This window comes from Idiotropiscis lumnitzeri, chromosome 7 (assembly GCF_059441095.1).
Source record: "Idiotropiscis lumnitzeri isolate Australia: NSW breed Sydney's pygmy pipehorse chromosome 7, RoL_Ilum_1.0, whole genome shotgun sequence".
NCBI lineage: Eukaryota > Metazoa > Chordata > Actinopteri > Syngnathiformes > Syngnathidae > Idiotropiscis > Idiotropiscis lumnitzeri.
Window position 1 is genome coordinate 12,127,203 of NC_142397.1, and position 110,165 is coordinate 12,237,367.

At 39.2% G+C, this 110,165-nt stretch overlaps 2 protein-coding genes across 2 annotated transcripts; both read right to left on the minus strand.

Moving 5' to 3' along the window:
- Positions 1-8,254: 8,254 nt before the first annotated feature.
- Positions 8,255-63,770, minus strand: si (sucrase-isomaltase). Its single transcript, XM_088300265.1, has 47 exons — positions 63,647-63,770; positions 63,120-63,205; positions 62,575-62,695; positions 59,808-59,917; positions 59,556-59,707; positions 58,372-58,543; positions 57,928-58,027; positions 57,676-57,788; positions 57,316-57,441; positions 54,761-54,892; positions 54,279-54,398; positions 51,451-51,564; positions 50,012-50,096; positions 49,218-49,335; positions 48,290-48,461; positions 46,155-46,271; positions 44,389-44,543; positions 43,902-43,986; positions 40,536-40,592; positions 38,299-38,423; positions 36,763-36,851; positions 36,263-36,312; positions 35,757-35,948; positions 33,758-33,907; positions 33,470-33,676; positions 33,033-33,187; positions 31,604-31,772; positions 30,622-30,718; positions 29,367-29,479; positions 28,913-29,038; positions 27,663-27,791; positions 27,360-27,473; positions 27,193-27,255; positions 26,992-27,108; positions 26,791-26,881; positions 26,561-26,699; positions 26,219-26,352; positions 26,032-26,066; positions 24,780-24,896; positions 22,390-22,538; positions 22,210-22,294; positions 22,075-22,131; positions 20,731-20,855; positions 20,248-20,336; positions 17,139-17,188; positions 11,674-11,841; positions 8,255-8,354 (listed from the first exon to the last, which is right to left on the minus strand). The coding sequence occupies exons 1-47, from the start codon at positions 63,768-63,770 to the stop codon at positions 8,277-8,279; spliced, it is 5,472 nt and encodes a 1,823-aa protein (XP_088156391.1). The 3' UTR covers positions 8,255-8,276.
- An 18,931-nt stretch (positions 63,771-82,701) lies between these two features.
- Positions 82,702-89,664, minus strand: slitrk3a (SLIT and NTRK-like family, member 3a). Its single transcript, XM_088301062.1, has 3 exons — positions 88,822-89,664; positions 88,304-88,390; positions 82,702-86,736 (listed from the first exon to the last, which is right to left on the minus strand). Exon 3 carries the CDS (start codon positions 86,676-86,678, stop codon positions 83,967-83,969), a length of 2,712 nt encoding a protein of 903 aa, XP_088157188.1. The 5' UTR covers positions 86,679-86,736; positions 88,304-88,390; positions 88,822-89,664; the 3' UTR covers positions 82,702-83,966.
- Between the last annotated feature and the right edge of the window lie 20,501 nt (positions 89,665-110,165).

Genomic DNA, 110,165 nt, shown 5'->3' on the forward strand with positions numbered 1-110,165 from the left:
TTTATTTATTATTGAATGAGGAACGTACATTATCCCCCAGGTGGAAATCCACTTGAGCATAACCCACTCCCACCCCCCTTCTGTCCATTAATGGCTACCGATAGAATATTTTTTAGCAGACCAACGACTGGAACGTATTAGATGGTTGCTGATTTTCGAAAGATCACTTGTACCATCTACCAGTCCATGGTGGAAAAAAAAACGTCCGTAACCACTGGCCTAAGTGGGTGCACCTACCTAAACAAATACTATTACTTTTTTGTCAACATTTTCTGCTCTTATTCTATGGCCATTATTATAAAAGATTGGCTTGAGTCTTACCCGAACACATTTAAATGCAACCTCCTACTGTGCTGAGTAATCCCTCAGTAAAGCCACATTTCCCACAATGCATGTACTATGGCGCCCATCTCAAGGTTAAAACAGGGCCGGATGCTCTCAGTTTAACCCAGCGTAATGAATAAAAAATAATAATTGCACTCAGTAAACAAGGAGCATCTTGTCATTTTGGACAGACACATTCAACCCCCTAAAAAAAATAAATAAAGATCTTTCCTTCTTCCGCTCACATGAACAGCCATGCATGAAATCGACCAAATCTGCAAGTCATCCATTAGATTAGAAAAGGTGACTTGTCACAATGTCGCATCTAATTACTCAAAAAAGACTTAGAGTGTCTGGGTGACAATTTAAAAAAAAAACAAAAAAACATCTATCTACCTATCCATCTATCTATCAATCAATCTATCTATCTTTCGATTAGAAAATCTATACAACAATGATGCCACTCAATCAAAAAAATGACACAAAGCCGCGTGCGTTTCCCTTGTACAGTATTAATGCATATCCTCGTGGGATAAGTTCAGTTTGTTGTAAAGCTACTACACACAGAGCTGTTCTGTGATGTTACAATTGCATTTAGAAAGGATGTGCTTGTCGCAAGCCCTTTACTTACAGACATTGCTTTCATCAGTGGCTGAGACAGAGGGAGTATATGTGATGAGGATGTTATTAGATGCTCTGTTGGAGGAAATGGTAGTGCAGGACAGAAGGTCCCAGAGGGGTTGAATCCTGATCATTGCACTGAGGGTAAAGCTGTGTTCTAACAGAAAGAGTTGAAGTGTGATCAGCAGTAGGCTAGCTGGGCTCTTCGTTATGCTATTGACAGTGAAATAAAGGTGATGTTCATGTTGCACAAATGAACGTATCCACTGACTGATCATGCTATCGTATATCAATGTTGAAGAAGCATATAAGGATGAATAACAGCAGTAGGAAACTGACGGCGATACAACAGGATACATCCCAAAGAAAACAATGTGCAAAGACAACAAGGCAAATGTGCATTTTATAACAGATTTAGGCCTATAGCGTGTGTAGCTGATTTGATCCAGTCTGATAGATCTGCATCTTAAAGGCTAATACAGTGCTTGGTTTGAGAGGCATGGATAACCCATAACCTCGTCCCCAAAGGAGAAACCTGATGGGGAAGAAAGTTTCAAGTTTCCTTTTTTTTTTCATTATTTGCACAGAATGGCATGTTATAGAATGATATGGTTTCTATTTTTTATATTATATATTCATTTTTATTCCATGGCGCCAATGCCAGTATAGCGGATTGGTGACCACCAAGCAGGTTGGGCTGGCACAACATTGAGAGTGTCTTGGAGATGCACCTGGTTGAGTGACAATTTGGTGTCAGAAAGTTGATCTAAGCCTTACGGCTGCTCAGACCACGTCTAAGTAACAGTACCACTTTTTCGTCTGTCTGATCTGTGCGCAACTAGCGCGACACAATTGAAAGGAATCAAAGGAACTTCTTTGATTGGCCCTGAGTTAAATTGACCACTCCCAAATAGACACAGCCCTCCTTTGCGCAGATCCGCCGGCCTGCGCTCGTTTGTAAAATTACCAACATGGAGGCTAACCCTCCTCCGTACAGAGATACAGCACATGCCAAGCAGGAGTTATGATGCAAACGAAAATATTGTCAGGGTTGGGGGTAGCAATAAGAACAATAAACTGACAATGACAGAAAGAAACCAGGGAAATAACTACAGTACAAGCAAAGCGATGAGACAAGGAGGTACACCTGAACAAAACAAGACTATCTGAGGGAGCCGATTGGGAGGAAAAGGCGACAGGGATGACGAGTAACAAAATTCGAACCAGCAAGATGAAACATGAAAAAAAGCACACATGGACAAAATAATCAAATCAAATCAAAGTCAACAAAAACACAGTTCATGACATCATGACACTATTGTATGTCTCTACGGAAGAATAAGCACAAGTTTTGTACATGTCCTGGGGTTGTCAACATTAGTCGAGCTGTTAAATGTCTGAGTAAGCGTACATATTGAAAACAAAAGATATATTGATCAAAAATATTGCCACAGACGTCATCTGCAAATCCTCTGAGAGGTGTCGACGCCTATCAGCCACATGCAAGTTAGTGGACTGTAACTCTTTCTATGTCCCACTTGTGATAAAAGGACTGGTAGACACCAACAACATCCCCTCCCCAAATGTTTTATCACATTCCTCTTCCATCCAAATGATTCCTTTTTCACACTGTCCCTTCGCTGCGTGATGAGGCCATCCCTTCCATGGTGATGAGGAAGACAGGGGGGTGATTAAAGTGGAGTTTCAACCGCTGGGAAAACTGACCTCAATCAGAGCCATTCTACCAAGAGGACACCCGCCTTCTTTTTTCGTCCCTCTAACCATTCCTCCAACTCACTCCATCCCTAACTATCATCCCCATTCTTTTATTCTTCCTGACCCACTCCGTCACCATGTCAGTGCTCTCCATCGCTCATCTCCCCTGTCTCGGTTTCCGCTCTCATTTCTCATCTTTTCATATCCACTCTTGGTGATCACTCTCAATTCATCATCATTGTCTCTATTGTTGTGTGATGCTAATCTGCTCTTCTCGGAAGCTTTCCAGTTTGCTATCAGCTGTGTTACAAAGCTTGCACTTGGAAGAAGAAGAAAAGAAAATCAACTAACAAGGAAATGGCACTAACAAAGTTTGCCTCTGATTCCTAAATTTTTGGCACTTTGAGACAACAGCGCGAGGATACAAGTTTATCAAGCGTCTGAAGTTTTATTTTAGAGGCTGTTTTTTTAAATGCATATATGTTGAAATGCTAAGCTCTTCTAACAAACTGGTGTACCCCAAAGGACTACTGCTTTGGTATCCATCCAACCAATTATTTTTTACAGCGCGTATATTGTGTCACATGGAGCTGGAGCATTCTGTATCTGACTTCTGGCAAAAGGTAGACTACACCCTGCACTGGTCGCCTAAGACAGTAAGTGGAAGAACTTTAGTTGTGTAATCTTGTTTCAAAAAAGTTAGGATCGTGGCCGTAGAAGAACATGAAATCATACAGCTGACCTTTAGGTGTTCTGCGCTAAATATTCTCAGTTTCAGGCCACACATTCATCCGCTGCTATGTTGACGTTTTTTTCAACACGGACAACAGTCCTACCATGTCCTTATTGATACAATATAAATGCCACACGGGACGAGCTGTTTCGACATACCAGTGTAAAATGATCACAATTCCATATTTCATTTAAACAAACACTATTGTGCATCAGCACTTTCAGCTTTTGCTCTGTTTGTCCAACTGCAAATGTAGCATGTAATTTCCAGAAACATTCACGAGCCGTCAAGCGTGCGTATGAGTGGCTGATGTGTCTTTTCAAAGCCTGATTGTTATCGCCACTGAAGTTACAAGTGGATGATATGACCTCTACTTTTCCTTCTGAACTATATTTTATAATAAATAAATAAACACAAATTTGAGAGTGTGAAATCCCTGTCCCTTCTGAGTATCCTGAAGAGGGATTATTCCTTTATTTACTGTTATCTATTGCACTACCCTATTTTGTCAGACAGAAAGTAATAGTCACAAGTCTTCTCATAATGGACATATGAGGTGCGATAAAGTCGACCTTCCTTACAGTATGCATAGTATTTTGGTTCATAATTAATCAGATATGCATAATATAATTATTATAACTATGCGTGCTGTTATGGTCCCGTGAGAGCTCTCAATTTCCTGGTGATAACAAGTGCAATTCAGGCTTATTATATTTATGCTCATTAGATTATATGAAGTATTGAATTATTCGGGCACCAGAGGCATTTTAGTAGCTCTGCTGAGCCGGAAGTGATGCAATCACACTGGCCCCATTTCCAATGATATTTAAATCCTTTTCTGCGTGGATGGTCTGGCCAAATGGAAAGCACGTTCTTCTCTGTGAATGATGTCTTATTTTTTTAAATTTGTAAAGCATGTTTGTGTGAGTGTATAAATAGGTGGGAGATGCTGTTGAGCCATTTGATGAGATTTGAGAAGATTTGTATGTGTGAGGCTATCTTGCAGTATTTCATCAACAGTCTGCACAGTCTGCTGGTTGCCAATATTTTTCCGATTTTTCTCAAGCGACCAAGTGATTTTTTTTTTTCTCGTCCAAATTCAATGCAATTTTATCAAGCTCAAAATACAGACACAATTCAAACATGGACGCGTGCTGGGGGGGTTTGAGGGGGGCGCATGGGAGTCTCCAATTGAACATCACGCACGGTGTCTTCTGAAAAAGAAAATATTGCCGTTTTCGTGCCAATGCCATCCGGTGAGTCTAATTTCATTTTCCACAATGTTCAAGCACGGAATACTCGGATGCGTGCTCTGTACCACCCTGATTTTGATTCAAAATGAGGAATGAGGTGAGGATTGGCTGGGAAAAACTTAATTTCATCCCACAACAAACGCAAATGTCCCGTTACCCATTTTTTTCCTGAGCAAAGTTGAGCAAAATACCAAAAGAATGAAAACTTTGCACTAGACTTTTGCCCGGAACAAAAATAGAGCCTTACACAACCCAGCATCAAGAAATAATTTCAACATTTCAATGGCTGACTTCATAAGGACAACAATATTTGGAATAACTTGAACATTTCAAATGACACTGTAAAGTTTTTCCATGGTTTAAACCAATTTTATATTCATAAATAGATGTTTTTCAGTGACAATGTCTAATTTGGTGATGAACATTGCTCATGGTTAGCTCATCATTGCGCCGCTCATTTTCATCACTCCTTTTCTTCAGAAATTCTGCCTTGAGCTGTTAAGAATTACATTGTTGCCTGTAAGGGATTGTAATTTAAAAAACACAATTCACAAAATTAATCACAATGTAATTACTAGACCACACACACACACGCACACACATTTTTACACATTGAAGGCGCAAATGTTGCCTTTGTGGCGTTTGCTGTGTCAGAAACAAACCTTAACCTTTTTTAATGATAGAAGTGCTAATTATCATAACACACTTTCCCTAGCCGTCACTGATGGTGTAGTGGTACACTCACCCGAGTTGTGTGCGGGCAGCGTGGGTTCAGTTCGCCCTCAGTGACGGTGTCTATGTCTACCCTGTGACTGGCTGGCGACCAGTTCAGGGGGTAGTGCACCTTTCGCCCGTAGTCAGCTGGGATAGGCTCCAGCACCCTCCCGCGACCCTGTATGGGATAAGCGGTGTGGATAATGACATGACATGACTTTCCCTAGCCAACTACATAGATAATTCGGGGGTGTGGAGGAGTGAATTGAATAACGGGAGGCTAAGTGAGTGAAGGTAAAAAAAAGATAATAATAAAATAACATTTCCCTTCTTAGATCAATAGCAGGTTATCTCAGAGCAGGATGCAAATAAGATGATTATGCAGAAAGACACAAAGGCTTGCTTGAGACACCTTCTGAGGCACTCACATATTTAAAGGGGAAATATGGAAAATTGACATTTTAATTGCCTGTATTGACATCCTTTGTTGGATGTCTAACATCCCTAATCATCCATTTATTATGAAATTGAACAAACAAGTATATAATGCAAGAGCCGTCTAATTACAAATAGGTGTCTTTACGCGCGCCAGTCCGATTTTTGCCCCACTGAAATGTAACCTGGCTAACACTTAACATTCAAAATAGTTGCACCCCACAACTCATTGTCGACTATTTTCAAGCCACTGCTGTCTGAAATGATGTCAATGCTGAAAGGTAAGCAGAGCTGCATTGACTTTTGTTTGATGCTGACATTGGCATTATCAAACAGCTTGAGCTTCTAATAAGCGGCAAGTACGTACTCAATTGCTTGGCAAAGTTGTCAATGCAATATGGGACGAGCTGTACCAATACCTGGCATTGTATCCACTGCATGTGCATTAGAAACAGGTCCGGGCATAATTTCAGCGGCTTAGTGAGAACGAAGTGCCACGAAGCCAACAGAAAATACAATACATCCTCTTTGTGAAGGCGTCTCATTTTGCACTCACTTTTGAAACTCTTGCGTCATCACTAATCGGAACAAAATCCATACTCGATACAGGCCCACCAGTATGTGGGGTGGGACAAGCTCTGGCTTACTTGCACGAGAAAGGACGGGCTTTTGTTTTCTAACATGGTAAACGTAAATCAACCAATTTCCTGACACATTAATCGCTCTGATAATGCAGTTCAATGCTCAATCTACTGAACGCTCAGAATCTTTCAGTATCATTCACTGTCCACTCCTCTGCTTGTCACATTCTCTCAACATCCATGTTGCGATGAGATCCTTAGGAGCTTGACTTTGGTCCTTTTGTCTGGCTGCAAATTTGCCATGCTGCTCAGGGCATTCAAGCCCATGGCCATTCTGTGTCTGATTTGCTTGCTGTTAGCCCTGTCTTCCTCCATTCCACACTGTCCACACCCTCCAGTGGTCTTCCTCAAAAACTGATTTACTTTTCAATGTCATTGTCATTCGCGGAGAGAGCTATGCAGTGGTGGTGTAGCTACAATACCATAAAAATGCTGTCACTGACACATTTTATTTTGTTTATTTATTTTTTTTAGCTACACGGTTTATCAGTGCATCACAACACTACAGTTAAAAGTAAAGTTGCCAGTCCATTCCCTCTCTGAAGGGCTGACCAGAGTGCAAATGATGGACCCACAGCTAAATCGATAGTCTACATTTACTGTGGATAATGGATGGCTATGTCCTGAAAGTGAAATGTAATCGGATAGGATGAAAATTACATAGGAAGCTTTTGGCAGGTAAAAGCTTTATTTAACACTCCTCCATGCACATACCATCCATCTGTGGAAGAGCGCACGCGCCACACCGAGACAGCACCCTCAAATTCAAAGTTTCTCGTTGCTATTGTGTTTAAGACAGTTTCGCTAAAGGGGATCAGAGACTGCATCCTAAATCAAAGCTTTTCCAATTATCAAATGCAGACCTCTTGAGATATCGTTTCCACTGAGCATTACTTCCTGTTATAATTTTATCACGAACATCTGCTTACTTGCACGGCACAGATGACTTCAAGCACTTTTTTGTAGAAAAGGAAAAATAATTTCAAACAATTACTTATATGTGCGGATAATGCATTTTTAAATTAATTGTGAATTAAATTAACTCATATCACTCTCCCCTACTCAGTCATACATATTGGAATATTGATTCAAACAAATAACTCAGCAAATAATTAGTCTATGATATGGCTAATCAGAGCACAGAAATGAGGGCAAAATGAATCCATTGGAAAGTGGTCAATGTTATACATAGCATACGCTGTTGGGTTGAAAGAAAAGCCACTTGCTTGGCCATTGAAGTGTTAGCTTATTTGCCATAAAAAGTCTTGAGTTAAATTATTATGATTATTATAATTATTATTAAAGAAGAAAAGCAGTAAGAACATCATTATTCAAGTACATATTTTAACTATATACGTCATAAGGCGGATTGCTTCATTACACATTGCGGGGTTGGAACGTGTAGCATGTACAATTGTAAAATAAGTATGTGCATTGAGTTAACCTAATAAAGAAAAAAGCTACATGGCGGAGTTGATACCACACCGTGTGTCTTGCTCAGCTTTCCTCTTACACAATTGGTCTTGCTCTGTTTCATTTTAGATTTGGAGAAGAAACAAATGACGGATTGATAATTGCGGCCACTAGTTATACAATAGCATAAAGAAGCCAACATTAAAAACATTTTGATTTCAGAAATTCTGTATTTGTTCAAAAACAACAGTAAATTGTCAAAATGGATTTCAGCTCTATCATGCTTACTTGTTCAAATGATGCCGTTGTCAAGATGTACATCAATCACTTACGAGGTGAAAAATCAATTCAGAAAAATGTATAATCATATAAATTGACATATATACAGTATGTTAAATATTCACCAACTGATCAGAAAAATCATACTCAGGCACTGGCTCTCCATGTCATAATAAATCCTTGATCCACGCGGATTGAAATTGCTGTTGCATCTACAATCAGCTCCTGTAGATAAAAGACAAAATAAAAATAAAAGGTTTGCAATGACAATGAATGTGCACTTTTAGGGCGTGTACAATATAGGTTGAATAACATATCACATTGTTATCACACACTCTTATGTCACTGTCATACATCAGTATGTGCAGTTGTGCACTTAACTCATTCACTACCAGCCAAGTAAAAAAAAAAATTCTTTGACGTCTTTAGCCGTCAATGGCAGTAAATGAGTTAATGGCAAGTTTGACATTAATATATGTATATATCTCAGCAATACACCCCATTGATAGTGTGTGCCTAAAATAACAACTCAGACATTGTCTACAACATTGTGTTTTTAAGAATTTGTCCCGCTGTTCACTTGATTTGTCACAACAATGCCAAGAATGGAGCTGATCACTGTTGCTTTAATGTTGTTGTGATACAGCCAACATTGAAAAATCTCTATAATGTTTTCAACTAATGCATGACATGAAAGGAGTCATTTTAAAGTATAATTGATGTGTGCAGCTTAATAGTGACGCAATTCACCAACAAACTAAGAACATCATTTCAGGTTAAAAATGAAGGCATGGCATTGAGAACAAAATGTTTTTACCAAGGTTTTTTTTTTTTGCTCTTGATAACAAACATGAATAATAAGACTGACGTTATATTTCACCAGACTGGGAAAGTGTATTATTCATTATTATTATTATTTTACAATTGCTTAGTTGTTATGCTGTTATGTAGTTTTAAATGTTTCTGTTCGTTGCCTAAAATATTGCATCTTAATTAATTTATTCACTGCCAGCCCAGGTAACATTAATTGACTTTTTGGCTTCTATACCCGTCAATGGCAGTGAATGAGTTTCATATCGTGATACGATGAGTGGTCCCAGTATTTTTGCAGTAAATGTGAGGGCACATGCGCATTCTGTCAGTTCGACAACTCACTTCTCCATATTATGTCGAATGCCAGACAATCAAGTCTCATTGGAACATTTCAATTTTGCATTACTAAGCTCATGAAAACAGTGATGCACAACTGAGTATTTTTGTAGCATGTTGTCTTTGGAACTTCACTTATCCAGCCCCTTGTTGAGCAAAGTACTAAAGTGCCAACTCCACAACAAAAATGTATCTATAAATAAGTATATTTTATTTCCTTGTCGCGTCATCTTTTACATTATCTATCTCAGTAAATTCACTCAACCTGCTTGGTAGGAATTCTGATCGTTACGTTTTTGACATAAAGCATAATTATCTTTGTTCTTTGACTTTGCAGCAATTTCAAGCCCTGTTTTTGGAAAACAAGTGTGTTGGAACTAAACAGTGACCTCGACATGACACTGGCTGAAACTAACGATAGGAGTCAGGAAAAAACACTGAGGAAAACTGCAGTTCATTAATCACAGGGACTATTTGAATACAAATGCTCCCCCCGCCTGATATAACATGCACAAGTTGAATTGTAAGAGAGGATTAAAGATTCGTGTTATTTTTGTATGCCTTTTTACTCTCCGCAGCAAAACTGTTTATACGGCAAGCAACAAGCTACTCCCTTTCAACCCTTTCATGTCTTTAATCCCTTTGAACCCAGAATCATGCAAAACTCCCCTCTCTCTGAAAGGTACAGGTCCCTGGTGAATGTCTCTCCCAGGTGGGTCACTACACAATCAGTAAGTCACAACTAAGCCAAAAACAGACAAAAGCTGATTGACGTAGACAAAAACATCAATTAACATTCTTATTTGAGTGGCAAGGGAACCAAAAGTTTCTTTTGTATGATTTTCAAGAACTATATGTGTGCCTTTAATTATTCACTTTTTTTCCCTCAGTGATGCGGCTCGGTTGCATTTCACATCTATCCATCCATTATCTGTACTGCTTCTCCTCACTAGAGCCTCATCCCAGCTGTCTTCGGGCAACAGGCGGGAGACACCCTGAACTGGTTGCCAGCCAATCGCAGGGCACACATAGATGATGAACAATCCGCGCTCAGATTCATACCTAGTTGCAATTTAGAGTGTCCAATCAACCTGCCATGCATGTTTTTGTGATGTGGGAGGAAACCGGAGTACCCGGAGGAAACCCACGCAGACACGGGGAGAACATGTAAACTCCACACAGGAAAGCTGGAGCCGCAATCGAACCCACAACATCTGCACTTGCATTACACAGTTAATTTCAAAATGAATGAATGGTTAATTTCACCAGATGTCCTTAACTGAGTTTGCAGGAGCAGTAGGCTATGGTTTAGTTAATTTAGAGGTATATTCAACACAATCAAAAGAATCAAATACGGACGAACGATAATGAAATTTGCATTGTGTGTTAGCATTAAAAAACAATGAACGTGTTATATTGAAATATATGTGTGTAATTGTATTGTGTGTGAGTATGCGTGTGTGTGTGTGTGTTTAGTTTTATAGTCAATTTCAACTGGCATGTTAATAAATGGCTTAAAGCAAGCAAAGTTTTACTTTTTTTAGGAACTGTTAGCTATCTGCCAAGCTGCACTCAGCACACTCAGTGAGCGCAATGCACTGCCATAAAAGCAATGGAAAAAAACAAACAAAAAACAACAACAAAGATCAGTAGGGGATGTGCTAATAATGACTGTACGCACAGGGCATGAAAATAAATGACTTTTACTTTAAGTCTGGTGCCTGTTGAATAGTTCATGCAGCAACCAATGGAGTTTTGTGTAAAAAAAAAAAAAAAGTAATATGCTGTTTCTGAATAAAGGGAGAGAAATTAAGATATTTTTTTTTATCCGATTCACTTTTTAAAAAATATATTTATCTTCGACCGCTTAATCGCTTGTTAAAATAATTGTTCGTTACAACCCTAATTGGAATGATAATTTCCTAGAAAACGCTCTTCTTTTTGTAGAAGTATAGTTCATGGCTTAGTCTGAATATCTGAATTCCGCACACGGTGCATTGACATCATGAGTCACTGGCGTATCCCATGAGGCAGATACTGTATGATAAAGCCCGATCCACTCTGTCTCACGACAATATATGTGAAATGACATCTGAAACCTAAGTCCGCTTGATACCTCATTTCAACATATTTTCCCCAAATGAGATAAAAGAAAAAAAATAAAATGTTTGACATGATGACCTTCATATTCTATAAACCTTTCATACTGAACCATTGTGTTGTTGTAGATTAATAAAATTTGTGTTAACCTCAAACAATCATTTAATTTGGATATTAGGATAAATACATATAATTATTCTCTGAATTGGATTGGATTGATAACGCGTGTGTGTGTGCATGGGTGTGCGTGTGTGTGTGTTTATGTAACTAAAAGGTATATTAGAAAAGTACTCACCTGAGTTTCAGCATTATACTGAGGTGTCAGAGGATGTACAGTTTCAGCCACGTCCGTCAGAGTCACCTCTGTGATGGGAGTGCTGATCCCCCAGACCTTCACGATGCCGAGGATCAAATGGTCAGCTTCAAATGAGCCGTTATGGATGGTTTTACTCGACAGAGTATTCTACCAATGAAAAAAGAAAAGATTGGGACACATTGTTTAGACTTTAGGAGGTAAATGAGGATGTGGTACAGCAATCTTTGATCTTTGTTTTTTTCCACAGCAAACACATCCAACCAAGACTTAGTGGCCCTTGTTTTACTGGAAAAGAAAACTGAATTCTAAAAAATGTTGAAAGCATACAATTGTCCAAAATGAGGAAATGAAGAATAAAGATCAAGATCGAAGAGCAACATGTTGATAAGTTGATTATGCGATGTATACCAACAAATACTTTTTTTTTTTAATTTGCTAATAGACAATTGGTAGTTCGTAAAAAGTAAGGAAAAAATCTCATGGAATATCTAACCCCAATATTCTGAATTTGTGCACCAGAAAAAGGTTCATCTTTTAAAAAGAACAGTTAAAGAGACACCATCTAAAATATTGCCATGCTATTGCCATTGACCTTGAGGAAACTATCTGCTCCTGTGCATTAATTATACAACATCAAATGGAATGGTTGACTGGTCACCAGTGACCGAAGGAAGGCAGGAGCAGGCAGAGGCAGAATAGAGAAGAGGACAGTTAACTGTCATTTCTTGCTATAGACAGGCACTATTCAGGTGCAGAGGGAGAAAATGTGGCGCTTTAAGCAGTAAATTGGAATTGTGTCCTGAAATCATCCCACATTGGCAAACAACAAAGATTCAGATAAAACAGAATACAATGACTTGCAAATCATTTTCAAACTATGGTCAATTGAATACACTACAAAGACAAGATTAACTTGATTTTTTATTGCAAATATTCACCTATGTTGAATTTGATGCCTGGGTCGCGTTCCAAAAAAACTGGGACATGGGCAACAGAAGACTATAAAAGTTGAGGAATTCTCAACATTCCACAGGTTAACACGTTACCTGGAAACAGGTCAGCGCCATGATTGACTATAAGCGGCATGCCGTAAAGGTTCAGTTGTTCACAGGCGAGGATGAGGTTCACCACACTGTGAACAACTGGATGAGAAAATCGTCCCAACAGTCAAAAACAACATTTCAAAGGCTATTGCCACATTGGCTATGGAACATGTCAAGAGAGGAAGAGAAGAGCCTGATCGACCCAAATATCGATAATATCTATATCAATATCAGATCAACAGTAGCAAACTAAGAAGCTATGTCACCAGACTTGCCCCTTTTGTCTCAGCACTAAGTAGGCACCATTTGCACACAGACCTCCAACCCCAATAGTACTTGACTAGCCTGCCAGCAGTCCAGATCTGTCGGCTACTGAAAATATATGGCGCGTAATGGAACATGAGATATGGCAGCAGAGACCCCGAACTGAGCAATTTGAGTTGTAGATCAAGCAAGAATTGAAAATAATTCCACCCATAAAGCTTCATTTATCATAATGTTCTCACTTCCCAAATGCTTTTTGAGTGTTCTTCAAAGGAAATGTGATGTAATGCAGTGGTAAACATCTACCTGTTATGAAATGTGCTTCAGACATTCAAACTCAAACTGAATGATGAAGTGACAGCAAGCATTTCTCCTTCCTCAATGCACATGGGTGTAAAATAATTGCATTTGTTAATTACAAAAAAAGACATCAAAAGAAAGATCTGGGTAAAGGTGTGGCCTTGAAGACACACTTGTTTTTGTCTTATAAACACCAACACCCCCTTAAAATGCAAATGATATGTATTACGGAAAATAGACTTTTTCATGTTTCTATAGTTATGTCTCTGCAGTGCCTGGCCATGAGAAACAAACAGCAAAGTTAGTCTCGATCTGCTTACATCTGAAAATGTCTCAGTGAGCAAGACATTCAGCTTTTCGGCCCCATTGTTTTCTAAGAGATGGGCAGTTGGGCAAATTTATGTTGCAACAGCCGCAATTCAATGTTTCCCCACCTATAACTTAGCAGCTGGGATGGACTAAGTTTCATACCGAAACAACCACTTTGAAGCAGCCGCTGAAGCACTATCCAGTAAAAGCTAAAAGGTAAGCAAAGCAGCAAATTTAGCACAATTCAGTGTTAGCTAACATTAGTTTCTTAGAATAATGTCATACTGAAGTCCGGATAGGTTGTATATGCGAGGGTCAGGATCTTTGTGTGTGGCAATGTCACGCCTCACACTGCTAAATTAACTGAAGTGAGATTTAATGTCTTGGTTATGAAACACTGCCGCTACAAGTGACAATACAACATAATCTCGACGGGCACTCACGTAAAGTGTTTGAGTGGGGGCTTATGATGATCCAGTGGTGCTTCACACAAGGTAAGCGGAGATGCATTGACTTTTCTGAGGTTCAGATATTAGCGTTAGACAAATGGCACTTACTTGATTTTTATGTAAATGTGTTTGCTGGGCCGAGGATGTGTGTTTTGGGCAATGGGTCCATGCGCAACAAAAATGCCTTCATTGGCTTGTTTGTTTTTCAAACTCTCAGCTCGGCTTCTGTAAGTAGATGCAAGTGGCTTTACACAGTATATACTGACGCTTTCAATGGTCACCTAAAAAAATAGCGTGCACATGCTCAGCTTCATATCCAGAGGTTGGAAGATAGATTTATAAGTGTTGCCAGTATTGCTGCAGAGGTTGAAGGTGTGGGGGTCCATACGCCACACATTGACTCAAATTTATCTCCATGGCTGTTGTCTCAGAAGGAAGCCTCATCTGAAGATTACTCACAAGAAATCCCTAAAACAGTTTCTGAAAGCTAATCACATGGCTTACAAAACCATGTCATGTGGTCTAATGAGACCATGATAAAGTTACGGTACTTGATCCACACAGTGCCAAGTATGTGTGGCGTAAACCGGGTGGTGAGTTCGCAAACCGATAAGTATAGTGGAATGGGAGCTCATGGTCTGATGCTGTATGAATGCTGCAAGCACTGGAGACTTACAGTTCACTGAGTATACCATGATTGCCAACATGTGTTGTTGACTGAGGGTCATCCTCAAACAAGGGTGAAGGAGCAAAAGGTCTCCACCAACTCATTGATGACATAATGGAGGAGTTGAAGAAACAACGCATGAAACTTTGGTGAACGCTGTGCCTAAGGCAGTGTTGGAAAACAATAGTATGGCTTTTTGCAACACAATATTTTTTATGCAAATGTTAGACATGATTCTGATTTACTTTTAAGATTTTCAGTGCACATGCGCACCTGCGCACCACTTACAATATGTTTGTATCAATCAGAATCCTTTGGTTAGTGTTACAAAACATTTTTAGAACAATTTGGAACTATATATTGTGGAAAAAAAAGCACACTACATTTTTTTAGATATAATGCAAAGTTCTGTAATTGGAAAAATTCACAGTCCAAAACTTGTAAACACAAGGGCCCAAGCACAGATGCACATATGTGGAAATATACACACACACCAACGCACACACAGTCTATGTTCAGCGTCATCCAAAATGGCATGTGATGTGCTAATCTGCAAGGCAGCTTTGGCCTCGTTGCCCAACTTTCCTCATCTCCTCACATCTGCTTGTTCATGCGCACACACACACAAACACGCGCTCACGCACCCCGACACGCGCACGCACGCACACACAACCACGCGGATTCTTTCTTTCGCTTCCTCCTCCCCTTGGCTGACAGACAGTGTGCCTGCTTTATCACTGTGTGAAATTGCTTTGGAATGGGCCTGATGGTAGGCAGAGGACAGCCACAGATGTTTGGCTCTGGTCGCTGTATGAGTGTGTATACAGTGCATGCGGGTGTGTATGCTTGTGTACGTCAATCTGTGAATGTGAATGAGTTTGAGATTAAATGTATGCTCATTAATGTGTGCTCGTCCGTGTGTGATGATGGTGTGTGGTGGATGAAAAGAGAATGGGGCTGGGTTAGTTGCATAAATCCAAGTGATCAGTGGGGTTGTGACACCTCAACTTTAAAAGGGGCGTGTTGAACACTCCTGTCGTCATCTAGAGTATGCACTTCCATTCATAATATACTCGAAATGTGATGTGCAATTTTAGTTTGAACAATACTTATACTGGCGTTAATGTTTTTATTTTGTTAAATGTAATAAAGTAAAAAGACTCCATCATAATAATCATAAAAGTGAACGTAAAGAAATTATCTGGTTTTATAAAATGCTACTGGACATTAGGACAAGTGGAGTCACAAAAACAACAGTAGTGTTGTAGCTTTTAATTTGTGTGACCTTGTGGCCAGTTAGGCTTCATGAGGGCGTCTGGATATGAGTTGTGGATTACTGTAGCTCTTTGTGGTGTTCTCATTTTGTACTTGTGTATACCTGTTTCTGATCAATAGATGGATGAAAGTGCATTATTATTTTGTTTTTTAACTTCACCCGAGCGACGGTGTACCTGAAGCATGCCCAAAACATTTGTATTTTATTTCTTTTTTTAACATCTTCTAAAGAAAATGTCACGCTGACGACTAGTAAGCACCAAAGCACCAAAAATTGTTAATTGGGCCACTTGTGAGTCAAAGTACTTCATGTTTTTGCACAGGGAGATTGTGGGCACCAAAATACAAATGTATTTTCTGGGAAGGAATTGCTTTGTTTTTTTGAGAAGGTCACACTTGAAATGACTAATTCTCAAATAATGTCCTCAACAACAGACGGATATATATCTATTTTTTTTTTGTGTGACACCAGTCCTGCAACATTTCTGACAGTCCTCAAGTTTGTAAATGCACTGCACCACCATTTATTGAGCACGTGCATCACAACTCCGTTAAAAGTACAACCACTTACTGTATATTTCCTGGTAAATGTTACCAACATTTATATAATGCAATGAAGTAAATACAGACTTATGTTTTGTTTACCTATAAACCCTCAACTTAGCTACAAAGAGACATTACATCCTCATCATGCGAGTTTACCTCAGGCCATGTTGCTATCCTACACTTATTAAAGCCTTATTGGTGTCTCAACATTTACAGACATTGGCATTTGGTGTAATTTCAAGTTAGCTATCCCACACAAAGTCCTTCAGTGGAAAGCAATGCAAACAAATTATGTAACATTGATGATGATCATAACTCAATGCTCATCTTAAATGGTCAGCACAAAGAAGTCACCCTTCTCGGAAGTGCTGCTTCTCAGTAATGTTTTTAAGAAGCAAAGTTTTTTTATCCCTAAAATAAGATACATAAATACCATTTCTATAGTGAGGACTAATTTCTTTGAAGGTGACTTGCAACCTTTCACATTTACCATTCTCCCACTGCTGAATCAATGAATATTGCTGCATTTATAGGAATAGTGACAATAAAGGAAAATAAGAGACGTGGCATTTAGTCAGCCTCTGAACTCACCGATTCTACAGCATATGAGGTCAGTAGAAATTGTCGTTTATCAACCGTGTCTGAGGGGGGAAAAATAATTACGAATTACTGAAATTTCAACCACCACAAACAAGAAATTGATGTAAATACAATCTAAATAATACTGTTTATACACTTAGAAAGAATTCAGAAAAAAAATTGTTATGCCTTTTACTATGTATTCATATCCATCTGGGACATACTGTGAATGACAACTAGGTCTTGTACTGTATGTAAATGTTGTGAATGTGATTATTGCAATTTGTTTGTAATTTTTGTTGTTTTTAATTGTGTTGCATGTGTTTTTGTAATAACGTAATGCACTGTAAAAATAACAGTTGAAGTGGACTCCATGAAGAATCAAAATAACGTCTGCCAAAGATCATGGAGATCCTAATAAATTGAACGAAATCAAATGCATACATACATAAATACATGCATATTAACACACTTGCATTAATACATATGTAAATACATACAGAGGATTGAATAATTTTTGAAAAACATCCAATCTGTTTGGTCTGTTCGAACAACTATTTCATTTTATTCCTCTAAGCCGAGATAGCGGCACGCATGGTTACGGCAACGCGTCATGATTTACACTCAAATTCTTAGCAGGACATGATGTGCGTCATATTCTTACAGAGACAGCAGCCAATCATATTGCAGTGGCCACCTATACTCTTCCCGTTGTAGTCATAGTGACGCTAGCGTCACTATTTATATGAACTATGCTAAATTTAACGATGAACGTCTGCAGTTAAATGACATCATCATTTCATTTCAAACCCAATGCAATGGCGTTTAGAGCCAACAAGAGGAGAACGGCATGCATCCCTGCACCATGAATGAAGTGTTCCAACTACTTTATCCATGAGCTCGGCTCATTCATGTATGATTATCAACAGGATTATACTAATGATGCACACAATTATTACTCCTCGATATGAATAATTGGGTAATATAACACTTATTTAATAACTTCAGCTTTTATTTAACAGAGTAATGAGTTGATCAGTTTGGTTCAATCTGTAGAGCAATGGTACACGTTTCATAGGGAAAGAAACTCAAGGTAAAACACCCTCAAAAACATATAAAATGACAAAACATAGATGCACTGGTTGAATGTGCTCTTTGCCATGGAAATGAAGAGGTTTATTTGCGGTAGACTATTTCCTCTGATTTGAGTATCTGTACATGAAAGTATACTGACATGGCAGAAGGATGTGACGAATGTTGAGGACTTTAGAAATCCCTCTATATGCCGGTGGCATAGCAAGAAAAGTAAAAATAAATCATTTATATGTTAATACAATAACAATAATAGTGAACATGTAAGTAAGTGAGTAAGCAAGTAAGGTGGCAGTGCCGGTCTCCAGACTGCCCCTAAATGGTGGCATTTTGCTCATGAAATTTGTACATATTTGATCTTCTCGCACCTGTGCAACTCGTAAATTAGTGGATTTTTTTTAATTACTATTCTTGAATATTTTTAGTCGCTCGCAAAATCCTGACCACTTCACTTCAGCCCATTTATCATTAATGTAGTGAAAATGAGTGCCGGAAATATTTGCTACGTGCTTCGACTTAGAATGTCCGCCCCTCATGTTTTACTTGCGCCCCTACAATTTCAGGTTAGGGGCAACTGTACTCCTCGTAAAATAAAGTTAGTCTGGAGTTTCCCTTCTTTTAATGAAAAATGTATATTATTTTGTTCACGTGTAAATTCTCATTATCATGGAAAGGATTTTCCTAGAAGTCTAATTTCCATCAATTTACAACTGGATGTGTTACATTTCAGTATGCAAAGTGAGAAGTTGTCATTGTTTTTTCTTCTAATCTCAGAACACATCCAAATAAGAAACAAAGAATGAAACAATTAAAAACGGCAATAATTGGATGCGCACATTATTTGTTGACATGTATTTTTTTTCACTTGATCCGCCTGAAACATTTACCATCAAACAATCACACTTCGAATTGCACTCTGCAATACATGGTAAAAACACTTGTTTCCTAGAAGTATAAATGGCTATGTTGATTGGGTCAAATGACTCATGAATTATAGTTTATTCAAAGAGCAGTTTGCAAATAATGGAGTCATGCACTGCTTTAGTTGATGAAAAAGGAGGAATTAATTAGTTCCATGAACTTGTAGACATGTAATGGGTTAGGGGCAGAACAGCTGACCATGATAAACAATTGTGAGTCCATTTGAATGTCAGTTAAATGCTTTGCCATTATTGAAACTCTCACAAAACAGAGGTAATATGTCATTTCAGAGAGTGGCAGAGCAGACAAAACAAGACAAATTAGCCCGGACATTGAATGAAGAAAGAGGGACGAAAGGGAGACACAGGAAATTAATTAATTAATTTCTAACACTCCCCTTCTTTGAAAAAACATATTTTCCCACAGTTTTTGCAAATACTTTGGGAGAGTGTTTCTAGTGCCTCACTGTTTAAACCACCTATAAACTGACGATTAGGGGAAAGGGGATGTCAACCAGCAAAATCATGGCATTTTGATGAATCACTGCCAGCCTAGGTGAAATGAATGTACTCTTTGACTTCAATACTCGACAATGGCAGTGAATGAGTTAATATTGCGTTTGTGGAACACGACTTTTAGGCCTTTCTCAAGGGGCGGCACAGGGCTCTGCTGACAACCAATCACGGCTCACTTGATTTTTTAAACTCGAAGATGATCATGGTCATGGTCAAGTGGCAAAATGGCCGCCCCCTGAGATGTACAAAAAAAAAACGGGTGTATTTTACTGTTTAACTGAATTTCTATCAGCGCAATATGAATCAGAATGCCGTGTTTCGACTAAAACGTATTCTTGTCTAGAAATGTTTTGGGTTGACTTCCCCTTTAACTGATGAAACTTAAAAGATTTGTAGTACTTTGTTGTACTGTATGCATGTGATGTTTGCCTCTTTTTATAATGACCAATATTTTATTTTATTTCTTTCAAAATGTCTACAGCCTTCAGCATTTGTCATAACATGTGTAAAAGGTAACACGGTTTTAGTACATCTAAATGTTAAATCTAAACATTTTCAAACAGCAAGGTTCTCACAGGTGACCTTTTACTCACCTATTCCGTCGCCGTCGTCCCAGAAGAACAATCCTTGAGCGGTCCCATTGTCACTCAGAGCAACAATCAGTCCCAAAGGATTCTTCCGGCTGAAAGAGAAGTGCTGGTAAGGGTTGAAGCAGTGAAGGATACCTGCTATATTTATATCATTGCTGGCAGGGACCCACCTGATCTCAACTGCGCTCAATCACTCAACACCCTTTATGCAACTTATTCTCAAGCGTGCTATAGCACAAGTCACTCATCACAACCTGGGATGCGGTTGTATTTTTTATTTTTTTTTTTACAGACAAGATGTTTTCTATCTTTTTGACGGCATTCCACAAGGCTTTCTGATTAATTGGTTGCGCAATTCATAGTGTAATTTTGCTATTAAACTTTTCAATGGTGATTAACCAAAAACGTCTTGGCGGTGTGCCTCAATGAGGCATTACTGCGACAATTAAAGTGACACCTCATTTGTGAGCTCTTATTTGCATTTACCTGTAGTGTGTTGTGTTCTCTGGTTTTTGCCAAGGTAATATGTGGCCACCTCTGACGTGAAGATTGATATGGTCTATCGGTGTGTGCATCCAGATCTTCTGGCCCCGCACTTTGACATCTTTGGCCTAGTTAAAAGGGGGGAGAGTTGCAACTTTACATAGCAGCTTCACGCTCATAATCATAGTTGGCATGACAGGTAGGAGCAAAATGGCAGTCCAACGGAGGAGGCATCCTGTCAAAGTTGTATTGAAAAGCTGCTGTCTGACAGGATTTACTTACTCATCAGTCCATTATTTTGTACTATAGTCAATTGAGCATTACACTTCATCATTTAAATTGGTTATTTGTTTATTTATTATTTTAGTTTAATAGCATTGTTTCAGGGAGACATTGGCTTAAATTTTACTGTGTCACTAACTGATGCCTCTTTTGTCCTGATGCAAAAAATGACAATTAGAGCTATGGAATAAACTCGGCAAGAAAATACATTCAGTCACAGGCATGTTAAATTTTAAGTTACCGTATTTCCCGGAAAACAAGTAGCTCCGGCCCAAAAATGCATAATGAGGAAAAAAAACCTACAGCCCATTGGAGTATAAGTCACATTTTTTGCTGATAATTTACTATACAAAATACTAGATCATAAAAGACATTTAATCTTGGAAGGTAAGGTAGAACATTAATAAAAGAATAGAAAATCCTCAAGGCTCTCTCTGCTTGCCCAACGTAATCAAGAAAAAAAAAATAGCATATTCTTGATCTCATATTATATCCTTGTGTTTTATTTTTAGGTGAGAGTTTTTATCCAATCAGAATTCAGCTAGCTCGTGTTGCCATGCAAATTTCACAATGCCAGCAGCACGCTCTATTCGTCTAAGGCCTTCAGATACAATCGTGGGGACATCTGTTCTGTCAAAGTCAAGGGGCTTTGAGAGTTGATAGACAGTTGTGATAGAGTATAAGTCGCAGGACCAGCCATCCTATGAAAAAAAGTGTGCTTTATAATCGGGAAATTACGGTAAGTATTTTAAATAAAAATACTGAGCCTCCACTTGAGTCAAACCGCTTCTATATGAAAAAGTTGTAAATCCACCGGTACTGCTCACAACAATAAAAACCCATGAGGTGTTGGATGTAACCATACAACTGGCCATTCTCTAAAATGATTAATATCATTAGTAGCATATACAGACTATTGCAAAGAAATAGATGCTTAAACCAATAGTGCTTTACTACAAATTTTCATCTTGATTTCGGATTAGATATTACTTTAAGTGTAGTTTTTTTCCAATTTACGAACATATGGTTACAATGTGACTGCATGGTGTTGCTAACTGTACTCACCGTATGGAAGTCATACCAGCGTGCATCAGGAACATAGGATTCTACATATGTAGCTCCCTGCCAATCACAAAGTCAGATGAGTATTAATGAAAATGAAATAAAAAGTGGATAATACCAGTGTTAGTGTGTGAGTACTGGGTCAAGGGCAGGTGTGATAAGAAGAGCAGGTCCCCAGAGAAACTGTTTGTAAATGTCCCAAGTAGTTCGATCATTCACAAACCTGTGACACAAGGGCAAGATTAATGCAGAACGGGCATTTGTTTATTCAATTGGACGTCCCAGTGAAAAGTCACCCCAAACAAACGGTGCACTTACTCATGCAGAAGTGGTCTGACAACTGTGTTTCCTTTGGTATGAGCTTCATACATGAGCGTATACAGGTATGGCAAAAGGGTGTAACGAATGTTCAGGACTTTCCGAGATGCCTCTGCGAAGGTGGAGTTAAAGGAAACAGGATCTTGTCTCTGAAAACAACAAATGCTCATAAAATGATTATACGCCAACCAATATATGAATGCTACATTTCACTTTTTTTCATCCCTTTTTGCTATGACATGAGGAAAGTGAACTATTATCATGATAATTAAGGTAAACCTCGAGTTAAAAGATAACATTAAAAGCAATAAAACTGCTACAGAAAATTTTAAAGACCATTTTCAGAGGGTATGAATTTATTATTTTTTTTAACGTTCAGAAAATTTAAGTGCTGACTTGGCGTGGAGAGGATGCAGCCCACGTAAGGATTGCTACATACCAGTGTCCATAATTTACATATATTGAACTGTCATTATTATGAAGATGGCACCATCTGCATATACCGGGGGCAAATACCAGGACAATTGGCCTTAGTGTTTAACCAGGGTTTGAGTATGAACAAAAAATATATATATATATATTTTTTTAATAGCAAGTGTTGCATTTTTGCAAAATAAAACACTTTTTTTATGTGCCAATCCTTTAACGACACAATTTCAAAAGTGACAGCTATATTTAATATTTCCTATGCCAAAGGTGCAATGCCGGTCGATAATATAATCAGCCCATCCTCATAGCATTAAACCCACAGGATGAAAGTAATAATCATTTGACAGCTGCGTCTGTAACCTTTAACCCCCGACAACCAGCAATTTCAGATGAACAATCTGTGATCTAGTGTGAATCAAACAAAAAAAAAAAAACGCCTGATTATCAAACTTATTATCTGATGGGAGCAGTTTACCAGAGACTGATTTGCTGCAACTTTTTTTTTTTTTAATCTTAGTAATTAAACACTTTTTCAAACTGAAATGAAAATTTAGATGAAATATTTGCACGACTTTCTCAACACAGTAGTCCAGTGGTAACTTACTACAGACAAAACGTCACAAAACGTCACAAAACTGGATGTGAAACAGTTCTATTGACTTCTGACCCAAGATGATTTTCTTTTCCGTTTTCAGCTAAGTTCTTATCTAGAGCAACGACTTTGTAACTCCCATCCTTTAGGGCAACTCATCTCATATCCTTACGCTAATCAGTGTGAACAAATGTGTTTAAATCATTTCTCAATGTAAAAATCAAATAAAGGCAACACATGACAAGAAAGTTTGGTCTCCCATCATCTTAATCAACAAAAATACATTTCAATCTCGCTACCTTAAAGGTATATATTTCAAACTGTGTCTATTTACCCTCCGGGTTGTGCCTGAAAGATGAAAAATCTTCCTAAACCCTCCAGAACGTTGCCACAATGTTGCTTTTCTTGCCGCATAGCTGGCTTGGTGTTTTCCTCTAAGTAGATCCAAGCTACAAAACTCAGATCTGCGTAATCATCCTCTAGCTATCATCCCATTTGCAAGCCATTACGAAACTGTTGGAATAATGGGTTTCGTGTGTGCGTTGATGGTGCTGGGGGAGGTGATGTGCAATGGTGCTCGGGTCACCTTGAGAATTCAATTAAGCTCCTCACCCCCAATACATACACACATTCTCACCCCCACACACACACACACACGCACCCCCCCCACACGCACCCCCACACACACACACAAACTGTCCCGTCAAGTACTTCAGACTCTATTGGAGAGAAATTTTGTCTCGTGGGACCGATCCCTGGACGGGCCTTATTGGATTTCTTAGATGTGTTCTAAAGCTGTTAAAGGTCACTGCAAGAATGAATGCCACCAACACAACAACACTAAACCAGTGAATCTCTTGGTGGGGGTGCGCGTGTGGGGGTGTGTGCGTGTGTGTGTATGTTGGCAGAGCTTTGTGTCTTTTGCAAATATTAGGCTCTTCCCCAGAGAACAAGAAAATGCTCTGTCAGGTTTTCATCCTTTCACTGAGCACCTGTACTTGAAGTGATTAAGGTATTCAAATACAGTGAAACAGCAATTCACGTTTTGCAGCTGTATGACCTTCAATTTTTTTCAGATTTTGAAACACTTTTTACCACTCATAATGCCCAAAGCTTTTAATTTAAGATCAGAGTTTTGGTTTGAATTCAAATGTTCATTTTAAAATAATAATAATAGCAAAAACAAACTCACCTCGCTCTCGGTGTAGTATTTCAAAAATACCAAGTATATTTCCATAACAGAAAATACAAGCTGTAGTTTGAAAATAATGATACTGAAAATAATGATATTTCTCCCAACAGGGAATCCTTGCACTTGTAGTCCGTCATAGCAAGAAAGCTTTAATCATTCTCCTGAGACTTTACTCACCGGGTTGCCCTTGCCGTTATGGTTACGTGAGTATGGATAGAAGGCACCCAATTGCATCCAGCGAAGGCACATCTCATACTGAGCTGTATTGAAGAACCCACATATGTCTGCTCCAGTCTGAGAGAGATGTCCAATGAAAGAAAAGAAGAGACAATAGTGAAAATAATTGTATGAAAAAAAATAATGAAAAACATATTCAAGATGAGGAATACCTGAACCATTTGAGAAATATATGAGATGCAAAGTTTAATCAGCAGCATTGTTATTAGTATTTTTTAACAGTATTAACTGAGTTTTTGGATAATTTTGGATCCAAATTAAAAATCTAAATTGTGGTCCTTTATTTGGCTTGTCATGACTTGACACGGTGTCAGAGTATAACGCTACGGTCAGACGGAACGCATGCTGAGCGTTTCTGGCCGCATATTTCATTTTATGGGCAATGCCGTTCACATGGTCAGACGCAGTTGCTGGGCGACGCGTTTGAAACTAAGATTTCACCCGATTCCCCATTATCGACTGAAGTTAAATGAACTCAGTGATTCGCAAAACTGCCCTGTAAAAGAAAAATAAAGATTTCCAGCCTTGTGATGCAAAGGTAGCTTGAGTTTAATTGAAGATGGATAAGTACTGTAGCATGTAGGTATGAATATGAGTGACTAACGACGATGCCACCCTTGACCTGGTGTCCACTGGGAGATTTTTAAATGACAATGCACAAAGGTCGCTGGACGCCTGGGATGAACAGACGTTTTCCATCTTGGGGGTTGGGGACGGAGTTTTGGATGACATGTAAAGTACTCGTCGGACAGTTAACGCATGACGTGCAAAGCTCGCTCCATCGATGATGATGTAATGCAACCCCACGCACAAAATGTGCACCCCCACAGTCAATCGGGCACAACTCACAGTGCAGCTCACCCGCATAGTCTAATAAGCAGAAGTACCAACCGGATCCCTTGCCCCCAACCCTCCAACAAACCAGCTGACATGTTTTCCTTAATACACGTCTATAGCAACCTCCTTGTGGTAATGTCTGTTTGGTTGAAGAATTTTTCTTATGTTGACTGACAACATTAAGATCCCTGCCCCCTGTTGTAATAGCATGCTGTACATGATGTACTTTGATCAAAGTGTCCAACAAAATGAAATAACATCTCTGTGGCCATGTAATCTACTTATAGCATACAAGGTCACATCAATAAGATTATGTTTCATCAAAAAAAAAAAAGGATCAGATGAAGATACTTACATAAGGGATGCCAAACAGACTGAACTCCATCATGCCTGTGAGACAGGAAAATCTTATATGACTTTTACAGTAAAGGTCCCTTATTTCACAAAGGTTTGGGTGTGCGACTTCATGTTTTTTGGACCAAATTTTGTCATCATGGTTTATTAACTAATTATTGCAAGTGTTTGTACATATTGTACAGTACCTATGATGGATTTAAATAATTGGTCCCAGCTGGAATTGTTGTCACCCAGCCAATGTCCAGCCCATTTTCCACTGGAGGGGAAAGTGGACCTGGTCACCACTATTCCTCGTCGTCCAGTCACATCCAGCAGGGCACTGAATGATCACGACAGAAAGATATTGTCAACACACCTACAATTGAAAAGCAACACTTGGTAAAAAACACATTTTCGTTATTCGTATCCTCTCTCACAATCTTAATCTTTCAACTCATATTCTTAAGTTTTATAAATATCTAACTCTTCTCTACAACTTGTATATTGTTTCTTCACATCATGGACATTCATGCACGGCTATATCTCACTCATATGTTGGCTTCGTGTGGGACCAGCCATAGATGCTGTGGACATCGTAGTGCCTAACTGCCGTCCCGTCACTGAGAATCTGCTCGCTGTTCATGCACAGAGTCTTATGATTTAAGCCAAGATGTTTAGATTCCAAAGCTTTTTGGACAAAGACACAAAAGACGTTAAAGTTATTATGACTTGACAACAAAATGTTAGGGTGTGATGCGTAATATTGTGCATGTCCTACGTGGCATATATGGAGGGTTCTCAAGCAGCGGGTCACCCAGGCACTTGCCCCCAACTGTACCGTGCACAAAACTGGCAGGTTCATTCATGTCCTACAGATAAAGCGGAAGAAACATTTGAGCGTAAAAGTCCAAAAGAAAATTGGACACGATTAGGCAGCATAAAAACAAGGTCAATTTATGTTATCTTCCAGGTCACTCACGATCCAGAGGCCATCAAATTTCATCATAGTCTGATAGAAATCCTTGATTTCTTGATGCCACCATTTTGCCGTTGCATTACGGAAGAAGTCAGGGAAGGCAGTGTAAGCCCTGTAGAGCTGAGAAGACGTGATCAAATTGTATTTGACTTGAACGTTCCACTTTAAATATCCAGTGTGTTTATAATTCTCCTTTAATTATACCTCCACTTGTGTGTCCCAGTCCAGAGTCTCATTTACTATGACATTTGGGTAATCTGGCCAAACCTGCAAGCCAAAAATGGCAATGACATCATTACGTACATATTGTACTGTATGTAGACAACACATTTTTGCATTTCATTTTTGTATGACTATTCAGGTCACCTTACCTTCCCCCACACAATATCATCACTAAGTTCTTTGGGCCATTTAATGAAGACATCCGCAGCTTTACCCCTCTCATAGGCAGGATAATTAGTCTCATTGCCAGAAATGGCTGGGTCCTGGAAATAAAAAAAAAGACATAGGCATATTCAAACAATGCCATAATGGCAACGTTGTAGGGATTTATTTATTTATTTTAATAAAAAAGTACAAATTACAAAGGGCAACAGTAAAGTTATAGAAAAGTAAGTAAAGAAGTATAGGTTCTATTTGGTTGTGTTTCCCAGAATTTCATTCATGTTGATTACCAGAATGAAGATGAACCTCATGCCATCTTTTCTCATGTCATCAACCAGGGATGGTAGTCCAGAAAAGGCTGGGTCCAGGACAAAGTCAAGCTGCCGATTCATGTAATCAATGTCTGCATACTGCACGTCCTGCAGATTCCAGAAAGCAAACAAACAAATTTCCTTCTATCATCGTAATCATTTTGCAAAGATTTAAATTTATTTTCAAAAGCTCCAACATATAGTCCAAGATTAGCTCTTTAATCTGTAGACCATCATTGTCAGTTTCAATGGTGTCTTGTGCATTCATGAAAAACAATAGAATCTAACCCTGTTGCCTTTTCTGTTTCAGCCATATTTAAAAAAAAACAAATAGAAGAAGACGTAGAGGCTATAGAATAATGAAATAATGATAACAATGTTATTACTCTGACAGGGAGCCAAAGGTCACTTTTGATTTGATTAAATTGAACATGCTAACTGGAATCTATGAAGTCACTAGCTAATACTGAATCTTGTGTTTGATCGATGAGTCTTATCTAATTTAGTGACATGTCGTTAATGTTTTACGAGCTAGAAGAGAATTTTAAAATGGAGAGGCACTGTGCATTTTACTCTCAATGTAATGTAAAAATCTTAAATGATAAGAAATAGCAAATATATTGTACAATCTCTCTGAGATGCTGGGGCACTGATGAACTGCATTAAAGAATAATAACATTGAATGCACAGAATCTGAGCATGTTGCATAATATAACTAAATTCATTTTATTTGGGAAACAAAAAAAAAATAGGTGCATTTTTTTAAAATGAAATAAAAGAAATGAAAGAATTCTGCTCAGTGCGGAATGAAATCCTATTTCCTAACGCAACAATCATATAGATACCATGTTTCTCACAATGACACCCCCTTGATCAGTGCGCATCCTCACGAAAAGGTGGCTGCAATTCAAGTCACTTTGGTTGATAATACCATCAGTCACGGTAGACATTCTGACCACAATTTACTCTGCCTTCAGATATGGGATATACCAGTACAGCTTAAAGAAAAAGTTCTGCTACAGTTTTTTACCTCTCTCTCTCTCTATATATATATATATATATATATATATATATATATATATATATATATAGCGATTTCATTATTACATTGAGGAAGTGTCTGCTGCAGGCGATAGGAAGAAACATACAAACATATACCATTTGTTTCCCCTGAAACATTTTACATATGTTTCCAATGAGTATTTGTGTATGGGTCTCAGGGGACTTACATATGGAATACCTGCTGCCCTCATTTGTGTATATAGATCTGCTATCTCCTTGTCATTAGCATATCCATAGCGACAGAGCTGAAATCCGAGGGACCAATACGCAGGTAGGACAGGTCTTCCAATCAGCTATTAAAGACAAAAAAACAAACAAACAAGGAAGTCAAAACACTTCAGCAGAGAAAAAAGTTGTTATGGAAAAAGTGCATGTGGGGGCGTGTATGTGTGGGTGAGAGAGAGAGAGAGAGAGAGAGAGAGTATTTAGACTGTCCAAATGAGAGAGTGCAACGAAGCGAAAAACTCCCAGCTGCTGCAGTCCATCAACGGAGGCCCAGGGCCAGACACAACACACACACACACACACCAACAGGCTCACCAACACAATTTAAAATGTTACTGTCAAATACACACACGCACGCACACATCACAAACAAATCATGGAACGAAGAAGACTTACAGCAGTGTATTGCTGCACCACATTCTCAGGTGTTGGCCCCAGGACCATGTAGAAATCCAGGATGCCGCCCACAGTTCGGTAGGTTAAAGCTGGCGTCGGCTGAAAAGTCACATCTGCAGGCAAAGCAAGTGAGATTTTATGGTTTATTTTACCATATTCAATTATTTTGCTCTGTGTGGTAATCATGGTTTTGTTCATCGAGGTATGATGAGAGCAAGAAAAGCAGAAGGAACAGACAAGAAAAACAAGTATATCAATTGTGTACATTTACATTTTATGCAAAATTTATGAGCATGTGTACTCATTAAACTGTGCGTGTTTTTTACTAAAATACAAGACAGTTGCGTACGGCAATTAATTATTTTACATTTATATAGAAACAGGGAATCCCTTCAAGCCCTATTCTGTTAATTAGTTAATTAGTGTTAGAGTGTATGTGAATTATATGTCCATCCATTTTCTATCCCACATGCCCTCCGATGAGTAATAGGTGAGCTGGCGCCTATTCCGTCTGACATTGTATGAGAGGTGGTGTGCACCCTGGACTGTTTCCCAGCCAATCACAGGGCACAAATAGACACACAATCACGTTCACACCTTCAAGGCAATTTGGAGTGTTAAATTAACCTTACATGGACGTTAAAGTAATGTGAGTGGACACCTGAATTACTGACGAATGAATACCCATGTGAGCACGGGGAGAACACACACGTCACACAGGTCTTAGTCAGGATTTCAATCGCCAAGTGGTTGTTTTGTTTAAAATTGATTCGTGATAAATTTGCATTGTAAGTGTAGAACTGAACAAAAAAACAATAATTACTGGTAATTAGTATTTGAGTTTAGCTAAGATTAGCAATGCTAATTGATCTTATGCTACCACAAGCGCAATTTTAGAATTATCTATAAATCCGTAGTTGACTTTTGCTTGAGAACAAACAGACGTAAGTAAATACTCAATAAATTTAGATGTATGTAACATCATGTATGTTTTAGCTGCAGTTTCTTGATCTGTTGCTGTTGGCTATACATAGATTCCAATGTGGAGATAAAAAACACTCAATAAGTTGCATCGGGCTTTTAGAAGGCTTCCTGTCATGCACGATAAAATATTCCATTAATATCAATACCTACAGTAAATGCCCACTGCATCCATGTCAAAGCTTATGCTGACATAATGTGTTTCATCATGCGCATTTGTGCGTGGGTGCGTGTGTGTGTGTGCGTGGATGTGCAATTTCTGATTTTCTCTCACCCATTGCATTACTGTTTAGCAGCAGCACACCATGAGCGTCAGTAGTGGTCTCGAGGCCCATATAGAATGGGTGGACTCCGTAGCAGTTCATCTTGTACTGTAACAGAGAGAACAGAGTCAAGTTTGGGACTGTCATTTTTGGTTGCTATGTCTTGGTATGCTTGCACAAGAGAATTTTTGTTCATTTTTTAGTTATGGTAAAAATCAGTGCTAAATGTAAAGTGTGGAACTTTGAGAGTTGCATACCCAACTGAACATTACCATGAGAATATGAAACAAGATGGACTGTGCAATGCGGTGCATAGTGATGTGCTAGACACAGGAAATCTGCCACTTTGAGATGTCAACATCTATGACAAAAGCTCACGGGCATGTCAGACTTCATCAGCCTCCTACTCTGCTGGTACCTAAGGAGCTGTTAAAAGTATGTTTTAGTGTGTGAGTGTGTCGGTGGGCATCTTTTTGCGGGGGTGTGTATGTGTCCTAAAGAAGAAGGAGAAAGGGTTATTGTCATGGATTTATGTCTACAATCACTGTAAGGTACTTGTGTTGACACAACCGCAGCCATGGTATCACATGATGTTATTAGGTTGAAAATGATGCAGGATATATATATATATATATATATATATATATATATTGTATTAAGCTATACCAAACCCACCCCTTTATGAACCAATTTGTTGCTGTGTATGACCATCCTATTGTTTGCTTTCTTTGAAAATGTAAAGATAAATTCTTCTTTATCAAACTGTAGAAAAGAAGAAGCTACCCCAAATACAAATTATGATCATGTTTGTACTAACTATGTGGAAGAACTTGAAATTCCGTTTCTGAAGAGTAACGGAATATATTTCATTGTATTTTAGATCGAGAACAGATGCTTGGAATTAATTATCTGAAAGTGAGCACAAAAGAAAAAAAAAAAACAACACTTATTTTCAGTGGGTGTATGTTTTGTTGTGTTCAGTAAGATACTTACACCAGGAGGTTGGTCTTTGGTGAACATACCCCAGGTGTGATAATTCAGGTCATGTTTGTATGTTAAATGTTCTGTCTCGCCAAAGCCGTAGACATACTCGGATGACAGAAGTGTTGATACTTGAATAAACATGTCTGAGAAGGTAAAACCTGGCACTGATGAATCCCAACTGAGAAAAAGTGACAAGAGACTTGGAATCAATTAGAGACATTTCTGGAAAGGGAGTTATTCACATCACATGTTTCACACCACACAGTTAACCCCCAAAGAAGTAAAGGCACATTTTCAGATAATAATTAGCAACATTTCAACAGATACAAAATAATATGCCTTGCTCAGAGAGGTGCCCAAATATGCACATAAGGTGCTATCTTTTTTTAGCACTGTAAATATTACTTTCATGTTGTTTTTAGGTGCAAAGTACAACCCCTCCAGGCTTTTATTGATTTGCTTCTTTTTACACGTCCTCATATGTGGTCATTGATGCTGACATCAGTGCAGGGAGTCAGGCTCATTAACGGTGCGAATGTGAATGTAAAAAATGTACTGTCTCTGTGCACCCTGTCATCGACTGACTACCAGTCCAGGCGGGGAGTAACCTGCCTTTCGGCCAGTCAGCCCGGATCGTCTCAAAATTACAACAACCCTGAACTAAGTAGCGGTACAGAAAATAGATGGCTCCTGTACGCAGATTAGAATGTGAATTTCGAACAATGGTGCCATAAGTGTGCGTGTGTGTGTGTGTGCGTGGGGGGGTGTGTGTGTGTGTGTGTGTGTGTATGTTGCTGCATTTCCAATCATTTTCAAATATTGCGAGAAGTAATTTATTGGATTAAAAGATATACAGGATGTTAGTTATTCCTTGTATTTTTTTGTCCTGATAGAAAGCAATTTATATAATGTTTTAATCAAAGGTAGTTAAAGCTTGATAAAAAAGTAAATGTTTTTATTTATCACTCCCATATTGGGTCATATATCTAGCTAAGAGAGCATGTAATTGATTGACTATGAATTTAATGAGTACCTTCCTTAAATGGGTTGATTGAGTGTTTGGTAAACCTGCACCAATACCATATATTAATTATTATTGTTGTAATTTTAACTGGTGTAGAACGGCAGTACAAGCATCATACTCTGATTTGCCAAGTACATAAGAAGGCTGAAATATTAGAAAGGTGTGCGGTTCATTACCATACAATTGGTAAACTTTAACCATTGATAGTTCCAATCAAAATTGTCCACAAGCATTTTTGTAAAAGCATAGATTTTAGATAAACATCTCTCGGATTTAATAACATTGTGTATATGCACCTTATTTTGTTGCTGGTAATTGTGTGCAGCAATGTTTCCAAATGACTCACAAAGTTCAATTGTAACATTAACGTCTTATATGTGTCAAAAAGTGCTTTCCTATAACACGTTCACTCACATCGTGGTCCCTGTACTTTTCCGTATGACCTGGATGCCAAAAGGATCACTTTTATAAAGGACCTTGTAAAGCCGTTTGTCCTCATTAGTCTCTGGAACAGGTGGGACAGACAGCGGAACTGGAACCTCATAACGATCTGTGGCTGGGTCCCAGATCTGGACAGAAGGGCATATTGGTATGTGTGTGGTGAACACACATGAAGGTGGTGCTTGTGGAAACAAAATTCAGTATAGGGCAATATGCTATTAACTGACAAAATACTGGGACAAGAGGGCCTGTTCTAGTTCAACTCTTGATTACTCTGTAGTTTTTTGAGGGAATTAAAAGGTGTCTCATGCAACTATATATAGTATACCTGATGATTTCATTAGTCCGCGTTAATTTGCACCAATGGTAAAATACTGTACATAATGGGCAACATGGACAAATAAACCAACCTTGAACTGCAGCATGTTACTGCTGTGGTAGGTGATCTGAACATGGAGGTTGTCAATGTCTGGTGACCCAGCGCGGCCGCTGCTCAGGTACCTTTTGTTCCGAATGAGTTGGAACCAAAGGCCAGACGTGGTTCCCTCGTTTAATCTGACATGGTATCCATGGTCTCTTGGATAGAAGCACCAGGGAACTCGTTCAATGTTGCTTTGCTGATAAGGATGTTGAACGAAGAAAGAAGATTTTAGGCTAAGAATGGAAAACTGAGTTCAAATACGGCATTCTCTCCTAACCTTCCAGATGCAGCCACGGGCCTTGCATTTTGCCTCATCTGCATGCTCCTCAGGGTGGCAGTCAAAACGCTGGTACTCCTCTTGCACCACCTCCCAATGCACAAGATACGTCTCTCCCAGAGTTAAAGACAGGCGTCGTAAGAACAGAACCTGCATTTGAGTGGGACATGCAAGTGGCAATTTGGGGTGAAAAGTTATCATTTGCCCTGCGATTGAATGGCAGAAACCAATCTACTGTGTACTGTGTCTTTCAATCCCAGTCAGATGAAATGTAGGTTCCAGTATTCCAACAACCCTGACCAGAATACGTGCCGTAATTTGTGGACTACTTTTTATCCACGCTTTGAACCCCCGGTTTTAAATTTGCACCCACTACAATTTAGGGATTTTTGCAAATAAGCCTCATGTCACCAATACATTTACAGGTAGTCTTGTCACATCTTACCAATGAAATTGCCGAACATGTACCAGTGGACCAATGAAACTGTCTGAGGTCATGCTAACAATAACTCTTTGTATAAGTCATGATGGTTTACTTATCCTTGGATTCCGATTAAAATGAACCAAATGACCAAACGGAATGAAAATGCAGTTTACATGTGACGTGATCTTTCGCGATCTGCTTAATCAGAACCGCCATTTTACAGCCGTGTGAGACGTGATTTAAATGGGGGCAGTTATGATCCGACCCTACAGTATGAATTCTGCCTACCAACAAGTAGCCTGATGGATTGAATTTCCGGTTTGAAGAGTACCCAAGGGATTTGTGCACTATATTTCTTTTGTTTTAAATACAGTAAAACACCACTGACAACAAATATAGAATGGAATGAGGCCAATTCCCCTGTACGCCAAAGCTTTGTGCAGACAGGCTTCCTTGAGACTGACTAACGGATGTGCTTGATGTTGTTTGTGCTACCAATTAAGACACATCTGTTAATTTCCAAAGCCGCTTCAACAGTCTCTGCGGGGAACGATGAGTCACAGCAAATCTTGTGGGAGCGCTACTGTCACGGTACCACCCTAAAGTTTCTTGATCTTTTTGGTCGACATTAGGGATGTTCATCAAAATGTGTACTTTTTTTTTTTTAAGTAATTTTCCCATTATTAAACTGAGTAAAAATAATTGATGGGGTACAACCAAGCTCAGATAAAGTTCAGCTGGGAAATACGGTGAAGGCAAAATTTAAAGCAAGAAACTGGAGCAAAACACACATGAGATGCGTACAGTTATACGAAAAGCAAAATAGATATATATCTTGTATACTCAAACCAGCAGTGATTGACATTATCACAATAAAGGTCTATTTAAATAATATTGAATGCAGGGACATACTGAGACCAGAACTCAGCCCGGGAATATTTGTTGAGCCTGAAAAATTGGAGGTTAGAGCACTTTTGTCCTTCACCTCCAGACAACGATGGCGTAAACTTTGATAAATGTATCCTTCGGTGTTTGACCAGAAAAAACCTTGAGAATGAAAGAGCAATTTTCTGTATGGGGAAACTATCTACAAAATTGGTTAACTGGATGTTTTTTCATTTTATAGACTCGTGTCTTATGGGCTTTTAACTCATAACCCTGTTTGCACATGAAAGGGTTGTTGCTTTTAGTAATTTTTTTCCTGTCTCTTTTTATATAAACATCCACCCACTGTAAATTGTTACCATTTCTCATACTTAGTGGCTAACCTTGAAATGGTACAGCTGATATTGGAAGTCATCCACCCTGCATCTGTCCTGCATCAGTGCAGGACGTATTCAACCATTGAATTAATAAAAAAAAAAATTTATTTAAAAGAACTCATAAATAAAAGCTGTGTTAAATTATTTTTGCAAAGATTATAATGCTCCTTTGCTATACTACAATACAATAGTGTTTGCCATTTTTCTAATTGTGCGACATTTATCTGAATCTTATGGCTGGTTGGAATAAAGCAGCAGCTCTATGAACATTAATAACGGGACGTAATGTGTCATGAATATAAATAAACAGTACCTGCGCGGCTGCGTCATACTCTATGCTGGAACTTGGAACAATGGTAGTCGAGTTTCCATGTGCTCCAGAATCCAAATGTGTCACAGAGGCAGATTTTGGAGGATGTGGAACGCCTAAGATTGTGATGTTCTCAAAATGTAGGTTGTTGGGATCCCTGTAGCCAGCATGCGTCACCTGCATGGTTAGTTGACCCTGTGAAGCAGAAAGGGCACAGTATGCTTGATGGAAATCCATATACTGCCATTTTTTGGGATAAAATGCCAACTGTAATCAGTAACGCGGGCAATTATTTTGTTTTTATGCCTGGAAACTTGACACCCATCATATCCTTGTTGGGTGTAAAGCATGTGTACATATTTGATTAAACAAAGCTTGAACAGAGTATGTATCATCATCCATGAGGCATTTTCTGAACTAGAAAGGTATACTGGTTTTGAACTTGAGCCCAGATCAGATGGAAAGTAAGGGCTGGATTTACATAAAACAGGTGTGTTCTGGAGACTTACATAGACAACAGTGAATTTGTAGTGGATGTAGTTGCCTTTTTTAAGAGTGTCTGCGGAAAAAAAGAAAACAGATGTTGGAATTTGTCACAGTGATTTGATATAGCCGGTATACTGTCACACTGAGTGACTGACCTTCATTTGTTCATCTGCGTGAGCAGAATGTTTAAACAGTTCTGGTACAAGCATTTTCATTTTGTAAGTCGCACATCCCTAATGGAAAAGCTGTATACGTCCATGTATCAATCAAAGTAAAACAGCAACGTGTAGCTGAAATAGTCATTGACCTTTATGTGAGTACACATTACCATAATCCCTAAAATACATATTGTCCGATTTGGATTTCCTCAGCCAACTCATTGGGTTAATTTTGATACAGTATGAATAAAGTGTACAGAAGTGCTTAAAGGTGACAGAAAATGCCTGTCAAATTGTAAAGCAACATTCAGTGGATTGCTATACTCATATTCAGACCGACATGAACCCCATTTGAGAAACAATACCTCGAGAATCGCCATCATCCCAGAACAACTCTCCTGCAGCCTGGGCTTGGTCATCGAGAGCAATGATCAAACCCATTGGATTGCGTCGACTGCAGATCAAAATAGAACAGAAACAACTCTCAGATTCATTATTGAATATGCAATACAGTCGTGGGATGTTACATTGCTTCTTTGCATTACATTACATGCATACATCTTTACCTTTACATCTGTTGTAGCTAAAATTAGAAGACATTTTGGATATTACCCCTTTTTGTTGTTAACATTTCAATGCAATATATGTACGATGAATAATTAAGATTTGCGGAGAACTAGGAGGTCGTGCCAAGCCTTCAAATGATTAAAATTTGATGAAAATGCATGTCCACATTCATATATACAGCATCTTGTATGGATTTACACATTTTTTCAATTTTAGGCATCAACGATAGAGTCGTTTCATGTATCTTATGCAATTGTCACCAAGGGAACAGGGTGATTAGTGCAAGCCAGATTCTTTTCTCCCCAGCAGTGGACTCCTGTTCCTCCTTGGGGGACCTCCAGACATTCCCAAGATAGATGATCAAAACATGCTGCCTGGTTTATAAGATGTTCAGGGTTGCCACAGGTACTCTTATAGTTGGACATCATAGTGCTTACAATGCTGGCAAAAACTGAGAATTACATTTTTTCCCAAAATCAAAGACTGACAATGTTTTGGCAAACTTCACGGACGTTCCAGGACTATTAAAAGGGTAAAGATCAGCTAGAACCTCTGGAGCAATACCCCAAGTATTGTAGATCCTAGTCATGTAATGCACTTTGGAGTCGGACAGTCCTCCCTCAAGTGTCTCCAGTTGGTGAAAAATACTGCTGCTCGCCTTCAAACCGGAGCTCGGAAGAGGGAGCACAAAAGCCCGATTCTGGACTCTTCGTCACTGGCTCCCAGTGCATTTTAGAGTTTAGAGTTGAGGGATACTTGTGTTTGTTTTCAAATCTTTAACTGGCCTCGCTTTAGCCTACCTCTCTGAGCTCCTCCATCTCCACGGGCCTGCCAGGTGCCTCTGGTCTGCAGACCAGGCGACACTGGAGGTGCCGCCCATTTCCTCAAGAATGACCTTCCGTTAAATGTTAGAAGGACCCCTGGTATATGTGTTAATATCATTAATATGTATTTTAAATTACTGAAATATTGCTTTGTTACTGATGTAGCTTTTTCTGAAATGCGTTAAATAAATAAAGATGCATTGTATTGTTTTGTAGTCAGTGTTGCCAACCAACACATCAAAAATGTTCAATGCCTGAGCAGTCTCGAATTAATCCTTGGTCCTTGCCGGAGAGTTTCTAATGCTCAACATCAAGTCTATGGATGAGGCTTCCCCCAGCTCCAGCTATTCTACCCTCTGATGAATTCTTATGTCAAGATCAGCAGCTTTCTCTTCGTGTAAACAACTAAACCCAAATTGTTCTCATAGGGTACGGATGCATGCAACGCCACGCACAGACCAATCATAGTTTTTTTTTTCTTTAGTTTAAAGAGTTTTTGTGAGTCTGTACCTGTATGTGGTGGTGACAGCTGGATTCTGCGTGGGGAGAATTGCACCACCTCTGATGTGTAAACCAAGCTTGTCACCCGGTAGATGTAGCTTAATGTTTTGTCTGCGCTCTGCCAATGGTTTCATCTGCTCAGGAAATCAAGAGAATACATTATAAGGATTATTTTAATGCAGATCTGAGGTTCCATACTACCAATACACTAGGTAATTTTGCTTTGTATACAAACTGGGCATTCTTCTATTAAAAAGTCTTTTGTAGAGTCCTGTACAGTTCCTCTCATTGTCTGATTGCTGCCAAGGCCTGGATGGTGCACACTTAATTTCTGATCTCCTGAGGCCTGAACTTTTATAGCAGGCCAAAACAATTTAAACGGATCTTTTCTCAATCTCATCTCATTCACCATCCTATTCTAGGTCCTGTTATCCTCTCATGTGATGCTCTAATTTTCGTTTCTCTGTGTTCCCATCAAGGTGTGTGCCATTTTATGCAGTACGCTGTGTGTGGGCTGAAGTTGGCGTGTCGACACTGAAAACTGAGAACTCATTTCAATGTTCTGAATTCAAACGTATACTGCATGCTTCTCGGTATCACTGATATATAGATAGTATTGCATGTGATTAAAATGTGGTAAACTGACATATAATATTGAATTATTCTCAAGAAAAAATTGGGAAATTATGTCAGTTTTGCCAGTGAGCATGATAATTTTTTTTCCCTCAAACCCGTCTCTCACTGCTTGCCCGTCACCCTTCAGCATGTGGCAGTAGTGGCCTTGTGGTTAAGCTCATTGCCTGTCCCTATGGGGCCACTCTCATGCGATGTGGTGTCCTTGAGCAAGACACCTTAAAGCCAAACTGCCCCCACTGAGGCTCATGGAGCCTCCTCCGCCCCAGTGTGTGTTTGCTGTGTCCACTACGCTGATGGGTAATAGTCATATTTTCTGCAGTATTTTCTAAATAATAATAAATATGTAATGCTTTTTGTATTGGTTGTTATAATGATACGGGGTCTTTATCCCCCATATATTTTTTCTTGCTTTTTCTTCAGTGTGGTTGTATTTCAGACTTTTTAAAAAATATTTTGCTTTACCTTCAATGTAGTTATATGTCTTATTTTTCGACTCATATTGCACTTTCTCTTTCCCTTTCATAATGTCATTTGCTCTGTTAGTTCTGTACTTCAGTAGTCCGCCTCATCCTGATACCTAGATAACCATTCGGGACCAACCAGGTGATAGGACCCAGCAATGAGAAACAAAATCTAATCATCCATCTGATCAGCGACTGCTTTACGATGCCACTGTGATGACCAAAATAAGATCCCGGAGGGACTCAACACTTCTTTTATCTCTCTGTAAGGGAGATGGTCTCGAGGTTCTCGTCTGCACCCCTGCATCCACTCTATCTTTGTCTCCAGTCTCGCGCCGTCTTATCTCTCTTGTCTCAGAGTCCCAGACAAAAAAACTTCAAGCATAGACGTCCACGTGAAACTGTGTTCTTTGTGTGTGCTAATGCTAATGCCTCTAATACTGATAAAACCCCTCTGCAATCCGTCTCTTGAGCACTACATTTACTATTTGATTGCACCTGCAGAATTGAAGCATTCTTGCACTACAAATTAATCCAGCAGTTATGCAGCAGCAAATAATCCAGTTTAGCCTATTCATGATCCCTTTCCCCTGTTGAGGAAGCTTATATTTACTTTTTGTTAAGGATGTATCAAGGAGATTCTAATTTGGCTCCATTGACATTTGTGAATTACTCGGTTTTGAATTGGATTACAACATAATAGATGATCATGTCTTCACAGATGTTTAAACCATGAGGAGTTTTTGCCCGCATTATTCAGCAAATCAGTTTTTTTGGCATAATGTGCAATGAAACAATGGCCATTTGAGGAACGTTTATATGAGACTAGCTGTTAAAAAAAAAAAAAAAATCACTGGTCAGCACCAAGCAGGACTTGAAGCTGCTGGTGTTTGAAGACTCTCAATGGAGTATCCTCCGAAGGCCTGCAGTCATGCATAAAGCAGTATTTTGGCCACCCCTAAACAATCTACCAAGGGAAAACATTTGCAGTGTGCTCATAGATATATGCACAATTAAATTATAAAATAATCCCAAAGCACATTCTACATTCTCCCTCTACTCCATAGATGCTTACATTTGAACAAAGGAAAGGTGAGGTAGTGAAATACAATAAAAATTGTATTTCAAAATGAGTATACAAAGTCTTACCGTCTCATAGTCATACCACAAAGCATCCGGAATATATGCATCCAACATAACCACACCCTGCAAAGAAAAAAAGTGACAATATTTGTCATGCATAACCAAAATTCAAATTCAACCTTGATCAGTTTTTTTTTCCTTCCCATCACAACAAAGAGTAATTCCTTAATCTTAAACTTCCTGCCCATCTGATGATAATAATCTGATGATAGAAGATAAAGTACACCACAAGAGAGACATGATTACCACAGATAAGTCATTTTAAAAAGTATATTGCGTGTGATGCGTGACTCATACACAGCTCCTTGTGACATTTCACTCTCCAGCACTATGATGCAATTCATGTTGAGAAAGACCACATCAAGTGACACCTTTTGACAATTTTTGATGGCTCAAGATGGCGGACAGACAAGAGCAATCAATAGGAGAGCACCAGCCCTTTGATAGCGTTGTCAGATCATGGTTCTTTTTGACAGCGAGGAAGGCAGCACAGAGAGAGCATTGAATGAAGGAGCCACCCTAACCCTCCTTCTCAAAAAAACACCAAATTATTAATAACAATATGTCAGTGGTGTCGAGCCACCCTGCCCATCAAACGCATATCATGTGTCATATTTTAAGCAGCAAGCTTTTTTTTCCCTCTAAAGGCCAGACAATAAAAGCTTTGTAATATTCAATTATTATTAATCAAATTATAATAAAGCAACATGTACGGTAGATTGTATTGAACTGCAATATGCAAGTTTGAATTTCAAACAATTGCAATAAGTGAAGGAGCAATGCTTTTAAAAATAACATTTAATCCACGTCACATGGAAAAGATCGGATAAATAAGTATTGCTGCCAGCATTTCTGCAAACTGCGATGCAGAGAGACATGGCATAAGGACCGTCTCCACGCTTACAGTACCAAAGCAAGCACTTTAAACCACAAGGTAGACCACAGTTTGATATGCATGTGATACACCTATGAGAAGATAGGGGTGAGATGGTTAGCAAGCAGGACAGAAAGTGAGTGAGCGTGAGGTGAAAGAGAAACTGGATGAAATGGAAAAAGGATAACGCGAAAGATTCGACAAGAGTAGATTAGGTGAATCTAGATGAGAATTTGCATTTGATCTAAGAAAGAAATAACAAGCAAAATGGAAAAATGGGCGAAAAGGTGGTGTGGAGGGTGACCAGAGGGGATGATGGGAAGCAGGTCAATAGATCTACCCTGTTTTCCACAAAGATCAAGGTTAGTGCAGCTACTGATCTGAAAGGTGGAGTTCGAGCATCATTAGAGCAATGAGTAGGCAGATGGGCAGCATGATAAACGAAGAAAGACAGTGAATTAAAGTTAATGTAGGAGAGAAAATGAGGGGTTAACTAAAAGTAGTGGGAGTTATTTCTTTGATGACTTCATCGTCAGCACCATATATACCGACAGTTTATCATCAACTTTTGCATTTGCAGTCTCCCTAATCTAAAAAAAAACAGTTTAGTAGCTGAGAATTTTTAAGCCATAGTTGTCCCAAATTAACAGTTTCTGTAAATACACCAGAATGTAGATGCTCCTTTCGAATAATAACTGTAATAATGTCAACGTCCGTGCATTTTTAAAATGTTGCTGTAGAATGCTAAAACGTGAAGAGCTCACTGGAACGGAAATGGCGTGTAAAAAAAAAATAAAAATAACAACTAGTTTGAAAACTGTTATTCTGTATGTTTAACCTATTTACTGCCATAGAAGACGAAAAAGATCCATTTTTATTTACTTGGCTGGTAGTGAATGAGATAAATATGTGAAAATAATAATGAAAAAAAATCACACTGCAAATGTCATTTTGCTGAAAACGTTATTTCGTAGATTTTTTTTTCCTTTTTGAAGTTGGTATTAACTTATCTTAAATAATACTTCACTGTCATTTATTTTTAACTTGTTTAAGAGTTGTTCACTTTTAAGGAATGCATATTCCCCTATTGGAGAATGGCTAAGTAAAATTAGGCAAGATCAGGAGAGTTATGAATTTATTGCTGTGATGTTTTTTTTTTAATTCAACTAATGAAAGTGCTTAAATGTTAAGTGTCTCAAGTTCCTAAATAAAAAAATGATCACAAAGCAATTTTATGGAAGAAACGAAATGCTAAGCGGATGAAGAATGTGATGTGGTCCATCTTCTCACATCAGCAAAAATCTACCGAGCCCGGGATTTTTTTTTTCTTTTTTGTGGTCAAAATATAGTTGAGACATGGACACTACATTTTTGGCTATGAAATATTGAAGTGAAGTGATCACATTTAAGTGAATCATGATAGTCTATCCTTAACATTTTTTACCTTAAACTGAGTTGGCACTATGAGCTATCCAGAGTCTTGAGCCCTGACGCAGTCAGGCCAGTAAATTGAGGTTGCAGAGAAAACATGGACTGGGATTCTAGCAATAAGAACGCTTTCAATATGATTTCGTGGAACAGATTCGATAATGATGCACGGCATGGAGCGTCGTTAAGAAAAGGGGAAACAAATTGATGAATTAGGTTCATATTTATTCAAAATCATTTTCTGGCCTCTTTACATAGAGCATTTGGTACTTTTTGTATAAATAAATAACTAAAATATTTATATTATATTTGTATAAATTAAACGAAATCATTCACAGAGGTCTTGAAAACATTTTAGGGTGGGACTTTAGGCCTAATGACGCCACTAGTTGTTGATTAAATGATTTGACTGCCTTTGTTGGTGCTGGTCAGTGCATTTTTTTTCTGTGACCTTACAAACTACTTTTTATTCACAATGGTTTTAGTACAATCTTTCATGCTTTCTCCATAAATCCCTTGAGAGCTGCACCTCCAACTTTTTCGAGATCACACCAATTGGAGTAACTTGATACCCCTCATGAATCCAATTTACTTTCCACCAATCGATAATTAACAAGGGGCCATTCTAAATTGCTCATTAAAGAGGCCACTTTGACACAACCGCAATTCACTGTATCTGTCCACATACAAATGCATGTACAGTGCAGCACAGCACAGGAAACTCAGCACTTGCATATTACTACGCGCACTCGCACACACACTTCCATCTACACTTCTAATCTGCTTGTAATGAGGTCAGTGCTCTCATTAGAGCTGAGAGAAAAGAGGGAGAGTATGAAAGAGGGATGAGAGGAGGGGAGAGCAACAAAGCAAATCCCATGTCATGTTTTCCCAGTGGAGGTCAATGTGTGTGTGGGGGTATGTGTGTGTCAGATGAGCTGGTCATACGATCTGTATTGGACATATGGCATTACAAATGTCCCATTTGAAGTGTTCGGGTCTCAAGGGGTCGGTGAATGGTCCTAGGTTATGTTTGGTTGCGCAATTGCTTGTTGTACGTGTTGACTTACCGGGTCTAGTACAGGTGTGATGAGCAGGTGTTTCCCCCAGAGAAACTGACGATCCACACCCCAGGTGGCACTGTCAGAGTAAAACCTTAGAAGCAACAGGGAGCAATTAAATATCAGTTATGCACATCTGAAAAAAAAGCACATTATATTAAACATAGAAATACTATAATAGAACATTCAGAATTTTTATTTAGATGTTTGCAAGTCACTTGAGTTTAAAAAAAAAAAAAGTTGGGCTAAAAATGGAATGCATTCTTGACAAGAATTAGAGAAGAATTAAAGAGTTAGATCGCATAACCCTGGATTAAAAACTGAAGGGAAAAGAAATAAAAAGAAACTGAAAAATGAAGAGGCTATAATTCAGGAAATATATAGAGACAGCATTTGTTTGAATTGATGTTAATACACATATTTGGCTGAATAAAAAAATGCATTTCCTGGAAGTCACACTTTTGTTGTGGGATTCACAATATTCAAACTGACTTACTCATGCATGAGGGGACGCACTACAGTCTCCCCTGTGGTGCTGGCTTTGAAGAAGAGTGTGTAGAGGTACGGCAGCAGTGTGTAACGAATCCTCAGGTAGTGTTTGGAGCTCTCCACCAGAGCTGAGCCTGGCCCATATGCCGCTGGATCCTGAGGCTGCAGACAACATCAATTACTGAGACTGGATTTGATGAGCAAGAACCTCACTTCCCCTCTGATTTGTTTGAGGGGAAGCTCATGCATGTACCTACAAGTCAGTATTGTCAAGTTGCACGACATTTCTCTCATTTGCATTTGCATTTTCTGAACGTTTGGTGAAAAAAAAATACCTTAATTAGTTGATTTAACAATCTGAAAATATAATAGCTTGATTTTTTTTTTTTTTTTTAGGTCATGAGACTCACGCACACACACACACACACACCCCCACACACGCATGAAGTCACAACATTTCATCTGGTTGAGAACTACTCCCGGGTACTATTGAAGACTTGTCAATGTTTAAATGCATGTGTTAAAATAGAACCAATTCAAGTGAGATAAAACTGAGGCATTCATTGTTAAGTTCAAAGAGGCCAATTAGCTGCTGTCCATTGTATTTTCTATCTGCTAATAACCTAATGCCTTTGCCACCTCCGCCAGTGAATGTGTGTGGGGGTGCGTTGGTGTGCGTGTGTTTGTTGGTTTGCATCGCCATGGAATTAGAGCCACAATCAGGTGAAAGCAAAGGTCACATGTCAGCTGTTTTGTTTTGGCTAAATATTACTTTGGATTTATGATCACATACACACCCACACATGCACACACTACATTCCATTTATAAGTGCTCTATCTTTGTAGCACTGATGAGCATGGAAATGTCACGTCTGGTGCCAGAGCCTTCATTTTCATGCTGTTCACCACTAATGGTCTGAGTTTTCTCGCCAGTCATTTGTGCTTATCTGCAATAATCAGTGTTGGATGTCAATATAAACACTCCTCTTGGCTCATTAAGGTGCATTTACGGTGACTGTTAAGTCTCGTCTCATTTGCGACATTCAAGTCAAAGAAAGTCAAGTCGCAATCGCTAACTTCTTTGTCAAAAATGAATTTCATAAATTCTGGTCCACATGGCAATGGTGTGGCATGGGTGAGGCCAATCTGCACCAATGGTCATAAAGTATAGCTGCCGTATGTTACCACGTTTTATCAGGCGAGGGTACAAAAGCAGTGTAATAAAGGGCAACAACCCTGTGCCAACCCCTTTTAATCAACTTAAATGGAGACAGAGTAAGTACAGAAGGCCACACTTCCAAAACAAAATCATAATATATATGTATTCTTCTTTTCCATCATAAATACATTTTCCAGAATCAATCTACCTTGTCCAAATATTTGCAATGACGTAGATAAGTTTTATCGCAGGTAACATCTTTTGAAATGCACTTCCACTGGTTGCAGTCCTTTGTGATTACTTTTAATCCATGTTACATAATGTTACTTCATTCCATATGATATAATAATATTCAATATAAACTGACCAAGATTTTATGATGACAACACTTTCAATTTAATTCAATTATCTCTTCTGGTAAAAATCTGAATGAAATGAATGATTGCTTTTAGGCATAAATTCCATTGTCACGGAATAACCACCCCCTTCTAGTATGTGTCATTTGTACTTAATTCTCTTCTACACTAATGCATTTAAGCGTATGTGATAAAAACATATCAAATGGATGGTTTAATATAACAAGGAAAGTGCAACATGACTTAAGAGCACTCTACCTTGTAGCCCTGAGCATTGTGGTTGCGGCTGAAGGGATAGAAAGCTCCCACTTGCATCCAGCGACGGCATAATTCTTCACTTGAGTCATCAAAAAATCCACAGATGTCAGCTCCAATCTGAAACGTATGAAAGCATTTAAAGTCAGATGTTGTGAATATTTATTGTTTTTGTTGTCTTCCTGGGATAAAATGGCATATCTACTATTTCAGTTAGATTTGGACAGAGGCCGCCACAATTAATTTGAAATAAAACAGTCGACCACCTATTGGCATTTACCATTAAGGCACTTCATTGGTGAATAATTATTTGCAAAAAATAGCCATATTGTTTAATACTTCAGAGAATTAAGGTAGACCAGTAATTATTAATAATTTTTATTTCAATATGCTGTTTAACAAAACTGTTATGGTTATCAAACATTTTAGTTCTGCACGATCATGAAAAAAATATTAATCACGATTATTTTTGTCATAATTTAAATCACAATTATTCAAACCATTATTTTTTTTTTGGTACAAAACAAAAAAAATGGCTTAACGGAAACAATATTCAAACAGATAAAATTTATTTTATCTTAAAATATTAATAAAAAGGTGCAAATGAAAAAAATCCAAGTATATATATATATATATATATAAAAAAACTGTACATTGGACTAGACTTGCTAAACACTTCGAAATTACCATAGAAGTGTTGCAACATTTAAATAAACAATTTCAATAGAATGCTCAAATTTTTAACTCAAGTATACACACTATAGTATTAAAAATGTCATATGTTTTATATAAATATATACTGTATATAATTATCATTTACGATTATGGCAATTTTGTAATCATTGATTGCAATTATTGTAATCGTAAGAGAATTCCGATGTATTGCGCAGCCCTACATTATAAGTTATAAAAATTAAAGTATACATATTATAAATATTACATTATATATTATACCATCAATAAAATAAACCTGCTTGACATCCTTATTGGGTGTTCCGTTGCAAAACATTCGTGGCAGTGTAAATGCTTTCAGTCAAAACTGCACTGTTTTGGATCTCGCTGTGTCGGTTCAGTTATTTTCCAGACAGTAGATGCGGACTGTGATCTTTATTTACATTGGTTACACAATGCCAGTCTAAGAAAAAGACTTTCAAAGGCCACTCCTTCTAGACTGCTCAAGTTCTATTGTTGACTATTGGCTACATTTTACAACAAACTCAGTTGGAGGGAATCGATCCAAATCCCATTTCACTCTCTTATTTTCCTCTTTGTCTATGTGAGCAGCGTGTATTGTGTGAGTGCATACAGAAGAACCTTGAATTGAATGAATATTTAAGACTACACAATACTGTGTTCACTGCATGTGTGTGTCACTGATCTGTGGTGTATTCTGCAAGCCAACAGTGTGTGTGTCAGACGTTTTAAAGCTGTAGGAAATTAAGTGTTCTTCCTCCCTTTCTAATGGATGTCATTTCAGGTAGACTTGCCTTTTCTATGCCTCACTATTCGGCTCAATTAGCAGCTAAAAGTCTTCTGAATGCCAGAATTGCATGTTGCCTCTGAGATAAGTTGGCTTTCTGTCCATTATGATCCTTTTGATACTCTAAACTCATTTGCACTTGGATGCCAGCAAACTTCTACAATTACAGATACATGCACAAAATAATGTCAGCTATTGCCAACTTCTTAGTCAGGAAAGTAGCTGTTGGTTGTCCATCATCTTGTAATTTGCATAATTTTCCCTTGCCATTTGTGATGAATTTACTGTCTATATGAGATGTCAAGTGTACTTTGTTGGGGGTTGGGTCGCACCATGTAACTCAAACACTCACGATTGTTCAGAAAAAGAACGGTGATAAGCATAATTGGTTAATTAAAGATTGAATGTGTGAGACAGGAAATCGAGGTTGATATGAGAATCACCATATTGTCTGAGGTATTGTTTAAAATGTCGAGGGAATACTAATGAAGATGAGTGAGAATTGTGAGAGGGACAGCAATACCACAGTAACAGTCTAACAACTTTGTAGCTCCTTCCTGGTCAACCGGTGTATTCCAGTCATTGTACCTGAGGTTAACGCACCCTTAAAATAAAATCATAACAGCAGTTTGATCTTGAGTCAAGGTTCAGAACTCACGTATGGAATTCCAAATAAACCAAACTCTAGCATGCCAGGGATGGCCCATTTTATGTCGTTCCAGTTAGCAGCATTGTCCCCCAGCCAATGACCCGAATATTTCCCCACACCTGGAAAGGAGGAGCGGGTCAACATCAGAGTACGGTTCCCACCAAACACACGCTGCAGAGCTCTGAGGAAGAGAGAGAAAAAAAACAACATAGTGGTCAAAGATAATGAATAATGACATACGAGCCTTAGGACACGTGGTTTGGTTGCATACACACGGCCGGGGATTGTGTTTATTTATATCAACATAATGCTTTTTCTTGAAGTAAATCGAAGCGGAATTGATTTCCTCTAAGATTCAGACCCCCAATGATGTTTACGCTACAATAGCTTCATTCAATAGTAACGTAATAATCATAAAAAAAACATATTTTAAAGTGGAACTCAACTCAAAATTGTTCTCGCACTCGTCTTAACACGGTATTCTATTCGAATAATAATTATGCAGATTTATCCACCAGTTTAGATGTCTGGACTCATCCAGTGTGAGGATAATGGTAGAAGGTTGATGACGATGGCGCTGCTAGGCGAGCAAATGGGAGGATGACCTAAGAGAAGGTTTGGATAGTTGTAGTGACGGAAGACATGAGCGCTTCTGATGTTTGAGGTGATGGTACGGAGCATAGACTCAGATTGAAAGAGATGACCCCCAACCCCCTAACGGACAAGGAAAAGAAGACAACACAGGACGGGGCTCTTTCCTCTAATTAATTCTAGGCTATAATCAGTACCATGCCAAAATGACATACATTTGGATGCAACTATTTTTGTAATTGCACTATGTATTTCGCTGCTAATTCCTCATTGCTCTGAAGGGATGCCAGCCAGTTGGCTTCCAAAGCACAAGTTGGCAAAACACTAACATTGATTCTGCACTCACTTTTCAGTAGCCAGCACCATGGAGTAGCCATAGAGACTGTGAACATCATAGTGGTTCCCCCAGGCCTGTTTGGCATCCATACACAGTGTCTTACTATACATGACTTCATCCAGAATCTCTGTTGGAGAGAGAAATGATAGCAATGATGGACAGGAATGGATTAAGATAGTGAGCCGGTTTACGTGATCAAACTAATCTGACAACAGCGCGTGATGGACAAAATGGTTTAATTGACAATTTACGGTATTGTTCGCCGTACATGATTTCAGTTCATTATTGTCATGATTGTCATGACATAAAACTCAAATTTCCTGTTATAATCTATCAATTTCCTTATCTTGTTGAACATGGAATGACTTTGGAATAGTAGGAATGAGTTAGCCATGAAAGTGATACAGTTCACTTAAGTCACTTGATTCACAACGGTGTCTACTTCAACAATTGAAGGAAGAGCCAGTCAGCCAGAATAGGAACAATGAAGTGCACCACCAGATGTTTTTTTGCCTTTGGCAACTCAGGATGTTTGAAAACCACTTCCACTTTACCCATGCAAATGTAAAGTATGAAATCAATCAAATTAACGAAGAAACGTCGGAAGAAAAAAGTCAGTGTTTCTGATTTTGCATAATCACATAACGTTCGTTACCATAAGAAGCATAGCACATTACATTGTTTACATAATCACTAGAATAATGTGCAACTCCAGAAATTGGACAATGATATCATAAAGAGTGAAAATGACTTCGGATATAGGCCCTTGAAATGATATGGGTGGATGAGAGAATGTCTCTTACTTGGAGTGTAGGGAGGATAGTTTAAGTTGTTATCAGCACAGCCCTTAGTTGATCCTTTTTTAAAGTTAGCCACTTCATTCATGTCCTGCAACAAGATGAGTCATACTCATGAATCAAGACACCTTTAACCATTGAAATTATTGTACGGCATTCTACTAAGATGAGAAGAGTTTGCTGCTCATGTGTGGCTAAATAGAGCGAGCTAATTAAAGAAAGAGTTGCACAATAATGCAAACTACAAATCCAGCCAGGAATCTTAAAAAAAAATAACACGAACCACTACCTTGGTTCAAACAGAGAAATTATGATCAAATGGCCAGGAGGTTACCTCAATACAGATAACAGATTTGGTATGCTGAGCAACCTACCGTGTAGTATATCGTCTATTTCCATAAGAATATTATGCTAAATTCCAGGGATACTCAAGAGGCGATAGCAGGTATCGGTGTCAGGTAAATAACATCCTCGGGAACTCACAACCTCTTTCAGCCATATACATCAGTAACTAATCGGCATGCACGGCTCTCAGAATGTTCTTCTCACTAAACTGTTTCCGTGTCAACCCTCTCTGTGCATTAAATTCAACTAGTAAGACAAACACACATACATGAGAAGGTTACTATAACTTCATTAATTAAATGCATTGGGCCATGGAATGCATTCTGGGAACCATGTGCCTTTACGGCATTTACCATCAAATATACAGCAACGTAAAAGCTCGTATAGGAAAACAATGGCGGCTCGGATAATGGATGGATGGATTTTGAATTTCTAGCATTGACAAAAAAGTAAGCTTCTTGAAAATTGTTTGAGAAATGAACAAGTTATGAATGCACATGACACACACACACACACACACCCACACACACATTTGCTTGTATCTTGACCTCTGCTAAAGTCATGAGACAGGGCTTGATCGAACTCAGGATGAGAACCACTGATATGGACAATCTACTGTAGATAAGATCCTTAATTAACTAACACATTAATATTAATCATTCATGCTCACATTAACACTAATGGCTTATTTAGTCTCTTTAATTAACCTAGCATGGTGTTATTTTGAAAACAACAAACAAAACGCATGGTGACAAGATGCCAAATTTCACACAGAAAGCCCTAGCCTGAGAACCCAGAATCTCTTGACTGTGAGGCAGATGTTTTTAAAACATTACTATATAGTTGAACAATTTGTCTTTGATCAAATTAACTTTAAAGCTATCAAATAATTTTAATGGCATCATTTATGTGTATTGTCATACAGAATATTTAACCAACTCAAATCTTTGCTTATGTTTGACACTAACATATGGCAAATGCTTGCTAAGGAAAACCACCTCATTTGTAAAGTTCTTTTGAGTTTTATGAGTCTTGTTACTTGGTTAACAAAATAAAATTAAATTAACTTTGATAATAGAGTATTTTCAAATCAGACTCACTATCCAGAGGGCATCGTGTTTGATCTCCCGGGAGAATCTCTCATACTCATCAACCCACCAGTCGATGCAGTTTTGGCTGGTGTAGTCTGGAAATACAGTCTCTCCTGGCCATACCTGGAAAGGACAGAGAGCGTTTGGGGTAAACACCAATGGTAGTATTATATGTGCACAACCAAAAAGGGCAAATCAACATAAGAAATGTCAAAATGTGTTAAAAAATGCTATGGTCGAATCTGAGGAAGAACAATGCTGAGAGGGAAAATCAATAAAGTATTAGAGCCGTCTAGATGTGACCATGTGATCTGAGTCATCCTGTATTTCATGTACCAAGGAAGATGATTGACCCGCTAAGAATAAAAGCAATTGTATTTCTTGGTGTGACAGAAATGTCCTTGTGGACAGAGTGAATCTCAAAGTTGGTCCACTTTACTCTGACTTCCTTTGCCAATAAAGTATGTAGTTAGAAGCCTTGACATAAATCACACCATTGCATATGCTCACTGAACACACACACGCACACATTTTACTTTTTATTTTCAGGCAGATGTTTCTGGCAGGTGGTCAGAACTCCAAGGTTGTTTGGTGCTAGCTACTTTTTAAAGCATGTGCTTCCTCTCCTAAACTGTATTTTTTTTTTCTTTACCAAATCTCTTAGCTTTTGTAGCTGCATATCGCCCATCTGCCTGCTCTTATACTCCTTGTCTGAAGTTCAATGTAAGTATTTCAAAGTATAATGCCAAGAATTATGAGGCGTATTTTACTTTTGAAAAAAAAAAAAAGCCTGATAAAATTGTACTTTTAATGAGTGGATGGCAAATCTTCCACAAAAACTAGTGCAATAGAAGTCTAGATGCATGCTGTATAATAAATAAAAATGGATACAAAAGTGGAACATATCAACATCCTCAGCTGTTATCATCATGATGCAGTATCACAATTCTACTCTCAGAACATTACGTTAAAATCAAAATGTTCCTGTGATAGTACACACTATTCGCATATTTTTTACATTTTTCATGAAAGCGACTTAAGTCTATAAATATTTTTTTCTATTAATCTATTAATTTAGTGTGGCCGTTTCCTTGAAACAATGCTTTTACTCTCTTTGTGGTAGCTTAGGGGCATTTTTTTTTCCTTTGTGTAAAATCAAAACTCAGACTCCCAGACCGACCCCTAGCTCCACCCCTGGTAAGCATGGTAATCGAAACACTTGCATCGGCACACCCAACTGTTAGGGGCGGAGCGGTAGTTGGGGTGAGCAGGGGTTCATTTGCATGAAGTATTTTTTCCATCTACCCCCTTGCAGAAACAGTTAAGATAAAAATAAATGTGTATATCTTAATTCTTTGTAGAATTCACCCATAAATCACTCAGCGATACATTTTTTTCTTAAATAAACTGATTTCATAATTAGGACACATTCAAATGGAAATAAACAAAAATTCTCAAATATTCACACCTATAAGCATTGAACAGACAATGAACTGACAGCAGCATGTCCTTTATAGGACTAGAGGCACAATTGCACATAATGTTGTCTTGCTTCCGCTCCCTCGCCCGCTCTCTCTCTCTCCACGCTTAATCTGTGATGCAGTGATGCAGAACATTTTAAGATTAAATACTAATGTGGAATCAATGCATATGTTTGACCTGTTATAAGCAGCATGAAAAGGCGATTAGCAGTGGGACTGGACCTAATCGTGTGCATAATCAAAACAAGGCCGTAAAAGCATAAAAGCAACAGAGGTTTATCCCTCGCACATCCACCCCTTCACAGTGGGTATGAGCCTTTTAAAACCAAGCTGTGCGGGGGAATGGGTAGAAAATGGCACACCAGGGGCTTGAACTTCCATTAGGGTGTGTTGTGGTTTGGTGGAAATTAGGACAAACGTGTCACCCAGACATCAGAGTACACACAAATACACTTGCTTAGAAGATGACATACAATTTAATGCAGAGCACATCTAGCTATCTATCGTCTCTTCCACTTGGCATATACAGTGCGTGAATGTGGAACTTTAATGGGGCAACAGAGGAAAGGGTTGTGGCGTCCATCTTTTTTTTTTTTTTTGGTGAATTAATATAACATTTTTAGAGTACTTGCATGTTTGGCCATTCGGCTACCAGAATTATTCAAATTCAAATACAAATGTGCCTATAGCAAGCATTTTCCCTTTTAATGAGTGAAATATGTTCTCTCCTCCCCTACAATACAAACAGCAAGAGACCCGTGGTTTTAATTTGATTGTCTTTTTCCACGTGCCAAACACATGTTACAGTTTTTGTTGACGCTGTCCCAATTGTGATTTAATGACATAATTTTATGTTGCACTCTGGCTGCTATCTACGTCTTCCTCGTCAGGGTACATTGCAAGCTGCTGATTGCAAAACTTGCAGCTTTCCCTAAAGTGGTTAAACAAACTCTTAAAGAAGGAGTCACATTTTCTTTTCATTCTGCGATCAGTTCAAGCTTGGCAGAAGCCAACAAATTCACTTCTTTTATGACTTCCTACTAAACTCTCAATTGGACTCTGAGCTAAAATCAACCGGGATTCCTTATTATTTATGATGCAGAATGCAATGGTAAAAGGAAGATTAAGCATAATTACAATTTTGTAATTATCATGTACAGTTTGATATTAATCTCTACTCCAGTTTAATCTTGTTTAATGTGTGTTTGCATACAGAGCATAGATTACACATTTATTTCATTTGAACAAATGACTTACTAAGCGATTATTAAGCAGTTTCTATTAAATAGAGATAAGAACATAATTATTGGCCCGCGGCCAGTATTGTTTAATGTCTATGTATTTTCTTCATCTCACCTCTCCCAATAATGGAGTATTGCCATCTCTTTCGGTGACCCAGGCTTTCCGTTCGCTCCCACGGATATAGGACTCATACGGCACACCCCCAACTCTTTTGCTGGTGGCAATAGCAGGATCCTGGCGCACATAGACATACAGTGTATCCATGAGGGGGAAGCAGGCCATTAAAATGCATAAATCAACTCGCAATGAAGGAAAAAGAAGGTGTGACTCTTGCTATATAAAACTGCAACACCTGGTTATCAAGTCATGATCCTGCAACAGTAAAAATAATTAAATGTGATAATAATTGACTTTTTTTTTTTTCAAAGTAATTTGGCCATCGTTGCTCAAATGAATTGGCTCAACAAAAAGCAACAGAACATTTGTTGTGTTCGGAAATAATAATATGTTATGCTAATATGAAATTAATGGCGGTTTACTTCATTTTATGAGATGAAATAAACAGTGTGCTTCACTAATACTGAGGTGTTTCCTACCAGGATGAGGATGTATTTCTGTCCCTTCTCGTGAAGGTAGTCGGCAAACTGAGGCAGCTCATTGAACTTGACTTTATCATAAGTGAAGTCTTTCTTGTCCTCCATGTAGTCAATGTCCGTATACTGGATTTCCTGCGTGAAGTTGTTCCAGACAAAATGACATGTACTTCTTTACAAACAGTCTTTCTGTGAGATAAATAGCAGAATGTTTGAAAATGTTATGATAATCGAGTATTAAAGTAAAAATAAAAAAAAACACACACAAATTAAAAAAATAATTATATCGCTGTACAAAGAAAAGCATTTAGTGTGTGATTATATTTTGAAATAAAAACAATAAATTTTAATATTTTGTTATTTGAGGACAAAGAATGGGAAATGTGAGAGAATGTGAACAGGACAAGAGCTTGAAATCAAAATACATGCTTTTCATGATTATTAGTTCTTGTTCAATGCGCACACACACCAACACAATATAGAGTATCCGCATCTACCAGCATACTTTCCAGACTATAAAATGTGACTTTTTTCCCCATGCTTTGGACCCTACGGTTTTAAAATGTGATGCATTTTATTCATGAATACATTCGTATGAACTTCACTAGTAGTCAAGTCACATCTGACCAATCTACCAAAGACGTGACAGTGCACCAATGAAACTGTCTGAGTCTGCCCTCATAGTGAATATTCATATCAGCCATTTGCCAAATTTAGTGGGAGGCTTGGATGATGAACTCTTACCAAAACTGACCATAGTCAAACAGCAATGCTTAAGAGCAACTATTGCAGAGGTTTGCCAATGGATCCCGACAGATGGAGCAATGTAAAATAAATGCATTACCAATGGCTTTCAAAAAGTTTAGACTGCTGTGTTTCTCAAATTTGCCTCATATGACGAGAAAAACTGAGTAGGTGAGTAAAGAAGGAGGGGCTGGTCTATTCCAACACAAAAGAAGTTGAATTTGGTGGGTTTAGTGCACAGAAGGAAGACTGGATGAATTTTCTAGGAGGCTACTGTATGACATTGTTTAGAAAAAAAATGTTTAGTCATTAAAAGTCCTTTTTTTTTAATACCTCTGTGTGTCCTGTTTCGTAGTTTAGCAAAAAGCGAAGCGCTTTGTCGTCTACACATTTCTACACACGTACACATTGCACTTGATGAAAATAAATGAGGGCAACAAAGAACATTTGCTCATCTTGACTCTTCTTTCAATTGCAGTCAACTTTAATCCAAGAGTTCATCTTAAAATTGCTCCCCTTCACAGAAGAGGAAGCATCTGCATCCTGTCATCTTTGGATATACAGTAAATGAAAGATTGAGGATAATCAGTGATGTATTTTATTATATTTAGTAATCAGATAAGGCGGTGCGGCTTTGATTGGTGGCAATACTGTGAGACACCGATGTTGTGATACAGTTTTATGAGGAGATGAAGTATAAAGGTGAAGATTAGGAGTTTACCTTAGCAATTTATTTAAAATAGAGGTGTGGAGCATCAGTTCTTGTGTCATTTCCAGGAAAACATCTTACAAAACTGGTATTTCTCAAGCATCACAGAAGGGGAGTGAGGCCAGAGTAGGTTTCACATTTTGATCAGGATGAATGAGATAATGAAAGGAACTTGCTCGATTGATATTTGATCAGCATTAACATTCACTTACACTTGAAAAATAGTTCTCTCACATTTGAACCTGAATAGAGCCCAGCGGACGCTTCATTATTTGACAGAAAGCTGAATAACCCTGTCTCGGCTAAAGGCCACTGCTATCGCTCAGACACTTCCCATCTCCGTATCACACCTCCCCTATGGAGCCATACACTGCTTTATAAACGGTTAAAGAATAACAAGCTGCAAAGGTGAGGTATTGATATTATTCAATGGAAGCTTTTCACCTCTGCAACTAATGAAACCACCGGAAGCACCCGTTCTTACACGTGATGCTTGTGTTTGCATTATTTCACAAAAAAGCAGGCTGTGCGTTTTATTGATATGAGACTGTTTTAGTCCTCTTCTTTTTAAAGAGAGTCAGTAGCGAAAGCACGAAAAGCAAAATCAGTGATGCTGATGCAAAAACATGGCAGCCATCTACCCTACCTATTAAGCCTACTGATTTTTTTTTTTTTTAATTGCGCTGTTTAGAAAATTCTTAAGTAAATGATACAGGGTTCTATCTTACATTTTAAATTAGTAGCATGAGTATTTATTTTTTTCTTTCATACAATTTCACTATATGCACCATTCGATCTGAGCTGGAGCCGATCATAGCTGACTTTATGACTCGTTGAACAATTTACTGGGTTCACACTGGACTGCTCGCTAGACAATTGCAGGGCAAATTTATTAGGGGATAATCAACCATTCACATTCACACCTATGGAAAATGTAGGGTCCTCACTTGGGAATGTGACAATAAAAAGTCACAAAGCCCAAAGAAAAGTCATTCGCTCACTGAGACAACATGCAAATCTTGAAAAGATTCTAACCCCAAACCTATGAATTATACAGTGAAGTGTGGGTCTGAAAATAATAAAATAGAAGCAGACAAAATCTTACATATGGGAGGTCCACTGCACGATTCCTTTCCACTGTTTTCTTGACCTCACTCAAGCTACCATAGTCCCACCTCGAAAGCTGGAATCCCAGTGACCAGTACGGTGGAATGACAGGCCTGCCAATAAGCTGAAAGCAAAGTTGATAATGTAAAGTTAGAGTAGGAAACATGTCTGTACCCATGTAAACAACTGTCCGTGTAGGTGAACCCATTCCATCCCAAGTGTGCAAGTTAACAAAGGAATGAAGTTATTTCATTTCATAAAATTATGATCAAGTGCGAAAACTATTGACTGTATTAGAACAAAATGCACAATACTGTATATTGCTTGAAATGTTTTTCATATTTTAGTGATGCATCACCTCAAGAAACTCCTGCACCACTTGTTCTGGCGTATCTCCAAAAAGAATATAGAAGTCAAGGATTCCTCCAATTGTTCTGTATGTCACTGCAGGTGCAGGTTGCAAAGTCACTTCTGAAAATAGACACAGTCAGAAAAGGCTTTAGTGCTTCTTATCTTAAACATAACCTTAAATAGCCAAATTAGATTTTGATGTATGCATCATGTTGGGTTCAGAAATGGCAAGATATGTTTCATATATTCTGTTTTTCACCCATTGCGTTGCTGTTCATGAGGAAGACGCCAAATGACTTTCCACTCTCGTCTTCCAGACAGAGGAAGAAGGGATAGTGTCCATAGAGGTTGTGTGATCCCTATAGAAAGAGTTGGTAGCTGGTTGGAGAATACTTTGACAACGTCCTCAACGCGACCCAAGAGTAGAAGAAGAAGGATGTACGGATGGACACTACTCAGTTAGATTACGAGTATTAATAACATTTGTTGACAATAAAACACTTAAAAATAAATAGTGCTTCTGGTTGGCTACATCCAGATGAAGTGGATAACTTCTGTGTACCGAAGCTTTATTTAACGAGGAATGCCTTTTAGCTTAACTTACTACATTTTCCAAGTATACACCATATGCATGTTTCCATATACTTAACAGCAAATCGACAAATAGTGCTATGGTAAAATAACACAATGAGAGATTTCTCACCCCATTAGGAAAAGCATCTCTTGTGAAGATGGGCCAGGTCTTCCAATATGTGTCATGGCGAAACTGTCTGTGTACGTGCTCGCCGAGGCCGTAAATATTATGGGATGGAAGTTTAGCAGACAGCTGTAGGAACTGGTCTGCAAACACCAATGGTCCCATTGTCGTGTCAAACCTGTGTGGAATTTGTGACAAACAAATAAAAAATTGCAGGCAAATGTACGAAAGCATGTCAACTCCAATTCAATTTCTACTAAGCAATTTAGCTTAAACTAATATCAATACATTGAAAAATGTAAACATTTGGAAGCTACTATGAACACTAATTATGCAGATATTAGGGGTATATTATTTCTATTCAACACAAATTATCATGAAATCTGTGGATATCTAGACTGGCTCTGGACTATGAGAAAGGTAAAGAGTGAGAGTTGGTGTCAAGAACTCATGCATGACACATGCACTTCGAAATCATACACATCATTAGTAGTCTAAGTACGGGAAATTTTATTTGAGGTGTGGAGGGTACGAGGAACAGAAGAGTTTACATCAGGTCAATCATTGATACCCTTGCAATTCAAATTTAGGGGGAATGAGATGAGCTGCTTTGATTGGCTGCAAATCAAGTTGTGTGTTCACGCCCACAATAACGCAAACTGCCCTTTTTTTAATGCAAAATTACCAACATGCAGTCTGACAGCCTTGTACCAGACTTATTCCGGTCACAAAAATGCAGCCCTTAATTTTATTGATTCTATTTTTTATGAGGTCGTTGGGGTGTCCCCATGAGTGTGTAGCAAACGACTCTGATTTGTTGTTTTCCTTAGACTTGGTGGTTTTATATCAAATTAGAGGAGGAAGACAGGGCCATAGGTAGCTGATTATTTCACAGATTGCATTTATCAAGGACTACTGTCAATAGATTTTTGAAAGTATTATGAATGTTTTAAGAAAAAAGCTTTTTAACATACTTTGTGTTTCCTTTCTAGGTTCTAAACTATGTAGCCTACAAAGGAGTGAAAACATGATTTCAGTCAACGTATTTATAAGTATGAACTCCAATTGTTTGTTTTTAACTCGGGCAGTGTGACTGTCTGTCCACAAGAAAACAACGGTGCACTGTTACATACACCGAATAAACAAAAAAAATATAAAGAGAAAATAGTTAACCAGCAGTGACAACTCACAGGACTTTTTTGTTCTCCTTCCTGCGCACAACCAGCCCAAATGGTTCGTGTGTGATCTCCAGTGTGTTGCTAATGGGACTGGTGGGGTGATGGCTGAGGCTGTTAACGTGTTCATGGGGCACCTCAAACCTCTGCATACGGGCGTCCGATATCTAAGTACACCAACAGGAGAGTAAATCTGAAGTTTACGCAGAATAATTAATTACCTGACAGTTTTTTTAAATGTGTCTGCGTGAAAGTGTATCCCGGTACCTTAAAACGAAGTCGATTACTTGATTGCATTTCAGCATGAAATGACAGTTCTCGTATATTTGCTCCAAACAAGGAAGGGGAGGTCATTCTCTTCAGATGTGCCTTCATTACTGCCGTAAAAACACAATAAAAGCAAGGTCCAGTTCATGATACAGACTAGAGAATATATAACAAGGTAGATTTAGAAAAAGAAAACATGAATAAAAACCTTTAAACCTTTAAAAGAACCGTACTGTACCTCAATCACTGTCATGTGACTTTTATTATGACATTTGATGGTCATTGACTGTCAAAGATTGTATAGCAATATTTTATTAAATCTTCAATGTTCAATTCACAGAGGTCTGATTTTTTTATTTTTACACTGTGTTTTTTTCAGTCAAGAGAATATTTACAGAGGTGGGCATTCCATCAGACTAACGATTGATGGATGACGGAACACTTAAAAAAAATAATGGTCTAAGCACTGACAGATGTGGATTTTCGTCATAATCGTCACTAACTGTCCCTGATGGTTCGTTCTGCTGACGTATTTGAGCTGGTGTTGTTAGGGATGTTGGGACAGACTGACGGACCTCTGATGGACTTACTGACAGACTGATTGATAAACTGACCAACTGACGATTACAATTTCAGACCAGCAAAATTTTGTGAAACGCCCACCACTGAATATTAATCGGCTTCTAATGCAAAGACTCTCTTTTAGTAATGTATGCTCATGTTTTTGCTCTTGCGTGTTTTCTTTTGCATAGTATTTTAGGGGGAGCATGGTGAATGTATGGGTTCTCTGCTGTTTCTCCAGCCCAAATTATGCAGGGTGGACCCTGCCTCTTTCCCAAAGCCTACTGGGACAGGTTTCAGCTAATTTGTGGCCCCTATGAGGCCAACGACGGTAAAAGAATGGATGGAATTGGATGGAATCAGTTAATCAAGAGTAGCCCCGTGCATCAGGAATGCATGATCCAGCAGAATACACATTTTGCTTACATAAGGGCCAGTGGAAGCTACGTAACATTTTCCAGGTAAACTGTGGTAGAAATTCCAATATACAGGTCTCTTGGTTTATACATTTACCAATTTGATCCAAATATCCCGAAAGGCCTGTAGAGGCCGATAAAGTTGTTACATGACTGCATTAATAACATTGAGCATTACCATGGTATGTTTTATGTCACACTTGACATCTCATATATATAAATTGTCAGCACAAATGTATTCTGCCTTGATCCCTGGCCAAGACTTTTTACATTGGATTTCTGCTGACAATGACTCCATTACTTATTAATACTGTATGCAAGATATGATCAAATTACATCTTGGTCAGTGGTGTTTAAAGTGAGGTGCACTGCATGAGTTCAAGCGAGGCAGGGCCGCTTACAAAAAGCAAAAGAACCTGACACATCCCACGCCATCAGTGTCCACCAATAGGTTAGGGCTTGGCTTGATACATTACAGACATAGCGCGGGTCGTCCCTTTCAACTATGGAAGCACGGAATAAGTTGGACTCAATGATCATTGCATCTATTGGACGAGGTCAAAGTTTTGTCAAAGGTGAAAGATGGATCGTCTTCTCATAGGCCCGTTCTCTGGGGGAAAGCCCAACCACTCTCAAAGAGGACTAGTAGTACAAGCAACGTGTCATGGCGAGGCCACCTCAAACCAGACGGAAGCTAAGGCTCCTTCCCTGGCAGAGAGGTGACAGTCTACATCCCTGGAGCCAGCTTCTATAATAATAAAAGCTGAGGACCGGACCATCAAGGACAAAGCCTTCAGCCACCACTCAACTCTCATTGCACCCGAGCCTCTTGGCCCCTCCCATATGTGATGAGCCCAATTTGATTCTTCAGTCTATACCCGGCTGACCCCATGGGTACATGTTTAGCCACCGGGCGCTCATCATCGAGCCTCACCTCCAGGGCTTGCGTTAGTAGGATGCCTGGTGAATCATGACAGATTAAGGAGAGCGCACAAAAGTGTCGAATGTCAAAAATTGTTGGGTTGATTGTGATTGCGAACAGATTTATTTGGGCAGCAAAAACCACAACAACGATGATACTGTTGGGAGGTCCCATTCATTTTTGTTCTCAGTGATTATCATTTCTGAGGCCTGGACCACTGTCCCAAATTGCATAAGTAATTTTTTGTTTAATTCATCCTTTTAGATGACTGCAACATATTGAGGGAAGCTATCATTTCTTTTATAATGTTGCTCTGTCAAATAGCTCATATCAAATACAATATTTTATCAGCTTTTCTTTAGCCCTTAGGCTTCAATTCTACTTGACATTGTTTAGCAATTCTAACAATGTATCTGAAAAGCTGTTTGTGCAGGTTGAGAAACCAGTAACTAAGCTCGTTTAAAGCAAAAATGAATCCATGCAGGAAATAGAAAAATCTGCATTTTTCAAATTCACCCAGGCTCTCTGAGAGGCTGCACATCATGTTTCACTGACAGACATGCCTCAGGCAAAGTGAGTGATAGAGAAAAAAAAACAAGATGAGGGAAAGACAGACAGATAGCAGTGATACACCCTCAGTTGGCCTCCAAACTAAGCTGAATAAAAAAGGAAATAAGGTCCTCAGTCAATGAGCAAAATATGAAAGTTGTAAACAGCAGGGACAAGCTTAAAAGTGTTTCCCACTCCGAGTTTCAAAAAATTGTTATCACTCAATCAATCAAATAAACAACAGTGTCTGTGATTGGGAAAAAAACGGTTCACCTTTCACAATGATTTCTGCGTCAGGACACAAACATTACAATTTTACCATAAGGATCGGGCTGCTCCACTGAGTCAACAATGTATCCATGGTTGGTGGAAAAGAAGCACCAAGGTACATTTCGCTCATCGAGAGGGCTCCAGCAACATCCACGCTGCTGGCATCCGTTCTGTAAAAGTAATATGAAGTTTGGTGTTTTTTTTTATAATCAGCAATTATGAAGACAGTAACATTTTGGCCTTGATATTATTGCAACGACATTTATTTGGATCCGAATAAAGAATTGGTGCATATTGAAATAAATTTAATACAGATGGCCTTTTACAAGATGAATAGACTGAACTTTTGTGTGAAACCAAACAATAAATCTATACATTATGTCTGATTACTACAGCACCACTGGAGTAATGCCATGATTTTACTATCGCGAGTCTTATTGCATGTGTTTGAATAATCATTACATCCATGTAATTATCTTGATCAGCTACAACACCAGTTGTAATATCAAAGAGAACCATGAAGGCGGTAAAGTATATTGTGGAGTCCAAAGTCTCTGAATCCATAAACCTTCACATATTGATTGTCACACATACCTTGGAGGCGCCAGCATCAGGGAAACAGTCCACTCTTTCCGCATGAGGAATATTTGGACACTGAGGAACAAACACCTCTGTTGTCTCTGCCAAAAGATATGTTTTTTTTTTCCTCATCACAAACATACAGTATGAATATCAGTTTTAAACACTAAACATAATGAATGTATTTTGTGTCAATTACACATACAGAATTAACCAAGTTTACAAACTGGTCTGTCAAAGGTTCATCTGTGTTTATTCCAAATTATCCTCTGTATTTAATTTACATTTATTAACAAAATAATTATTCAATAAACAAACATGTTTTAATCATTAGTCAATCATACATTTGTAAATCTAACGCAGAGAATCCTCTTTCAGTAATTTTATCAACTGTAAGATTCAGAGATCACAACACACAGAGCACTTATTCAATGAAATAAGATCTTATTATATTATTTTTCAGGTGCACCTAATATTGTGGCCCACGTCAGTAAACACTTGGTGGTTGCGTTTCCACGCACACGTAGAGTCATTTCACTTACCATCCTTAATGGTCCCAGGTTCTCCGGTAGCAAAAAAAACTATGAGAGCAATGGCTATTGCCAACATCAATGCGAACAAGACCATTAAGGTCACCTCCAAATTCGAGAACCGCCTTTTCCCCATCTAAAACACAAAACCAAAAGCGTACATACTGAGTGATTACAAAGGTCAACAACTTTCGAACCAATTAATAACACCAGGATTCTAAAGGCAAGGTCTGAAAGGTCAGATATAATTTAATGTTTAATGAGGCCCAATGGCAGGACACACACCAAGAAGAAAAAAAAAATCCATACACTCACACAACTGACATACACATTTGATACGCGGACATTTTCCCTCGGAACAATCAGCAACCTTTAACAAAGCCGTTTAAGAAATATTTCTAAAGTTCAGAGATGAGGAAGATATTGAAGTACTTTTTGACAGAAATATTGAGGCAAAGCACGTAATCATTCAACTGTTCGATTAGATCCTAAAATCCCCCTTAATATCTGATCGTCAGATTAATGACAGTTTAGAAAAAGCTCTTTGGGATGAACTATAAGAGAGATTCAGATCCCTCTCACCCTAATATTAAAAAAAGCAAGCTCTGATCTTGACAATATTCCTTGCCTGCCTGCGGGCACCAGGTTGCCCCGAGGGCCCACATGAGCAGCCCGCAGTCCAGTAAACACAAGTAGGATTTCTAGAAATCAAAGTATTGCATACAATATTTATTTGTTCCCAAATTATTGTGAGATATCTTTCACTTAATGCATGCCATTTATTATTAATAATTAATTAATTAATTAAAATTAAGTGTGTATCAAACTGGTACTCCTTTGCATTAGCCAGTTCCCTAAGGGGGTTCTCAATTTCAAATAGGTTGGAGACCCCTGCTCGAGACCAGCCACTGTATTTCGACCTATCATGCTTGAACACGCCATCATTTTCCATTTAACCCGTACAGGGGAATTGCAGGGGTCGGTCACCACCAATTGTAAATAAATTGTGAAAAGAGAATTGAGTGGGAATCGATCCCACCCTTGCTAGCTGCAGTAAAGCCAGCTATGTGAACCACTATACCACCAATGGACTGCTACTAAAATTAAATTCCTCCATTTTCTGTTCTTGTAATGATCAGACATCCAGGAACTTTTGTCTCGATATTGTCGCAAAATCTACAGCCAGGTTTGAGCAAGTCATTTCAAAGACATTCATCATGTCACTCACGCCATTAAGCTTCCCTCCATTGTTGTGTTGAAGACAGAAACAAGGTGAATGTCAAGCTGTCTGTGAGGGTTTGTGTCTATTTGGGTGAATTAGACACTTATTGCCATGCGGTTTAATGTGCTGTGAAGATCAAGTGAGGGCAAAGAATGAGACAAATGTGCCCATGGCCCTGTGTGATTCTGTGTCATATGCACATGACGCAACAATGAAAAGCGCCTGCAAGCGTTCAATGTAAGGAAGACACGAGAAAATATTTCAACACAAAAGTGCTTCATAGTATAAACTATTGGCTCTCAACTGTTGTCACACAGTGACCCAAATGTTCCTGTCGTAGCTTACTCGCAACGCACTTAAGGAACGTGAAGAACAATTAAGACGCAACTATGAATTATAGCATTTTCATTGCAAAATAAAAAAAAGACACAGTAGAGTTTATACTCACTGCGCACAATGGGCAAGGAGCCCGCCACTGCCAACTACTGTAGTGGATGTGCAATTACACTTTATTGTAGTATAGCAGAAAAATAGCATGTTTGCCAGGTTCACATGCGCCCAGATGCACTGAATTAAGAAACCAGCCCAGAAATGTATCGGCCATTCGGGAAACTCCCGAAATTCCCAATGGCCACCTTGCCACTGGATCAGAGTGAAGCAGTGCGTGCTTGGAGCATTTTCCAAACGCACCCACGATTAAGTAACGGTGTGTGGCAAGTCTGAGCTCTACTCTTCTCTATTTTGGGTTTTGTAAAATAAATTTCCCCCATAAAATGCAACTCCAGAGCGACTTATGTATGGTTATTCTTTCTTCATGCTCTTTTTTTTACTGGTACGACATATTACCCTGCACAATACATGGTCCAAAAAATACAGTAATTGCACAAACTTTAGCCATAGCCTAAAAAATGTTTTTCCTTTATCTCTTGTCTTGTATTCATTCAATCCAATATTTTCAGTTTTCACCCTACATCATAATAAAGGACTTGTTCTGGTACTGTTGGAGGGTGAATTAACTATTAACCTGGATTTATAATACGTGCATGTATCTACAAAGTATCAGGTACACAAAATTGCATGATCATGTACTAGTAGCCATGCTAAAAGATCAGACTGTGAGAGCACACTGGATTGGTAAGTAATCACCCATGTACACATGCTAAGAAGAACACTTTTTCTGTTGTCCATAATAGGCAGCATAATGAAATGTGCATTTATGTTCCTGCAACAGGTTGTGAAGTAGTTTTATTATTCATTTTGCGGTTGCACCTAAGATTAATCCCACAACCGCTGAGTTCTTTATTGTGAATCATTTAGCAGCTGCACCAGTGCTCCAGTCTGACTATAAGGAACATAATTCACTTGCTGTACAAACTAATAAAGTATATTATCTAAAAATGATTGATTCATTGTTTTTAAAGAGGTAAAAAGACTGTAGCTGTTGTCTTACCTTGGCTCTCTCTCTCTCTCTCTCTCTCTCTCTCTCTCTCTCTCTGTCCTGGGCAAAGTTCTCCTCCAAGTGCCCGAGCCAAAGCAAGATAGCACCTAATAAACCTCATGAGCTATTAAACAACCCCTGCACCCCCTCTCCACACATACACACACAGGCACAAACACCCCCACACACAAAACCAAGAGCACAAACGTTGCGTAGGAGTGGTGGTGTGTGAATTTTGACATGGAAAAAAATTGTTTGGTGTTTGGTTCGATGTTTAGTGTAAAAGCAATAAACACCTCAAATAAAAATACTTGGCATTTGTATCCCTGTGCGTTCACAGAACTATGACAAAAGTATGTCTATAACATAGCTTTTGCACAGAAAAATCAAAATATGTTTTTTTTTCACATTCATTCAATCAGTGTGTAGTTGGCTATGTGCTTACTCATGGGGTGGCTTGGTTAATTGTTTTAAACGTAAATATTTTTAACAAAGGTTTGGATGGTTAAATAAGACGTTGTTTGCTTTTGTAAGTGAACGACATTTTTTTCCATTTTGGTGAATGGTTTTCTTATTTCTGTGAAGAGTTAGCAAAAAAGCCCAAAAAAAAAAGAATTTGCATAAACTATCGGGAAAAAAACTGAAATCTAGTACTATTTGAGTATGACGTGCATGATGCGTGACGTTCTCACCAGAATAATGCACCTGGATGGGATGAAAGACCCAATGAATGATATAGGTACAGTTATTATATATAAAATATTATACATAATATTAAGTATATAAAAAAAGTAAAATCTTGTCAAATAACTGCACACAATTCTCCCACACACACAACAGTAGCAGAACGATTATCCTGTTTATGCAGTTGGGGGAATAAAAAAAAGTTACATTCTCAACGCTGATTGGCTGTCGCCAACGAGTGACGGACTGGGCCCGCGTGGTCTGCCAGAAATTCTGACGGTAATTTAGTAATGGACTGACAATGCACACATCCTTATTTAATCTCCGTGTCTGTTTAATCCCTTCTGATCTCAGGAATTACTTAAATTATATTCGTATAATTGTTATTTTAAAGATTTTTACAGTGCCACATGTTTGGAAATGGGTTGCACTCGAACATTGTGGAAATATTTCATTTGCTCTTTGATCTTTTGTATCAACAGTACCTGATGGACATGATTATATATTTAATCCATGTGCTACAATCACTCGACTGATCGTCACCACACACTTCAGAAGGCTGTAGTGTTTCTAATATTATTTACTGAACCACACACGGGTAGAATATTAAAAGTGTCTCTCACTCTGATGCAGTCTAAATTTAAACTCTGACATGCGTTATGCAAAGATGTAACACTTATCAAGTATCATCCTGACCTTGAGTTGAGCTTTGCCCATCTGTGAAGTGTTTCTGTGCCAACTGTTTTATGCATTAAGGTGTGATTTTTGTTGAAATAAGATGGTGCACAGGGATTTGTTGGCTTGTTTAATGAACTCCCAGTTCCCATAGAGCTCTAGTGTTGTTCATCTATACACAGCCTTTGTTTCCTGGCTTCTATCTTTGTGCAGGAAAAAATGATTACTGCTTGTATTACAACGTCAGTCTTCATCCAGCATGCCAGCTCCAAATATGCAAAACACTCATCTCCCCTTTTTGGATTGTACGTTTAGTCAGTTGATATCTCTTGTGGTCTTTGGTTTTCCAAGACTATATCTGATGAAACACAGTCTGCCTTGGATCGTGTAATCATGATTTCAAGTTGTGTTGGTATTTACAACACCAGTCTAAAGTTAGACTTACTTGAGGCTCTTTGCCAAACGATTAACAATTTTCAGTTATTTCAAACAGTAGTCGCTTGTGTTGAGAAAAAAAAAAGTTGGAAGTGCACCAACCACTAGCAGGGGCGGAGCTATGTTGTGTCTAGGCCACGCCCACCCATTTCCATAATTTGTTTACTTTTAATGTACAATTGATCTGAATGCAAACTGGAAAAGAGTCTGTCTTTAGCAAACGTATACTCTTACAGTCAATGTCATTCGTTAACATCATAGCAAGCAAACAGCTGGATTAGAAGTCATTGTTAATCATCATCATGGTCGTCATGGCTTCTAGAGATAAAATGCACACATATACCAGTCTTTTCCAACTAATTGATAACACAAGGAGGAAAAACAAACAAGTTAAAAAAATGTCTAGAATTGTGAAGAATTCAAGAATTTTTTTTTGAGGGGGGGTCTACTTGAATTTAGGGTGAATTGAATTAATTAATTTAATGAATGAGCCATCAAATGCAGTATGCAGATTGATGTTGGCCACGGTTGGCAGTTGATAGGTAGTTAGCTCGTGCATCAGTGCATGAGGGAAGCTATGATGTAGTAGACAAAATTAAAGCAACATAAAATTAAATGGCATTATATAGTAAATTACGATCAGCAAAACATTGTTTTATTTAAACGTATTCCTCCTTGTATTATGGGTGACTTTGGAAATATTCTGATTATGTGTGACTTCATGAAACCCTTACGGTAGATGGTTTGATAAACAATGACTTCCCTGTTACAAATTTAAGCATGCAAATGTACGCTTATGTCTGACTGCATTAGGTTGGCTCTCTACCATGAAAAGTACAATAACCTAATTATTATTACAGTTATTATTCTCCGCCACAGACAACTCAACAATGTGAATAATAGGTGAGCTTTACAGCTTAAAGAACAATTTGAACTATTTATTAAATCCAACCGGGTGTTGTCAGACTTCCTGAGCACAGAGACGGAGGTGTGACCCATCGCTGCTGTTTCTACTTGATTATAGTTTTTGTATTTCCCTTTTTTTGTATTAAATACTCAAGGACAAATGAATTGTATCAGAATTTCAATTGGATGCAATATCACCAAGAAACATTACAAGAACTTCTTCTGTGGATACTTTTTCCTCCTCTGGTGGCCTCATGTAGGATTTCCTAACACGATCGATGCTAATTTGGTGGTGACGACCGCCCATGTCATTATAGAAATATATATGAATAGAATCAATTAACTTTTCAATTTCAGACCTTACATTCATCTGCAATTGCATCAACTTGGGTTAAACAAAGCAGCAGGAAAAAGACAGCACACAAATGATTGAGATACTCTGCCAATGGCGTCTCAATATATTTTTACAATGCTTCTGTGTGTACAACAAGAACATTAGTGCCTCTTCAATAGCGCCATTTTCCTAATCCTTCACTGATCATTCTGCTCACTCATCAACGCTTCTCTCTTTACAAATCCAATTCCACTCTTCCAGTGCCAATTGCAGGTGCTCTCCCTCTGGATTGCAGCACAGCGCCGATTTCAATAGAACAAACTGAAATTGGCTATTCAGTCCCCTGTATCGATCCTGTCTTGTTAAAAGTAGACACTCAACATTGAGAGCTGCCAACAAGTAAGCCATAGTTGAGGTATGACTCTGTGCTCAAGTGCGTGCGTCTGTGTTGACTTTGTCAAAAAAGTCATTTAAAAGGTTCCTTATAGAAACACTAACCACTTCTCCAGCCATCATCTGAACCGCTTATTTATGTATCAAATATAAACTCCTGTTTTGAGTGCATACTTCTTGACTGAATCTCATGAGCTCACAGCAGAAGATTTTCGAGGGAATAGGCATAAATGTAGAAGGGTGTGGGTCGAGATAGGTTAATGTAGCTTTTATTGTCAGTTCTGCAACAACTGAAAAACATACAGCGTTCGCCAGCGCTCCTGAGGGGGTCGTGTCATGGTCACCCACTTAGACCTGGTTTTTGCTAGTGTAAAATCTACACGGGCACCTAGAGGACCCTCAGTCTGAAAACATATATACTGATGCAATCCTATCTGGAGTGTGTGCATGTATGTGCATGTGTGTTGGTGGAGGGGGTGTGGGGTTATAGTCCGTAGATTCTTTGAGCAGAGGGCAAACAGGGTGGATAAATCAGAGCAAGCAATGAATTTAGCTTGCTTGCAGCCCGGTGGATGAAGATGGCCTTCAGTGTAGCTAGCACATGCTAACCCACAGATCTTTCAGCATCCTTCCTGTGCTAACTTGTATTCACTTTCCACTAGGGCTGCCAAGATTAGTCAACTAATCAAGACGACGATCCAAATCGTTGACAATTAATTTAAGTAGTTGACGAGTTTTTTATTAATGTATTTTTTGGGCGCATTGCTTTTCTCTTGCTTGTCTCGTTCTTTTCCACGCTGGCTATATGCCCGGCGCACATGCGGAAGGGCGAAGATCCCGGTTACCCGCGATCTACACAGAAGCATTGTGGGTAGTGAGACGGTGTGTTATGGTGACCTGTTGTTATCAACAGAGTCTGAAAGCTACGGAATATTTCACACACACAAATAGTTATGATACAAACCTCCATTTCATGGCAGCACGACGGGGATTCTCGATCATGTTGTGGCTGATGCCCGATTTCATTTCTAAGACGTTCAGTCGTGTCTGAAAGCTAGCTGTAGTTAGCACACACACACACGCACCCCCCCCCCCACACACACACACGCACTGATATACACTAACACAATGTCCTTTTAGCTATGATAACATATTGTAGCGTCTAGTCTGGATTAAGGAGTCATTAGTCAGCGAACTCAAGTCTCTTAACAACCAAAACAGTGTGTATGCCGTGTTTCGAGCATTGAAGCTGAAAGATTTCTCGCGAACGGAGTGATGCATTCAAGAAGTGGGAAATTCCACTACTCAAAGTAACAAAACATGACACATTTTCCACAAGACCTCATTGGCATCACAGAACAGTAAAACACATAATTAAGTTTGTTGCAATATTAATAATAATGTTTTAGCACTAACAAAAAAATATCTTCCCCCTAATATTTAAATATTTTTCCCAGTTGCAATGATTGTGTAGACCAATTGACAAGTATAAATTACCCTTATTAGTGAAGAAATAACAAAACGTTTTGCATAAAGGTTAAATGAAAACTAATCGTTATTACTGTTGATTAGTCAAATTCCAAAATAATTATTTGTGTAGGACTGCAAGTATGGGTCGGGAGAATAGCTCACATGTTCTCAACTTGTCATTCCCATGCTAATGTATTGAGAAGATGAGAGATGAATGCTGCCAGGATGAGTCGCACCATAGCATGAAGAATGACACGTTGTTCTTCCCCAAGTTGCATAAAGTGGCAACTGGATCAATTGCGTTGATGGTGGTTGAATATGTTGAATATTGAAATGTTATATATGTACATAATTACTGTAATATGCACTCATTAATTCTATGCACAGACTTATAAGAGTAAGGATATGAATATAAAACTGTGCAATGACCTTGTAAATTGTGACCTGGCGTTCATTTGACTTATCGTACATCAGAAGCATCAACAGGTAAATTTCAGAGATAAATAATTGGACACTTGGCTAAACTGTATCAATGTTCACAACATTTTCCTGAAACATAAACTTGACAAATCTCACGCTCTGCTTTTGGATCAATTTAGTATTCTCCATTCTATTCAGCATTAAAGACCCTATGGTAAGTTTATACCTCTTAGTCTCATCATACTGTGTGAGCGGATGCTGTGCGGGTAGCAACAAGGAATCTCCTCGTTGCCATGGTAATGCAGAGCTGGTGAACTTTTGTCAGGTGCCAAGAGCTCACTTGCAGTAGAATAGTGTTGGTAGTGTGTGCATGTGCATGCCCGCGTGTCTATGTGTGCATGCTATCTCACTGAGTTTTTGAAGGCTAAAAAGGAAACAGTGAGCATGCTTATCTTTGTGAAAGACTGCAAATCCCCTTTCGCTCTGTCACTCTCACTCAAGCAGCCTCTCTCTCTCTCTCTCTCTCTCTCTCTCTTATCTGCATTCCGTTTATCGTACAGATGCACTGATGTAGTATGCTTCCCCTTTTCATGAAAAAGGACTTAAAGGCACTTCTCATCTTCATCACCTTTCTCTGCCCCTTAACCTTCATCCCATTTTACCTCACAAGAACAAAAGAAAACAAATAACTGCATTTTACTTTCACCCCTCTCTTTTCTCAACCTACACCATGTCACACTTGTGAGTATGCATTGTATTGATATTTTAACGAGCTATTATACTCTGCTCACTCTCTTCAGGAGTCTACTCTCATTTGCATTATTCTTCCACCGCCACTCTTTCATCTATGATGATCCTCTTCCTTAATATGAGTATAATTAGATATTAAAGCAAAAAAACTGTTAAACACTGCAACATTAGAGGAAATTGGGCTTTTTAGATGTATCAGATGAACTTGTGCGTGTGTGTCTGTGTGTGTGTGTGCGAGTGTTTTTGTGTATGTGTGTCTGTGTTATAAGGGCTTGTTGTTAGATGGTGGCTGGGCCTGCCAACACAGAGGCCTTCTCTTAGACTTCAGTTAATCAATATGCAGCTCCTCCCTGCATCACTGTCTTTGTGTTATAAATACATGTACACGCACACACGCACATGCGCGCACTCACACAGATTCCGGCCAAGGCAAATGGTTACACACACTTCATCGAAATTCTGGTTCAAACGTCACCACTGCCTTTGTTGTATCAATAAAATGTACAAAAAGCGATGCATAACCACACAACTTAGACAGGCTCAACAATCTGTGTCTGTACCTCACAAACAAACATGAAGAAGCAGAAGATACTTCATAAATGATGTTTATATAAAGCGATACAACTTCCTCACAATCATTTAATAGGACATATGTTACAACGTTATATTAGAAGTGGCCTATTTTTAAATAACATCAGTGCCACTGTGCCTGTGAGCTCCATGGGCACATCCCTGCTGTAATGAGCTTCCCAAAAATGGCAAAGAGTGCTGCTACACAAGCTACAAAATTGACTGACATGCTGCGCTGAAATTCTTCTATTAAAAAAAAATAAAAATACACAACTTTAGTGGCGAGGGTTGAGGCACCATTATTTTTTTCTTTTCTTTTTTTTTTCATTAAAGATGCTATAGAAAATTGTTCTTTGTTTGAATAGCATCAGTGCCGAAACAAATGGTGGAATAAATACTAACAATAAATACGCAAATAATTACCAAGCATTTTAAGTGTTGCTGCAGCTTGAAGCATACGTTCCAAACATTACAGAACAATAAAACAACTTTTCTTACATATAACATTTGGGGCATTTGAAATTTGAGGTGACATTGGATAGTCAAAACCTTGTGAAGTTGAGAGATGTTTATAACTTTGCAGATCAAAACAAAAGACAAAAAAAAAAAAACCTTGAGCTACTTTTACTTTTCTGCTCCTGCGTTGACTCACTGCGGATCACTGCATCATGAATATGCCATCACAAGCTATCAGGTAACTACTGTGTGTAGGCCTACAGTTCAATTTGCACATTATGTGCATCTTATGCATGCAATTGTCTGTCAAAGGGTTAATTGTTCAAAGTGGAGTGCTTTAGGATTACATTAAAAGGTATATTCCTTAAAGGTAAGACAGCATAATGCGATTAGCGACTGTAACTTGCCTTCAAATGAGTGAGTATGGTTTCAAATGGGTCGTATTTCATGGTGTAAATGGGTGGTTTATAAAGGTATTACAAACCTCAATTTCAATTATGGGGAGTTATGTGAAATGCAAATAAAAAGCTATATCCAATCAAAGTTTGCTCCATTCTCAAATTCATGCTTTTTTCAGGGGGCATATTTTCCTCAATTTGTTTTAGATCATCAAACAAATTACTACTTGTAAATAGCTAATATAGTAAAGATATAAAAGTAAATAGTCACAAAATGATCTATCCATCCATCCATCCATTTTCTGCCGCTTATCCGGGGTCGGGTCGCGTAGGCAGCAGCTTCAGCAGGGACGCCCTGACATTCCACTCCCCAGCCACTCTTCTAGCTCTTCCGGAGGGTTTTCATTTAGTAATGATGAAAAAAAAAATCTGAGCTTTCGCCTTATTGTCGACGACACTTTATTGTTTGGGCCACCCATGGAGATAATTTTGGACTACTCTTCTTTTTTTAATTACATTAGTTTAGCAATACTGGAATGTTTTCAAGCTTGGACCGTCCATTGAGCCAAGGTATTTTAAGGCCATGCCACAGTATTTGACAAATTTTCGATATCCTGACCTTGACTGGGCCACTCCAAACCCTTTTTTTAAGCCACCCTGAAATCAATCTGCTAGTGCGTTTTGAATTGTTGTCCTACTGCAGAATCAAAGTGTTCTTCAGTTTGAGTTCAAGAACTGATTGCCGAACATTCTCCTTCAGGCCTTTCTGGTCAAGATCTAAAGTCAAGGCTCCATCAATCACAGCAAATAGTCCAGGTCCTGAAGCAGTAAAGACGGCCCAGACCATCACACCATCACCACCATGCTTGTTTAAATTTCCTTCTTTTTCTTACTTTTAAACTTTGTTGGGAATTTCACATTTATAAAAATAATGAGTTATTTACTCATTATTTGCGCAAAAAGTTTAGTAACTGAATTACTTCAAAGTACTATTGAACAGTTAAAAAGCAAATAATTGACTTGGGAAATTAAAAAATAATAATAAATAAAAACAATTTATGACGGAGGCAAATATTTCACTGTTGCCTCCTTAAGGGGCACGATAAATATAAACAAACACACCTCGGCATGCAAGAAAAAATAGCGGAGCACGGTGGGGTAAGGAAAAGGTGGTGAAACGAGAGCTTCAGAAGACTAGAGTAGGCCTCCACGTCCATGAGCAGGCCATGTCTTTCACTCTCTCTGTCTCTTACATCACTTGGCCCGTCAACCTTGCTGACCTGAACAATCCATCAAGCGCTGCTGCTGCTGCTCCAAGGGATGCAGAAGATAAGGTTGTAAGGTGAAGGAGAGAAAGAAGAAACTGATTGAAAGACTCCAGTCAAACAGAGATGAAACCCACCACGTGTTATTTTACAACAATGGACCTTGAAAAGTTGGTGAAATTGGATCTCATTAAACAAACATTTTGTTTCATACCATTCATTGCATTTGTACGTATAGGCTGGAATTAATAAATTTTAAACATTAGCTTTGCTGCTATGTTAATTTGACAATGGCAGCAGTCTCCACAATCCTGTGGCATCACCTGTTATCATCCTGAGGAATAAAATGAGGTGTGTAAGGTGAGACATTCATCTGTGTAAGTGGCCAATGCACCCAACAATTCCGTATCGCTGAGAAGGGAGAACGCTGTTCGAGGACATATAGTGTGCCCAATTAGGATAAAATGACGAGGGCTAAATCGACGAAGGTCCTTAATTGTAACCAAGCATACTTTTTATTGAATTTAATTTTTGCATCTCAAGCTCCCTCCAACCCTAGTAGGTTCTCTGATGCTCTGATGTGTTTGCCAATTAAATTAAGTCGCAATCTTTCTGCGTGAAGGCTGTGCAACGTGTTTTATTAATGTGAAAATGATTTGGTGTAATGACCAGTGAAAATTTTGATAAATCACTCCTGCATTGCCTCGAGAGCCTCGAACTTATCACCCTTGCATGCTTTTTAATGGGGAGGCAAAGGCATTTGAGCTTTAGATCAGGTTCTTCTCATCTCCCTATCCAGCGCTTTCTGTCACGGAACAGCCAAAGTGGAGTTCAAATTACACACGAAGAAGACCTGACATTTCCTCAGGTGAAGCAGTGGAGCATGCTCCTACTGTACATCTAATTTTGAAATAGCACCCCATACAGCGCTTGACTTCTTCTTTTCCATTACTTCAGTTGACTATGTTGTGTCTCCTAGCACCGCTCCATCTCATCTTATCGCACCTTACCTTCTCATTGCCTTGCAGGATGGAGGGGTCGAAAAGGAGAGAAGATCAGCGGGAACGAGGAGATAGTGGACAGAAGAGTGACAGCAGCTCAAAGCTGAAGGGGCTGTGTGCTTTTGTGTGTGTGTGTGTGCGTGTGTGTGTGTTTGTGTGCTCTCTTTTTCATTTTTCCCATCTCAATTCAACTGTCTCCCCCCTCATGCTTTCTCTCTCAAACACACGCACACACTGTGTTCCTCTCTGTCTAGTTGTGTTTCCCTAAGGGTTCTCCTCTCCACTCATACATATTTGAGATCTGGTGCTGCCCTCTGTGCCTGACAACAGAATATATTCAACCACGTGAATAGACATATTGACAAATACCTTGCACGCAAATCAAGTTGAATACCCAGGACATACAGCATAGAGTGCGGAAACACCATTGCTCACAAGGCACCATTGACTTAAGGCAAACATAAACATAATCGGGGTGCGTGATGTGTGTTGGTAGGCATTTTTAACAAACATTAACAAGGTGTTCTGTGTGCCTGTGTTTATAATTATGTCCTAATATTATTGGAAATTGAGGTATTGCAGAAAATGGCTTCATATACTGAATGGTAGATGTCATACAAACGGTTATTAAAGTGTGTCCTAAAAGTGCTGGACTCATATGTAAATGACTCCTACCTTGAGAAAATACGCCAAATGCCAAAAAATCCTTTATCACCACCGTAACTATGGACCAAAAATCATATTAAATAAAGTGAATCTATCATAGCGCTGGCCTGATGCACTCAACCTAGCTGTGTTAAAACACACTTTTTGCATGGGTGCTTTTCCCATTAATACCATTTAAAAGTCATCTTTGAATCCCTCTAGCTACTTCTGACTAACAACACCATCATCTACATAGAGAGGCATGTGAGTTGGGGGATGCATGTAATGGTGGGTGGTTGTGTGCTGATCTTCTAAAAGCAGTCAGGCCTTAATTAAACCAATGCTTGTATTGTTGAGCTAATGCTAACGATGCAAGTGATCCACGCTCATTAGGCAAAAATCTCCACAAATCTCTCACTCTCTGCTGCAGTCGCAGGACCAGCGCAATATATCCACATCATTACACACACACACAAACACGCGCACGAAAGCACGCACACACACTTGAGCCACCATATCCCAGGCATGCACACACATGTTGCCGAAGCACATTATGCATCATTACACACACTAACCATGCGGAAATGTTGGCCAACCTAAGGTTAGTGAGTCTGTCTTGGTCAGCTGAAAGCTGTGTGGTTGCACACAAAAAAACACACACGCATGCATATATATGTATATATATATATATATATATATATATATATATATATATATATTTTTTTTTTTTGTTTGTTTTTGTTTAAATACATGAAAATGAACTCCATGCGTTTTACTCCAGTGCTGAATATGTTTGCACGAATGATAGCACGTGTATTATTATGTACAATATATCCTATATGCATTATCCATGAGCACAGGGTACAATGTGCTATTTGAACCCAATTGACCTTATAAACTTGTTGTTTGCGTCAAGCTGACCTTAGAAGGGATTCTGACATGCATAATTTATTCCTCGTGTAAGTAGCCTATGCTTTGCTTCAGTATATTGTATTCTGTTAAGTGTATTTGAAACATCGGTGTGTTTCCAACTTGTTTGTATTGATCACTCAGCATCCTTTTAACCTCCAATTTCTTTGCTCACCAGTTTTCATTCATCACCTCTGCTCCCCTTCATTACATGCATCCATTATTTTCTAGCGTTTATTACCCTGCGCAGGGTCAAGGGGAATCTGGGTCTGGAGCTCTCCAGCTGACAATAGGTGAGAGGCAGGGTTCGCCATGAACCAATTGCCAGCCAGTTGCATAGCTGATATAGTGAAACAATCTGTATTCACACCTATGGCAAATGTGATGTTCCAGCGGAGCACACATACCTAATTTTGCTCTATGAAAGGATGTCAGTGAAAACAGTATGAGGAAGAACAGGTTCTCAATTGGTTTTAGTTTCGTTTAAAGAAGTTACTTTTAAGATGGTAACATTCTGCATTAAATGGCAACATTTTAAACTTGCTTTCCTTATGTAAGAGTCATTTATTTTCTAAAACACGCTAAACACTGACAACACTTTTTTTTATCATTATTATTATTATTATTATTTTTAGAAAAGCTCAATGCACACGCACACACACAATGTTATCTATTTATCAAGTTTAAACTAGTCTGGCAATGTTCCTGGAGGTTTTTACAGTTGTGCAATAAATACAAATAGAATAAAAATCATTATTTAAGGGTTCAATAATCTCCCTCCATGTGAATGATGGAAAGAAATAAAATGGATAGAAAATATGTAAGACGGCATTTGTTGTCAAGTGTCACCTCATTTGCAAAAGCTGCATGAAGAAAATATGCTAATTAAAAATGTGCTGCGGTAAGAAATTCAAAACAGGCCATTCTGTAGTGTAAAGTAGGCCTCCTACTGCGGAACAAAGACTTATATGGGCTATTCACAACTCTTGCGAGGAATATTATGCTGCGTATTTAAGTCACATAAATGATCCTCTCCTGATTTTCTGATATCAGTTATAACGTTTCACTTTGCATCCTTACATCAACAAGAGTGAAGAAAGCTACTTTCTGTACAAATGTAACTTTTTTTTTTTTTTAACCGTCCCAAAACTTGCTGCATTTTCAATAAGCAAAAGGCCAAAATCTCCATGGAGTCAAATCGTTCGACAAACAAAACCACTTCACAGCACGACAGCATTTTCTCGCTCTCTTTGCTCCAACTTAGAAGGTCATTATGGTTCTTTTACTTCAGCTGAAGATGTTTTCCGATTGCATATGGGCCGGCTGAGCATTCCTTTCGGCCAGGGGTGGGCAACTCCTTGAGGCCTTTTTAAGATGTCTTTCACCCCCACCACACCTGAATGAAGTGAACAGGATAGTTCTGCCTGTGAATTTATTTAGTACTGCGATTGTGAAAATGTTTCAAAGAAACTTTGTTGAGCTCATAGAATAATCAGTCAAACTTCTAATAAACCCAATGAGACACATTCATAGAGGTAACACACTCACTCACACTCACACACACACACAGATGCACGCATACTCAAAAAGAGGATTTGGCATATTTGTATGCACCACCTGCACTAAATTGCAAATTCAGCATTACGGTCAGACAGATTGGCTTCTTCAGCAAACTGGAGATAATTCCCTGTTTCCCCAACGGCATATCACATATCTCACCAACAAACACGCATGCAATGCTATGCAATGCAATGTAAATATTTTTTTTTAAGTGGTCACAGCTTTTTCTCGCTGCCTGCTTGACATTCCCCTCAGCTTTGGACTCTTGCTTTACTTAATTGGATGATAACCGCTTTTTTCATTGACAAAAGAGCAGAAAATCATCACTTTCTCCAAGGGGTACATCCGTTGCAATCCTTTCATGAATGACTCAACGTTCTCTCACTCTTCTCTAAACTGCTTGTGTGTTTACCCTCTCATCAATCAGTGCCTCAATCTGAGGACATTTGCAATGCTTCCCTTCAATATTTCAATCTCTGCCGGCATTTTGAAAAAGACATACTGTGTATGCCCGTTGTATCTTGCATACATCAACTAATTCTCTACATTTTCGACATAACCACATTGAACTTTGCATCACTTTCTTCTTATATGACCTGACTGGCCATAGCTTTATGCCCACAAGCACAATTGAATCATGCATAGAAAAAATACACAACATTTGAACAATTAAGAAAATTCGAATATATCTGTGGCACATGTCAAAACATCAACAACGGACAGACCGACAGAAGAATATGAATGCAGAATATCCCCGGTATGCCTCTGGTGGGATACAATCATCACCAACCAATATGCATCAGATAATGCTGATAAAGGACAAACATAACTTTGTCACACACTCACACAAGTATCAACATCGAAAAGGTCACTTTGCATATTGTATGACACCAATGGATGCAAAAACCTCGAGAACATTCTCTCATAATCTCTCATTTAATATCACGCGAAACACTACCGCAGCTATTTTTTATTACTGTGAGTCATTTTATGCTATTTGCATGCTCTTCTGCATTTTATGATATTCTGTTGTAAAAACAGATGAGTTGATCACAAAGACAAAATGACCACACCACAGCATATCAAGCCTGGAATTCAATATAACAAGGTAGAATTATTATGCAGGAAGGCTATTTTTGTGGCAGCATACGTCTGTATTTAGTTCAAAGTGAATCAAAATGTATCAAATCAGGATATACAGCAGCGACCCCCAAACAATCTGTCTGCACAGGGAACAAAAAAAAACAGTTGATTGCCACAGGAGAAGAACACACACACGCACACACACACACAAAAATATCATTACAAAATTCACATTATTGCAGACAACAAGAACAAAGCAGACAACGGAAGCTACAGTTTTAGGATAAAAAGACAAAACCGCAAGTAAGGAAGATGTACACGCATGCACACACAAACAAGCACATTCACCCCCCCCCACCCCCACTCACACACACACAAGTAAAAATCAACTTAAGCGTAAGTGACAACTGTTACAATTACTGACTGCAAAAAAGTAAAAATCACTTCAATGCACATTTGAGGATGACAAAGAAATGTAAAAACTAAAATTCCCAAACCCTAATCCCTATAAATTGATTATAGTAGCATCTCCTTTTCATTTTTGACACCCTATGTACTTTGTCCTTCCCTTTTCCGCCACTCGGCATGTTGGAAACCCTAAGTTTAACTAGGTTGATAGAAACACGCAATCAAATCAATAGATGAGAAGCGAGTATCACACACTCACCCACATGCCGATACACTTTCTTCATTTACCATTCTGAAGTCTTGTCGACACACAGACCCCATGAGAAATATCCAAAGGCATGGTTAGCTTCCTTGCAAAATTCAAACAACTCTGACAGCACAGGGGATAATTCTAACAATTTATTTTTACATTTCACACAGCAAAAACTATCAGGCAGTCTTAAATGAATCCCACTGGTTGCCATTATCTATGATACCAGCAAAGTATGAAATCCCTTGGAGATATTAATGCAGGATAACAAGAGGATTTATTGGGATAAAACCACCACAGTGGGCCAAAACAGTAGAGAGTGTGTTGGGATCATGTGATGGAGGATGGAAGGTTGCCAAGGTGTATAGAAACTAGCAACTTGCTCACCTTCAGTGAAATCATATTTATTTATTTATTTATTCATGGGAGGCTGACGGTGAAGGTTGGGGTTAACTGATGCATGATGGTTTTAATCAAAGTGAGTGCAGAGTGAAATTGCTGACTGATAGTCATGGAAAGGCGAGGCCGCATGCGGTTGGGTGCGTCCCTGTAAAAGATCATAAGCAGCATAAATCAGTTGCTTTACTGTTAAAATTGTAATGTGAGATGGAACTGTTTTATACTAGCTTCATATTGTAGTCGAGCAAATGTCCTTCAAGCCTAATGGAGAAACATTACTTGGGGTTCCATTTTATGGAACGATGAAGTTGCAAAACAATCTTGTTTTGGTGTGGAGCAAAGTCACATTAGTGTGTTTATGTGCAAGTAAAATGCAAGTTATATTCCTCCTGCAAAAGAACACATTTCTGTGAAGAAGAAAAATGTTAGTCTCTTATCTTTCCCAAAGTTTAGAGTGCACCCTGTGAAATTATTTTAGCTAGTGTGCACGTGTGTTTCTTTGATTTTTCCTTGTTAGACATTTCCATTACAGTTTCAACAATCCGACACCTAATATACAAAGCAGCCCCTTCAGTTACCTCACATTTTGAAGCAGCTCCACCTTGTTTATTCTGCCATTTTTAATGCTGCAGGACCATACTAAATAGAAAATAAACAGAAGAAATAGAAAACATTAAAAATGCTACCCACAGGCCAGTAGCAAGAATTCGCTCCCTGGGTTAAGTGTTTATTATAAATTGAAATAACAAGAAGATAAACAAAATTTGTACATTATTCTATTACTGAATGAAATTGACTCAAAGAAGCGTGACACGTTTGTGTCGCCCTCCAGTGGACTCAAACAAAACTACTACTTCGGGGGCATTAGCGCAGTTAGGTAGTGATGGGAAACTGAAGCTTCACGATGCTTCATGAGCCAGTTGTTTTATCTTTTGACTTCTCTAGATGGCGCTGTTGGTTTAAAGAATGGGTTTAATAAAAGGCAAGTCAGTGTGCTTTTAGCCCTATGTTGAAAAGAGAAGCCATCTTGAGGGCTAAATAAACAGCAAGTGTCTCATGAAGCATCTTGAAGCTTCATTTTCCCATCACTACAGTTAGGCGCATATAGTAGCTTCTTATCACTCATCTCACTAGTTCAGTAGCTGCTTACACCATATACACCTATTTGAAAAATTAAGATTGGTAAATGACACACGTATTTATATTCATATAGTTTGACTAATACATAATGGCACTTCACTGTGTTGTGTTCCCATCATGGTACATAGTTGTGTGTAGTGCTGAAATAAACGTCTGATCAATAATAAAATATGAAATAAATTATTTCCTTATCTAGTTCTGCATTTAGTAGAATTTTGTGCAAAATGTAACACAATATTAGGTATAAAACACAAGCTTTCTTGAGAATGTGTTTTTAATATAATGCTTGTGCAGGTGCATTGACACCTTGTGTTGATCAAAATGTAAACTGATGCTTACTTTTTTGCACAAGTATCTACTAAATTCTCCTGAATCAAAATCTAGTTCAAGGATTCTACTTCCACCAGTGATGTCACAACTTTGACATGGCTCTTGAACAATCACACAGTCTTCAGTATTACCCAACACACTTTTACGTGACATCAAGCCTCCTGACATCTGTTTGAAGAGTTTCTTTTTATTAAGAAGGCTATACCAGACGCATAATCACTGTACATTGATTTAACATTACCTTTACAATTAAAGTCTTCACTGAAATTACAGAATAAATATATGCACATTTTTCTTCAAATCTTTGTGTGAGAGAGAAAACATTAAAAGTGCATCCTACAAAGCTGTTAGTGGGTGATGATGAGGCGAGGGCGGGGGCAGGATCCAGAGGCAATTGCGTGGAGAGTGGGGGTATAACAAAGTGCATGGAAATATCCAGAAAACCTTGAGCGCCATCTGATAATAATATTCACAAATGTACCATCCGTGCGTCATTGGCGCATCCTTTAGGAGAAGCACCCTGATATAGACAGAAGTCCTAATTAATAGTAACAACCATAGCCATAAGATATAAAAATTAAATAGAACACTGAACTGTAAATGCGTTGCAGTATCTTTGTTCACAATGTGATGAATTGCAACCCCCCACCCCTCATTTTCCTGCACTGCAGCGAGTGCATGCAGCAAACTGCAGTTCATATTCATATTTGTTTTATCCTTCTTTCAATGATTTCCCATAGCCTTAATGTGCACGGCCTCCGGGTCTTTGTACAGCCTAGTGAGGGGTAGAAGAGGCAGAGAATAACCTTCCAATTCTGGGAGACGTCCTGCTCCCGTGCGTCATGGGAATTCCATAAACAAAGGATTTCATTGGATTTCAGGATTGTGGTGTATTTTTTTTTATTCCCCAGTGCCTCTCTTACTCCTCTAATGCGCTCTTCTCAGCTAGTAGATATATTTATATTATAAAAATAACAGATGCTGACATTGCTGGCTACTCTGAAAAAAAAGGCACTTGATTGAAATATCTGAGAACAGCCTCTCCTCCATAGTGATTTGGGCGGCACTGTCATATATTTTATTTCATATCATGCTGCCTTGTCCGGATTGACTTAATATTGGTTTTAGGTGGTTGTATCTTTAGGATAACAAAGAGACCATGTCATGCCTTTCTCCTCTGGGCTACAAATGTTAAAACCGATACGATTTTTCCAGCACTTCGAGGTAATCCGGCTTGGTTTGAAGTTTGGCCCTTAACTCCAGGTAATCGCTTTGGGACGGTTCGGGGTAGCATCCCTTCCCCGCCGTGAAAAGCAAAGTCTCCTTCAGCCGAGCATCCTGTTGCAAATCTGGGTACTGCATGCCAGGTGGGTGAGCATGTGCCACGTGCATGTCCTTTAATTTGGGGGCAGTACCGTAAAGGCAGTCCACAAAACCGACGGTCGGTGTGGGCCTTTGACTGTCAATGACTGTAGGGCAGAGCCCACCGTTCTCATGAAGCCCTGCAAAGTCGGCTGTGGTGTGGTTGACAGCGACGATGGTGTTGAGTTGAGAGTTGGAGACAGCCAGGCTCCACTCTCTTTCTTTCTCTAACAAGGTTCTATAGTTGCTGCTGCTACTGCTGCTGCTGCCATTGTCTTTCTTGGCTGAAAAGTGCCCTCTGTCTTCATCTGATGTCGCTGCTATCTCACCCTCCCGGGGCTTATAGATGGGGTTGTTACACATCTGAGTCACAGGGTGGGGGATGTAATCATAAACATGGCCATGGGAATGTGTGTGACTGGGATGAGTGTGAGTGTGCAAGCTGGAGGTTGGCTTCTCCAGTGTGCTTGTACTGACGGCGCTACTCTGCCTAGGCGCATCTTCAAAAATCCTGCACTGCATCTGGATCCCTGTCAGATCCACCTCTGACCGCTTCCTGAAGGGCAGTTTCTTCCGCCGACGGAGAACAAAGGCGAACAGCCCGGCTGCTACAAACACAGCAGAGATGAAGAGGATGAGGAGGCTGAGGATGAGGACTGACAGCGGAACTGCGTCTCTACCACCTGCCTCCCCCATTCCCGTACTCCCGGTGGTGAGGTCATCCCCACCAGGCTGAGCTGGCAACGGGCCTGAGGAATACCTAAGTTCCGGACAAAGGACTTCGACCTCTAGTGAACGCAAATCCTTCCCAAAGGCAAAATCTGGCGTCTTGCAGATGACATCTCCAACCACAATAACAGAGGAGAGCTTTTCCAGCCATTGTTTGAGAGGGATGATATCGCAGGAGCACTCCCAGGGGTTCTGATGAAGATCAATCTGGACAATAGAGGTCAGATGCTCCAGGACTCCACGCACAGGCAGGGCAAGGAAGTAGTTGTTGCGAAGGTTGAGGCGAGCGAGGTTGGTGCCAGCAAAGACATCATCGGGGAGGGAGCGCAGCAAATTGTCATTGAGAAAAACCAGCTGCAGATTCGGCATTAGGGAGAAGGAGTTAGGCTGTATCTCACGTATAACGTTATACTCGAAATAGAGGAGACTCAACATCTGAAGTCCTCGAAACATCCCGGGGGTGAGCCTTTCAATGTCATTGCCATTCAAATATAAACTTTTTAAGTTTGGCAGGTTGATGAAAGCGCCCTCCTGCACATAAGATATCCGGTTGTTGCCTAAATGCAGTAAATCCAAACTTGAGAAGTTCCAGAAATCAGAACGGTAGATTTTCTGTATTAGATTCCCACTGAGATATAATTTCTTGGCGTTGAGAGGCCTTGGCAGAAGGTCAGAGATGTTGTGAAAGCCTTTCTCCTTACAGTTCACCGTTAGGCCCAAGTCATTGATGTGAAGGTTGCAAATGCACCCTGCAGGACATATTATTGGGATTGGAGGTCTTGTCTGATAGCCGGCAATTGGGGGCTGGTTGATGCCCGGGTAAATGCTACGAGGTGTCGGAGGGTTCTTTGTGGGCCGAGGTCGTTTAGTGGGCTTTATTGCGGAGGACGCTGTGTTGTGAAAGGAAGAGAGCATGGAGGAAGGTTTGGTTGGCCACGTGTTGTCGTTGTTGAATGGGATGCGTGGAATTCCCAGTTTGGCCTCAATTTCGGAATCGGAGAGCAAAGGACAAAGCTCACTCCGCTTGATTTCCCGCAAGTCTTTCCCATGTAAATGGAATGGGTACTCACATGTTATCTCGCCGACCAGAGCGGTATAGGGAATCCGCTCCAACCAAGTCTTTAGTTGGACAATCTCACACACACAGTTCCAAGGGTTCTCTTCCAGCTGAATTTCCATCAAACTCCGCCCAACGTATTCCAGTGTCCCCTTATAGGGCAACGTCTTTAGTCTGTTCCCCCTAAGGTCCAAATGTGTGAGTGAAACAGACCGGAAGAGATAATTGGGGAGCACAGGAATCAGATTGTCATTTAGTATAAGCACTCTCAATTTGTGTAGGTGCCTGAATGCACCACTTTCAATCCTTTTGATAACATTGTAGTCTGCCTGGAGATACTCTAAACTCTCCAGTCCGAGGAATGTGTCATTCCGGAATATCTCTAGTTTGTTCTCATGTAGGAAAAGCCGTTTGAGTATTCCCAAGCCATTGAATGCTCCAGCGTGTATATCTTGCAAGGCGTTATTACCGAGATTGATAGATATGGCATTGTTGAGATGGAGGAAGCTGTTAAAGTAGAGCTTCCTCATGGAGTTTCTCTGCAGGTTGAGTTTGAAAGGCCGGCTCCATATCTGAGCAATCTGGCTCACATTTGTAAATCCTTTGCTGTCACAGTGCACGTGGAAGATGCCCTCTTTGACCTCGCAGTAGCAGGGCTCGAAGCACGGCTCATCGATCTCCTCCGAGTCCTCTAGTAATGGGATCGGGGTGGTCCATCCCAAGGCTATGGTGCTCAGCAAGGTAACCCACAGCATCCTCGCTGACACCAGGTGGGTGAAGTCTGGGCTCCAGGAAGAGAGCCACTTCACAGCACTGCAACATGAGATAAAAAGGGAGAATGAAATGGGGGAGAGAATGAAACAACACACACACACATACATGCACAAACAAATCTAGTAAAATAAAGTTCAAGGTGAAAGACGTGGCCAGAATACGGCTTCATTAGTTTCGATGGGATAGAAAAGTGCTTGGAAATGAACAACAGCAAATGATAACACTAGAGACTACTTGAGATCTTGCTGGGTATTTCAAACTAAATTGGCCGAGTACACTTGGTTCGGTGGTGCGATATCCATGCAAGAGAAACAAATCTGTCGTAGAGTTAGCATCACCGAGCAGACCCAGGTCCATTTATAATACAGCAGATATGATTCTAAGGTCGCAATAAATCACCTCAGGGATGCTTATCGCTATGAATAAACAATGGCAACAGCAGGTGGGTGAGGTTAGCAGCAAGAGGAGACACCGTCCCCCTGGTCTATTTATTACATAACAGGAGACTCGTCACCTTCTTCTTAAGTAATGAGAGGAGTGGGGGGGAAGCTACGATGGCGCCAAGGGTACTGAATTAACTTCAATATTCACCTTTTTTTTTTTATAAATCCTTAAATATATGACAGTCCATGATTGGTCTAGCTACTGCAAGCTACTGTATCTAAGAAATTAGAAAAACATACAAAATGTAGGAATAAAATTATGACAAAACTAAAAAGAAAATTATATACTATATATATATATATATATATATATATATATATATATATATATATATATATATATAAAACATAAGTGGTTTCAGCCTTTATGATCTCACTCAAAACTGAAAGTGAAATTAAATTAAAACAATTTTAGGCAAAAATACAATCCTTTTTTGTCTGTAAAAAAAGAAAAAAATTACACAATCCAACACACGAACACACGAGCGCTCCTAGAACACGCTTTCACACACAACCACGCGCGCGTTTTTCTCTGCCCTTATTGGCGGCATTTGTCTGTTGTTCAATCGAGAAATGTGAATTCTCAGAAGGGCTTTAGCTACGTTTGAAGTAAGAACCACGTTTTAGGATACAAAATGATAAGATATAGGAGGGGGAAGGCATTTTTATTTTTAAGTACTGGCGATTTGATAATAACGTAAAATGCGTTTTTTTTCTGTCGTCCTAGGCACTTTATTTTAAAAATCACACAAACGTGATGTTCCGTTCACTGACTGACACGCGCGCAGAGAGTGAGCACTGTCCGTCCAAATGTGGGTCCTGAAAAATCCAGAGAGGACTTTGGCGGAGCAAATCCTCTGTCCGTGGTTCTGATTCTTTTTTCAAGTGAAAGGAAGACATTAACAGAGAGAGAAAAATTGTAGGAACGTATTCCCCCGGAAAAGACTCACTCACAAAAATAACAATAAAATAAAAGTCATCCAATTCTGTGGCCTTGCTCCAAAATTAACTGTTTTCTTCCTCTCTTCATTGTGCGTTTTCTCAGGATTCCTCGATATCCATACTAAATATTTCTTTAGCGCAGATTTGTTTGTTTATGAGATAAAACACAATTTCTTGCTTAATTTGAAGTCATATGCGTTGTATCAAATGGGAATACATACTTAGTTTAGAGGGATTCCCACTTCTTCATCCTCCTTCGGCGTGTTCTGTTGTGGCCCGCAGCGTCCTGTTCACTGTCCGATGCCGGGCTGCGGGAGTGAAACAGCACCAAGTGCAGGTGAGGAAATCGTTCGAGAGCGCATGGACGATGCAGATATGGAAGCACAGAGAGACGACTTCATGAGAATGTGGCACTGATTCAAAGTCAAACGGAGCTACACTTCAGTCAAAAATTCTGAATACTTTATACTAGAACGTAACAAAAGGTATTTGAATTAGTCCTGCCAAATGCTCTCTTTCGCTGAAACGACTGAGTTCAATCTAGCAGAGAGCTCCGCGCTCGTGAAAAGGGATGCCAAGCATAATGCAGCAACATTTGGCCGTGGCGGATGTGCTGAAAAGAACACGACTATTCCACAATCATGTCAGAGGTTAAAGTTGACATTGATGCATGCAAAAATTCACAAGTACACACACATTGTAAAGGTAGTGTCTTACTGCAAAAGATCTGTCAACTCACCGTAGGTTTGTGCTGCAGCTGGGAAGCATTGGGAGAAATAATCCCAACAATAAAACAAAAAAACAAAAACAAATAAAACAGGGGAGCAATACTTTGAATGCTGTTAGTTTTCTCTCCCTTCCTTCCCCATCTCCTGTTCTCTTTCTCCTTACCCTCTCCTCGTGGCTGAGGCTAAAGGAGAGGAGGAAGAGGAGAGATGAAGACGTGAGAGGAATGTGAAATCTCTCCCTCGCTCTCCGGTGACTCTGACACTCTCCCCTTCTTCTTCCCACTCTCCTGTGTGTGCTTAAAATGCAAGTCCTCGACTCCAGCCTGTCCCGCTTCTTCTTCTTCTTCCTCCTCCTCTTCCTCCTCCGCCGCCGCCGCCGCCTCCCGGGTGAGCGCGCACGACGACTGCGCAGCCGGGTGACAATTCTCTCCTCTGGACCGCGTCCTCGTTTCGGTTGGAGCAATAAGTGGCAGGAATGTAGATGAAATTGCTCAGCTGCTTTTATTTAGTTTCATTTGCCCCCCGCAAGCTGCCTCGCTTTCTTTTCCACGCGTCCAAAAAATGCCTGCTGTCGTGCGTCACAGGAGTGATGAGGAGGGACTGAGCCAGCCGGGGAGGTGGAGGTGGAGGGAGGGAAAGGGTGAGAGACGCAGAGAAGAGAGATAGAGAGTGAAAGAGAGGAGGAGGAGGGGGAAAGAACCGTTTGGATTCTTGCGTGAGAAGGAGACGTTTTAGAAATAAATAAATAAATAAATAAATCGTAATACGTTGTAAAGTGTGGGTAAGACCGGCAGACCTGTGGATGCCACTGGAAGTGGAATGAGACATTGTTCTATTTATTTAACTCTTGAGAGTGGGTATTCCGTATAGTTGGCACTCCATCTAAATTCGCCCATCGCTTCTATGGTGACGACAGCGGGTGGCCACGACTATTTAAAGCAAGAAGAGAGAGGCGTGATCGCACTTGGTGCGTTTTATTCTCCTCCCTCGATCTGCATGCCTTCCCGCGTCTCGCCTGCAGCGGGCAACACGCGTCCATTCTTTGGCAGCAGGAGCAACGCGAGCCAAAGCACAAACTGAGCTGAAACAACGTCACCTCTACCAGCTCTGCAAAGACAAACGTGGCATCGAGTATCCCTTTGATTGCAGATAGCGGAGGCTAAAGTACTCACATTTGTACTAAGGTGAAAGTACAAATACTCTAAAAGAAAAAAAGACCCTGTAATGATTCAACTTATTTACAAAAAAGTAAAAGTTAAAAATAAATAAATAAAACAGACTGTGATGCATTTAAGTAAAAATTAAATTAAGTTCCATTGTCAATATCAATTTTGAAAACTTGGCACAACAAAATACGAAAGTTACACTGCACTCAAACTAGTCTGCCTCTTTTATTATTTATTAAAAATACTGGCTACATTTGCAAAATTCAGGTTCATAGAGAGAATATGATAATTTAGCCGATGATAACGTCTAAAAAAACACATTACCTGTTGATGTGTTCTTTCAGACTAGATAGATATTTTTTTTAGCACCAGAAGCTGGAGGCTTTTTAGCCTGGCACAAGACATCATGCATTCGTCACACATGATTCTGTTGCAACAATATCAGACGATTCTCTCAAACATGCCCATTGATGTGGAATATCTTGCCTCTCCACATCTGTTGCTGTCATTGTTAATGCTTCCCGGTTTACGTTCTTTCATGTCACTGCTGTCCCTCTTATTTTCCACCTTATCAGTAAATCGGCACCTAAAACAACCATGTTGTAACTCTCTTTTTTGTCTTTTTTTTACCAAGTGTTTTCGTCTGAGGAGGTTGAAAAAAAGTAAGAAGCTTCATTGTCGCCTAGAGATGGGTGAATCTCTGAAGTCTTTAAATGGAAAAGAGCATAACATTTTATGATCATTGAGGTCAAACATCCAATGTATTTTTGGGCAACAACCAGCTGGTTTGATGGTTCCCTTCAGCTCACTCGAGAAGACTGGCAGTGGTTGTGATATGTGAGAAAGGCATTTGTGAGCAGCTGCCGGTCGACAAAAACTGACATTCTTCTTTATGAAAAGCCATCGTTCAATCCTTCAGTGCGACAGCTAATGTCACACAAATTGACATGGGGTCACTCAAAAGCATTCACTCAACACAGAGAACATGCTGTGCATACTGTAGGTCGACATTTGTCACAATGAAGAACTTGTGACCTAAACATTAGAGCTAATAATACGGACTGTGGGATTTTATGATTTTGGGAGCCATTAGGGGAAAATGGACAATGATCAGTATCAGTTGAAAAGGCCAAATGTAAAGTTAAGTAGAATTAAAAAGAGAAAATAACTTTTAACATTCAGCTTCGTGAATGGAGACATGCGGCTGGACAACATTGGGGTTAAATTGTGTAGGATGTCAGCCATATGGTCAAAAGTTGGTAGCGTTTCTCTGTGCTGAACGCTGCATGTTAGGTTCATTGAAGATTCAAGATCTCTGGATCTGCCTGTGTGAACTGTTGATTATCAAAATGTGCTCTATGAATGACTCTTGACCCGTCCAACGTGTACACTGTCTCTAGATAGGGTCCAGCTCAGGTGACATTGAAAGGGATAAGTGGTAGAAATAAAAAGATGAAAATGTTATCTGGTAGAGCCTTGACGAAAAAGTTTGAGAGGATTTGTCTGAAATTGACTAATGAGTGCAAGAAAACAAAATGAAGCGCTTGGACTGTCACAACCATTTTGTGATGACATTATGATGAAAATTAATTGCCTGATTGGGTTCTGACAAGAAAGCATAGTTGTCTTGTCTTTTGATTCCACTTTGATCCTCAGCGGGCACCACTGAAGGACTGAAGAATTATTGGCCGGCACACCGCTCCGATTTCATTGCATTCTACACTGCAGCTTGAAACATGGATTCCACAGAGTACAACTATTTAAAAAAACTGATCCCATTCTTTCACTCACTCCAGCAAACATTTGACCTCATGGAAGCGTTGGAATGTAAATCTTTGAGGGTTTTATCCTTTTTTTTTCTCTAGTAGGCATAGTCACCCTAACTCGCTATTGAGTGTGTTATGTGTGAAATACTAAGTGCCAACTTGAACAAAACAGGTGCTCATTGAACTTTTCAGGGCAGAAATGTGAAGGCGCATCTCAGTCACCGTGGGGACCAATATACATTAAAAACAACAAAATTGGATGAAAGCTGAACATGAGATGTTGCACGGTCAAATGTCAACTAAGATCTACAAGCAAGAGGGGATTTGAATACCAACGATTATATTTGTTTGATTGTCGGACCAACAAGTCTCTAGTGAGTTTGTGTTCCTTTGTTCAGTGTGGCCATCATTTTATTTATTAGTCAGGTTTAGGTAGTTGTTAATGTTTGCGGAGTGCTGTCTCTGACGTGCTTGGTGCTCCCTCCCTCACCAGGCCTCAGCCTACAGCATACTTATCTACAGTATAGAGTCACATGCAAAAACAACAACCAAAAATAAAACAGTTAAGATTACGAATTTTCTACACTAAGCAAGTGTGTGTTCTCATCCAAGTTAATAGACACATGTCTGTAAATAAGAAAACAGTAGAACTCTAGTTTGAGAAAGTACCTAAACATCAATCCATAGATGTGTTTACATTTTCTGTAGGAAATTAAATATTGCCAGATGTAAAAAAAAAAATGAAAAAAAAGGAGATCTTGTTCTTCTGTATAATGCACAAAAAATGGAACATCTTAAAACAGAACAAAATTACTGGTAGCTGCAATACTTGCATTGTTGTGGAGTAATAATAGAAACGGCTAGAGGACATGGACTAAAGACTATCACTTCCATTTAAACTCCTAATGGTCTCCATTAAAAGTTTTCCGCTTCTTGTTATCAAGCCGCCAGTCAGCTTGACTGCGTAGGAGTCACAATGTCTGAATACCACACTCAATGTTTTGCTTACTTCCTGGTCTAGTACCAAATGCTCGCTCTCTCTATCTGATCATCGCCTTACTTTGCCACCTGTTGGTGAGATTGAGTTGCAATTCAAACTTGTCATAGAACAATAAAAAGCCTATGCTAACAAGCGTGAAACAGCAAGTGGATTTGCGTGTGTGAATTCTATCACATCAGAATGCAATTCCATCTACTGTATATTCCGGACTATAAGCCGCTACTCTTTTCCTAAATTTTCAACCTTGCGGTTAATACAACAGTGCGGCTTTTCTGTGGATTTTTCTTTCACCGGCAGGAACGCTCTATAGTTCAGAAAATAATAAATATATAAATGAAACTATATAAATAAATAAAAAATCATGTTTTCCTTCTTTTGGGTCTGTTCTGTTGTTGCAAAGTTGTTGCCGTGTTAAAAGGCACTGTTTTAAGAATCTGTTTCTGGACCTTTATGTGCATTCACAATTCAAATTCGTTCTGTACATGCAATAAACTAATTTTTTTCACATAGAAAACTGCGGCTTATAGCCTGGTGCGGCTAGTATATTGTCTTTTTTTTCACTTTTTTTTCATTATTTACTGAACGTTAAACTATAATATGCATTTTAAACTTTGAAGCAACCGATCAGTTGACATATTTACATTATTTTAGAAAACTTTTGGAAAAGTGTCAAGAACTGGCAGTAAAAGAGGACGCCAAAAACATCTTTTCACGATGAAAAATGTTATTAATCTAAAGTCAACGCTGCAATGGAAGCCTGTGCTTTTTTTTACAATCTATTCAGTCCATTGTTCAAAGCAAAAAATGTCTATACCATTGTGACGGTGACCACAAGAAATGGTAAGCAAGGCCTCCCGGAGCATTGAAGAACATAGATAACTGTATGTGTTGCTGCATGAGCTTTCTAAACAGACTTTGTATGGCCTGGCCTTGAAATTCTAGCCTGGGTTACAATGAAAATAATGGTCTCCAAGAACACCAGGTTTGGGCGAAATGTGAAAACACAAATGTAAAAGATGAAGTTGATACGTTTTGTGCGATTAATACTTCCTTTTCCTGCACGGCTGAAGATATTTTGTGGAGGCTGGAGAAAAGTAAAACTCTATCAGATTTTTAATATCCACCCAATTACAGTGGAAGCACAAAAGTCAAACACAATTTGCCCTATTTTCATTCTGAGCGCAAGTCTGGCGCCCGCCATGTCGCAAATGTGAAATGTGAAATTTCGTAAACCGACGCAAGTTTGGCACAGTTAGACAGAGGCTGTCTGCGCCATTTGGGTGTCAGCACAGTAGATTCCAACTCTCTCCAATAAATCAAACAGCTTCTTTCCATCCATTTAACCGTGGCACACCGAACGCCCCAGAGACATGCAGCGGAATGTGGAAAAGCTCAAACTTCAGGAGGTTGGAGGATGCAAAGTATGTATTTACGGAACAGCAAGCAGACATCCATTGGCAGATGATGTTAAACTGGCCAGAGGAAGTTGCATCTATTGTTAATGATTCCTCCCACAGCACACAGAACCGCTGCCCAGTGTAGGAAGTGGTTCAATGTCTACAATGATTCAGAGGGAATGACCCACGCTGGTGTCATATTGATGAATGAAATGCGATAACATACACCACACACATCCGCTGAGCGCCAAATCTGTCTGCCGGCGCCTTGATCGAATACACCAGAGTCGGGTTAGACGACCTGCTGTCAGGATTTTGGTTGAGGAGGAGGAGGCCACAAATGCAGGAAAGTAAGGAAAGGAGTGAGTGGGTATTTATTTTAAAGTAAAAATGCAAACAAATGACAGACATGAAACTAAAGACAAAATCAAAATCAACAGAACCGATTATGACACCTGCTGCAAAAAAAAAAACCCTGCTTTTGAGAAGTCTAAAGTTTAGACTACTTTTGGTCATGAACGTGCTAGTTGCACCATGGACATGCAATAAATTATGGCGGCCTTAAAGCCTATCAAAGCTTAGCATGGACTACCAAAAATCACAAACATGCTAAACTGGCCCTGCCTCACCACAAAAATTATGGCACGCCCCTTTTTATGCAGAGCACAGTTATACTCAGCAAATTGCACAAATAGGCGCGACACATCTGCCAAATTCTCAAATATGGTAAACTCAACTTGCCCCGGCACGAAAATTAATTTGCAATTGGTGTGCATTGGCGCCAGTCAACCAAAAGAAGGCTCCATCTCTTCTGTCACACTCGTTTAATACCCATTTAACCAAACTTTTCATAGTCAACGAGAGAAATATTCCAGATTTCACAGTACAAAATATATACTCTTGATGCAGTCTCACAAGATAAGTCCCAACAACAATATGCAAAGTCACAGAAACGGTTAAATGTCATATAAAGGACCTCCTGCTGGGGTATGAACTCCTGTGTGAAAGAAGAAGTATTAAACCACTTGGTGAAAGGAGACTCGGACAAAAGAGCAACCAAAGATAAGAAATCAGTGAGGCTGCAGATTCTTTCATCTGTTGACCTCGCGATAACACACACAGGCATTGTGAATGTGAAAGCCAGATCGCTGTCTCAGTAGCATCCCAGTAGCTTTTCTTCTTTAAACGATGCAATGGTTGCCAGACAATCAAAGGGCATGCAGATGAGTGTCCAATCAACCTGCCACGCATGTTTTTGGAATGTGGGAGGAAACCGGTGTACCCGGAGGAAACCCACGCAGGCAGAGTGAGAACTTGCAAACTCCACACAGAAAGGCCTTAGACGCAATCGCACCCACGACCTCTGTACTATGAGGCCACTGCGCTAACCAGGCGTCCACTGTGCCGCACAGAATTCTCATAATATCTCATGAAATACTCTTGCGAGACTTGCGACATGGCGTGAAACCATTGTGAAGTAAACGATTGGGGCCAACGCAGTCCACCCAGGGGATTCGCCCTCCTTGGTGACTCGCGCACCCGCCTGCCAGGCTTACTTCCCCCGCAGACTGGCTCAGAATCAGCCTGAAAATCTTTGGGAGGAAGGTTACGTGGGGTTTTTGGTATCCACCGCACCCCCATGATCTACAACACTCCACTGCCGCTTCCCCCGGGGCCTCAGGACGGTGCTTGCAGTGGTAATGGTGGTAATTGCCAAAGAAAACAACAGAGCGACAAAGGTCGCACTGGAGAGAAGCCGTTGGTTCCCTGTGCTCATTAAACTCAACTCAAAATGCTTATTTTCGCTGAACTATATACTTTGTAGTATCTCCTCTATAATCGGTCCTGCATGGCCACGTATCGCTATGAACACACAAAACTTGACTCTCACAGCTCAATAGTCAGTAGGGGGGTGGACTCTGAATGTTTCATTGGGCCACTGTGACATGTTTGGTAATTTCATTCATCACATGTGACGAGACCATGGGTAAATCTATTGACGGCTTGTCGCTCATCGGTTAAAATTCATAAATAAACTACATCACAATAGAAGACACAGGGTTTAAAAAGTGGGGAAATATTAGCGGCTTTTAGTTAATAAAATATGGTAATTGTCAGGGCTCGCCGTAAGGCGAGGAGGAGGTGGACCCAAAATGCGAGGGAGCAGGGATGAGGGTAACTTAAAGGGATTTATTTAACCAAACAAAACCAAAAGGCAAACAAGGACAACAAGGTGGCCGTGAGCTAGATAACCAAGGGAAGACTAAACGTGACAAAAACTGGGTTGAGGACGAGAACAAAAACCGAAACAAAATAACAAGGGACGTGAACGAGAGCGAAGGCGAGATTAAACACGTGAACGAGAACATGAACCAGGAACAAAATGCGGTCGTGGCAGTCCGTGATGTGCGGCAATGACCCGACACTGCGTTGTGGGTCTGGAAGGCTTAAATAGTCCAAGTAATCAGATGAGCAGATGGGGACCAGGTGTGTGATGGTTGACGGGGAGCAGGTGTGTGGCTGGTGAGGACGAGTGCTAAGGGGAACGCCCCCACTCAGATGAACAAACACAAAAGGCAAGGGAAAAGGAACGTGACCAAAACAATAACAAAAACACCTGACCAAACAATAACAGAAAAGCACATGGCAGGAAGGAGGGATGAAAATAACAACAAACACACTGACATGCCCGATGCGGGTCATGAAAGTAATAAAGCAAGTGAAAATGACAGAATGTGGATTATCTCCTTCCACGCACTGCTATGCTTAGAAATCACAACGATTTCAACTCTCAGCAGGTGTGACGTGGGATGCTCCACCTACTAATGCTTTGCCTGCAAAGTAAAACATTTTCATGGGAACAGAATCTGGAACAATGTACATTAAATCTCAAACTCACCGACAGCTTCCGTGCCATTCTTGATAACTTTGAAACTCCAAATTTACTGGAACATATTATTTCAAATACATCCTGTATTCATACGAGAGATTCTCATCATTTTCAGTGATCTATATCAATCTGTTATTGGAGTCTTTTTCTTTAGTCTGTAGAAAAAGTTCCCTTGCATCCCAGTTCTTGTAAAAGGGGAATGAAACTATAAACAGGAAAAACTGGGTAAACTTTTTGACCTCTATGAGGCAAAAGTAGCTTTGGGCTCTGGACAGATTTGGACTGATCTGCAAAGATAAAAATAACTCAGCTGAAAACAAACCAGCAGCAAAACAAGAAAAAAATAAGTTTGTTCTGGGCTTTCTGAAGAACAGCTAAACATACTCTTTACTATTGATACAGACCTCATTGATGATTGACTGATCAATCAATCTGATTGAATGTTTTGATATGTTGACGAATATAGAGAAAAGTTTGGAGCCCCAAGCAAGTCCGCTGAAGAATGCTTCACCTTTTGGATGACTTGGGGCTGTCAAACGATTAAAAACATTAAAGGAGTTAATCACATCTTTTAATTGCAATTCGAACACTCTCCGATTTATGACATATTTATACATAAACGTATACCACAAATGGTGGTAATTTAAACTTGAATAGCTGCGGTGAAACTGGAATTTCTTCTCGCCGTGTGTGCATATCGCGACCTGCATATTTATTGTTATATCTGCATTCTTTTTTTTTTTTTTTTTTTGAATTCCCCACCCAGAGGGCCAACCTGATTCATTTTGCCAGTGAACATTTCAGATTTTTGTAAGATGAGTTGGTTGGCCAAATATGATGAACTGACTGGGATGCCTGACATTGCTTATGAAAACAACTTTTGTATTTGTTTTGTGCTTTACTCAGGCAATAAATAGGTAACAGTCAAGGACGTTTGCTTTATAAAGTATAGTTGATATAAAGTCTTGGAATGCTGTTTAATTCCTAATCACTGTACACCCTCACAGACATAAAAACATAACAATTTTCGCTTAGTTTCTTGTGTGCCTGTGGTCAGCAGAGATGTTTTTCCACAGGAGTCCGTAAATCTCTCCATTTGCGCATCATTTTCGTGCTGATACGTGTTCACTTCCCTATTGCAATGACCTCCTTGGCAAACTTTTTCCAGATTTTGTCCTTTTGTCCTGTTTTCAGCCCTCGGTGCTCCCTAACTAAATCAAACTGCAAGGTACCACACTGACCAGCACCTCCACCTTTGTCATCTGGACAATCTGGTTTCCTTATAGACATCATGACTATTCCTTTGAAATATTTTAGTGCTTTGACTCTGGAAACCAGCATTACCATTTTTTTTGGGGGGGGGTGTGGGGCATAGCTACGACCGGTGAAACTAAGTGATGTAAATAATCTCAAACACAGTAGGTTCATCTCTTTTTTACTGATAGACCTCCAACCATGAATTCAGTCTCTGTGTTCAGTTTGGAATACCTTTATTGGATTTTATTTTACACAAAATAAATAGAAATAAGGCATCCTTTAAAGTGTTCTTATCTTTTTCAAAGACATTCACAAGTCTCGCAAAAACTCCATGACTCCAGACAGCCCCCATTTTCAATGAATCACATTTCTTTGTTAAGTCCTTCATTCACAATTTACACATACCTATTGTAGATGCGTCCGAAGTCTACCTGGAAGAATCTGTGCAAATGAAAAGCTCATTCAGTAACTTAAAAAGGATGTGCCCACTAGCAGGAGAATCTGGCCTTAACTGTATGATGAGCGCTTTTTTTTTTTGTTTCAAATTAAAACATCAGCAACATATTAAGCAATTCCATTAAGCAATTGTCTTCAGCGTGAATCTGGTTTGGAGTTTTAAGATATTTCACCTCATGCCAAACGCAGAAGTGCTGAATGCATTCAGCCTTTTCCATTTTTACGTTTTTTTGTTATAGCTGTAGTCCGCAAATCATTCAATCATGCGTTATTCACATCCTTTGCTTTGAATAAAACAAAGAACATAGGTGCATCCTGTTTCCAATTTGATTGAAGTATACTTATGGGCAATTCTATTGCTTGCACATAATCTGGCAAAGCATTCAACAGTTTATGCAAGGTCACACAGGTGACAGTTATGAGCACAAACCAAGAAGACATTCTGTCAAAGAAACTGTTTCCCGAATTTTCAGACAACATTTATCAAGGCACAGCAATGCAGAAGTGGAAAGAAAAATCTACAGAGCTGATGGTCAACCCGAGGAGCACGTACTTTACTCTTAAGGGATAGGAGAATCTTTCAGAAGTATGTGATCCACTAGTGATTGGAAAATGACGTTTTACGATTTCATGAACCATTTTTTACGAGTCTCGATGGCCCTGTTGCTTGAAAAAGGGGTTTTAAAAAATGGCAAGTGAGTGTGCTTTCGGCCCTATGTTGAAAAGAGAGTGACATCTACAGGAGTCAAAAAATACAACAACAGGTTCGTGAGGATTGTGGTGATAGGAAAATGAAGCTTCAAGATGCTCCGTGAACCAATTGTTGCATTTTAGAAGGCACTGTTTAGGATTTAAGAAATTTCAAGTCAGTGTGCTTTTTTCCCTTTGTGGAACAGATTGCCATCTCGAGGCATAAAAAAAAAAATACAACTGGTTCATGAAGCATCAATTTGGGCGAGGGGATACATTGCAAGTGTGCACGTCATGGGTGAATTCTACGACATGCACTTGTCATGTCATCCTAAATTCCGTCAGCACCCGCCGTTGGCAAATTTCTTATTGTTGCAAGAGAAATGGCATTGAGCGACGTTCACACATCGTTCTAATATGTCCACAATGCAGAGTTTTGCCTGATCTGGAGTATCATGCCAATGATGTGCCACAAATCTATTTGTAGAGAATATTTGTCCGTTTGTGTGTGATTCACAGTTTGATTTTAACTTGGTAATCTTACTATACAAGTAGTTGCTTTTACATTCAAAGCACTCTTGCACTCTGGAACATGAGGCTAAGAATCCAATCTCCAGGGACGAGGAGAGTAAATGGCAATTTGAGCCGCAGTACTTTGCCAGTAGATTGTGTGGATTATGTGTGCTCTTTCTGCTTTGTTGCAGGTCTGTAATAAAGTCAAACAGGCAGAGTGATGGACAGAAAAAAGTACAAAAATGACACAATGGAGAGCAGACTGACAACCCAGAAAAGTGGGTTTAAAGATGTGACTAGTTGCTGGCAGGACTTGTCAAAGACTATACTAAAGTTCATTGTGTCGACCGGCAGAGACACCAGCACACAATATAAAGGTATGAAGCACAACTTTCAAGTAAATATGTGTAATTGTAATTGCTGTTGGAGGCTAAGAGACACACTGAAAAGCTATAGAACAGAACAATAAATGCATAGAATAGAAAATGGTCAAATGTAAACATGCACTTTTCATGCATTTGTTCACCTTGTCTGAATAGACTTGCTGTCTCCTTTGCGAGGTGTGCATTCCTCATTGTCTTACGTCTTTCTGCAACACACTCATTTGACAATTAACAATGATGAAGCACATACTGATTTTTAAACCTTTAAATATAAATAATAATTAGTCCTAATAAGTCATTTTGTTTTTCTTACCATGAAAAGGTTTCCTTACAACAACACCCTTTACATTTGTATGCAAGCTTACGACACTCACATGCGTGCACGCACACACACACACACACACACATTACAGCCATCTCCCTCCAATGACAAAATACTACACATAGCAATTCAAATATTTAAGCAAAAAGCAGTGTTAAGCCCACCCTTGCAGGATCGTGGAGTGTGTTTGGTTGGTTATGGTGTCATTACCTCAGAGAGAACCAGTTCTGTAAACCCTGATCATATTTGAATTGTGTATGTAAACGCTCAAGGAAAAATTACAATATTGGCCCATTTATGACTGGTACCTTCACAGATACTATTTTTGGCTTTGGCGCTTACTTTACCAATTCAATGTGTAAAAAAAACAAAAAAAAGTCCAACTATTTGCCAGTTTGTTGGACAGTTTGCACCATCATGGACGGAATCTGACTATTTTAGGTTGAAGTGTATAGTTTGAATCACTATCACATGAGAAATCAGCCAATTTTCAAGATTTGAAAATTGAACTCAATCAGACAATGAAAAAAATGTGACTTTCTTGTGGCCCTTTGTTAATATGGTTTAACTTACTTTGGTCAACACTACCGATTCTGAAGTCCCACCCAGCCATCCATTTTCCAAATCGTTAAACCTCACGAGGGTTTCCGGAGCCTATCCCAGCCATCTTCTGGCAGCAGGCCAGATACACCAGAGAGGTCAGGGATGAAGCAATTTGAATTGAGGTTGTTAAAGTCAGCCAGTGCCCCTTACATAGTTAGTCTAGCAGAGAAAGCCTTGCAGACCCTGACCCCACCACTGAGAGTCATGTGAATTTGACTTCTCTGTGAAATTGTGTCCACGACAATTAAATAAGGTCTTATACATGCATGGGTTGAAACAGATATGCAGAGTTTCTCAAATATTACTCAATGACTCATATTGCATCTCCTATATTGGTCTTACCAGTGGGAAATTTGTGTACTGTGCTGCTCAGAGAAGCAAGGGGAAGGGGCTCCTATAATATTCTTGCCAGGAAAAAAAAAAACATCATGAATTGACTACAAAGAAAACAAATTTATTCTAGCCCTGGTGAAACGATGGTAAGTGGAATGGCAATCTTCATAGAAAAAAAAAAAAAAAAAAAAAAATAAATAAATAAATATATATATATATATATATATATATATATATATCTCAACAAGACTCCATGAACAGCTTTTTGGTGATTGTCATCCTTCAATCGAACTCATCACATGCTGGGAGGCCTGTTGCTTTCTGTACCGTGATTAGCACTTGTCGGAGTCTCATATTTGGACACCTGCGGTATCCAGTGCAGGATGCCCATTAGAGCTACATGCAGGATTTGGCGATAATAATCCACACAGATCTAATCCATTATTACACAGACATGTTTTTTGGCATCAAAAGCCCAGCATGGCAAAATGTGATCAAAAATTAAGGTCAAAGATGGTTACAATCAGATTTTAGGGGTAAATCCAGCATGAAATTTTCATTTTTTGTTGTTGTTGTTGTTTTTAACATGGGTTGAATCATATACTTAGATCACTTACATGCAGCAAGTGGATACTTGGAAAAAGGTTGTTCAGTGTAGAATGGAATTAGATGGATCAATATCAAAGGGTAAAATAAGCAACGAATGTCTTTGTCCATCAGACTTGGACATGCTAATAAACAAAATAAAAGACTAAAACAGCATTTACCCCCTCATGTTTTATGAGTGTGAAGTCCCTAAATACACAAATTTGTGTTATCCTAAATCAGTGACTTTTTATTGCATGCATCCATTTACTCATAGAGGAGCTGTGAACAGAATCCATGCCTAGAAATCATTTTGTAATTGATGAACATATGTAGGGTGTGTGTTTACCACTTACCGCAGCACTCTTTAATCATGTTGAAGCGACTGGCATCCTGCTGTTATGAGGACAAAAAGGTGCATGTACAAATTAGGTCACATTTACACCTTACAGAGCTCAGTGTGTAAGCAAGTGCCATTTTAGCTGTGCCAATGTCAGTAAACCAGTAAATGCTTTTGCAACAACATAAGAAGACAGAGAAAAACAGGTGCGAAGATGAAGTAAAAAATAATAGTAAGCTGAATCACTTTGTAAAAGGTGTTTTAGATTGCATTATTATTTTTCAATTTAAAGTCATTACCTCCATTTTATTTTTTTCCAACAATAATGTTTACCAAAAAAGATGAGCAAGTCGTGCAGGTGACGAGAATAATCTCCCCATTATGAATTGAAAATGAATAGTTTTTTTTCTCTGGAATTGACTTTCTTTTCCACATGGGAAGATTTCTTTTTAAAATAAATACAAATTAAAAGTTGTTAAGCATCCCACGTTGAATTGTGTTACCATTAACAACACAAAGGAGGATTTGACGTTCAAGTTTGTCATTCACATTGCTTTCATTCCACCACACAATAGTCATGCTGGTACAAGGACAGAGAGAAAGCGGGCGGAGTTCTGTATAGGTGAGCTTGCTGTGTGACATGATAATCAGTATGGCTCATGTTCTTCAAAAGAATCAGAAAATCCTCGTGGGGGAGTGGATGTACAGACATGCTTCTGTGAGTTCAAGGGTAGACTGACTTTATTAGGGGAATTCAACTGCAGGGTTATTTCTCTTCTTTCATTAAACCTCTCCATTCCATTGCCTTCAATCTGCTGACGTAAGTGATGGGAATCCTCCGCACGGCATCATACACCGGCACTTTCACATATGCATCAGCCTTGGTTGAAGCTATATTTTAATATTATCTGGCTTGTCAGTTTGTCAGCTTGTCATACTGTGGCTGTCGGACAGACTCCGCGCAATTCCAAAAATCTATCCGTCCATCAATTTTTTTACGTCGCTTATCCTCATCTAAATCATACCCAAGCTGATTTTGAGTAAGTGGGAATGCCAGATCTGTCCACAGACCTCAGTCTTTAGGGGAGCACATGAAATGCATGAAGGGGCCAAATTATGACCATACAAACAACTGTTTTTCTGGCTCCAATGCAGCAGTGCAATTTCTACAGATTATCTGAGTGAAACACAATTTAATGAATCCAGTCTGGTTTCAGACAGGACCTCTAAAAATGTACATTGTTACTCAATGCACTGAAACCATTGTTTTGTCATGTGAAAAATAACACGTTCAATTGTGCTCTGCAAACTCCTCACCTTAGAATCCCAATGCGTAACTCGGCTTTCTTTGTTCTCGCCCTCAGATGTTTGTCATTGGCTGGCACAATCAATTATGTCGGCCTAAGTTATCGTGCTAGTTAAAATTGGCATTATACCTTAAATACGGCTGTACACCAACATCACCATAACGCATCATGTTCAACAGCTGATTTAATGGATGGATGGATGGAAATCATACATTTTACCTAGTTTGCAGAGCTGGGCACTCAACCCTTTTTTCCCGGTCAGTCCCCCTCCTACTGGCCGCTATCTCGATACGGTTCCGTCCGTGACTCTCCGGCCTTATTCATAAAAATTGTCGGCCACGCAACTCTGTTACTGCCCCAAAGATGCACGGCCCAGCTCTGCTGGTTTGTAAGGAGGATTGTTTTCATTTTCTTCTTTTTTTTCCTTTCTGCTTGTAAAAGTGTAAAGAGACAGGTCTAATAGCATTGCCCTGTTCCTTCAGTTCTCACTAAGGCCTTTGTTTTATCGAAACATTTGCATAAAAAGCCACAAGTCTTCCTAGGAGGATGTGACATATTCTGGCAATAAGTGAAAGTGGCTCATTGTTTGTGCCATCATTCTTGCAGCAGCAGATTCCCGTCATGCTTAAGTTAATGTCTGACTGATACAAGTGCAGGGCGGCTCGGAAACAAGTTCATGCTCTGTTATTTGTCCATGCATGGCGACCACAGGCCTACTCCATTAGTAGCTTTCACGCTTGAAAAACAATTTGTGTAAATTGGCCAAAAGGTCATTGCAATATCAAAGAATGAATGGGGCTCAAACAAACAGAGCATTTTTACAGAATGATCACTTATAAAGATGTGACATAAGATGTAATCAGAATGGTTTTTTGGCATACGTTGATGTTGGGAACCAGTATCTTCTCCAATGCACAGATCATTAAAACAATCTAATTATACAAGGTTCCCTAGAGATACTGTTATTAGTACGTAGTGAGTCGTATGAGTTTTACATGTTGAAATAAAGCAATTGTTTGATTGACGAGTATCAGTAATTTGCCGAAATTTATTTGGATATCTAACCATATGATGCATAGAATGTATTATCTGCACTAACTGTATGCGGCCCAGTATTTAAGGATTAATTTACAAAGCATGGTTCAGGTTTCTGACTAAATTCCAATAATTTGCTTTTAAGTCTCACAATTGCAATGAGTGCCATGGTAGCATAAAGAGAAAGAAAAACAATGCATCGTGGATATATGCCAAGATTGACTCGCATCTAAACGCATATATCGGCTATACCCTGTCAATGCGATCAAAGCAATCACTGACGAATACAATACAATACAACTTTATATATCAAACACACCTGAGTCATTTCAAACAACACAAATAAATGTTTCATAGTTGGATTATATAGAAATTATTGTCAACTTCCATGCAGTTACTGCCTTGTTTTGACACTTGTGTGGTTACTTATGTGTAATTTCACCCTGCGTGCATGCAGTGTGTTTCATGTCTTCAGTCACGCACAACCACATTGGATATGTTGCATTTGAAATTTACGCGTGTGATATAAGCATTAAATCACAATTGGGCATCCAGCCTGAGAGGTCTATTTCCACCAGAGATGTGTGGGGCAGAGTAGCCAATAAAGAACACGTTTCCTAGAGACAGAGCTTTACCCTTATTAAGCTTTTGACATTCTGTAAAGATCTATCCATTTTCAATACAGCCTGTCGTCATTAGGATTACAGGTAAGGTGGAAACTGGCCGAGCTGACTTCAGGTGAGAGCTGAGGAACATCCTGAATGTGTTGCCAGCTAATTGCAGGACAATTAGGACAAAAAAAAAAAAAAAGAAATTCAGAGTCACATTCTCACCCATGGGCAATTCTGATACTTAATTTTTTTGGTATGCAAAAACATGCAAACCAGGGGTCAATAAGGAAATGCCACTCGTGAAGGCTTTAGCTGAGATTTGTACATTTAAATAAAATGTGTTTACGGTTACTTTATTTATTAATGGCAAATTTATTAAAAGCGACCTTACCCTGTGTGAAAAGGTACTTCCCCCGAAAATAAATGACAGGTTGGGACACCCTCAAGCATTTTCTCCAATTGACAATGAGTCGTTCACATCTCTGTGAAGATATTTTGTCCTCACCCTTGCTTTTAATTCAGCTACACTAGAGTGATCGTAAGCATAAACAGTTTTTGTTTCAATAGGATTCAAGCACATACTTAAAGTAGGCCACTTATTCCATATATTCATTTCGATTTTATTTTTAAGCCATTCAGAAGTTAACTTGCTGGTGTGTTTTTGATCATTGCTCTGCTGCAAAACACAAATGTGCGTCAGTTTGAGGTCACAAACTGATGGTCAAACATTCTCCCTTAGGATTTTATGGCTTACAGCAGAATTTATAATTCCATCAATAATAGCAAGTTGTCCAGGTCCCGATGGAGCAAAGCAGTCCCAGACCATCACACTACCACAACCATGTTTGACTGTTGTTATGATGTTCTTTTTCTGTAATACCGTGTCAAATTTACGGTAAATATAACTTGGCTTGTCCTACCTTTAAAATTCTTCTTAACATGTTTTATGAACATTGAACCAGTTGTTCACAAAATTAAAGCAGCACGGCGTGGCTTTGCAAAACAAAACAGTACATAACATCAAATTACGGTGCCACAATGCCGGAAAAATAATCTAATTGTGATTTAATATATGATTCTTTTTCAAGCTCCTCTAGGTAGCATGTTAGATTACAGGTCTTAATAAGAATTAATAATGGTCAACAAAGGAATGCCTACTACTTGGATTGTGTGTTTGTGTCATTTACCAAATCTGCACTTTTACATTGACTCGAGGCATTTAAAAATACAAAGGAAAATGTAACCAGAGTCATGTGCTTTACAACTAAATGTCACACGGTTGATTTGGTCCTATATGTGCTCTAATATTGCTCACTTCTTTCCCTAGTAGAAACCTTTGCTTCGGGAAACTAAATCTGTAATCTGCTTAGTCGTGTTGATGCATCAGACATTTTTAATCAGCGGTATTGAAAGGAGAGCAGCTCAACGCTAAGGCGCTTGGCAAAAGCACTGCATTGAGAGGAGTAATGGAGAGTGGGGGTGCTTGGATGTGGGGATGAAAGCAGGAGCGTGCGTTGTATGAATAAGCAACATACTTTTTTACCCCCGAGCACGGTTGTAGTTGCTGACTCTTAAATTCAGATTTTAACAACATCTGAAAACCTGAATAACATCAACAGTTTTTCTGTATTATCCACAGTGTCCTGGGTCATCCCTGCTCCCCCTTTTCTTTTTATATATTTTGTGCATCAGATTGAACGCAATCGTATTTTTACACTTTCAACTATATTAAGGAAGATGTATTTAATAATTATAAAGTTAACTATAGGCAAATATCTGATGACATATTAAGCATAGCATAATGGCGATCTCATTTTGAAATATGAGTTTGGTGGCTATTTATCTGATCCGGTAGTAAGACGCCGGGTTCACTAAAATCCCGCTCTTCTCCGTTGTGGCTCCCTCACCTCTTTCATGACGTGGTCCCAGAGCTGGCCTCCCATCAAACAGTAACTGCTGGATTCTGGAGAAAGTGGGCATGCATTTACTCGGCCGGGCCAGTTCGGGATAACTTCTCACATTGTGACGTTACGTCGAGGAGGAATGAGCAGGAAAGCTTTAAGATGGATGAATGGAGGAAAACACCACTTAGGGGGGTTTACTGAATAAAAACCTTTTTAACAAGGCCTTCCTGCTCAAAAGTTGATTCAAAATGATACATCTTCTTTAAGATATGTATCGAATCGTATTTTATTTGATATTAATGGGACATTTACAATGCATATGTATCTAATCTTATTTTATTTTGTATTAATGGGACATTCATAACGCTGCCGAGTTCATTAAAATGTATGTGAAATGACAACCCAAAAGTCATTGCATCATATTCTCTACAAATGAGCCATACCATAACAAATCGTAATCCTACTGAGGCGAAACGAATCGAATTGTTCTATTTTCAACTCAAAGTATCCTTGAATCATTTCACACAATACATATCTTTGGCGAGTCAACCCCTTTGTATTGAAAACATAAATGCAAACAGCATCTGGCAGACAGACTTTTGCTTGTAGAGCCATTTAGCCTGTGCCAAAATGTCATTATAAATCAATCTTTAAAATGCATGATATAATGAGATTACCAAAGTACACTATGGATATCTTTCTTCCAAATACACCCCCACAAATTGCATCCATAGTACCAGAACAAATCTGATCCTTCTACTTTTAATTTTGGTTGCGGTACCATCATCAGTTGTATGGAACCTGAAAGGTGAAGCAAGACACCGTGGAGTCAGTCAATCAGATGAAAGAGAATCAGAAAACAAACATGTCTGAAACAAAAATTACATTCTGCTTGTAAAGGAATGCCAAATGATCAAACGACAAAATGCTTGATGTCTCCATCACGTTGTGCAACTTCTGAAAGGGCCACGGTGTTTCAGGTTGCTGATACCATCCTAATATGTGCGGAAACACAAGCCACATCTGGGTAAACTATTCTTCGGGTGTAGTTTATGACAATGTTACTCAACGGTGAGCATTCAAACTGTAAAAAAGTGCGATAAACTCACCCAGCATGCATTCTTTGCTAAATAATAATGTTGATGAATCATCCATCCATCCATTATCTAAACCGCTCATCCTCACGAGGGTCGCAGTAAATCTAAAATCCACCGCATGTATACAACGTTAGTATTAGTTAAATTGGCGGTGCATGACTGTATAAATTATGAACATTCCTCCTCCCTCCACTTGTCATGTCGTGACAAGGGCATTCATCTTCCAACAAGGTTAAAAAAAAAATGTTGACCTCCAGTGACAATGCTTTCCAACTAGCTTGTTAATTAGAATATATTACTCGAATGGCGCCAAAAGAGTGACAGAGACACCGAAGACGGGACTTTGGCATGGGGACAATTTTGTTTTAAAAGAAAAATGAAGAAAAACGGTGCAGATTCAATAACAATGAATGTGTTGATCCTTGTTCAACCCCACGTGTACTCATTATTGCCGTGGAGCCCTTCCCACCTGCGCCAATCGGCAGTCAATCGCTGAAAAAAATGGGTATGATTATTTCAAGATTCGTAATAGAGGGTGACACGGCAATGGATTTTCACTCCTGTCCCATCACACCCCCACAGAAATAATCCTGTCCCATCACGGTCAAAACAACTCCCACTCTCATCCTGCTCCCATTCAGAATGACTTCCATTCTCGTACCGCTCCCATTTAGAAGGGCTGCTACATTAAAGAAAAGAAAATACAACTAAAGTGGCATTTTACTCATTTATTTGAACAATTTATCGCACCTCTAACTCGTCATGAATTTTCCCGTCACTCGCAGAATTCCAGAAAAAATGTTACCCTCTAATCTGGATGTGGAAAATTTCATGTGATGATAAAATAAAGTGAAAGTGTGTTTATTGTAGCGGAAGATGCGGGAAAAAATAGGCATCAATTCTATGCAGGTGTTAACCGGTACTGCTCTCCGCCTAACCAGAGTCAGTGACGCAGGGGTGACGGTTTTGCGGGATCACGGTCATAGAAAGGGAAAGCCCACACACAGCACAGGGAGACAGGGGTCAAACTGCAATCCCAGTTTTTAATTTTACAATCTTGCTGTTCAACTCTCCACTTAACATCTGCCCGCTTGTTCTCCTCCAGGTATTTTTTTTCTACGAAAGAACAAGTCAACAAAAATAAAAACAGCAAAAAAAAAAAAACATTTAGAAAAAAATGATTGAAAGTGCTGCCAATTTTATATTTTGCCCCGGAGACCAAAAAAGCTTTAAATCCAGCTATCTTAAAAGTTCCTCGGCTTGAATTAAAACAGACCACCCATCCACTAAATACCCACCCACACACAAAGGGATGTTTATACGACGTCCGCAGTTTCCCAGACTCACACACACACGCACGCCACACAAACATAACAACAAAAACCTTACTGTAGTGTATACTGAAATGCTCCGTAATACTATTTTAACATTGCAGTGGAAAAACACTGTTGAAGCTCACAGTGTCTTTTTAACATTGACGGGCAGGTACAATAGTTGCAGAGGTGGGTAGAATAGCCCAAAATTTCACTCAAGTATATATGTGCTTCACCAAATTGTGACTTATGAGGTTATGGCCTGACAAGAGCAATTTGAGTTTTCAGTGAACCTAACGTGTGTTTTTGCAGGTTAGGAGGAAGCAGGAGATATCTCCTGTGATTGTCTAGGAATCATTCACCCTTTCATATCGACGTCTTCAAGGC

Coding starts and splice junctions, on each gene's coding strand:
- si (XM_088300265.1), bottom strand. CDS start 63,770: ATGGGGAAAAGGCGGTTCTCGAATTTGGAGGTGACCTTAATGGTCTTG. Junction 33,908..35,756: donor AGTATGACGCAGCCGCGCAG/GTACTGTTTATT, acceptor ACTCAAATGCAG/GTTCTGTTCTTACGACGCCT. Junction 31,773..33,032: donor AAAAGTACAGGGACCACGAT/GTGAGTGAACGT, acceptor ACTTTTTCTCAG/TTGGGATTCATCAGTGCCAG.
- slitrk3a (XM_088301062.1), bottom strand. CDS start 86,678: ATGCTGTGGGTTACCTTGCTGAGCACCATAGCCTTGGGATGGACCACC.